This window comes from Rhinoderma darwinii, chromosome 6, assembly GCF_050947455.1.
Source record: "Rhinoderma darwinii isolate aRhiDar2 chromosome 6, aRhiDar2.hap1, whole genome shotgun sequence".
Taxonomy (NCBI): Eukaryota; Metazoa; Chordata; class Amphibia; order Anura; family Rhinodermatidae; genus Rhinoderma; species Rhinoderma darwinii.
Window position 1 is genome coordinate 3,780,745 of NC_134692.1, and position 137,016 is coordinate 3,917,760.

A 137,016-nucleotide genomic window follows, 5' to 3' on the forward strand; every position below is an offset into this window, starting at 1 on the left:
CTCTGGAGTATAATACAGTATGTAACTCAGGATCAGTACAGGATAAGTAATGTAATGTATGTACACAGTGACTCCACCAGCAGAATAGTGAGTGCAGCTCTGGAGTATAATACAGTATGTAACTCAGGATCAGTACAGGATAAGTAATGTAATGTATGTACACAGTGACTCCACCAGCAGAATAGTGAGTGCAGCTCTGGAGTATAATACAGTATGTAACTCAGGATCAGTACAGGATAAGTAATGTAATGTATGTACACAGTGACTCCTCCAGCAGAATAGTGAGTGCAGCTCTGGAGTATAATACAGGATGTAACTCAGGATCAGTACAGGATAAGTAATGTAATGTATGTACACAGTGACTCCACCAGCAGAATAGTGAGTGCAGCTCTGGAGTATAATACAGTATGTAACTCAGGATCAGTACAGGATAAGTAATGTAATGTATGTACACAGTGACTCCACCAGCAGAATAGTGAGTGCAGCTCTGGACTATAATACAGGATGTAACTCAGGATCAGTACAGGATAAGTAATGTCATGTATGTACACAGTGACCACCAGCAGAATAGTGAGTGCAGCTCTGGAGTATAATACAGGATATAACTCAGGATCAGTACAGGATAAGTAATGTAATGTATGTATACAGTGACTCCACCAGCAGAATAGTGAGTGCAGCTCTGGACGCAAGATCAGAACAAATGGGGAACAAGTTATATAAAGGATTTGGTGCCAAATGACAAACTAGTCTCTGCTGCATCAGATCTGTCTATTGTGATTACATCATTATGCCGCTAGTATAATAAATCCCACCCCTGCTGGTTTGGGTTGTCTAGATGAGGCAGAGGTTATTTTTTGGATTTTGCAGACACGTTGGATCCGTCTGACCCCATCCACGCTACAATTTAATGCGCCGTCTCTTCTCTCGTTCGGACAATGTCCCATTTGCAGTTGATACTCGCGCTGCAGCTCCCACCAATGATCAGTCTGATGAATATTACAATTAATGGCTTCACATTAACTCCAGATCCATTTCTGCTTCTTCTGGGCCATTAATTCACCAATGTCAGTCCGTTTTTCTTATGGCATCTGCCCTAGTCATCGGACAGGACGCGGCCACAAATTGGAAGTCACATGGGCTCATTAAGAAGTTACTGCTTTACTAAACAATATGCAGCGCGGCGGCCAAGAACGTGTCAAATACACGGACGCTAGAGGTCAAATACGACCCCAGCAATCACAGGGGACACCAGCTCAGCAGCTCAGGGGTTAATATCCAGATTTACTGTTCGTATAAATCCTCGTGTTCTTGTCCGGCTCAGAGGGAAACGTAATCACATTTAATGTACAGCGTCAGCGAGTAACGTGCGGCCACCGACTCCTGAAGTCGCAGTTTCCAGGTGGATTTGTGCCCACAACACAAATAGAAACGTTCCCCCGATTATACAAACTTTGCCAACTTTCTACATTAACTACATTATACACGTTTACATTGGGTGGTTTTAGGGTTAGTGATCGTATTCCGGTCATACAAAGAAGGGGTTAATATTGATATATATTATACATGGTGGTTATGGGAAATCTCTAAAATCCCTGGAGGTCTATGGTGCTTTAGTAGTTAACACTTAACCATTTATTGTAAGGATATTATTATGTTGTTTAGGATGGTGCAGTGGTTAGTGGCGGTCATGGGCAGGACATTTATCTCCTCCAGCTCACCATTCAGCACGTTATCACCGCAGGTTTGCGCCAGGATCGCTGTGACGGCACACAGTAGTAGAGACAGGGAAAAAAAAGAGAACAATGATCCAGCGCAATGAAGTTTAAAATAGAAACACAGTTCCAATTTGATTCTAATTCTTTTAAAAGTATAACTTCCAGATGCAAGGAAAAAACTGTTTCGATGATGCCTACGCGTTTCAGACGTATACCACTGATATATTTAGAATGGAGATACATGATAAGATTTTGCTGCCTGCAGTCACCACTAGGGGGAGCTCAGTACATACCGATATATACAGCTCCCATAGAGTTACATGATAACAATCTGCTGCCTGCAATGACCACTAGGGGGTGCTGGCTACATATAGATATACTATATATATAAAGTTTCCATAGAGTTACATGATAAGATGCTGCTGCCTTCAGTCACCACTAGGTGGAGCTCACTACATACAGATATATACTGCTTCTATAGAGTTACATGATAACATTCTGCTGCCTGCAGTTACCACTAGAGGGAGCTCACTACATACTGATATATACAGCTCCCATAGAGTTACATGATAATATTCTGCTGCCTGCAGTCACCACTAGAGGGAGCTCACTACATACAGCTCACATAGAGTTACATGAGAACATTCTGCTACCTGCAGCCACCACTAGAGGGAGCTCACTACATACAGATATATACAACTTCCACAGAGTTACATGATAACATTCTACTGCCTGCAGCCACCACTAGGGGGAGCTCACTACATACAGATATATACAGCTCCCATAGAGTTACATGATAACATTCTGCTGCCTGCAGTCACCACTAGGGGGAGCTCACTACATACAGATATTTATAGCTCCGATAGAGTTACATGGTAAGATTCTGCTGCCTGCAGTGACCACTACGGGGAGCTCACTATCACAGATATATACAGCTCTCATAGAGTTAAATGGTAACATTCTGCTGCCTGCAGCGAAGCGACCACTAGGGGGAGCTCACTACAGACAGATATATACAGCTCTCATAGAGTTATATGATAACATTTTGCTGCCTACAGCTGCCACTAGGGGGAGCTCAACATACAGATTTATACAATTCCCACAGAGTTACATGATAACATTCTGCTGCCTGCAGCCACCACTAGGGGGAGCTCACTACATACAGATATATATAGCTCCGATAGAGTTACATGGTAAGATTTTGCTGCCTACAGTGACCACTACGGGGAGCTCACTACAGACAGATATATACAGCTCTCATAGAGTTACATGGTAAGATTCTGCTGCCTGCAGCGGCCACTAGGGGGAGCTCGCTACAGACAGATATATACAGCTCTCATAGTTATATAACATTCTGCTGCCTGCAGCTGCCACTAGGTGGAGCTCACTACATACAGATTTATACAGCTCCCATAGAGTTACATGGAAGGATTCTGCTGCCTGCAGCGACCACTAGGGGGAGCTCACTACAGACAGATATATACAGCTCTGATAGAGTTATATGATAACATTCTGCTGCCTGCAGCTGCCAATAGGGGGAGCTCACTACATACAGATATATACAGCTCCCATAGAGTTACATGATAATCTGCTGCCTGCAGCGACCACTAGGGGGAGCTCACTACATACAGATATATACAGCTCTCATAGAGTTATATGATAACATTCTGCTGCCTGCAGCCACCACTAGAGGGAGCTCACTACATACAGATATATAGAGCTCCCATAGAGTTACATGATAACATTCTGCTGCCTGCAGTCACCACTAGGGGGAGCTCACTACATACAGATATTTATAGCTCCGATAGAGTTACATGGTAAGATTCTGCTGCCTGGAGTGACCACTACGGGGAGCTCACTATCACAGATATATACAGCTCTCATAGAGTTAAATGGTAACATTCTGCTGCCTGCAGCGAAGCGACCACTAGGGGGAGCTCACTACAGACAGATATATACAGCTCTCATAGAGTTACATGATAATATTCTGCTGCCTGCAGTCACCACTAGAGGGAGCTCACTACATACAGCTCACATAGAGTTACATGAGAACATTCTGCTACCTGCAGCCACCACTAGAGGGAGCTCACTACATACAGATATATACAACTTCCACAGAGTTACATGATAACATTCTACTGCCTGCAGCCACCACTAGGGGGAGCTCACTACATACAGATATTTATAGCTCCGATAGAGTTACATGGTAAGATTCTGCTGCCTGCAGTGACCACTACGGGGAGCTCACTATCACAGATATATACAGCTCTCATAGAGTTAAATGGTAACATTCTGCTGCCTGCAGCGAAGCGACCACTAGGGGGAGCTCACTAGAGACAGATATATACAGCTCTCATAGAGTTATATGATAACATTTTGCTGCCTACAGCTGCCACTAGGGGGAGCTCAACATACAGATTTATACAACTCCCACAGAGTTACATGATAACATTCTGCTGCCTGCAGCCACCACTAGGGGGAGCTCACTACATACAGATATATATAGCTCCGATAGAGTTACATGGTAAGATTTTGCTGCCTACAGTGACCACTACGGGGAGCTCACTACAGACAGATATATACAGCTCTCATAGAGTTACATGGTAAGATTCTGCTGCCTGCAGCGGCCACTAGGGGGAGCTCGCTACAGACAGATATATACAGCTCTCATAGTTATATAACATTCTGCTGCCTGCAGCTGCCACTAGGTGGAGCTCACTACATACAGATTTATACAGCTCCCATAGAGTTACATGGAAGGATTCTGCTGCCTGCAGCGACCACTAGGGGGAGCTCACTACAGACAGATATATACAGCTCTGATAGAGTTATATGATAACATTCTGCTGCCTGCAGCTGCCAATAGGGGGAGCTCACTACATACAGATATATACAGCTCCCATAGAGTTACATGATAATCTGCTGCCTGCAGCGACCACTAGGGGGAGCTCACTACATACAGATATATACAGCTCTCATAGAGTTATATGATAACATTCTGCTGCCTGCAGCCACCACTAGAGGGAGCTCACTACATACAGATATATACAGCTCCTTATAGAGTTATATGATAACATTCTGCTGCCTGCAGCCACCACTAGAGGGAGCTCACTACATACAGATATACACAGCTCCCATAGAGTTACATGATAACATTCTGCTGCCTGCAGCCACCACTAGAGGGAGCTCACTAGAGACAGATATATACAGCTCCCATAGAGTTACATGATAACATTCTGCTGCCTGCAGGTGCCACTAGAGGAAAAGGGATTTATACAGCTTTCATTGAACTCAAATTCATATGCAGTGAGCTCCCCCTAGTGGCGGCAGAAAGAATTTCAGCCATTAACTGGATTTTGTTTTCCCCTTTCTTCTCCCCTCCGGGTCTCTACATCAGGACCTTGTATGAGCTGTGGGAGCCAGAGAAGAGGAGAGGAGCAGTGAGTAGTTTATTTATATATATATATTAGCTTTTTATTTTCTGATGGGGAAGGAGGACGTAGTCTGATCAGGGTGGGGGGCGACAAGGTACGGGTTTCTTCCTTGCTACGCCCCCTCAGAGTGAAATCTACGCCAGCTAGAAGCTAGTGTAGATTTCCGCTATAATTTATAAAAAATGTGTCGCGCCTTGGTGGCCCCACGACATTTGATTAAGCCACGCCCCTTTCCCCACATTTTCAACACGACTTGCAACTTTTAGGTCATTTGCGACTTTCTGCGCCAGAAAACTTATATAGAAAGGTTGATAAATTCCCCCTTATGTTTCAATCCCTCATAATTTTCAGGATCTCTATTTGCTGTCAGTGAATGAAAAGACCATACTTTACATGCAGAGGCTGAAAGGGTGAAAGTTGGTCCTGTTCACACCCACAGCTGAGGGATTGTTACAATGTGTCAGTGTAGACAATTCTCTGTGAGCTGAACACAGCAGCAGCGCAAATCTTTCTCTTGTCCCAGAGTCCAGGTTGATAGACTATTCCATTGTAGCAGCACCTCAGTTGTGGGAGCACGACCAGATCACGTCCCTCTATTATTGAGTCTCATAAAAATACAACAAACTGGGAACAATCCACCGAAAACACATCAATTTGGGGTCGTTCTTAGTAAATCCCTGTGGTTATGTCCCGGAGCATCACTATGGAGATATGCAGGATAAGAGGCAGGAACCAGAGAGGAATCTGATCAGAAACTATGGCATTTTGGCCCCAATCCCAGCCGTTAACTCCTTCAGTGCTGCAATATATGTGGCTCAAAATGTTTCATATAAGAAGTGCAACTCATCCTGCAATAAACAGGACCTCATGCAGCTGCATCAGCGCAAAAGTTATGGATTGCGGGAAAAAACAAGATGTAAAAATGAGAAACAAATATAAGTGGTCCTAAAGGGTTAAACTCTACAATCATCGTTGCCGTCTTACAAGGATGAGACCACCGATGTAATTAACCATTACAGTGCCATAAATATAAGAATAATCACCAGCGTTGGTCATTATCACCGTCACTCCCAAGGTTTTGAGGTCGGGTTCCCTTTAAGAACAAACGATGCAGCAGAGTTTACGATTATTGTGTCTGGATTTCATGCAAAGCAGAAGTTAAAAAAAAAAAGCAGCTATAACTGCACAACCCCATCAAGAGGAGACATTGTGTATTAATAAAGTATCACTGGAGAGCCGCATTTAACCCATTGTAGTGCAGCCCTTGGTATCTTTATCGCTCTACCCGCCATGTCACTATGCTGCTTGAATACAATGATAATTAAAGATAAATTAACTATTATTCATGGACATTGGTAAAGCCGTGAGACCTCATATCAAATGGGTCAAAAACAAGAAAAGAGAAAACTACATGTAACGAGTGTCCCCTCTCACAGCAGGAAATCCCAGCACAATATTAACTAATGATCAGGTGACTAATATGTAGCCAATCAGATACCTGTAAACTAATCCTTGTTTCCGCCACCACATTGTACCAGCCTCTGCAGTCAGTAAAATGGGTTCAGATCAGATGAGTCCTGGAAATTACTAGGAAGTTAATCAATCGTAACTTTAAATCCAGTCACTGTGCAGGGCTATGAAATCTGGAGGTGGTAAATAAGGGATAATGTATTAAAGGGGGTTTCTACTTTTATGTAAACACAGCCTACTTGGTGACTAATAAAAAGCTCTGTAAATTTCTAATAGACTTTCTTTTTCAATTCCTTAACCATTTTCAAGATCTCTGCTGGTTTTCAGTGAATGGAAACAATTATGTCCAGTTGACTCCCGATGCATGGCTTGTTACAATATATGAGAATTCTGCTGCTGTATGAGATTGGGTCAGGAAAGGTTTTGAGACTCTGGATGTAAATAACAAACGTTCCTATAATTCACTGACAGCCAGCAGAGATCTATAAATTGTTAAGGAATTAAAACACAGTTTATTTATTCATACAAAGGATTTTTTTTTTTTCATTTACTATTCATTAACACATGGACACAATAAGATTAATTTAGCTTTATGATGATTTTGCCAAAATTCTGAAGCAGAAGTCGTGGAGTAACTATTGGGATCGGAGCAATCTCAGCCAATCAGCAGGTTGTCAATGTCACGTGACTCGTATATAATACTCGAATATACTCCATTATATATAATAATAGTACAATAAAAATGTTTGTGACGTAATATAAAAGGTACAATATTTCCCAGCATGCTCCATACATGCTATTTATTTATATGGCGGCACATAGTGATTTTATGCCCCTCCCCCAGTGAGCGTGCTGAGCGCAAAACAAAGAACGGAATAGAATGCTCGTTGGATTAGAGGAAAATCTATAACCAGCTTTACAGAACATCTCTTGCAGAAAAGTGTTGTCAATTCTTACATTTGCTGTGAATGTTGATACATTTTACTGAATTACAGAAAACACTATTTTTAAAAAGAATCTGCACTTTTTATCATCATGGTTTTTTTTAAGATCCAAAATTCTGTGCTGATTAATTATATAATATATATTTACAGTGGTCAGGGTTCCAATTGTCTAATACAGAGCTCCAAAATCCTACATAGACCGTTACATGAGAACATTCCAGATGCCTGCAGCCACCACTAGGGGGAGCTAAGAGCTTACTGCATACTGTACATACATTGAGCTCAATAATAACATAGTATACAGAGAGCTCCCGCTAGTGGTGACTGCAGGCAGCAGAATGTGATTATGTAACTCTATGGGAGCTTTGTATATCTGTATGTAGTGAGCTCCCCCTAGTGGTGGCTGCAGACAGCAGAATGTTATCATGTAACTCTATGGGAGCTGTATATATCTGTATGTAGTGAGCTCCCCCTAGTGGTGGCTGCAGGATGTTATCATGTACCTCTATGGGAGCTGTATATATCTGTATGTAGTGAGCTCCCCTAGCGGTAACTGCAGGCAGCAGAACGTTATCATGTAACTTTATGGGAGCTGTATATATCTTTATGTAGTGAGCTCCCTCTAGTGGTGACTGCAGGCAGCAGAACCTTTCATGTAACTCTACGGGAGATGTATATATCTGTATGTAGTGAGCTCCCTCTAGTGGCAGCTGCAGGGAAACAGAATTTTATCATCTGTCTATGCAGGGGTTTTGGCGCTCTGTATCAGAAAAACGAGACTCCACCCGCTATTAAGATATATTAGGATAGTACAGAATGCTGGACCTCTATAGATTGAAGACAAACACACTGGTGATGAAGTTCAGACCTGAGTTCCTCCATATTATTGGATCTTGGCTCCATGGAATAGTTAATAGTAATAACATATCTGAGCGCCTCGGAGTGATTGATGGTTTTGGGGATCATCCTGATGAACTTGAAACGTATCCGCCGCCAATCTTCCGGGTAATTAGAATTTTTCTGTAGCATTGACTTGTGCAGCGATAAGGACAAGACATTTCATAAAGGAATACAGATGAAGAAGGCGCAACATTACAGGGCAAAAACCTCATCAGATGGTAGATTCACCGTCTGTAGTAAATTATTAGCTCGTGGCGTAAAACCCCAGCACTCCCCAGAGTTCAATTTATTCTTCATGTCGCCAACCACTGAGCTTATAAAAAAAAAAAAAAAGATAATATTGTACAGTTTCATCTAAATGACCATCTGTCTCCAGTTAAAACAAACCTCAAAAGAAGAGAAAATCTTCCTCGTCTTAATGACTCCCATGAATTTACAAAGATGAACTTATTGTACAGCAATGAACAAGGCTTCATGATGGAAAGATCTGCAGTTACTCCATAGAGCGGGACACACTGCCACCTGCTGGCCGCAGTCAGTATTACATGTGTGCAGGAATCCGCGCTGCTGTGTGCGCCAAAATCTGCAACTAAAGTAAAGTAAATGTGAATGGGGTTTAACAAAATATCTCCCACACAGTGCAGAAAAAAACTGCACAGACTTGAGGGTATGCTATAGAGTTTTCCGATCTACATCATGCCCGTTGGGAGCTTTCAATAGATTTTCCATGTAAATCAGGCCACCCTGCATGGGGTGAACACAATCAAATAATCAAGTGTCCCCAAAAAGTTTATGTCCGATTACTTAAAGTGCAAAGATCAAATAAAAATAAATGAGAAGTTCTGCCACTTTCTAATTCTTCACAAGATCTTGGCTTGCTGTTAGTGAATGGATGCAGTGTATCCAGTCTAGACTCTCCTCGGGGAGCTAAACACATCAGCGCAACAAATCACTCTGCTGTTTAGATAGTTTGTTACAATGTGTCAGGGCAGGTATAATGTATCAGTCTGGAGTTCAATGCTAAAGAATTACAACACAACGGTCCCCACTTATTATGCAGTTTACACCTGTTTTTTTTTGTGTAAACTGCATGAAAAAAAAGTTGCAAACCATGGCGTGCAGCAACCAGGTCTTCAGATAAAGAAAGTTGGAGTAAACCGCGCCTAATTTATTGAGAGGCGCATCTCTGGCCGTTCCCGCACTGGAAAGTGAAAACTACGCTACGAGCTGGTGAATGTTTCTGCCATAAAATATTATAGATTTGTACGCTACGGCCCCATTTTTAAAAAAAAAATAAAAAATAAATCTCGTTTTAAATGACAGTTTACAGCGTAATCTCTCGAGACTACGCTTGCCTTGCTGTAAATCTCACATAAACTTTACCGAAGTGTCAGGATTGTGAATAGACATCACGTCCTGGCTGGAGGTGATGTATATTCACTGTCAGGACACTGCAGTAATGTTACAGTGTGTTTATGTGGCTGCACATAGTGATATAGCTATATCACTAGTGCAGTGTAAATTAATGGGGAGAAGTGTATGTCACTGATTGGTCAGAGTCATACACTCCTCTGTACAACTCCCACTTGGCCAAAAAGTAAAAAAAAAATTAAAATTTAAATGTATCTGCTTGGAAGACCACACAAAATACTTACTAGTTTATATTTCCCATTTGTTTACTTTATGTTTGCATTGTTTTTTAAACATCTTTTTATTTTTCTAGGACGTTACAAGGTTTAGAACTTCAGCTGCAATTTCTCACATTTCCAAGAAAATTTCAAAAGCCTTATTATAGGGACCGGTTCCGTTCTGAAGTGGTTTTGAGGGCCTTATATACTATAAACCCCCTATAAATCACACCATTTTAAAAGCTGAACCCCTCAAAGTATTCAAAACAGCATTTAGAAAGTTACTTAACCATTTAGGCGTTTCAGAAGAATTAAAGGTGAAATTTACAAATGTCATTTTTTTTGCAGAAAATCAGTTTTGATCCATTTTTTTGTAACACAAAAGGTTTTACCAGAGAAAGACAACTCAATATTTATTGCCCAGATTCTGCAGTTTTTTTTAGAAATATCCAACATATGGCCCTAGTGCGGTAATGGACTGAACTACAAGCCTCAGGAGCAAAGGAGCAACTAGTGGATTTTGGGGCCTTATTTTGTAACATTCTTTTATTTATATTTTCATCAGAAATTTTATACATCAAAACAGAAAATATACCCAACCAGCATACAAATATTGCAGTAGAAAACAAAAAGAGCACAAAATAGGATGAGATAAAGTCCTATGCACATAACCTCTCCGAACACAATGTACCAGCAGAAGAGAAGATGATATTTTAAACAGAATACATGGATATCAGGACACTGATCTATACAAAATAGACATTACTGACAATGCATTCAGGACAGTGGGCACCACGACACTCGGCAGCCGAACCCCCATACAGCATAATGAACTTAACTTGCGTCCACACTATGCATCAGAGAGAGGATAAAAATCGTATCACAGCAAGAGAACCCAGAGACCATGCGACAGATCAGACCAAGCAGAAACCCCCCTCCCCCCCCCCCCCCCGTACCGGGCATATCCCATACACATCTACAGGGGGGCTGTGTGAGGCGCTATGCACAGGGGGGCTTTATCTGCCGCTATCTACAGGGGGGCTGTGTCGGGAGCTATGTACAGGGGGGCTGTGTCTGGCGCTATCTACAGGGGGCTGTGTCTGGCGCTATGTACAGGGGGGCTGTGTCTGGCGCTATGTACAGGGGGGCTGTGTCTGGCGCTATGTACAGGGGGGCTGTGTCTGGCGCTATGTACAGGGGGGCTGTGTCTGGCGCTATGTACAGGGGGGCTGTGTCTGGCGCTATGTACAGGGGGGCTGTGTGTGGCGCTATGTACAGGGGGGCTGTGTGGCGCTATGTACAGGGGGGCTGTGTGGCGCTATGTACAGGGGGGCTGTGTGTGGCGCTATGTACAGGGGGGCTGTGTCTGGCGCTATGTACAGGGGGGCTGTGTGGCGCTATGTACAGGGGGGCTGTGTCTGGCGCTATGTACAGGGGGGCTGTGTGTGGAGCGATCTACAGGGGGGCTCTGGTGGATGATTTTTTTATTGACCGGTAGCAGTGTTACACAACTGGAAAAAAATAAATCCCCATCATGTAACTCTGCTACCTGTCAATTGAAAAGTCATCCACCACAGGGTCTTCCTCGACTTTCATTGTTCTCAGCCTGTTGGTTTGTCCTGCAGCTGCTGCCGCCGTGATGAGCGAATGTTATACCCAAGATAGGAAAAGTAACACAAAGACGATATAACCGGATCCATAATATCTGTGATATCCAGACAGTCCAGAGATCCGCAGTGACAATGTGCGCGCGTTGTTTGCAGAAGGTTCTGGCCGTGATTTGATGTGTTGATATTGGGCCTGGTTAGGGGACGTGGCTTAAAATGTCCCTCTTTTCCGAATTCAAAAGTTGGGAAGTATGGGCTGATGGAGCAGGCTCAGCTTCTGAGCCCGCCACCATCTTTCATCGGCGGCCGGAAGCCTTTTAAGCCCCGCCTCCGTACTTGGCAGACGGGGCCATTGTTAGGCCTCCTGTTGCGAACAGCCGATCGGCTAGCGTTGCTACCCGGCTCTTTTAGCCCAGTAACCATGCTGCAATACTGTGATTGGTCAGTCACTACTGACTGACCAATCACAGCGATCGCTGGCAGCGCTGCGATTGTTTCCCCGAGTCACAGTAACAGCCGATGTCACTGTTCTGTCACCATGTGTTTTGACATGGTGACAGAAAAGCACCAGGACGTAACTGTACTACACGGTGCCTTAATGCAGTGCAAACCATGAAGTACAGATGCGTCAAGGTGCACTAAGGGGTTAATAGCGTCTTTGTGTAGTAGGAATCATTAGGGTGTACACAGAAATTGCGATCGTAAAGAGTTTCTATCATTATTTAAAGGCAAAAACCGCAGTATGTCCGCAACGTGGGACTACACCTTAACACAAAGATTTTAGACGACTTTGTTACTTGTGTTTCCATTTTTGTGTGGCCGGTTTATATTGTGATTGGCGGTTTATGAGATCCGCCATGTTCACACAGTAATCATCCCACGTCTATTACTGGTGATTAGTAGTTGTCAGGGCCCCGCCCCCTGTTAACACCACACAACTAAACTTATCAGTAATAGCTGATGAACCATAAACCCATAATTCAATGGTCCAAGTAATTATTATCAGCGATTCCGGCCGGATCTACAAGAATCTTCAGATCTATGGCTTTTTTTTAGACTACGCTCTCACATTAGTTGTCAGGGTGGCATTCTGTTCCTCTTGGGTGCGGCAGACCCATCAAACTATCGGTCTGTCATTAATCTTCCATCAGATTGTACTGAGAACATTCCACTTCACAGCAGGCTGACAAGCAGGATGCTGCTCTGGTACCTGTTGTGCTGACATCTAGTGGCCAATGTAAAAACGGCATCATATGTCCTAGAGGAGCTACATTGGGTGTAATAATCTGCAGCATCATATGTCCTAGAGGAGCTACACTGGGGGAGTCTCTTGTTGAGAAGGATCTGGGTGTAATAATCTGCACACATCATATGTCCTCGGGGGAGCTACACTGGAGGAGTCACTTGTTGAGAAGGATCTGGGTGTAATAATCTGCACACATCATATGTCCTAGGGGGAGCTACACTGGGGGAGTCACTTGTTGAGAAGGATCTGGGTGTAATAACCTGCATGCATTATATGTCCTAGGGGGCGCTACATTGGGGGAGTCACTTGTTGAGAAGGATCTGGGTGTACTTGTAGATCATAGACTAAATAACAGCACAATGTCAATCAGCTGCTTCTAAGGCCAGCAGGATATTGTCGTGTATTATAGAGGCATGGACTCGCGGGACAGGGATGTAATATTACCACTTTACAAAGCATTAGTGAGGCCTCATTTAGAATATGCAGTTCAGTTCTGGGCTCCAGTTCATAGAAAGGAGGAAAAATACAAAGAAGAGCAACAAAGCTAATAAGGGGTGCGGAGGATCTAAGTTATGGGGAAAGATTAAAAGAATGAAACCCATTTATCCATGAGAAGAGACGACTGAGGGGGGACATGAGGAACTTATATAAATATATGAATGGCACATACAAAAAATATGGTGAAATCCTGTTCCATGTAAAACCCCCACAAAAAACAAGGGGGCGCTCCCTCCGTCTGGAGAAAAAAAGGTTCAACGTCTTCTTTACTGTAAGAGCGGTGAATCTATGGAATAGTCACCGCAGGAGTCGTCACAGCAGGGACAGGAGATGCTGCAAAAAAGGTTGAAGATCATTTCCTAGAACAAAAAATATATCCGCTCCTGTGTGTAGAAATATTTACCTTCCCGTTTCCCGTCTTTTGGTTGAACTTGATGGACGTGTCTTTTTTTCGCCCGTACAAACTATGTAACTGTGTATGTAATGGCCTCCCCCGCCTCAATGACTGTCGCTCGGAATATTATTGCGGGGTCTCCGTTCCCCCAGTTATAGCAGCATATTTAGCAGATTCCAGCCACATACCTACATCCTGGTGCTTTACCATTCACAGACAGCAACGTCCATGACTGCAGATCACTGAGCACGAGGTCATTGCTGTAAGCAAAGCAAATATTGGGTGAGTCCGCAATGGGCCCCCTCCCGGAATTACTATTTATGGTACGTGATGGAGTAGAAGCCCTTTAAATATCGAGGCAGATCCCTCAACGGTCATGTGATAGATGAAAGGGTTAAAGGATTCTGGTTCCCAATCTTAGGAATTCATCAATTAAGAGGCTCAGTCACTAACAAAGTGGCCGAAAGCCAAGAAAGCACTTAACAAATCCCCTCATTTTCTCGTGTATTCAGCGGCTGCGATATTGATCGTCGCAGTCACTTCGGGGGCATCAAAGACCCAGAGATTTATCATTAATTCTGCTGGTGGAGGGGGATGCGGTGCTGGAGTGCTCATATAGACTGCGCTTACAATGTGGACAGACGTACAGCGCTGTATAGGACGCCGCGGAACACGCACAGCGCTGTATAGGACGCCGCGAAACACGTACAGCGCTGTATAGGACGCCGCGAAACACGTACAGCGCTGTATAGGACGCCGCGGAACACGTACAGCGCTGTATAGGCGGACGCGGAAACCGTGCAGTGTACGACACTGGCGACATCTCGGCTCCTTTCTGTATTATCAGATCACTTGTAATTATTCTGAATATAAAATGTTCCTAATACACCGTGGTCCGCATTTATAAGACGAAGTTCACACACCGAGGCAAAAATGGCTGAAAATTACATTTGCAGGCGTTCAGCTGCCGTATTTTCTGGTATATTTCAGGGCGTTTAGTCCCAAAATACGCCTGGAAACACAGCGTGTGAACGCGCACAGGCCTCTGGCGCACTCCAGTGAACGGACCAATTTCTTTGGGGCCACGCGCACTTCTGTTATTTTTGCAAATCTATGTCCGCTCCACAGATTATAGAACAGGCGCTATTACTGTCCATTTTTGCGGATCAGTTTCGGCCATTCTATTTATTGGTCCGTTAAACCGCGGCGCGCACCCTGAAGAGGGGGAGGGGTGTGAGTGTCCGTGTTTTGCAGATCCGTGATTGGCAGCCGTATAAAGGACCACAGATGTGCGAGTGAGGCCTAGGTCATCGGACGCCAGTCCTAGCAGAAAGTGGACGTGAATTACACCAAATATATTAAAAGGTGTGAGAAAAACAAACCACCTCCTGTAATCAGCAGATTTAGATTTACAACAAAACGTTTAGTCCGCGTGCTCGTACGAGAACCTGGTTTTTGCGGGACGATTTGTACTTTCTTTTGGTTGCATTGTTGGGTACAAGAAGGTCAGTGGTTTATTTGAAATTTTTTGTAGGGAATGCAAAAAAAAACAATTGGAGCCTTTGTATTTAACTTTTTTCCCCCAGACCATTTACCGTAATAACGCACAGAACAGGTCACGCTCATGAGATCAGACGGGCGATATTCTTTGTTTTGTAACCGTTATATAATACAATTAAATGTAAAACTATTGTGTCAATTCCTGAAACAAATCCTATTCGATTATGAATCTTCCTTCCGGTCAGTAAAATTCAACACTTCAGATATCAGTGAATGGCGTATACAAGGGGTTAAGTCCGGGAACAAGACGACGTATATCAGTTATTCCAGAAGATCGGGATCACTCGCCCCCCACAGAGGAGAGCGGGTCCATTATTCAGGAGCGCGTTGGCCATGACCGGAGGTCCGACGTCCGCTATGACCGGAGGTCCGACGTCCGCTATGACCGGAGGTCCGACGTCCGCTATGACCGGAGGTCCGACGTCCGCTATGACCGGAGGTCCGACGTCCGCTATGACCGGAGGTCCGACGTCCGCTATGACCGGAGGTCCGACGTCCGCTATGACCGGAGGTCCGACGTCCGCTATGACCGGAGGTCCGACGTCCGCTATGACCGGAGGTCCGACGTCCGCTATGACCGGAGGTCCGACGTCCGCTATGACCGGAGGTCCGACGTCCGCTATGACCGGAGGTCCGACGTCCGCTATGACCGGAGGTCCGACGTCCGCTATGACCGGAGGTCCGACGTCCGCTATGACCGGAGGTCCGACGTCCGCTATGACCGGAGGTCCGACGTCCGCTATGACCGGAGGTCCGACGTCCGCTATGACCGGAGGTCCGACGTCCGCTATGACCGGAGGTCCGACGTCCGCTATGACCGGAGGTCCGACGTCCGCTATGACCGGAGGTCCGACGTCCCAGGCTCCACGGCAGACATGACATTTAATCCCATATCCTAGAACATTGAAGCTGCACTTCGTCTGTCTATAAAAGTTGCATTTTTATTTGTTTTTACTTACAATTAAATTTCAATAATCTTTTTACTCCCATTCTAAAAAAAAAAAAAAAAAATTGTAATAAAAAAATGGCTTTACTGATTTTACCTAGTGCTCAGGCACCTATAGAGATATACATAAGTGCACAGGCTGTTGGGGGGGGGGGGGGGTACCTAAATACATCATAAAACAGGCACCACTGACAAACAGCCCTAGGGTCCTTCAATGGACCCCGGGCAGTCTACCCACGTATGATATGGTAGAGATTGCATCACAGGACATCCCTGGGACACAATCAGCGTGGGATGCTCCCTCGTATGTCGCATTTTCAGAATACGAGGGGGTTAAACAGCGGCGATCAGAGGTCTCTCCTCGTTACAGCAGGGCAGTGACTATATTGCAGCTGCGGTCCCAATTGCATGATCTGAGCACCGTAATATTACGCCGTGGGACCGGAGGATTTCTGCCAGCGCGATACTATTATGGCATGGGTCGTCAAGGGGTTAACAGGAAAAACTCACCTAAACTGATCACACGCATCCACTGCTGTAGTTTATAGGCCAGCGGCCGGGTGGGAAGGTTAATAATATCAACTACACAGGATCCTTATGAATGCACTCCCCTATAATGGAGCAACCCATAAAGATCCGGTGCGGGCAGGACGGCCGTCTCAGCCACATCCTGTACTGTCCTACGCAAGACCACTGAAGTGTGAATGGAGGGAAACTGCAGATCACAAAATAGACAACCACAGGCACTAAAGCCACGTTCACACATGGTGGCGCTCTCAAAGCAGCCACGTTTTTGTAATGCTGCACAACCCCTTTAATCTCTTGAATGTAAAAACAAGAATGTTCCTATTCACTGATGGCAAGCAGGGATCTTCAGAACAGTACGGAAATGAAAAGTTCAGAAACTTTTTAATACTTTCCTTATATAAAGATTAAAGAGGCTGTCACCAGATTATCAAATCCCTATCTCCTATTGCATGTGATCGGCGCTGCAATGTAGAGAACAGGAACGTGGTTTTTTTTAACGATAATTTTTGGCCAAGTTATGAGCAATTTTATATTTATGCAAATGAGCCTTTCTAATGGACAACTGGGCGTGTCTTGTGTGTGTGTAACATCTGGGCGTGTCTTGTGTGTGTGTAACATCTGGGCGTGTCTTGTGTGTGTGTGTGTGTAACATCTTGGCGTGTCTTGTGTGTGTGTGTGTAACATCTTGGCGTGTCTTGTGTGTGTGTGTGTAACATCTTGGCGTGTCTTGTGTGTGTGTGTGTGTGTGTGTGTGTGTAACATCTGGGCGTGTCTTGTGTGTGTGTGTGTAACATCTGGGCGTGTCTCGTGTGTGTGTGTGTGTGTGTAACATCTGGGCGTGTCTCGTGTGTGTGTGTGTGTGTGTGTGTGTAACATCTGGGCGTGTCTTGTGTGTGTGTGTGTAACATCTTGGCGTGTCTTGTGTGTGTGTGTGTAACATCTTGGCGTGTCTTGTGTGTGTGTGTAACATCTGGGCGTGTCTTGTGTGTGTGTGTGTGTGTGTGTGTGTAACATCTGGGCGTGTCTCGTGTGTGTGTGTGTGTGTGTGTGTGTAACATCTGGGCGTGTCTCGTGTGTGTGTAACATCTGGGCGTGTCTTGTGTGTGTGTGTGTGTGTAACATCTTGGCGTGTCTTGTGTGTGTGTGTGTGTAACATCTGGGCGTGTCTTGTGTGTGTGTGTGTGTGTGTGTAACATCTGGGCGTGTCTCGTGTGTGTGTGTGTGTGTGTGTGTGTAACATCTGGGCGTGTCTCGTGTGTGTGTGTGTGTGTGTAACATCTGGGCGTGTCTCGTGTGTGTGTGTAACATCTGGGCGTGTCGTGTGTGTGTGTAACATCTGGGCGTGTCGTGTGTGTGTAACATCTGGGCGTGTCATGTGTGTGTGTAACATCTGGGCGTGTCGTGTGTGTGTAACATCTGGGCGTGTCGTGTGTGTGTAACATCTGGGCGTGTCGTGTGTGTGTAACATCTGGGCGTGTCGTGTGTGTGTGTAACATCTGGGCGTGTCGTGTGTGTGTGTAACATCTGGGCGTGTCGTGTGTGTGTGTAACATCTGGGCGTGTCGTGTGTGTGTGTGTAACATCTGGGCGTGTCGTGTGTGTGTGTGTAACATCTGGGCGTGTCTTGTGCGTGTGTGTGTGTAACATCTGGGCGTGTCTTGTGTGTGTGTAACATCTGGGCGTGTCTTGTGTGTGTGTGTAACATCTGGGCGTGTCTTGTGTGTGTGTGTAACATCTGGGCGTGTCTTGTGAGTGTAACATCTGGGCGTGTCTTGTGTGTGTAACATCTGGGCGTGTCTTGTGTGTGTAACATCTGGGCGTGTCTTGTGTGTGTAACATCTGGGCGTGTCTTGTGTGTGTAACATCTGGGCGTGTCTTGTGTGTGTAACATCTGGGCGTGTCTTGTGTGTGTAACATCTGGGCGTGTCTTGTGTGTGTAACATCTGGGCGTGTTTACTTGTTTTACTAGCTGGGCGTTGTGAATAGAAGTGTTTGTCAGCATCATCCACTTCTATTCACAACGAACAGCTAGTAAAACAAGTAAACACGCCCAGTTGTCCATTAGAAAGGCTCATTTGCATAAATATAGAATTGCTCATAACTTGGCCAAAAATGATAGTTTTTAAAAAAAACAAAAAACGTTCCTGTTCTCTACATTGCAGCGCCGATCACATGCAATAGGATAGGGGTTTGATAATCTGGTGACAGAGCCTCTTTAAGCGTTATCTACATAAGACGGGACGAGCCCTTTACTTTGACTCCCGGCTGTAATCTGGCAATTCTTATTATTAACTTTTACGGAACTGGAACGCTCCATGAGGATTTTCAGTCCGACGATGAGGGAATAAACATCCGACAGAGAATGAGATTTTTAGATTTTATTGCACCTTGTTTTTTTTTTCCCAGTTAGAAAAAATTATTATAATATATATATATGGAAGAAGAAATACTGACTTTACTCCTCTTCACCGGGGACTGAGGTTGTTCTGTGTTTTGCTTTATAATCGTCAATAAAACGAAATATAAAGGAAAAAAAACCTGCAGCACAACTCTGGTCCTCGAGTGATAAGCGGCAGTGATTGCAGAAGGCGGCAGGTGGGGAGAGCAGCGGCGGCCGACCCCTCAGGCGCGGCACCGAGGTCTGATCGGAACAGTCACCTAAGTCATTAACCATTAGTGCAAAACATGTAGAGACTAAGGGCAGTGAAGCGTCAGCTCTGGGGCTCAGTCATCGCTGTCACTGCCCGACTCACTCAGCTGCAGGTCATTCCCTGAAAAACAAAGAAATCACATTCATTATGTCAGACCGCGAACACACAGCGGCAACGCAAAGAAAACCAAGGCTGTGTAAGAGCGCCATAAACCGGCAACAAACCGGCCCGACGTTCATAAAAAAATAAACATATCAATTATTAACTTCTGCATCCGACATTCAGGTTTAAGATATACACAGGGCTACCTCTAGGGGGAGCTGTAACAAGAATAAACTAACGACCGCCAGTCTCTCCTGAGGGAAGCTGACGGGATGTGCAATGCTCTAGAGATCAGCGGCGGTCTCAATGCCTGGGCCTCACTGATCCCCTCATCGGAGATTTCCATTGCATGATCATAATCTGCTGATATACTCAGGTTACAATGTATCCCCATAAAACGTGAGGTGACCACGAGGTGGAGCGTCGGCTCTGACATGATAGGATTGTCCCAGCAGTGGATGTACTGGAGTCTACGGCAGCAGATAAAGCCTCTGGTCGGGGATCTGGGCGCGGCCACTACAACTGCGATGGAGATAAGAGAACGACGGAGGTTTCCTGCTGCACAGAATTGACATCACCCGGCGTCCTCGCAACGTCCGACATTTATCCAAGGTCAAAGCTGCACAAAAAAAGATCGCCAAGACAGGAGCAGCGTTGCAGGACGGGATCGCCGCTTTCTCCACTTCTACTATAATAAGCTTGTGGCAAAACGTTCCCAGAGCGCGTGCAAAAACCGTGATCAGCCGGACGGCGTGAACGCGGATTTATGGGGGTAGTTGGGTTTTACTTTGCTTCCGGCTCTATAACTGACACCCTATTAACTGACTGCATGCCTTTCTGTTTTGGGGGTCAGGAGGAGAACCCACCATAATACAAAGCGCCAATTTACTACAGAGGAGCGCAGTTATCCGGCGACTATCGACAACCAGACATCTGCCGTAAGGGGCAGTAAATAACGCGGGGCCATAGAACGAGCAGCGAGCGGCTCCCACAATCACGTCCTAATCTAATATTGCAGCTTTTACTAGATATGTAGGGACGGGGGAAGGGTTGTAGCTTTTAAACCGCGATTAATGACGACTGCAGAGCCCGAGACTCCCCCCTCCGGTATCTACATGATATTCTAATAGGACGTGTGACCTCATGAGGCGCTCGTACTATTGACCTGCAAATAACATTTATACGTCACCCCTTTAAACGGTCATTTCTAGGCTTGTGGTCAGTTCCCGGTAACACGTACTCAGAGTGCTCATCAGCTGCTTGCCGCCATCTTGAGACTTGTTGTTCCCGCTCTCCATGGCGGACGAGGACTGCTGCTGCTGCGGGGCGGACGAGGACTGCTGCTGCGGCGGGGCGGTCGAGGACTGCTGCTGCGGCGGGGCGGACGAGGACTGCTGCTGCGGCGGGGCGGACGAGGACTGCTGCTGCGGCGGGGCGGACGAGGACTGCTGCTGCGGCGGGGCGGACGAGGACTGCTGCTGCGGCGGGGCGGACGAGCGTGATGAAGATTTGTTCCCCTCATCCTCAGAGTCGCTGGAGCTGTCACTGCTGGAGGATGATGAACTCTTGGACTCTGATGAACTGTCGGAGCTGTTCATCTGGTTGATAACACTGGCCTCCGCCATCAGCTCTGCGAAACAGACAGAAGACAAGATGTAGGAAATGTTCCTGCGCCACCGGGAATAAAACTAAAACACGGCAGAAAGAGCGAAATATCTGGAATCTCCCGGAAACCTCTGACCTCTAAACTTTCATGTAAAGGGTTAAATCCAGACAAAATGTTAGATTGTTCAGATTCCTTACTTAGTTTAAGTTACATTGTGTCTATTCAAATACAGAGCCAGAGATGTCCCAACTATACAGACCGATCATGTGAAGGCCAAGAGGCCTGGTGAGGGGACCTGGCACTGAACTGATTATGTCACACCGCTTGCCTGCAGCCACCACTAGGGGGAGCGCAAAGATATATACAGCTCCCGTAAAGTTACATGAAAGGTTCTGCTGCCTGCAGCCACCACTAGGGGGAGCTCACTACATACAGATATATACAGTTCCCATAGAGTTACATGATAACATTCTGCTGCCTGTAGTCACCACTAGAGGGAGCTCACTACATATAGAGATCTATATAGCTTCTATAGAGTCACTTTGCGTTTCTGCTTAATTAATAAACTTACATTTACCAAACCATAAATCTGAGAACAGAATCTCAGGAACAGTCTAAGATGAGAAGTTTATAAAGTTACACCAGTTGAACGTGGATGGTTGTAAGAGGTTATGAGGTGTGCACACGGCTCATTCTGTGGGACCAGGTTCTTCTACACTGATGAGACGTCTGGGTGACGGCGGACGGGGAATAGTGTAGTGTGAGGGGTGAAGTCTGCGGCATATTTATACATCGTGTAGAATGTTATAGGCAGTCACGGTACCTCGCTCTATGTCATCCAGTGGAGAAGTGGGGGACAGTTTTCCCAGGGGGGAGGAGGTTTTGCCGCTGGTTGGAGTCTTGCTGGCATTTCTCATCTGTTGCTGCTGCTGCTCGATGCGGGACTGGATCTTGCTGCTCCCTTCAGCTCTGCAATTAAAGACAAATGATAAAATCTGGAAACGTTCACTAGCCGATCTGTTCTCACACCTTTGTAGGGGATTTCTGGTTTAGAAAGTAAACTCTCAAAAATCCTTTTATCTCATTATGCGTTACTGGAGGGGGGGGGGGGGGGGGTCCCGGCAGGAAAAAACATCATAATCCGCTTTTTGTCAGACAACAAACACGGAGGAAAGGTCCAAAGCAGAGAACCCCCTACAAGAGGCACAGGGCTTCCCTAGTGATGAGGGGAGACCCCAGCGAAGACCCATGATAGAAATATCTCTATGAAGGATCAAGAAGCACAAACCGCAGGAAGGGAAACTCCCTGTACACTGGACTGGAAGCCGCTGACGAGAACCAGAAAAACCTGCGCCCCCAGAAATACTACCGAAAACCCACAATCTAACCATCAGACACCATACCTGGTCTTCTTCACACTGATATTACTGCTCAACTTCTCCAGGCGGCACTCGCCGGTGTCATGGTTCACTATCAGGATGCATTCCCGCAGGTAGGGCCGCTTCGGGCCTTTAAATACAGTGACAGGAGCAGTGGAGCCCTAAAATCAAGGAGCAAAGTAACGAACAAAAAGGAAAATATTCACACCCTAGAAGAGCACAGAAAGTAAAGAAATACATGAGAAAGGACTAAAACAGGGACTCCCAACATCCTCAGAGCAGATATTATACATTAATAAGAAAAAAAACTTACACAGGTCAAACTACCATCCTCTATGTACAGGATTACTATAATACTGCCCCTATATACAAGAATATAACTACTATAATACTGCCCCATATATACAAGAATATAACTACTATAATACTGCCCCTATATACAAGAATATAACTACTATAATACTGCTCCTATATACAAGGATATAACTACTATAATACTGCCCCTATATACAAGAATATAACTACTATAATACTGCCCCATATATACAAGAATATAACTACTATAATACTGCCCCTATATACAAGAATATAACTACTATAATACTGCCTCCTATATACAAGAATATAACTACTATAATACTGCTCCTATATACAAGAATATAACTACTATAATACTGCCCCTATATACAAGAATATAACTACTATAATACTGCCCCATATATACAAGAATATAACTACTATAATACTGCCCCTATATACAAGAATATAACTACTATAATACTGCCTCCTATATACAAGAATATAACTACTATAATACTGCTCCTATATACAAGAATATAACTACTATAATACTGCCCCCCCTATATACAAGAATATAACTACTATAATACTGCCCCCTATATACAAGAATATAACTACTATAATACTGCCTACTATATACAAGAATATAACTACTATAATACTGCTCCTATATACAAGAATATAACTACTATAATACTGCCTCTATATACAAGAATATAACTACTATAATACTGCTCCCTATATACAAGAATATAACTACTATAATACTGCTCCTATATACAAGAATATAACTACTATAATACTGCCCCTATATACAAGAATATAACTACTATAATACTGCCCCTATATACAAGAATATAACTACTATAATACTGCCCCCTGTATACAAGAATATAACTACTATAATACTGCTCCTATATACAAGAATATAACTACTATAATACTGCCTCTATATACAAGAATATAACTACTATAATACTGCTCCCTATATACAAGAATATAACTACTATAATACAGCCCCTATATACAAGAATATAACTACTATAATACTGCCCCTATATACAAGAATATAACGACTATAATACTGCCCCTATATACAAGAATATAACTACTATAATACTGCCCCCTATATACAAGAATATAACTACTATAATGCTGCTCCTATATACAAGAATATAACTACTATAATACTGCTCCTATATACAAGAATATAACTACTATAATACTGCCCCTATATACAAGAATATAACTATTATAATACTACCCCTATATACAAGAATATAACTACTATAATACTGCCCTCTATATACAAGAATATAACTACTATAATACTCCCTCCTATATACAAGAATATAACTACTATAATACTGACCCCCTATATACAAGAATATAACTACTATAATACTGCTCCTATATACAGGAATATAACTACTATAATACTGCTCCTATATACAAGAATATAACTACTATAATACTGCTCCTATATACAAGAATATAACTACTATAATACTGCTCCTATATACAAGAATATAACTACTATAATACTGCCCCTATATACAAGAATATAACTACTATAATACTGCCCCCTATATACAAGAATATAACTACTATAATACTGCCCCCTATATACAAGAATATAACTACTATAATACTGCTCCTATATACAAGAATATAACTACTATAATACTGCCCCCTATATACAAGAATATAACTACTATAATACTGCCCCCTATATACAAGAATATAACTACTATAATACTGCCCCATATATACAAGAATATAACTACTATAATACTGCCCCCTATATACAAGAATATAACTACTATAATACTGCCCCTATATACAAGAATATAACTACTATAATACTGCTCCCTATATACAAGAATATAACTACTATAACACTGCTCCCTATATACAAGAATATAACTACTATAATACTGCTCCCTATATACAAGAATATAACTACTATAACACTGCTCCCTATATACAAGAATATAACTACTATAACACTGTCCCTATATACAAGAATATAACTACTATAATACTGCTCCCTATATACAAGACTATAACTACTATAATACTGCTCTCTATATACAAGAATATAACTACTATAATACTACCCCTATATACAAGAATATAACTACTATAATACTACCCCTATATACAAGAATATAACTACTATAATACTGCTCCCTATATACAAGAATATAACTACTATAATACTGCTCCCTATATACAAGAATATAACTACTATAATACTGACCTCTATATACAAGAATATAACTACTATAATACTGCCTCCTATATACAAGACTATAACTACTATAATACTGCCCCTATATAAAAGAATATAACTACTATAATACTGCTCCTATATACAAGAATATAACTACTATAATACTGACCCCTATATACAAGAATATAACTACTATAATACTGCCTCCTATATACAAGACTATAACTACTATAATACTACCCCTATATACAAGACTATAACTACTATAATACTGCTCCCTATATACAAGACTATAACTACTATAATGCTGCCCCCTATATACAAGAATATAACTACTATAATACTACCCCTATATACAAGAATATAACTACTATAATACTACCCCTATATACAAGAATATAACTACTATAATGCTGCCCCCTATATACAAGAATATAACTACTATAATACTGCTCCTATATACAAGAATATAACTACTATAATGCTGCCCCCTATATACAAGAATATAACTACTATAATACTGCTCCTATATACAAGAATATAACTACTATAATACTGCTCCTATATACAAGAATATAACTACTATAATACTGCCTCTATATACAAGAATATAACTACTACAATAATGCTCCCTATATACAAGAATATAACTACTACAATACTGCTCCTATATACAAGAATATAACTACTACAATACTGCTCCTATATACAAGAATATAACTACTATAATACTGCCCCCTATATACAAGAATATAACTACTATAATACTGCCCCTATATACAAGAATATAACTACTATAATACTGCCCCTATATACAAGAATATAACTACTATAATACTGCCCCTATATACAAGAATATAACTACTATAATACTGCCCCTATATACAATATAACTACTATAATACTGCCCCCTATATACAAGAATATAACTACTATAATACTGCCCCTATATACAATATAACTACTATAATACTGCTCCTATATACAAGAATATAACTACTATAATACTGCCCCTATATACAAGAATATAACTACTATAATACTGCCCCTATATACAATATAACTACTATAATACTGCCCCCTATATACAAGAATATAACTACTATAATACTGCCCCTATATACAAGAATATAACTACTATAATACTGCCCCTATATAAAAGAATATAACTACTATAATACTGCCCCCTATATACAAGAATATAACTACTATAATACTGCTCCTATATACAAGAATATAACTACTATAATACTGCTCCTATATACAAGAATATAACTACTATAATACTGCCTCTATATACAAGAATATAACTACTATAATAATGCTCCCTATATACAAAAATATAACTACTATAATACTGCTCCTATATACAAGAATATAACTACTATAATACTGCTCCTATATACAAGAATATAACTACTATAATACTGCCCCTATATACAAGAATATAACTACTATAATACTGCCTCTATATACAAGAATATAACTACTATAATACTGCTCCCTATATACAAAAATATAACTACTATAATACTGCTCCTATATACAAAAATATAACTACTATAATACTGCCCCCTATATACAAGAATATTACTACTATAATACTGCCTCCTATATACAAGAATATAACTACTATAATACTGCCTCCTATATACAAGAATATAACTACTATAATACTGCCCCCTATATACAAGAATATAACTACTATAATACTGCCTCCTATATACAAGAATATAACTACTATAATACTGCCCCCTATATACAAGAATATAACTACTATAATACTGCCCCCTATATACAAGAATATAACTACTATAATACTGCCCCCTATATACAAGAATATAACTACTATAATACTGCCCCCTATATACAAGAATATAACTACTATAATACTGCCCCCTATATACAAGAATATAACTACTATAATACTGCTCCTATATACAAGAATATAACTACTATAATACTGCCCCCTATATACAAGAATATAACTACTATAATACTGCCCCCTATATACAAGAATATAACTACTATAATACTGCCCCCTATATACAAGAATAACTACTATAATACTGCCCCCTATATACAAGAATATAACTACTATAATACTGCCCCCTATATACAAGAATATAACTACTATAATACTGCCCCCTATATACAAGAATATAACTACTATAATACTGCCCCCTATATACAAGAATATAACTACTATAATACTGCCCCCTATATACAAGAATATAACTACTATAATACTGCCCCCTATATACAAGAATATAACTACTATAATACTGCCCCCTATATACAAGAATATAACTACTATAATACTACCTCCTATATACAAGAATATAACTACTATAATACTGCTGCTATATACAAGAATATAACTACTATAATACTGCCCCTATTATACAAGAATATAACTACTATAATACTGCCCCTATACACAAGAATATAACTACTATAATACTTCCCCTATATACAAGAATATAACTACTATAATACTGCCCCTATATACAAGAATATAACTACTATAATACTGCCCCCTATATACAAGAATATAACTACTATAATACTGCCCCCTATATACAAGAATATAACTACTATAATACTGCCCCCTATATACAAGAATATAACTACTATAATACTGCCCCTATATACAAGAATATAACTACTATAATACTGCTCCTATATACAAGAATATAACTACTATAATACTGCCCCCTATATACAAGAATATAACTACTATAATACTGCCCCTATATACAAGAATATAACTACTATAATACTGCTCCTATATACAAGAATATAACTACTATAATACTCCCCTCTATATACAAGCATATAACTACTATAATACTGCTCCCTATATACAAGAACATAACTACTATAATACTGCCCCTATATACAAGAATATAACACTGCCCCTATATACAAGAATATAACTACTATAATACTGCCCCCTATATACAAGACTATAACTACTATAATACTGCCCCTATATACAAGAATATAACTACTATAATACTGCCCCTATATACAAGAATATAACTACTATAATACTGCTCCTATATACAAGAATATAACTACTATAATACTGCCTCCTATATACAAGAATATAACTACTATAATACTGCTCCTATATACAAGAATATAACTACTATAATACTACTCCTATATACAAGAATATAACTACTATAATACTGCTCCTATATACAAGAATATAACTACTATAATACTGCCCCCTATATACAAGAATATAACTACTATAATACTGCCCCCTATAGTATAAGAGTTGCCCTTTAACCAGTAATATTAGGACAGATCTCGTACCTCTAGGTTGGGCAGGGTGATGGTCACTTGCTCCCCCTTCCCCACCTCCAGGTCTCCCTCACATGTTGTGTCTATGGACGCCGGCTTGAAATCATCTAGAGAAGATAAAGAATTGATTATGCTGCGCAGTACGATGGGGGATCAGGATCAATAATAGACAGGGAGGGGTCACCCCAGTTTATTGGTGCCCCCCCCCCAGGTCACGGCATCGCTGCCGGAGGTCACAGTCGGCTGATATTTAGGGCTGGGAATGTTCGGGTTCTTTTCACAAGGGATTCGAGAGCCACTGACGTCAGCAGTAATGGTGGCCACGGGCCAATGTGCATCGGGATAACTGTAAACAGGAACGCTGCCCTACAAGAGGGAGAACGCAGCACAGACAACGCCATTACCTTTAAGGGTATGTTCACACGAGGGCGTCCGTAACGGCTGAAATTACGGGGATGTTTCAGCCTGAAAACATCCCCGTAAAATCAGCCGTAACGGCATGTGCAGGCGCTTGAACGCCGCGTCAATTACAGGCGTAATTGGCGCTGCTATTCATTGGAGTCAATGACTAACGGCTCCAATTACGGCCAAAGAATGACAGGTCACTTCTTTGACGCGGGCGTCTATTTACGCGCCGTCTTTTGACAGCGGCGCGTAAATTACGCCTCGTGTGAACTGACAAACGTCTGCCCATTGCTTTCAATGGGCAGATGTTTGTCAGCGCTATTGAGGCGCTATTTTCGGACGTAATTCGGGGCAAAAACGCCCGAATTACGTCCGTAAATAGGCCGTGTGAACATACCCTAACAGTAACACAAACACTGCGGACGCTTCACTAATGTCACAATTCAGGAGCATTAAAGGGGTGGCGCAGGATTACAAAACAGGGTGGCTTTCTTCAATGAACAGCGCCACACCTATCCACAGGTTGTGTGCGGCATTACAGCTCAGCCTCATTCAGAATAGACATGAGCGACAATACCGCACATGTACAGGTGTGGCGCTGTTCTAGAAGAATGTGTTTTTCAAATCCTGCGCAACCCTAATGAATCTGAATGGACAGGGAGAGGTCATCCCCGGTCATTGAGCTCCCATAATGCACTGCTTTCCGGTAACAGGAATCCAGCAGAACGTCTCCCGTACGTAAAGCTTCATCATTGTATAAGAAACTTTCTGAAACACACACTTTGTATCAATTCTTCACTGTTTTCAAGACACCTGCTTGCTGTCAGCGAATGTATGTTTTTGCTTATCCAGCCTATTAAAAAAAAATTGTTAGATCTAGTCGAGCACTGCTGGAGTGTTTGTTACAGTGTATTAGTGCAGGTTAAATGTAACAATTTTGACAGGAGGGAGATTTGTTCTGCTGCAGTATTCAGTCCCAGCACCTTATACAATTGTAACAAACCCTCAGCTGCGAGGAACATTCGGTCAGGCGTGGAGTTTCAGCCTCGGCAGGAAGCTATTTTTGGGGGCTGTCAGGGGACAAGTCACGTAGTGACATAGCTGGGGGGGCGCACAGCTGCTTCCTGGCTGCAGGTCACATCTCAAGCTGGAGTCACACAGCCGTGACGCCCGGATTTTGTAGGGTTTTTCAGTTGCTATAACGTCAGAGTACAGACCATTGCTGGCAGTGAATGGAAGATGAGGTTTGGTTTAAAGGGCCAGCGTCCTGTCTTCTGTACATAAAGCTGAATCATGAAAAAGTTCTGAAAGTTTCTCGGGCCTCATGCACACATCAGATATTATTTTTGTTTTTTTAAATCTGTGCGCCCGATCCACAAAACTCGGAGCAGGTCCCATCCCGGTCCTTCCCTCCCATTATATTTACTGGTCTATTTAAAAAAAAAAAAAAAAAAACAGACCTCACGCCAAAGCCTTCCTAGTGCAGTCCACCACCATATAAAAGGTCACGGATGTGTGCGTAAAGCCTAATAGACTGTTTCACCATATTCAAGATCTCTGCTTGCTTTCAGTGAATGGTAATTTTCTTCTTTACTTGGAGATGCTGTAAAACACGTCCTGACAACACATTCTCCGATAATCATGTCATGGAGATCCTGGCGCTCCAATTAAGAGGGGACAACATCTCAGGTATAAGAGAATCGCAGGATATTGTCACCGCATCTTAGTGACGAGGATATTTAAAACTTTACTATTTTGTTATTTAACCTCCCCCCCCTCGCCCATACCGGGGACTCCTCAAGACAAGACAGTGCCCCCCTCCCCTCTAAGCCCCTAATGTCAGATAACCCCCTCCCCCACAGCTGTGACGAGACCTGACAACGTCGCGCAGCAAGTACAAGCTGTCACTATCCTCCCCCGATCCCTCCTCACATCGGATAGTGTGGAATCCGCACCGCGGCTGCTTCTCGAAGCTCTCCCCGAGCTTCAGCACCCGCTCCTTGGTATCAAACAGGGAACAGGCGGCACCATTCATCCCGGCGACCCCACAGCGCAGCCAGCCCCGTACATCTACCCTAAGCCAGCCGGCCACCGCTCGCCAAGCACTAGAGGGCGGGGCCTCTGACTATAGCGGCGCTATTCATTGGTCCCTCGGGAAAGCAGGACACCCTGATTCGCTATAATAACGACGTCAAACGTTAGGCCCGCCTCTCTCCCTTTAGTTGCTTTCTTTGGAGAATATAGGGAATACATATTGTGTAATAAATGTGTCCTAAGCGCAGCGGCCATCTTTCAGACTACCATAAATCCAGAGACTAACTCTCCATCATAGCCAAGATGGTTTCCGTACGTAGAGGAACAGATAAACAAATACACCTCTATGGTTTCAGAGCCGGAAACTGGACACTGTACCCAGCCCAGCGGTGACGAAGCTATTTAATGTCCCAGAATGCAGTGCGTCCAAGGCCTTGCGGAAGAAAGAAGCCTGTCTAGAGGTGGTTTTTGGTTGCTAGGCGACGTGTGGAGTTTGGTCGGTCATTCAGAGAGCCGGTGTAAGTCCTGGGGTTAAGGGGGCGCTAGTGATGGGTCCTTTACTGTGTGGAGGTCGGGCACCAGGTCCAGACCGACCCCGGGGGCGCAGCAGTCACGGAGCTTTTTTTTTTGTGGGGGGATCGTTATTAGTAAAATCTTATCAGCAAAACGTGATGCTGCCCATAGCAACCTGCCACATCACGTGCACGCTCAATCCTGGTATCGCTAACCGTTCTGTAACGAATTTTAAGATCTCTGCTTGCTGTCATTGAATGAGAACATTTATGTTTAAATTCAGAGGCTGAAAACCTAACCTCACCTAATAGGGAGGGTGGAGATACACAAGCGGGGTTAGATAGGGGACTGGGATAGAGAAGGGGATAATGGGGATTTAGTGGGGCTGGGGTTAGCAGACCGAGTAGGGAGGTGACTAGGAATAAATACGGACCTAAGATGGGGTAAGGTATGCTGGCGAATGCAAGAAGTCTTGCGAGTAAAATGGACGAGTTGGAGATTCTAATAACCGACATAAAGATCTCGATAAGCTGCAGCCCGGGCAGAAACATGGCAGATGAAGTTTACTGTTGATAAATGTAAAGTAATGCACTTAGGACGCAATAATAGCATGAATTCATATACATTAAATGGAATAAAACTGGAGATAACGGAACAAGAGAAGGACCTGGGGATTCTGGTAACAAATAAGCTGAGCAGCGCTCAATGTCAGGCAGCAGCTGCTAAAGCAAAGAGGATTTCAGGGTGTATAAAAAGAGTGGTAAAAACCCGGGATTCAAATGTAATATTACCCCCCCCCCCCCTATAAATGACATATTACCTCCTCTATAAATCCCTTGTAAGGCCACATCTAGAATATGGAATTCAGTTTTGGGCTCCACATTGTAAAAAGGACACAGGAGAACTGGAGAGGGTTCAAAGGCGGCAACGAGATTATTACATGTGATGGGAGGCGTCGCTTACAATGAAAGGCTGGAGAAATTGGTCTTGTTCAGCTTGGAATGAAGACGTCTTAGAGGGGATCTTATTAACATGTATAAGTAGATGTGTGGTCAGTGCAGAGAACTAGCACTTATCTGTTCCTTCCGAGGACTCTACAGAGGACCAAGGGACACCCATTGCATGTGGAAGATGTTTCAGACATCAATATAGGAAAGGGTTCTTTACAGTTCGAGCAGTCACACTGGAATGCCTGACCCCAGGAGGTAGTGATGGCAGATACTATGTCAGCGTGTAAAAAAAGGCGAGATGATTATTTACTGACGAATTGCATTGAGGGTTCTAACTAATTGAGCAACGAGTGACAGGTAATTTATTGAGAAAGGCTGAACCTGAAGGACCGATTTTTTTTCAAGCTATGTAACTATGTAATACTTCTCACAGCTGGGGGTTTGTTACAGTGTATCCAGTATATACAAACTTCTCTGAGATCAACACGTGAATAGCACAAATGTTTCTCTCCTGTTTGGATAGTTACATTGTATCAGTCTGGAGTCAAGTTGAGCTCACTCACAGGGAATTGCCTAGACTGATACACTGTAACAAGCCTTCAACTGTGTGAGCAGGACTAGGTCAGGACAGGTTTTCAGCCTCTGCGTGTAAAAAAGACATTTTTCTGGTGCTGACAGCCAGCAGAGATCTTAAAAATGGAGAGAAATTGAAATAAGTTTTATGAGAAAGTTGCATAACTTCATTGATTATCCGGAAGACCCCTTTCAAATTAGTCCAAAAAGATGAAAAAACTGATGTGATGGGGGAGAGTTTTATCATCCATCACATCAGGTTTTCATGTATAGGTGTGGACAGAGCCTTACGTGACACCAAGCCAGGACTACACTGTGCTTCTCCGCTCTGAACGGTGTCAACAGCTCCGCTATAGGAGGAGGGGTACAGAGAAGACCCCCATCTTGTGAGGTGTCACAGTATTGGGGTTCAGTGGCAGTAAAGCCGGACAGCAGTCTTTGGGTCTATTCACACTGTCTGCAGCATCGGTTCAGCGTATGTCAGGGAAGCTCTTGATGACTGCGCCGGACATATCCATAGGGCCCCATTCACACGGTAGATGCCAAAAGATTTTCCTCGTGGCATCTGTCGGGCTGGTAAACATTGGTATAACTTTTTTTTAGCTGTATGATAAAGTGTAGTCGACTGCGCTATTCTATAGAGCGGCATCCAGCGAAATAATGTATAGCGTGCGTTAATGTTATTTGTAATGGAAGTTTGTGGGCGGCACGTGATTGTCTCTACGGCGGCGTATGTCTGGAAATCCTCCCGATGTAAAGCCCCGATGTGCACGCGATGTTACGTTATTGGCACGCTCGTTGCTTTACAGGAGAAGGATGAGTGAGAACGCGGCACAGCGCGCAGACCGCAGGATCCTGGAGCTGGCGTCGAAGCTGACGGAGAGCAGCAACGGCTCGGACCCTGTCCTGCTGCTGAACATGAGGGGTGAGCGTTCGGACCCCGCCTGTACCCCAACCCCTTTATGTTCCTTACACTGAATAATCAACATCTTTGTCTCCAGATCTACTGAAAAGTGCAGCGTCTGGAAGTCGAGAACTGCAGAAACTCAAGGAGGACGCCTACAGTTATGGCCTCGTCCAGTATTGCGTTTTGGTTCTAAAGCAGGATTACGGCCGGGTGGATGGCGGCTGGATGACGGCCGCTGCTCTGGCGGATGTCCTAAGGTAACCGAGCGCCCGAAATATTTCTAGTTCCCCTGTCGCTTCATTTTGTTTTTAAATCTCAATAGATCCAAAGTTATCTGCAGATTGTTTTAAGAATAAGTCTTTATAAGGTCAGAACTCCGTTCTTCCCGTCACACGGTCATATAGTTATCGCCAGGACAGACCCTTTAAGAAAGCGCGTCTATTAGATAATCTAAAGGGGAGTCTTCTGGAGGAGATATTGCTGATCAGTTCCCCAAATCCAGATTCAAGGCACCAATTGAACGCATGCGCTGTATGGAAATGAATGTGCTTCAGTTTGATTGGCCAAGAGGCACCATATGCTCATCCACCACGGCTTCAGACGTCAAAGTGCAGCTAAACGTTTGACAAACTTCTGACATGTCAGTAGTTTGGATAGGTGGGGGTCCCAGCACTGAGACCCCCACCAATCGCTAGAACTAAGCAGCTGAAGGTCTCGTGTCAGCGCTCGGCCGCTTCGTGTCTGTTCGGCTTTTTCCGGAAAGCCGATGTATCTGTGTACGGACTCGTAGACTTTCTATTGAGTCTGTACACAGATACATTTCTTTCTGGAAACAGCCGAACAGACATGAAGCAGCCGAGCGCTGACACGAGACCTTCAGCTGCTTCGTTCTAGCGATTGGTGTATACCCAAGGATTAACAGAACGGCCCATCTCAAAAATAGCGTCCCATGCGCAACCCCACCACTAATGCATCAAAAATGCTACAATGCAAAATGCACAATTGCTAAATGCTACAATGCATAAATGTACTTATGATAAGTAGAATACCACTAGTAATGAATATATATAGCAAAAAATGTATAAAGTGGGATGAAGAACCAACCAAATTAATGGCTAAGTAGACAACCAGAAAGATATAAAAGGAGACGACCCAAAGTGTTGCTGGAGGAAGGAGGGAAAGGCCGTGAGAGGTGGCAAAAAAAACTGCGTTGATTCGCGTTTCACCAAAGACGAAGCCTGTCTTAGGTGAAACGCGTGTTGAGGCGGTCTTTTTTTTGCCACCTCTCACGGCCTTTCCCTCCTTCCTCCAGCATGACGTTGGGTCGTCTCCTTTTATATCTTTCTGGTTGTCTACTCTGTTAACCCTTGGGTATATTAACATCTATACCTTACTGACTTTGCCCTCCGCATGTGACCTCTTTTATCTAGTTTCTATATATTCATTGCTGTGATCCCACGTATTGTTGATCTCAATCATTCATAAAGATTTCTATTTTTACAATACTTGGGAGTTCTATATATTTCTTCGGGTCCTCTGTTCCCTGTGCTTATAGATTGTCTACTTGTTTTGTGGGGGACCCCTCTTTCCCTTTGTAGGTTTATAGACATTCACACGAGCGTGACAGATTTACGTGCGTAAAAAAAGCACGTAAATCTGGTCTGTGCGCGTCGCGTTGTTGCCTCTGCTTTGCGAGTGGCATGTGTTTTTCACGCACTCGAAGAGTCCTTTTTTTTTCAATGGGATTGATGTGCAAATCACACAACACACGGATGTGCATTGTGTGCTGTGTGTGGTTTTCACGCACCCGTTAACCTCAATAGGTCAGTGTCCTGTACGTGGTTTCCATTCACTGCACACGGACGAGATTCCCGTTCGTGTGAATGGGTCCTAAAGGGATCTAGTGGCAAACGAGCAGTTCCTCTCGCCCAATCAGGCTGACTGACGCTCCTTCACATATAGTGGCGCATTACAGAGATCATTCATGATCTGTCCTTTATCACCCAGCATCTGATCCCTGGTTGGACCGGAGAAGGTTGACCCGTACATGCCGCATTCATTCCTGTTCTAGTAAACGTTTCCTCTGTAATGTGTCACATTTGTAATTAACCTTCCATCTTATCGTCTTCTAGTAAGTGTTGTGTTGGTTTGGATCCCAAGAACGATGCTGACGACTTTTACTCGAAGTTACTGCCGTCCGCCGCGCTGAACATGTTAGTTCTGGGAAGACGGATCCAAGCGAGATATATCCGCTCAGTCAAGGTACTTTTTACGTGTCCTAAAGCTGAATGACAAGACTTGGGGAGCAGAGAAAACGTGAAGGAAAGTCAGTGTTAGAAATCAAGTAGACACGGATTGATGGTGGATGTCGTTGTGCAGCTGTAGGGGATGTTCTCACATACGTGTCCATCAAGCTGCTCCTATGGCCTGTATACACCGTGTACCCGTAGACTGCGTTATATTGGTGTGCCGGTAAATATAAGGCAGCACGTGCATACATTTGACCTGATCATCCAGAGGCTGCAGTGACATTTCATCCATAGGTGACCACATGACATAACCTCACTATGGATGCAATATCCCTGCAGCCTATGATAGTGACTGTCAGTCTGTACGTCGGACCACCCAAGTCCTCAGATCTGTATGTGTTAATCAAAGCCGAGAGGTTTATTGACCAATGGGGATTTGCCTTGGAGCTTTGGGGGTTATAAATGAGTTCTACGATTTCCATGTGACGTCCCTTTCCCTCTCCCGTGTAAGGATGAAGAGAGCGGAGAGCTGCTGCGCTGCTTCAGGCTGGTGATGGATTCTCTGTGTTGGCTGTTCAGTGGTCACGTACAGTTGGCGGAGCCCGGTAAGTCACGCAGTGCGGGAGATTATAGTGTCCACATTGGGATGGGTTGGCGAACATGTTAGAAGAATAGTCCTGCGGCCTTCTCCAGATCTACTGAGAGAATCTGATGACCTGTTCCCTTCTGATTGCTGTCAGGTCATGAAGACTTGGTGTGGATCCAAATCACCGTCCACATCAATGTCCATTCATACCTGCACCTTTCCAGCCTTGCAGGATGCAGATATTAATATAGATGGTGATCTAATTCCGCACCGCGTCACTATGACAACACTGGAGGACGTCATCAGAATCTCTCAGTAGTGCCGCCTCCGTCTTTGGTCTGTAACTTTAAGCAATTAGACCTCCGCATACAAGTCCTGTACGGAGAAGAACGTTCACTTTCTTTTGAAAAGAGACATGGCTAAATGCCTAATATGCCGTGCCAAAGGCTAGGCCAGAGAGATTACCTGTCCGCTTACTACTGAGCGTAAGGGATTGCACTGTAAACTCCCCCAGTGGGACTAAAGAAAAATAAATAAATCTTTATTTAAAAAAAAAAAGTATTGCTTTTAATTTTTTTTCCATACCTTCCACCCCAAAAAAAACTCTGCAAAAAACAAGCGGACGTACAGCTGCTTCAACAGAAAAATGAAAGTTATCTCTCTGGAAATGCGGCGACGTTCAAATATATATTTTTTCTCCATAAAATGTGCTGTTATTGTGCAAAAGTAGTAAAACATAAAAAAAAATATACATAATTGGTATCGCCATAACCCTATGACCGGTCCGTCGCGTGTAGAGAGGCGGCGCGGTCCGTCGCGTGTAGAGAGGCGGCGCGGTCCGTCGCGTGTAGAGAGGCGGCGCGGTCCGTCGCGTGTAGAGAGGCGGCGCGGTCCGTCGCGTGTAGAGAGGCGGCGCGGTCCGTCGCGTGTAGAGAGGCGGCGCGGTCCGTCGCGTGTAGACGCAGCGATCCTGCTCATTAGACCCGTCGCGGGTTTGCAGCATTTTTCCGTCTTCTGACCCAGAACTCTGCTCATACACGAGGCCGCCGTGTCTCCGGCATCTCCGAGAACACAACATGTGATAATATGAGAATCTCTTGGCTTTATCTGCAGTTCTCAGACAGGAGCATTTCCTGCAGTTACTGATGACGGATGATGTGGAGAGCGGCACGGCGGTCATGTCTGTACTTCAGGCCGTCCTGCGCGCCGACAGGTAATAGATGAATGCTGAGTGACATTAGAATAAAACATGAAAACGCTGCAGAAAAGACTGACACTCTTATCTGATTGTATTTCACGTAGCCGGTGCAGAGGATAGATCAGATAAACAAGCAAATCTGACCGTAGATAATAGACGTCCATTCACCGCACGTCCGGACCACGCTGCAGCGCGGGATTCATTATAGGATGTTGGTTGTAGTATCCGCTCGGAACCACAGATCCGTTATTTTAAGAAACACATCTGGAGTTTCTCTGGCTGTACAAGTAAATATATAGAGGGGGGGGATGTGGCTGACCCGCTGTGACAAGGTGTGGCATTTGGGGGCTTCCAATTCCATAAGAGCCAAGAAAACGTTGAGTTCTTATTAGATTCCGATCAGATTTTCTATACTCGGCTGGGCCTAGTAGTCTGACTTCTGGAGGACGGACCCCGGGCAGGCTTCGTTTAGTAAAAATGAAGTGATGAATCCTGCGCCAGTATTTTAGTAAACGTATACATGAAAAAAGCTGCTCCACCAGTACGGCAGCGGGTGCACTCGAGGCACCGGAGCAGGCGCTTCCTGCGTAATATGCAGAATATGTTACAATGCAGCGTGGGATCTGATCTGTGGCCGTGGTTTACGTTGGTTCACACCGCACTGTCCTTACTGTAAAAAGCTGGAGAGGAACTAATCCGTAAACAGATCCCATTGTTTTCAATGGGAATTCCTTTGAACAAGTGACTAAAATGGTCCATAATAAACGATAGACAGGTTTTTTTTCCTCATAGAGACTTATGGGGCATTTCTCTGGCCAGTGGGGGATGGGGATTTAGAATTTACAAATCTCATTCACATTTATAAAATGTAAACACTGCAGTTCTCTGAGTGCAAAATAACTGCAGAAAAAGCGCAGCGCCGTGTGAAGTCGTCCGCGCTCGTTCTGCTGGACCGGTATTAACCGCGTTCCTCTAACTTCCAGCACGATCCTGCATCACATTCCAGAGGAGACGCTGCATCCGATCCTGGATGAACTGGTTTACAAACTTTCTGCATCGTCCAATCCCGTGACGGGCAGTTCTGCGACTCGGGCGCTGCTTCTGATGGTGGAGTCCAATGCTCATATAGTGCAGATGGTGGGCACTCGATATAAAGGTACTTCACAGGAGTCATTTGGAGATTATATCAGTCTTCACCCAGCACCCATTTCCAGGAAGTAAAAAGTGTGATCTGCCCGATTATGAGACTCTCACTGGGCACCGACAATCTCCTTGTGTCACGTGTCTCCCTCTTACGGCAATAGTTGTACTAGTGTATGTCATCAGCAGAGCCTGAGTGCCAAGCACAGAGACACCGGAGTCAGGCTTGTGTCCTATAGATCAACCCATTATATCACAGAAATGGGAGCCCGGAGTGGTAAGACTAATGGGCTGGGGGAAACTAAGATTTTGAGCCAAAGTGAATTTTAAGTTTTTCTTCAAAGCGTAGGTTTAACTTACATAAGGTAACTTTGTAAATCCATCAGATTACTAATCGTGAACTAGTCCTGAGTTACATCCTGTATTATACTCCAGAGCTGCACTCACTATTCTGCTGGTGGAGTCACTGTGTACATTCAGTACAGAATAGTGAGTGCAGCTCTGGAGTATAATACAGGATATAACTCAGGATAAGTAATGTAATGTACACAGTGACTACACCAGCAGAACAGTGAGTGCAGCTCTGGAGTATAATACAGGATGTAACTCAGGATCAGTACAGGAGAAGTAATGTAATGTATGTACACAGTGACTCCACCAGCAGAATAGTGAGTGCAGCTCTGGAGTATAATACAGGATGTAACTCAGGATCAGTACAGGATAAGTAATGTAATGTATGTAAACAGTGATTCCACCAGCAGAATAGTGAGTGCAGCTCTGGAGTATAATACAGGATGTAACTCAGGATCAGTACAGGATAAGTAATGTAATGTACACAGTGACTCCACCAGCAGAACAGTGAGTGCAGCTCTGGAGTATAATACAGGATGTAACTCGAGATCAGTACAGGATAAGTAATGTATGTACACAGTGACTCCACCAGCAGAATAGTGAGTGCAGCTCTGGAGTATAATACAGGACATAACTCAGGATCAGTACAGGATAAGTAATGTAATGTATGTACACAGTGACTCCACCAGCAGAATAGTGAGTGCAGCTCTGGAGTATAATACAGGATGTAACTCAGGATCAGTACAGGATAAGTAATGTATGTACACAGCGACTCCACCAGCAGAATAGTGAGTGCAGCTCTGGAGTATAATACAGGATATAACTCAGGATCAGTGCAGGATAAGTAATGTATGTACACAGTGACTCCACCAGCAGAATAGTGAGTGCAGCTCTGGAGTATAATACAGGCAGTAACTTGAGATCAGTACAAGTCCTCCTGTATATACAAAGTCACTCAGTACAAAACAAGCTAGAAAGCAGCAACCAATCACAACAAGAAATAAATATACATATGAGGAGCCAATCCTATAGACTGAATCTATATATCAACTGTAGTAAAGAAATAGGATCGGCTCCTCATATATTTATATTTATTTCTTGTTGTGATTGGTTGCTGCTTTCTAGCTTGTTTTCTACTGAACTGATGATTTGCCGTGTTTTCCAGGTCACCACCAGCTTATAATGTGTATCAGGGTCTCATTCTTCACCCACACTAGATCTACATTATTTATCCGCAGGGCTCAGATCTCTGTTGAGCAAGCAGTGGACCGGGAAAGGCTTTGGCCGCGAGCTCAGTCGACTCTTGGACATTCTGTATTCTGGCTCTTACCAGCAGGAGGCGCTGCAGGTAAAATACAAACATAAACTACTCCAACTTCTGACTGATGTGAGACAATAACTCCCAACGTGTATAACAGGGCATGCTGGGAGTTATACTGCAGCTGAAGAGCCACAGGTTACAGAGCGGTGGACTAGAATATCTGTAAAATACAGGGGAGGGCTCGTTCCATCTAAATAAGAACTTTGCATTATTCCATTCCTGTGCATTTTATTGTTTGCAAACTCATCTCAAAGTCGACGTTCGTCAGCGATCTCCATGAAGTGATGAGTTGGGTAAAGTTTGGATTGCCTTAGACTAGACAATGGATTAATATCGGTTCTTAGTTCTGATTCTCCTATTCGCATGTAGGTTATAACCGTTCTGCTGGGACCTCCCGCGATCAATGCTAGCGGCTGAAAACACCCCCCCCCCCCCCCCACCGCCAGGAGGAAAATAAAACTACACGTGGTGTCCTATAGAAGTCACGACCCATCTAACGATTCCAATAGAGACGATGAGTCTTTCTCAACACGAGTCACGTTTTCCAGCAGCTCTCCAGTTTTATAAATGTGCTCCCCCCCCCCCCCCTCTATTCACTTAAATTCTCCTAATAGAACGCTTTACAAATGGCTGTCTGTACAGTTACGGATTTTTAAGGTCCGATAAGAGGCGACTGGAGGAAGTGAATAATAAAAAATAAATACAACATTTGTAATAATCGTAATATATCTAAACGTACCCAAAATGTTTCTCCCTGTTTTGGGTGGAGGTTGCCCATGGTTTTTAGTCTTCATTTACTGACCGCGCCTGCGCCCGTTAGTGACCGGCGTTTATCTCGTACGTCCCTCTATTTGATGCCTTTTCTTTCTCTGTGTACGATCTGCAGGAGCTGAACTCACCGGTTTATTTCACGTGTTATTTCCTTTATAACTTCTGTACATTTTAAGGAGACCGTACCCATTAGATGAGAGTTGTCCGAACCTGACTCTTTTGGTGGGGAAAGCCAACCAGCTAATGTGTATGGGGGTTTCCCGACCCTCCCCTGACGATAGATGACAGCGGAATGAAGGATCGGGCATGTTGGGTTTCACCGTACCTGATCTCTTGTAGGAGATAAGTCGCTGCCAGTCCCTTCTCTACAGAAATAAACAGGCATGCTTGGCCGAGCCGATCTCCCCCCAGCGTAACTAAGAACAAACTATATCTGATTGCATTGTGCGTTCCTGACTGTTCTCATCCGTCCTATGACGAGTATTGTAACATGTCCACCTCCTGTGCGCAGAGACTGCACCGCGCTGCGGGCACCATTCAAGCCGCGTGGAGGGGATTTCAGACCAGGAAGAGGATGAGGAAGTTACCCGGAGCTGTGACGTCCCTACAGAGGAGCTTTAGGTAAAAGAAATGCCTGCGGCGGCCGCGTGGACCGTGGTGTTCTGGATTATCCATTATAATATTCAGCATTCGTTTATCAGCTTTTATGAGTTTGAGGCTTCTGTCCTCATACATCAGAAATATGTGTTATGCATTTTTACAGTAGTTAGAGGGGTTGTCCACGACGGGACCACTGAATACACCAGGTCGGTCATCAGTATATCGTTGGTGCTCCGGTGGCCTCCGGGCATCGGATGTTATTGCACACTATGCAGTGTACAGAGCTGGATGCAGTTGGCGCCGTACGTTGCATAGCGGCCTCGCTGCAGAACTTCAGCTCTGCTCCTATTCACTTGAATACAGTACTGCACCTCGGCCGCTATTCTGTGGTCGTAGACTACTGCTTCCGGCATGTACGTCTGGAGGCAACCGGAGCGGCTTAACGGTGCGGGGCCTGGGTGTCGGACCTGCACCCATGATATACTGATGACCTATCTGGTAAATAGGTCATCAGTTGTCCAGTAGGGGACAAACCCTTCAATCCAGTGGCGGACGCAGCTTCTAAATTGGAGGACGGTAGCCACTTACACAACACAATGGCTGCAGTCTGGCCGTCCTGCACCGCTGCTATTATCTTCATGAAAGGACGTGCCGCACATCAAAGACTTGGGGTCGGGGGAGCGGCAGCCGAACCTGTATCTGTTTCTGACTGGAGATTATTAAATCCTAATGAACACTGAGCCTCCCTGACATGTTTCTCTGACTTGCGGAGTCTTCGGGGGAATAGAAGCTGATGGCGGGGGCGTTCCTCACTTGCGGGATTAAATAACCTCTTAGCCTCCCTGCCCTCAGTACACTCCAATCAATGATTCTCCACCTGTCACTGGGAGCAGCCTTTGAGGTTGTAGCTGCCAATTTCTAAGTCCCAACCAAACTCCACTACGTCTGCCCACACACTAAAGCCCCCCACACACACACACGAGCGTGTTCCGTCCGTAGTATTTCCTGGACTGAACACAGTGCAGGGAGCCGGGCTCCTAGCATCACAGTTATGTATGACGCTAGGAGTCCCTACCTCTCTGCGGGACAACTGTCCCGTACTGTGATCATGTTTTCAGTAAGGATAGTAGCTCCACGAGGAGGCAGGGACACCTGGAGTCGTACATAATGATATTAGGAGCCCGGCTCCCTGCACTGTGTTCAGTCCAGGAAATGCAGCTGACGTGCGGTCCGTATATTATGGACCGAACATGCTCGTGTGAATTGCCCCTATAGTCCTTGGCTGTATATTCTATTGCGCGTGCCCTCCAACTTAGAGCCCGAGGCCACGCACTGCTCTGCGCATGACAACCGGCGTCTAGCCTAAGCCTATGATCATTCAGCTTGCGCTCGCCTCTGCGCTTCGTCTTCACAGGTTCTGGATATCTATCAATTATGGACGTGTGGGACCGATACCGCTTAGTCCGCATCTATCCCGATTTACGCATTCTCTCCAACTTGAAAACCGCAGATATGCAGCGTCCTTCGTATACTTGCCCCCGGATCCCACTACAGTCGCTGGCATCGGCCAGAATTAAAGGGGTCCGCTTGTTATTTATAGGCCTCCTTGTCTTCATACAGGGAGTCCTTCATGTTAACACATATTATACTTTACCTAAATGTTTGACTTTTGACAAAAATCCCTGCATGTTTCTATGCAAGTTTCCTCATTTCTAAATTAACTATTTATTGGGAAAATCTAGAACCAAACGTCACCAAGAGATGAAGCAGAAGACGAGGCAGAGAGAAGAAGAGGAGCTGAGGGAGCGGCTGAAGCTGCAGAGACTCCGAGCAATGAGGGCGTTCCGTGAGAAGCAGCTGACGCTACTGGAGATCGTCCATGCAGGTGAGAGGATTCAAGGCATAGAAGGATTTTGCTAGACCGATTTATTTGCTGGAGGTTCAGTTACTTGTAGTTCTATAATCATTCTGTCCTAGCTGTAATGGAAATCCGCTCTCCATGTATTGAATCCTGCTGAGCTTGTGCTTATACACAGCAGCCAATTTAAACAAGCAGAGCTGTAGTGTAAAGCATGGGGAACAGAGCAGCAGAGAAAACCTCTGAGTTGGGATGGATTTCAAACTACCTCCGACTCCAATAGACAATGCAGCTAAGCTGGAGACACTAATCAAAGTTTTGGTCTAAGGCCTCATTCACACGGACCTATATAACTCAATGTGGCCGTTCACACGGCCGTCGTTTCAGCGGAGCGTGTGAAGGGTCCGTGAGAAAATAGGACGTGTTCTATGTTTTCACGCATCCTCCATAGTCTCTATTGGGGATGCGTGATATTGTGTCCCGCAGTGCAGAGCACGGATGCGCCTCGGACGAGATAAACGGCACAACGCCCATGTGAATCTAGCCTAAGGGATCTGTCCATGAAGTGTTACCCAAAGGCATTGAGGTGATATCTTTGGCGGTTTCTGTTCATTGTTGTGCTCAAAATGCAAATTGTTTCCAAAATTCTGATCGCAGAAAAAAGTGGTAGGAAGCACAAAATGGGTAACAGTAAATGTTCTTCACCGCCAACATTTTCTACAGGACACATGGACACGCACATCCGGGAAACACAGGAGACGTCTGCACTAATAATACAGAAACACTGGAGGGGGCACAAAGAGAGGCGAGGATTCCTGCTGCAGAAACAACAACTCAAGCAGTACAAAGCCGCGGTCACCGTGCAGAGAGCGGTAAGTCTGCAGGAAAGCCGCGGTCACCGTGCAGAGAGCGGTAAGTCTGCAGGAAAGCCGCGGTCACCGTGCAGAGAGCGGTAAGTCTGCATGAAAGCCGCGGTCACCGTGCAGAGAGCGGTAAGTCTGCAGGAAAGCCGCGGTCACCGTGCAGAGAGCGGTAAATCTGCAGGAAAGCCGCGGTCACCGTGCAGAGAGCGGTAAGTCTGCAGGAAAGCCGCGGTCACCGTGCAGAGAGCGGTAAGTCTGCGGAAAAGCCGCGGTCACCGTGCAGAGAGCGGTAAGTCTGCAGGAAAGCCGCGGTCACCGTGCAGAGAGCGGTAAGTCTGCAGGAAAGCCGCGGTCACCGTGCAGAGAGCGGTAAGTCTGCAGGAAAGCCGCGGTCACCGTGCAGAGAGCGGTAAGTCTGCAGGAAAGCCGCGGTCACCGTGCAGAGAGCGGTAAGTCTGCAGGAAAGCCGCGGTCACCGTGCAGAGAGCGGTAAGTCTGCAGGAAAGCCACGGTCACCGTGCAGAGAGCGGTAAGTCTGCAGGAAAGCCGCGGTCACCGTGCAGAGAGCGGTAAGTCTGCAGGAAAGCCGCGGTCACCGTGCAGAGAGCGGTAAGTCTGCAGGAAAGCCGCGGTCACCGTGCAGAGAGCGGTAAGTCTGCAGGAAAGCCGCGGTCACCGTGCAGAGAGCGGTAAGTCTGCAGGAAAGCCGCGGTCACCGTGCAGAGAGCGGTAAGTCTGCAGGAAAGCCGCGGTCACCGTGCAGAGAGCGGTAAGTCTGCAGGAAAGCCGCGGTCACCGTGCAGAGAGCGGTAAGTCTGCAGGAAAGCCGCCTGGTGAAACTCCGGACACTGAAAGAAGATAAAACCTCCGGAGATCTGCTCAATTCTAGCACAAACTCCTTCTGTAGAGGAATGTAAAACCAGCATCACAGCGGGAAACCAGAGCCGCACAGTCGCGGACTTAAAGGGTTCTCCACTCTGTCGCCTTCTATGTTGGCGCTACGGGAATGATAATAGTGATGTAGCGTTGTATAATGGGAAGTTCTACAACTTTCTAATAGACTTTGTGCGTTAATTCCTCACTATTAACCCGTTAGTGACCGCCAATACACCTTTTCACGGCGGCCACTAACGGGCTTTATTCTGATGCAATAGCCTTTTCACGGCACTGCATCAGGATAAATAAACAGATCAGGGAGCCGTTAAATGTCCCTGCTCTCAGGTACCGGAGGTATCTAAAGGCTGGGGGCGTCCCTGCTCAATCGAGTGAGATCGATATTAGTATCTATTCCACCCGTTTAACCCCTCAGATGCGGCGCTCAATAGCGAGCGCCGCATCAGAGTTGTTTTGGAGATAGGGAGGGGGGAGCTCCCTCTCATCCCTCCGGCACCCGGCGATAAGATAAAGGCCCCCAGGTCTGCCTGGAGCGAATGCCTGCTAGATTATGCCGGAGGCCTAGCAGATTCCTGTCTGTTTTAAACAGACAGGCAGTAATACACAAGTATTGCAGTGTATTATAATAGCGATCGGAGGATCGCATATTCAAGTCCCCTAGTGGGGCAAGTAAAAAAGTTTCATCCCAAAAAAATAAAACCCACTTTTCCCCTTACAAAATTCTTTACTATTAAAAAAACAAAATAAAGTAAAAAAGTTACACATATTTGGTATCGCCGCGTCCGTAACGACCCGACTATAAATCGATTACATTATTTAACCCGCACGGTGAACGCCGTAAAAAACAATGGAAAAATTGCTGTTTTCTGTGAATCCAGCCTTAAATTTTTTTTATAAAAAGTGATCAAAAAGTTGCATCTACTCCAAAATGGTACAAATAAAAACTACAAGTCTTCCCGCAAAAAAAAAGCCCTCCTACAACCGCATGAATGGAAAAATAAAATAGTTCTGGCTCTTCAGATATGGAGACACAAAAACAAATAATTTTAAAAAAGTGTTTTTACTGTGTAAAAGTAGTAAAACATACAAAATCGATACAAATTTTGGGATCGTTGCAATCGTAACAACCCGCTGAATAAAGTTTGTTTTGTTTATACCACACGGTAAACGGCGTAGATTTAGGACGCGAAAAAGAGTGGCGAAATTTCAGGTTTTTTTCTATTCCCTCCCCCAAAAAATGTTAATCAATAATTTTTATGTACCCCAAAATGGTGCTATTAAAAAATACAACTTGTTCCGCAAAAACCAAGCATTATACAGCGATGTCGACGCAAAAATAAAAAAGTTAGAGCTCTTGGAATGCGACGATGGAAAAATGTAAAAAATGGCTTGTCATTAAGGTTTAAAATAGGCTGGTCATTAAGGGGTTAAAAGATCTCTGCTTGCTGTTGGTGCATGGGAACATTCTTATTTAGAGGTTAAAAACCCGTCCTGATCATGGCTCACACGCGCTGCAGAGATATACATAAAAGGCGCAGCACCCGTATGAGCCGTCTAGGGCAGGGCAGATTTGCAGACTTTAAATGTAAACTAGAATAACTGCATTCAAAGACAGCAAGCAGAGGAGGCTGGTAGGGCGTGGCCATGCCGCATCTTGTCCTATCACCACCAGTTAGCAGGCCCTTAAGTGGTTGTTATAGGGATTTTCCTGAAAAAGGCTTTAATGGCACGTCAATGGAACAAGTCTGGTAGCGAGAACCTGCAGTGACCCCAATAATAACCGGCTTGTCCTAGTTTAGAGGGGACCCCATATATACAGTCACTCTCCATTCCAATCAGTCCGATGTATGGAAAGCTCCCAGAGCTGCCACTAAAATAGACGGGGAACGATCGTATCCACCATACGCCTGCGTGAAATGTCCCCCATAATCACTTCCGTCCTACACGCTCGCTATCCTACAGCGGTTCACACAATAACCACAATCTAACGTAGAACGGGAAGAAACCTCCTCTCTCCACCTTTAGGCCCAGTTCACACAGAGGATTTTTGCAGATTTTGACCTTCCTGCACTTTCTTGCTGCAGTTTTCGCAGCGTTTTTCCCCCATGGCCATTGAGAGCCGCGGGCAAAAAACGCTGTGATAGGGACGCAGAACTGCCTGCGGAAAACACTGAAATCAATGGGAGGCAGCTTTGGATGTTCATTGGTGATGATTCCAACGTGGTTTCCAAGTCAAAATCCGCACCAAAAAACTCTGTGTGAACTGGGCCTTATGTTTCTGGTTACACAGGCACTGAGGTTTTTAAAGAAACGGAGAAGAATACGGGAATCGTTATCTCCTTGGAAGAAACACCAAGACCTCACGGATGAGGAGCGATTGAGGCTCCAGCAGAAGGTGGACTCCCGTCTCCAGCTCCACCCGGTAAGAATATTCCCGATATCACCGCTATGGACTGTCATGCGTATTCTAGGACTATTCCCACTAACAGACCCGCTTCTTTTCCTGGATGTTATTTTCTATGTTCATTCTTCTAGATAAATCTCCATACAGCAGCTGTCTGCCGGGGGCCCATAGACTGCAGCAAGACCGGGTAAGCAACCTACGGCACTCCAGCTGTTGTGAAACTACAATTCCCAGCATGCCCTGGTATAATAAAGCCTTTGGCTGTCAGAGCATGCTGGTAGTTGCAGTTTCATAAGGTTGCTGACCCGAAGACAATCCGTTGTCACAAGTGCATGATTACTAGGGTTGTGTAATGCTTCGACTAGTCACTGGGACAATGATGGTGTTATTCCTCCCAGGCCCAGCAGGTGACGCTAGAGCAGAGCCAGGAGCTGCATGGGAAGGTGCAGGACGGGTTGGGCCAATTCCTACTGACCAGAAAGCAGCAGCAACGAGCCGAACAACGCAGGGAGGCGCTGCTCGCCCAGATCAACACGGACATCAGCATGCTCATGGGTATGTCCTCCTCAATGTGCTGCTAGTGTTTCTAGTCCCCACCAGCAGTTCACAAGGTTTCTCCGCTCATATGTTCACTGTATCTTCGTGGTTTTGTAGGTGCCCCGAGTCTCAGAGATGCGGCAGAGAAGGATGTCGACTTCTTCACCAGCAGATCCGTCCCAGTCGCCCTTAAAGCCAAGCAATGTCACAGTACGATGCTGAAACGCAGCCGCTGGCCCTGGTGGAAGAAGCTGAGTGATGAATTTGTAGATGAAGATGATGCTTTCCTGGGTGACATTCCTGACCTGGAGCATGGCATCATATTCATTGCTGGAAGCAAACAGCCGTAATTTACCCAGAAGGCCGTAGCCCCTGATCCCGCCACTGACTTACACAGCCACACTGTTTCCGTATCTCCAAATTCCCATACTGGTTCCTAAATGGTTAAACACGTTTTGTTCTCTAAGATTTGACCACATGTCCGCAGTCGACGGCTCCACTGATGTCCGCACTGAAGTCACTTATTCCAGAAAGGTGTATCCGGTCGTGTGAACCCCGGTCGTGTGAACCCCGGTCGTGTGAACCCCGGTCGTGTGAACCCCGGTCGTGTGAACCCCGGTCGTGTGAACCCCGGTCGTGTGAACCCCGGTCGTGTGAACCCCGGGTGACGTGCAGATATTGTTGTAATTACCTTTTTGTAATATTTATTTTTTCCACTGGTAATAAACCATTTATTCTTCTACAAACTCAATGTTCATATTGAATAAACTCCAATTAACGTCCATTAAGAGCATTGAGGGAATTATCTCCATGACACCGATTCTCCCACGCCAGATTTGTGTCAGACTCCACCCACTTATACAATAAATGACTAAAGATCATTATATCTGTGCTACTAAAACCTCAGTAACACCTTCTTGGTTGTTACTAATTAAATGCCACAATTATCGTGTTTAATGAGTTACCAGATAAGAGAATACACGGCCGGCGATGTGCAGGTAGAATATTTACATTACATTATCAAGTGTATGCATGGAATTTTCTTGTTACAATTGGAAACAGTCAGCAAGTTTGTGGGCAGACCCCACCCCCAGCAGCTTAGCCAATGGGAAGTCTTTCCTCCTTCCAGATATCTCCTGTCATCACATACGTCACACTGAATGGTTAAACAAACAAACTGCTGAGGAATCGCTTTTACCGGACCCCGGGATCTCCAGTGTGAATACAATGACTGCCCCGCCATGGTAATGGCATTCAGCTGACTGATTACAGCCGCCATATTGAATGTAAACCTCACGATGGAACAAACGTCTCAACAAGAACTCAAAGGACCCGGGAGAGATGAGAACTAAAGTTTCTGTACTCGATCACACGTCTAAGGCTCCGGACTCCATGTAACCAAAGTGACGCCCATTATTTCCACATGGAGAAGACTTGGAGCAGCGGTGATGAATCTTCCCGGGAGCCAAAATTTCTGTACGGAGACCATTCATCCAGGCGGAGACAGAACATTCTACAAGAACCTCCAGAGACCTGCAGCCTCAGCTGAGGTCCGGACTCCACTATAGGGCTGAGTTCACACGGGGCAGATACGCTGCGTAACAGCACAAAGCCGATCTGCCCTGGGAGCCGCAGGGAAACTGCTGCAGTTTTTTTGCCCGAAATGTCAGTAGTAGAAAACTGCAGCACTTAGCCGGCCTGCTAGATTAGGCCGCTGCAGCCTGTGATTGGCTGCAGTGGTCACATGGGATAAAAGGTCATCCCAGGAGGCCGGCCTGGAGGACGAAACACAGACTCCTGGGTAAGTATAAGATTTTTATTTCTTTTTGAGTTGCGTTTTTTGTGGCGGAATCGCTGCGAATAATTTCTATTTGGTGCCGGTTTCACCTCCCCATTGAATTAAAAAACCCGAAACAAATAAGCAGTGTTTACGCTTTGCTGCTTCTGTAGTTGTGGAAATGTTATTCTGTTGTGGAAAATTTGTATTTGCGCAACGTGTGAACTGACCCTAAGAGAGCAGACAATAATGGGAGTGATGGGGAGGAGGAGAGCGCTGCTACCGAAGAGGAACATCGAGGCTTGACTGCGCCTTGTGGAGTAATGCATTATAGGCCAGGAGGTCCGGAGTGGAGGACCCTCTGATAAAGCCGTGAGTGATTCATGACTCATTCTGAGCGGAGTGACTGTTTTGTATTAGAGGTGGGTCCAACGTTATTCCCAGCAGCAAATACCAATACACGTCTGGGGTCTTGACAAAACGTCACTTTTCTGAGCTGCAGTAAGGGATCTGTGATCCTCCGAAAAGTGATGGAGAAGGTTCGCAGGGTGGAGCACGTTCTGAAAACTCTACAAAGTAAAGATGATGACCGGGACTTTGGGAGGAATCTACAAGGAAGGATTTAATGAGCGGCAGTCACTGATGGCGGAGCACCCGGCAGCCACACGGACAAGTCCGCACTTGTTTAAAGCTTCACAATTTACACGGAAAATATCGAGTGGATCCTGAAGACGATGACCGGAATTGTTTATTCTCTTCCAAGTATAAAGTCTGCCTCTTGTGTGAGACACTGTCTGGAGGGGCAGCCATGATGTCAGAAGAAGGTTCTGTACAAAGTAAGAAACTGTATACAGCGAGTCAACATACTATCTGTCTGTCTACAGTGCCTTGCAAAAGTATTCAACCCCCTAAGGCCGTGTTTGGACGTGGTGGATTTTCTACGGAGAGGCCACAGTGAAGATCCGCAGCAGATATTTTTCCTTTAGTTTCTATGGCTTTTTAGCTAATTTAGTGCAGACATTCCGGAAATTAACGGTGCGGAAACTAGATTGCGGTGTGGAATTTATATTCCGCAGCATCCACAGTCTGTTGCGGAGAAGCAGCGGATTTTCACTGCGGATTTCAGCCTTTGCAATACAAAAGCTGAAATCTGCAACAAGACTGCGGCGAAATCCACCATGTCTGGACGAACTCTCAAATATGCAAATTCTGCTGCAGATTCGTTGCGAATTTTCTGCAAAATCTGCAGGGGAAATGATCTGCCATGTGTAAACGTGCCCTAGAGAGTCAACAGATGTTCCTGCAATATATATGACGCCTGCACAGATTGTTCCGGACAGTATTTTTATTGCATTGTCTGCGGGTAATGTAAATATCACGCTCACAAATTATTATTTATCTGCTGATTCAAAATGAAATGAAAATCGACACAGGATTCAAAGAAAATGACAAAGTTACAGACAAGAGAGGAAAAGGAAGCAGCGCAATCTCGGAGTGTCGTTATCTCAGTGAGCGCTACTGGATGAAACGTGAGAAAACGGAAGCTGCGTCATAGCACTCAGGCACTGCCTAGACAATGCCATCCCTCAAAACTCAAGACGCACCAGTCCACCACATCAAGAGCTCCGCAGACACCCGGACTATATAGGAGGGGGCTAGGAAGAAGCCATTACAGCAAGCATCAGTGACCGGTACGTCCGCAAGAATCACCCCAGGAGTGCCCGAGGATGAATGACGCCAAATCCAGGCAGGTTCTGCAAGAAACACTAAAACTTCCAGTAGGACAATGGCCCCAGCACAAAGACAAAGTAACGGGAAATGTGAATGTTCTACAACGGCCGAATCACCGTCCACATCTCCGTCCAATGAAGAATTTGTGGCCACGAGCGTCATCCGGCAACCTGAACAATCTGGAGCAGATCTGCCAGGAAGAAGGGGCGGAAATGACACACGGAGGGCAGGAACGCACGTAGCGGATATCCTGCATTGGATTTCATTGGGTAAAATCCTCAGCGTATTAGTCGCAGCAGAGTGGATGAGATTGGAACAAATCTCATCCGCAAACAGCGGAAGAAATCTACCAAAAAATCGTTCCTAAATTGACCTGTGGCGCGGTTTCTTAAGCCGCAGCATAAATTTACATTTATGCTGCGGAATCGCTGCTCTTCTGTTCAATTCAATGTGGACGTAAAACCCGCAACAGATAGTGATTTGTGGTGGAATTCCACCGCGAAAAATTGCAAATAAGTAAAAAAATAGTTTTTTTTAATGTAAAATGAATAAAAACGTTTATACTTATCGGGCAGAGAACTACACCGTGTTCCAAATTATTATGCACATTGGATTTAAGTGTCATAAACATTTAATTATTAGTTTTTCAATGAAACTCATGGCTGGTATTGTGTCTGTGTCTTAGGGCTCTTTGGATCATTGTAATCAATCTCAGACACCTGTGATAATTCGTTTGCCAGGTGTGCCCAATCAGAGGAAAACTACTTAAGAAGGACGTTCCACATTATTAAGCAGCCACAGGTTTCAAGCAATATGGGAAAGAAAAAGGAACTCTCTGCTGCCGAAAAGCATGAAATAGTGCAATACCCTGGACAAGGTATGAAAACATTGGATATTTCAAGAAAAAGTAGGCGTGATCATCGTACTGTGAAAAGATTTGTGGCTGATTCAGAGCACAGACGGGTTCATTCAGATAAAGGCATAATGAGGAAGATTTCTGCCAGACAAATTAATAGGATCAGGAGAGCAGCTGCTAAAATGCCATTGCAAAGCAGCAAACAGGTATTTGAAGCCGCTGGTGCCTCTGGAGTCCCGCGAACCTCAAAGTGTAGGATCATCCAGAGGTTTGCAAGTGTGCATAAAGCTATTATTTGGCCACCCCTAAACAATGCCCACAAGCAGAAACGGTTGCAGTGGGCTCAGAAATACATGAAGACTCATTTTCAAACCGTGTTGTTTACTGATGAGTGCCGTGCAACCCTGGATGGTCCAGATGGATTGAGCAGTGGATGGTTGCTGAATGGCCACCATGTCCCAACAAGGCTGTGACGTCAGCAAGGAGGTGGCATAGTCATGTTTTGGGCTGGAATCCTGGGGAGAGAGCTGGTAGGCCCCTTTAGGGTCCCTGACGGTGTGAAAATGACCTCTGCAAAGTACGTAGAGTTTATGACTGACCACTTTCTTCCGTGGTACAAAAAGAAGAACCGTGCCTTCCGTAGCAAAATTATCTTCATGCATGACAATGCACCATCTCATGCTGCAAAGAATACCTCTGTGTCATTGGCTGCTATGGGCATAAAAGGAGAGAAACTCATGGTTTGGCCCCCATGTTCCCCTGACCTCAACCCTATTGAGAACCTTTGGAGCATCCTCAAGCAAAATATCTATGAGGGTGGGAGGCAGTTCACATCAAAACAGAAGCTCTGGGAGGCGATTCTGACATCCTGCAAAGATATTCAAGCAGAAACTGTCCAAATACTCACAAATTCAATGGATGCAAGAAATGTGCAGGTGATATCAGAGGAGGGTCCTGTGTAACATGTAACTTGTGCTGTGCAGGTGATATCAGAGGAGGCTCCTGTGTAACATGTAACTTGTCCTGTGCAGGTGATATCAGAGAAGGGTCCTGTGTAACATGTAACTTGTGCTGTGCAGGTGATATCAGAGAAGGGTCCTGTGTAACATGTAACTTGTGCTGTGCAGGTGATATCAGAGAAGGGTCCTGTGTAACATGTAACTTGTCCTGTGCAGGTGATATCAGAGGAGGGTCCTGTGTAACATGTAACTTGTCCTGTGCAGGTGATATCAGAGGAGGGTCCTGTGTAACATGTAACTTGTGCTGTGCAGGTGATATCAGAGAAGGGTCCTGTGTAACATGTAACTTGTGCTGTGCAGGTGATATCAGAGGAGGGTCCTGTGTAACATGTAACTTGTCCTGTGCAGGTGATATCAGAGAAGGGTCCTGTGTAACATGTAACTTGTGCTGTGCAGGTGATATCAGAGAAGGGTCCTGTGTAACATGTAACTTGTCCTGTGCAGGTGATATCAGAGGAGGGTCCTGTGTAACATGTAACTTGTGCTGTGCAGGTGATATCAGAGGAGGGTCCTGTGTAACATGTAACTTGTGCTGTGCAGGTGATATCAGAGGAGGGTCCTGTGTAACATGTAACTTGTGCTGTGAAGGTGATATCAGAGAAGGGTCCTGTGTAACATGTAACTTGTGCTGTGCAGGTGATATCAGAGAAGGGTCCTGTGTAACATGTAACTTGTGCTGTGCAGGTGATATCAGAGGAGGGTCCTGTGTAACATGTAACTTGTGCTGTGCAGGTGATATCAGAGGAGGGTCCTGTGTAACATGTAACTTGTGCTGTGCAGGTGATATCAGAGAAGGGTCCTGTGTAACATGTAACTTGTGCTGTGCAGGTGATATCAGAGGAGGGTCCTGTGTAACATGTAACTTGTGCTGTGCAGGTGATATCAGAGGAGGGTCCTGTGTAACATGTAACTTGTGCTGTGCAGGTGATATCAGAGAAGGGTCCTGTGTAACATGTAACTTGTGCTGTGCAGGTGATATCAGAGGAGGGTCCTGTGTAACATGTAACTTGTGCTGTGCAGGTGATATCAGAGGAGGGTCCTGTGTAACATGTAACTTGTCCTGTGAAGGTGATATCAGAGAAGGGTCCTGTGTAACATGTAACTTGTGCTGTGCAGGTGATATCAGAGGAGGGTCCTGTGTAACATGTAACTTGTGCTGTGCAGGTGATATCAGAGGAGGGTCCTGTGTAACATGTAACTTGTGCTGTGCAGGTGATATCAGAGGAGGGTCCTGTGTAACATGTAACTTGTGCTGTGCAGGTGATATCAGAGAAGGGTCCTGGGTAACATGTAACTTGTGCTGTGCAGATGATATCAGAGAAGGGTCCTGTGTAACATGTAACTTGTCCTGTGCAGGTGATATCAGAGAAGGGTCCTGTGTAACATGTAACTTGTGCTGTGCAGGTGATATCAGAGGAGGGTCCTGTGTAACATGTAACTTGTGCTGTGCAGGTGATATCAGAGAAGGGTCCTGTGTAACATGTAACTTGTCCTGTGCAGGTGATATCAGAGGAGGGTCCTGTGTGACATGTAACTTGTGCTGTGCAGGTGATATCAGAGGAGGGTCCTGTGTAACATGTAACTTGTGCTGTGCAGGTGATATCAGAGAAGGGTCCTGTGTAACATGTAACTTGTGCTGTGCAGGTGATATCAGAGGAGGGTCCTGTGTAACATGTAACTTGTCCTGTGCAGGTGATATCAGAGAAGGGTCCTGTGTAACATGTAACTTGTCCTGTGCAGGTGATATCAGAGAAGGGTCCTGTGTGACATGTAACTTGTGCTGTGCAGGTGATATCAGAGAAGGGTCCTGTGTAACATGTAACTTGTGCTGTGCAGGTGACATCAGAGAAGGGTCCTGTGTAACATGTAACTTGTGCTGTGCAGGTGATATCAGAGAAGGGTCCTGTGTAACATGTAACTTGTGCTGTGCAGGTGATATCAGAGAAGGGTCCTGTGTAACATGTAACTTGTGCTGTGCAGGTGATATCAGAGAAGGGTCCTGTGTAACATGTAACTTGTCCTGTGCAGGTGATATCAGAGGAGGGTCCTGTGTAACATGTAACTTGTGCTGTGCAGGTGATATCAGAGAAGGGTCCTGTGTAACATGTAACTTGTCCTGTGCAGGTGATATCAGAGAAGGGTCCTGTGTAACATGTAACTTGTCCTGTGCAGGTGATATCAGAGGAGGGTCCTGTGTAACATGTAACTTGTGCTGTGCAGGTGATATCAGAGGAGGGTCCTGTGTAACATGTAACTTGTACTGTGCAGGAGATATCAGAGAAGGGTCCTGTGTGACATGTAACTTGTGCTGTGCAGGTGATATCAGAGAAGGGTCCTGTGTAACATGTAACTTGTGCTGTGCAGGTGATATCAGAGGAGGGTCCTGTGTAACATGTAACTTGTGCTGTGCAGGTGATATCAGAGAAGGGTCCTATGTAACATGTAACTTGTCCTGTGCAGGTGATATCAGAGAAGGGTCCTGTGTAACATGTAACTTGTGCTGTGCAGGTGATATCAGAGGAGGGTCCTGTGTAACATGTAACTTGTGCTGTGCAGGTGATATCAGAGAAGGGTCCTGTGTAACATGTAACTTGTGCTGTGCAGGTGATATCAGAGAAGGGTCCTGTGTAGCATGTAACTTGGCCTGTGCAGGTGATATCAGAGGAGGGTCCTGTGTAACATGTAACTTGTGCTGTGCAGGTGATATCAGAGAAGGGTCCTGTGTAACATGTAACTTGTCCTGTGCAGGTGATATCAGAGAAGGGTCCTGTGTAACATGTAACTTGTCCTGTGCAGGTGATATCAGAGAAGGGTCCTGTGTAACATGTAACTTGTGCTGTGCAGGTGATATCAGAGAAGGGTCCTGTGTAACATGTAACTTGTGCTGTGCAGGTGATATCAGAGAAGGGGTCCTATGTTACATGTCACTTGTGCTGTGCAGGTGATATCAGAGCAGGGTCCTGTGTAACATGTAACTTGTGCTGTGCAGGTGATATCAGAGAAGGGTCCTGTGTAACATGTAACTTGTCCTGTGCAGGTGATATCAGAGAAGGGTCCTGTGTAACATGTAACTTGTCCTGTGCAGGTGATATCAGAGAAGGGTCCTGTGTGACATGTAACTTGTCCTGTGCAGGTGATATCAGAGGAGGGTCCTGTGTAACATGTAACTTGTCCTGTGCAGGTGATATCAGAGAAGGGTCCTGTGTAACATGTAACTTGTGCTGTGCAGGTGATATCAGAGAAGGGTCCTGTGTAACATGTAACTTGTGCTGTGCAGGTGATATCAGAGAAGGGTCCTGTGTAACATGTAACTTGTGCTGTGCAGGTGATATCAGAGAAGGGTCCTGTGTAACATGTAACTTGTGCTGTGCAGGTGATATCAGAGGAGGGTCCTGTGTAACATGTAACTTGTCCTGTGCAGGTGATATCAGAGAAGGGTCCCGTGTAACATGTAACTTGTCCTGTGCAGGTGATATCAGAGAAGGGTCCTGTGTAACATGTAACTTGTCCTGTGCAGGTGATATCAGAGAAGGGTCCTGTGTAACATGTAACTTGTGCTGTGCAGGTGATATCAGAGAAGGGTCCTGTGTAACATGTAACTTGTGCTGTGCAGGTGATATCAGAGAAGGGTCCTGTTTAACATGTAACTTGTCCTGTGCAGGTGATATCAGAGGAGGGTCCTGTGTAACATGTAACTTGTCCTGTGCAGGTGATATCAGAGGAGGGTCCTGTGTAACATGTAACTTGTCCTGTGCAGGTGATATCAGAGAAGGGTCCTGTGTAACATGTAACTTGTGCTGTGCAGGTGATATCAGAGGAGGGTCCTGTGTAACATGTAACTTGTGCTGTGCAGGTGATATCAGAGGAGGGTCCTGTGTAACATGTAACTTGTGCTGTGCAGGTGATATCAGAGAAGGGTCCTGTGTAACATGTAACTTGTCCTGTGCAGGTGATATCAGAGGAGGGTCCTGTGTAACATGTAACTTGTCCTGTGCAGGTGATATCAGAGAAGGGTCCTGTGTAACATGTAACTTGTGCTGTGCAGGTGATATCAGAGGAGGGTCCTGTGTAACATGTAACTTGTGCTGTGCAGGTGATATCAGAGAAGGGTCCTGTGTAACATGTAACTTGTCCTGTGCAGGTGATATCAGAGGAGGGTCCTGTGTAACATGTAACTTGTGCTGTGCAGGTGATATCAGAGGAGGGTCCTGTGTAACATGTAACTTGTCCTGTGCAGGTGATATCAGAGAAGGGTCCTGTGTAACATGCAACTTGTGCTGTGCAGGTGATATCAGAGGAGGGTCCTGTGTAACATGTAACTTGTGCTGTGCAGGTGATATCAGAGGAGGGTCCTGTGTAACATGTAACTTGTGCTGTGCAGGTGATATCAGAGGAGGGTCCTGTGTAACATGTAACTTGTCCTGTGCAGGTGATATCAGAGAAGGGTCCTGTGTAACATGTAACTTGTGCTGTGAAGGTGATATCAGAGAAGGGTCCTGTGTAACATGTAACTTGTGCTGTGCAGGTGATATCAGAGAAGGGTCCTGTGTAACATGTAACTTGTGCTGTGAAGGTGATATCAGAGAAGGGTCCTGTGTAACATGTAACTTGTGCTGTGCAGGTGATATCAGAGGAGGGTCCTGTGTAACATGTAACTTGTGCTGTGCAGGTGATATCAGAGAAGGGTCCTGTGTAACATGTAACTTGTCCTGTGCAGGTGATATCAGAGGAGGGTCCTGTGTAACATGTAACTTGTCCTGTGCAGGTGATATCAGAGGAGGGTCCTGTGTAACATGTAACTTGTCCTGTGCAGGTGATATCAGAGAAGGGTTCTGTGTAACATGTAACTTGCCCTGTGCAGGTGATATCAGAGAAGGGTGCTGTGTAACATGTAACTTGTGCTGTGCAGGTGATATCAGAGGAGGGGTCCTGTGTAACATGTAACTTGTCCTGTGCAGGTGATATCAGAGAAGGGTCCTGTGTAACATGTAACTTGTCCTGTGCAGGTGATATCAGAGAAGGGTCCTGTGTAACATGTAACTTGTGCTGTGCAGGTGATATCAGAGAAGGGTCCTGTGTAACATGTAACTTGTGCTGTGAAGGTGATATCAGAGAAGGGTCCTGTGTAACATGTAACTTGTGCTGTGCAGGTGATATCAGAGGAGGGTCCTGTGTAACATGTAACTTGTGCTGTGCAGGTGATATCAGAGAAGGGTCCTGTGTAACATGTAACTTGTCCTGTGCAGGTGATATCAGAGAAGGGTCCTGTGTAACATGTAACTTGGCCTGGCCAGTTTTTTTTGGATTGAAAGAGCTTGTGATTTCTGTAAATATGACCTCCTGATGCTGCAAATTCAACAAATGACCATTTTAGTCTCTTTACAACCTGTAAAATGTTCTGATCTCTGTTGTGCATAATAATGTGAAACAAAAAAAATCTGTTATCATTAGGAGATTTGTTCAATAAAATTCGCATTATCCTCCAACGGTTGATGCTGAACATTATACTGACTGTCATTTGCATAGACTATTTAGGAAAATCTGCGAAAAATAACATTTGCATAATAATTTGAAACGCGGTGTATCTATCTATCTAATCTCCATGTATTTATTCTCTCTCTCTATAGTGTGTGTTATAATCTGGATTATATCATTTCCCCTCTGTCCTCCTGACTCTTTCGCTCATCTACTTTAGATTGTCAGCTCTTCTGTCCAGGCTCTTTTCTCCCTTTGTTTGATTGTTTTATGTCTTTATTTTGTGTTTCCAGCTTCTGCGGATTGTAAAACGCTGCAGAATAATCTGGTTCTATAGAAAGGATATTACCATTGTAATAATAATAATAATAATAATGATGATGTGATTCTGGGGGTTCCCATTCTGCGGGCAGGTCCTGGAGGAGGTGCTCATCAGTCCCTATGATCCCAGTCCCTATATTTGGGCTGCGGAGTCCTCACGTCCCTTGCTGCAGTGATGATGCGGTGCACAGTCATTCATCGCAGCTCATGTGACGGCCCGGGACCCCGCCATGGTTCCCTAACCCCGTTACCATGACTACCAGTGAAACCAAAAGGGCTGCCAGTGTAGCTGGACCCTCAGGAAGATGAGCGAGGGAGGGCTGATTCATAGGGACAGAGCAGAGAGGGAGGAGGAGGAGGGGAGTGAGCAATGATGGAGGAGGAGGAGGGGGCCGCTCAGCTTATTCTCAATGCAAAGCAAGGTTCTGCAGAGCCCGCACACAAAGAAGCAGCAGAGCAGCCAGACACACACAATATCCAGGTGTCCTACACAACCAGCTCCGCACACACCTGCACCAGCATCACACATTATATATCCTGACCCACACCCTGCACACAACCTATACCATACCCACCGACACTACGCTACTGCCGTATACAGCACAGTACATACCCACCGACACTACGCTACTGCCGTATACAGCACAGTACACACCCACCGAGCTGCCGCACATCACCCCAGCACAGGGCGCACACAGGATCCCAGCACAGGGTGCACACAGGACCCCAGCACAGGACGCACACAGGACCCCAGCACAGGACGCACACAGGACCCCAGCACAGGACGCACACAGGACCCCAGCACAGGGCGCACACAGGACCCCATCACAAGACGCACACAGGACCCCAGTACAGGGCGCACACAGGACCCCATCACAAGGCGCACACAGGACCCCATCACAAGACGCACACCGGACCCCAGCACAGGGCGCACACAGGACCCCAGCACAGGGCGCACACAGGACCCCAGCACAGGGCGCACACAGGACCCCAGCACAGGGCGCACACAGGACCCCAGCTCAGGGCGCACACAGGACCCCAGCTCAGGGCGCACACAGGACCCCAGCACAGGACGCACACAGGACCCCAGCACAGGGCGCACACAGGACCCCAGCTCAGGGCGCACACAGGAACCCAGCACAGGGCACACACAGGATCCCAGCACAGTGACCCCAAGCACAGGGCGCACACAGGATTTCAGCACAGTGACCCCCCAGCAGGTACCCCCATCTGCAGAACAATGAATACCGGAGATTGGAATATTCAGCATTCCCCGTCTGGACTGAGTGGTGATGGGCGACACGCTGCAGAATGACCGTAACACACCTCTCCTGTGAGAATGGTAAGTAGGGGGTGTGAACGTGGCCCTATGTGCTTGTGAGACCCATTATGTACCCCCAGCCCCAGGATGTTGGTCACAATCACATGATGCCAGTGTGCAGTGACCATGGGATAACCCAATTCTGTAGGGCTGGGACGTCTTTGTGACACTAGGGCCCTGAGGCTTGTGGATACCTGACAACAAAAGCATCCAGGTAACCAAAGCCGTGACCTTTGTCCTGACATGAAGGCTGGTTCACCACAGTTAGCGGACATGTGATTTACGCCTAGCACTGGAGCGGTCACCGCTGTGTGGTCAGTGAAGGGTTAATGCCTGGGGAATTGTCTCATTTTTGTCTATCAATCAATATTGTGAATGTCGATTTTTTTTGGAGGTTTTGTTGTGTCAAAGGAACGTGAAAATGTGGAAAAAATAGGTTTTCGTTTTGCTGGAGGAGATTATTCTGCGCCGGAGACGATAAACCGATTATAAAATTACCGCCTGTCCAGGGTTATAATTTACAGTGAAGTACGTGATGTTAGAGCTGCGACGTCGCCCGTGTCCCTCTAGTAGTGGCTGGTGATATATTATATATACATTGTCTCAGAGTATACAGTAAATGACGCTGCAGGTGACGGTGTACCCCATGCTCGGCTCCCTGACACCCCCCGACCTGTACTTTATTCTGGTGTTTGTCTCCTTTTCCTTATAACTCGGAAAAAAAAACTTTGCAGTCGCTCAACGGCTTTTATAAAACTGCAGAGGAAGAATTTATAAAGTGCTGGTGCAATGACCAATGGTACAATAAGGGACTGCTTGCCCTTTAAATGTCTGCGGGCATTGTCTAGGCGATATTGATACTGGAGCCTGTCATTGTCTCGCTGCCTCGTGTTACATGAAAACAATGCCTAATGTTACCGTCCACACAATGCAGCTGCTACAGTAGCCAGAGCCGCAGTGAGTGCCCAGGTGATCTGCTCCACCTGCGCAGGGAGACGCTTACACTACAGAATATTGGCAGGTTGTCACCGTCCTATTTCCTTTATGATAATTGTGATATATACGGAGCTGGAGACCAGCAGGGTTAGGGAATCCCCGTCCTGTCCACGTCACCTGGCAATGGGCCTGGGGGGCAAGTAGCAGGATGGGGTCTGTGGTGCATTGAGTTATACAGGTGTATGGGAGTCGGACTTTCCTGCAGAAGAGCTGACAATATCCTCACCACATAATGTTACATGCAGAGTCCCAGGGGGCATTTGTCCCATTGCCCATTTGCTGGCCTCCTCGTCTGCAGATGACTCTCGTATATTGATGTGTTTGATTAGTCTTTGATGCATTTGGCACCCAAAATATATAGAGCCTGGTAAATGGATTGTGCACCCTGAATGCGGAACCCTAAAAAAAAATGAAGTATATGAAGGGTTAAGATAAAGGGGCAAAGAGATGATTGTTGATTCCCTGATGGTAGGAAATGATGTGCAACCATGTGCGGAGCTGCAGTGTGCGGCGCAGTGTCAGTGTATGTGCCCATGTATAAGAAAACGCCAGGTCCTGCGCTACAAGCGGCTTTCCCATGTCATAAAGTGAAGAGAATGAATAGGGGGGGGGGGACGACAATACAGCCCCGTTCAGGTGAACCCTTCAAAGGAGTTCTCCCATCTCATAGAGTGATTACATATCGCTAAGATCGGTGGAGGTCCGACTGGCCGGAACCCCCACCGATCCGGAGAATTAAAGGGATATTCCGGTTACAAATTACCTCCTATCCATACGGTAAGGGGTAACTTGCTGATCGGTGGGTGTCTAACAGCTCGGACCCTCACCGTTTACAAGAATGGGGAGCTTGAAGTTGCCCGAACCCCAAGTTTGAACCAAGCAGCAGGTCGCTCATGCGCCAAGCCGCTCCATTCATTCTCTATGGCAGCGCCGGAAAAAGCCGAACACTGCACTCGCCTGTTTCCAGCGCTCCCATAGGGAATGAATGGAGCGGCAGGTCGCTCATGCGCACTCGGTTCAAAGTTGGGGTTCGGGCAACTTCTGGATCCTCTTTCTCGTAAACGGTGTGGGTCCAAGCTGTCGGACACCCACCGATCAGCAAGTTACCCATTACATTACGGATAGGGGGTAACTTGTTGTAACCGGAATACCCCTTTAAGGGGTGCACAGCTCCAATCACACTGAGACTTCTGCTGACAAACAAAATAGACCGACGTCCTTCTCTGGATTCCCAGATCCAGGGGCCGACTCAGACAGCTGAGGGCCCTTGTGCAAGAACGGTATACGGGCCCCTTAGGGTATGTTCACACGGCCTATTTACGGACGTAATTCGGGCGTTTTTGCCCCGAATTACGTCTGAAAATAGCGCCTCGATAGCGCGGACAAACATCTGCCCATTGAAAGCAATGGGCAGACGTTTGTCTGTTCACACGAGGCGTAATTTATGCGCCGCTGTCAAATGACGGCGCGTAAATAGACGCCCGCGTAGAAGAAGTGACCTGTCACTTCTTTGGCCGTAATTGGAGCCGTTAGTCATTGACTCCAATGAATAGCAGCGCTAATTACGGCCGTAATTGACGCGGCGTTCAAGCGCCTGCACATGCCGTTACGGCTGAAATTACGGGGATGTTTTCAGGCTGAAACATCCCCGTAATTTCATCCGTTACGGACGCCCTCGTGTGAACATACCCTAACAATCCACCAGCCATAAAATTAATTAGCTCAGGTATTTACATGCAATCTTTTAAACAGGAGGTTACTTTAGGGTGACAGTGGGCCCCCTTACCTACTGGGGCCCTGTGCAACGGCACCGGCTGCACCAATGATGTCTGCTCCACCAGCGGCGTATTAAAGGGACTGTCTCTGTTTTATTGGCTTTGTAAACAGAGGATGATGCTCCATATACAAATAATAACAGCGGCGTTCCGAGGGAGTCCTGCTGTCCCGGGGCAGAGAGATGCGTGATGAGAATCATTCTACTACAGCAGAGACCATCAGGCCCGGGTCAGACTGCAATAAGTGCTCCCTATCCTCCCTATGACACATCTTCCTGTCTCCGGTGAAGCTCCTGGGTTGAGTACCTTTTAGTTAGGGTATGTTCACACGGCTTATTTTCACCCGTTTTTCGGGCCGTCAACGCCCCAAAAAATGGCTAAAAATGCAGAGGCTGAAACGCCTCCAAATATCTGCCCATTGAATTCAATGGGAAAAAAACTGTGTTTTGTTCTCACGGGGTGTTTTTTTTTGTAAAAACGACGCGTAAAAAAACGCCCTGTAAAAAAGAAGTGCATGTCACTTCTTGAGCCGTTTTTGGAGCCGTTTTTCATTGTCTCAATAGTTTATAAAACTGACTTTCTAGGGGTAGAGAACCTTTTAGGGTATGTGCACACGGAGTGATTTCGGGGTGTTACGCCTCGAGAAAAGAAACGGAAGCAGAACGCCTACAAACATCTGCCCATTGATTTCAATGGGAAATACGGCGTTCTGTTCCGACGGGGCATTTTTTTACGCCTCGTTTTCCAAAAACTGCACGGAAAAAGACGCCCGCGAAAAAGAAGCGCATGTCACTTCTTGGGACGTTTTTGGAGCCGTTTTTCATTGACGCTATAGAAAAACAGCTCCAAAACCAGCCGTAAAAAACGCAGCGAAAACCGCGAGTGGCTTCAAGAACGTCTGAAAATCAGGAGCTGTTTTCCCTTGAATACAGCGCCATATTTTCAGTCGTTTTTGAGTTTGTGTGTGAACATAGCCTGACTATGACCGGAACAAAAAAATAAGCTGTAAACGCCCAAAGACTCAAATCTGCTCCTCATTGGTTCCTGCTGCTCAATCTTCTGCTTCTGGCCGTACGAGATTCTCCGTTATATTACAGTTTGGTTCGGGTTTTCCGTACTCTCAAATGCCGGTTTAAGGAATTTCACTGTAATTGAATTTTATTATATAGACGCCAAAGCGCTGGTGGTGCTGAAATCCCGCAGGTTTGGCCTCTGTCCATAGTAACTCCAAATGTAACGATCGTCCAAATGTTTTCGGGTCCAGAAGAAGAGACGCTGGTGATGACACTTCTGACATTACATTGGATGCCAAAAACATCCGATAATCCGGACAGTTTGCTAGTCCAGCACTTCTGTAGGATATTACCGCGCACAACATCTCTAAATATAAGAATGATATAACATTGCCGGGGGCCCATATTCAGTCCTCCCACCCCCCAAAGACAGAGGCGTCACTTGAAGATCCTGGGCCCCAATGCAAAATCTGTACCAGGTTCCCCAAACCACCATGTGCCATTTATAATACAGGTGTCCTCTTATGTGGCAGTGGACTTATAATTAATGGGGACATCAGATATCATATCATGGTCCCGCACAGTCCGGGCTGGCGCCGCCGCTCTGCTGTGTTATAGTTGGGTCGCTGAGCCGCACATCTATAACCGGCGAGATACTAGCGAGAACGCAGAAGTGACCGGTCGCAGGGTTCCCGGGACTCGGTGCACAACATCTGCCTGCAGCACGACCAGCTCTTCACGTTATAATACGCCGGGTCTGTAAATGAAATATATGAAATATATGAATTCACACGGACCTGACTGAGGCGTGAGGCGCTTTGTGCCTCTAATATTTTCTTAGTAAATTCATGAGCTGAATACCTGGACATCCTGGTTCTACCTACAATATGGCTGCAGTGGTCGAGTAATGTGGCCCCTTCACTTCAGGAATCAGTGGGGGCCCAGCTCATGAACTCCCACCAATCTTCTGACATGTTTATAATGGGATGAGACACATATGTGAAATTCTAAGCAATTTTCTGTAAGGTAAACATCCTGGACTTCGGAGTGTTACATTTGACCTGCACTGATACATTGTAACAAACTATCAGGAGAAGGAGAGAGATTTGAGCCGCTGATGTGTTCAGCTCACAGAGGATTATCAAGTCTGGAAACTCCCAGCTTTGTGAGCAAAACTAGGTTAGGACAGGTTTTCAGACTCTGCTTGTAAAAAATAATGTTCACATTCACTGACGGCAAACAGAGATCTTGAAAATGGTGAAGAAGTGAAACAGAAAGTCTATTAGAAAGTTGCAGAACTTCTCAATATACAATGATTTACATAAAACCAAAAGAACCCCTTTCCGGATAATGTGTGAAGCAGTGCTGGATGAGTTGGGGTTCAGTGTATGAGGACGATGTGGCCCCCGGGTCTCGCACCCTCTGGATAAGAGAAAAGCAGATTAGTGGCCGCAGACGCTGGGATGTGTAAATCCCTCAGCGGTCGGATCAGGGCCCCCCGGGATCAGCTGCTTCTGTGACGGGCAGTGGGTATGCGTCCTTCACTGTGATCCCTGGGGGTCATCTGCTAAGGACTCATCACATCTCAATTATTGTGTGTTAATCCGGGAGATCGCGGCATGATCGGCAGTCCCGGAGATAATAACATTGATAATAATATCTGTCTCTAATCCCGGGACATGGGGAACAGACGGAGGCGCCGGCGCTGATATTACAGGGGGAGATGAACAACAATGTGAGCGCTTTAATGTCGTCTCTATAATGAGAACATCTGTCCATGGAGTCAGCTGACCTCCAGGTACGCAGCCCCGCTGCTGATTGATGACTCCGCGCCTCGTGTGATGATGTTATTAATTAAAGCTTTAATTAATAATCTAATAGAACAGAGCTGAGCCTGAAAGTAATGCAGCCGGGGTGACATGTAATGATCCCGCCGTGCGTCACTCCCGCTCCCTGCGCGGACAGCGTCTCATTACCGAATAAAATCACATTTTCTAATTACGACGAGTAATGTGATGAGATAGCGACAGATTCTTCCCGATCATTTCCTATCACACTGGAGCCAAAAACCGTGGTTACATTACAAGGTCAAGTTCACACCATAGAACAAAGTGAGGAAATCGCTCAACTGGCAATTCCCCGATATATTATTAGCACTTCTTATTTCTGTTGCTTTTATAGCGCCAACATATTCTGCAGCGCTGCACAGACATCAGTCCCTCAGTGTCTCACACAGATGGGACGTTTCATAGGACTACGGTTACCCGATCAGTACGTTGTTGGACCATGGAAGGAAACCAGAGGAAACCCCCGAGAACTCCATGCAGATGTCTTTAGGCGGATTTGAAACCTGGACCCCAGCGCTGCAATCCAAACCTGTATTAATAATATCAGAACAGAAAGGAAAAGGACAGATCAATACAATCTATTATCCCCTGTTATCAGCCATTTCAAGCCAGAAAGAGTTTGACTATAGTATAGTAACTAAACGTTCGAAAACTTTTGACATCTCATAGCGACATGTCAGAAGTTTGGATTGGTGGGGGTCCGAGTACTGAGACCTCCACCAATCTCTAAAATGAAGCGGCAGAAGCGCCCGTGTGAGCGCTCAGACACTTCTTGTCTGTTCGGCTTTCTTCGGAAAGCCAATGTAACATAGTGTGGGCTTGTAGACTTTCTATTGAGTCCGTACTCCGATACATTGATTTCCGGAAAAATCCCGTTCTAGCGATTGGTGGAGGTCTCAGTGCTCGGACCCCCACCAATCAAAACTTCTGACAAGTCACTATGACGTGTCAAAAGTTTGTAGAACGTTTAGTTACCCTTTAATGTAATCTACTGTTATCTGTTATCAGCCATCTCAGTCCAGAAATCGTTTGACTATAGTATAAGTGAATACTTTAAACATTAATCAGATCTACTGTATCTAATAAATCATGATCCTTGCATTTGAGAAACAAAAACATACAGAAAACTGATATATTTCCCTAAATGCTTTACACTAAGCACATCAATCAATGTAGCAAAAAAGATAAATATTTTATTTATTTTACACAAATAGTTGTACAAACAAATTTAAAAACACATTATGCAAAACATCGCACACAAAAGGAGGACATAAAACCGAAATACATGAAATATCAAACCACCCGCCGAGCACAAAGTCTATAAAGTAAAGCAAAATGCAACATTGTAACTAGACAGAAGCAAATACATATCTGAGGTTTACCACCAAAGTTCCCCTCACCCATCACATGCCATATCAACTGTCTTCACACCGATCAGTAACCATATGTGTCAGCCGCTCCTCTTATATCACTCCAGCACTATTATATCCTCCAGAGACATTACATCATATGTGACTGATATCAGCCGCTCCTCTTATATCACTCCAGCACTATTATATCCTCCAGAGACATTACATCATATGTGTGACTGATATCAGCCGCTCCTCTTATATCACTCCAGCACTATTATATCCTCCAGAGACATTACATCATATGTGTGACTGATATCAGCCGCTCCTCTTATATAACTCCAGTACTATTATATCCTCCAGAGACATTACATCATATGTGTGACTGATATCAGCCGCTCCTCTTATATCACTCCAGCACTATTATATCCTCCAGAGACATTACATCACATGTGACTGATATCAGCCGCTCCTCTTATATCACTCCAGTACTATTATATCCTCCAGACATTACATCATATGTGACTGATATCAGCCGCTCCTCTTATATCACTCCAGTACTATTATATCCTCCAGAGACATTACATCATATGTGACTGATATCAGCCGCTCCTCTTATAACACTCCAGCACTATTATATCCTCCAGACATTACATCATATGTGACTGATATCAGCCGCTCCTCTTATATCACTCCAGCACTATTATATCCTCCAGAGACATTACATCATATGTGTGACTGATATCAGCCGCTCCTCTTATATCACTCCAGTACTATTATATCCTCCAGAGACATTACATCATATGTGTGACTGATATCAGCCGCTCCTCTTATATGACTCCAGTACTATTATATCCTCCAGAGACATTACATCATATGTGTGACTGATATCAGCCACTCCTCTTATATCACTCCAGCACTATTATATCCTCCAGAGACATTACATCATATGTGTGACTGATATCAGCCGCTCCTCTTATATCACTCCAGCACTATTATATCCTCCAGACATTACATCATATGTGACTGATATCAGCCGCTCCTCTTATAACACTCCAGCACTATTATATCCTCCAGAGACATTACATCATATGTGTGACTGATATCAGCCGCTCCTCTTATATCACTCCAGTACTATTATATCCTCCAGAGACATTACATCATATGTGACTGATATCAGCCGCTCCTCTTATAACACTCCAGCACTATTATATCCTCCAGACATTACATCATATGTGACTGATATCAGCCGCTCCTCTTATATCACTCCAGCACTATTATATCCTCCAGAGACATTACATCATATGTGTGACTGATATCAGCCGCTCCTCTTATATCACTCCAGTACTATTATATCCTCCAGAGACATTACATCATATGTGACTGATATCAGCCGCTCCTCTTATAACACTCCAGCACTATTATATCCTCCAGAGACATTACATCATATGTGACTGATATCAGCCGCTCCTCTTATATCACTCCAGTACTATTATATCCTCCAGAGACATTACATCATATGTGTGACTGATATCAGCCGCTCCTCTTATAACACTCCAGTACTATTATATCCTCCAGACATTACATTATATGTGACTGATATCAGCCGCTCCTCTTATATCACTCCAGCACTATTATATCCTCCAGAGACAGTACATCATATGTGACTGATATCAGCCGCTCCTCTTATATCACTCCAGTACTATTATATCGTCCAGAGACATTACATCATATGTGACTGATATCAGCCGCTCCTCTTATGACACTCCAGCACTATTATATCCTCCAGAGACATTACATCATATATGTGACTGATATCAGCCGCTCCTCTTATAACACTCCAGTACTATTATATCCTCCAGAGACATTACATCATGTGTGTGACTGATATCAGCCGCTCCTCTTATATCACTCCAGCACTATTATATCCTCCAGAGACATTACATCATATGTGTGACTGATATCAGCCGCTCCTCTTATATCACTCCAGCACTATTATATCCTCCAGAGACATTACATCATATGTGACTGATATCAGCCGCTCCTCTTATAACACTCCAGTACTATTATATCCTCCAGACATTACATTATATGTGACTGATATCAGCCGCTCCTCTTATAACACTCCAGCACTATTATATCCTCCAGAGACATTACATCATATGTGTGACTGATATCAGCCGCTCCTCTTATATCACTCCAGCACTATTATATCCTCCAGAGACATTACATCATGTGTGTGACTGATATCAGCCGCTCCTCTTATATCACTCCAGCACTATTATATCCTCCAGAGACATTACATCATATGTGTGACTGATATCAGCCGCTCCTCTTATATCACTCCAGCACTATTATATCCTCCAGAGACATTACATCATATGTGACTGATATCAGCCGCTCCTCTTATAACACTCCAGTACTATTATATCCTCCAGACATTACATTATATGTGACTGATATCAGCCGCTCCTCTTATATCACTCCAGTACTATTATATCCTCCAGAGACATTACATCATATGTGTGACTGATATCAGCCGCTCCTCTTATAACACTCCAGTACTATTATATCCTCCAGACATTACATTATATGTGACTGATATCAGCCGCTCCTCTTATAACGCTGCTGGACTGATATAAGATCTATGAGGTCATTGGTTTCCTCCCTGGTATACGCCGGTGATGATCTTCTTGCAGGTTTGGTTGTTTTATTAATGAGGGTGATGGATGATTCTGTAATTGTATCTTGTGGTCTAAACAGTATATATGGAAAGAGCTGCCCTCATCAGTCACGTTACTGCAGGATGATGGGAGTTAGGATATGTACACACGGCTTATTTTCGGCCATATTTCGGGCCGTAAACGACTGAAAAATCGGAGGCAGAACGCCTCCAAACATTGCGTTCAATGGGAAAAACGACGTTCCGTTCCAATGGGGCATTTTTTTACGCGGCCGTTTTAAAAAATGGCCGCGTTAAAAAATGCCCGTGAAAAGGAAGTGCATGTCACTTCTTGAGATGTTTTTGGAGCCGTTTCTCATTGACTCTATAGAAAACAGCTCCAAAAACATCTGTAAAAAACGCCGCTTGAAAACAGCTCCGTATTTTCAGACGTTTTTTAGTAAGCGTGTGAACATGCCCTTAGAGACACCGCAGCAGGACGCGGCTCATGATTGTTCCGTTTCTTCCTGTAATAACAGGTTCACTCTCGGCTTTATTCACACTGAGCAAATTACAGACTGAAGACGAAGAACCTGTCAGAGGAAATGACTGAGGAGGAGGACGGAGCTGTCACCGGGTAATTCATGTCTCATCTCCTGTCCTGTGACTGCTCCGTCCTCACTTCAGTTTCTCTAATGAGTTGCAGTCATTGTGCATCTGTAGTCGTTGTGTACCCCGAGTGTGTACCCCCCCAGATCTGCTGTTCCCCCACCTCATATAAAGAGTTTGTCCTTCACATTATGTCACATTTTTATCAAGATTTTCCATAGAAGCAGCTCCAGGGCCATTTCGTTACAATGATTGAAGAAAGAAGAGCATTTCTACCCTTACACAGTAACATAGTTACATAGTCACAGTCACAATCACATAGTTACATAGTCACATAGTTACATAGTCACAGTCACATAGTTACATAGTCACATAGTTACATAGTCACATAGTCACAGTCACATAGTCACATAGTTACATAGTCATAGTTACATAGTCACAGTCCCCATAGTTACATAGTCACAGTTACATAGTCACAGTCACATAGTCACAGTCACATAGTTACACAGTCACAGTCCCCATAGTTACATAGTCACAGTTACATAGTCACAGTCACATAGTCACAGTCACATAGTTACATAGTCACAGTTACATAGTCACAGTCACATAGTCACAGTCACATAGTTACATAGTCACAGTCCCCATAGTTACATAGTCACAGTCCCCATAGTTACATAGTCACATAGTCACATAGTCGCACAGTCACACAGTCACACGATCACATAGTTACATAGTCAAATAGTCACATAGTACACAGTCACATAGTTACATAAGATGGTTGAAAAAAGACACAAGTCCATCAAGTTCAACCATGGGATGGGAGAAACCTTTGTTTTACCTCTATTGATCCAGAAGAAGGTTTAAAAATATAAATAAACAAACAAAACAAATAAAGAAATAAATAAATATAAAATCACCTATAATCCCTTAGATTAGAGAAGAGCAGTGTTACCATAGGGTCTGTTTGCATTGTGGGGTCTGTGGGGAGGGGGAGGGGTGAGGCTACCCTGGACTGCCCTCTATTCCTGATACGCTGGTACATTGTAGCAAACTATCAGGACAGGAGAGAGATTTATACTGCAAGATTGTCTAAACTGACACATTGTAATAAACACTCAGCTGTGAGAAGTATTCAGTTTGTAAGGTTTTTCATCCTTTGCATGTAAAAAAAAACACAAAAAAACGGCAAAAGACTGTTTCTATTCTCTGACAGCCAGCAGAGATTTTTAAAACGGTGAAGAACCGAATCCTAAAGTCTATTAGTAAGTTGTAGAATGCTGAAGCTTTATTTACATAAAACCAGAACTGTAACGTTCATCTGCTGCAAGAGATTTCCCAGCAAGTCCAATAATAACTTTCTGACTGATAAGCGGCGCGGAGAAAAGACGATCACTTTGTCACGTCAAGGTCCTGACACGGCCGCAAGATCTGCCATCACAGGCGCCAACGTTTTTCTTATTTTTTTTTTTCCGTTTTTCCTTCCCCCTTTCCAAAAGCCATAATTTTTTTTATTTTTCCATCAACTTGCCGCACAAGGGCTTATTTTTGCGGGATGAGTTGAAGTTTTTAATAGAACCCAAAATTTCTTTGTGGAGTGGAAAAAAGCAGCAATTCCTCCATTGTTTTTGGGGTTTGGCGTTTACCTGCAGTAATACCGACACGTGAGCTTTATTCTGTGGGTCGTATGATTATTGGGATATCGGATTTCTATCGTTTTCTTAATGATAAACTTCTATTACAGAATAAAGCTGTGCTATTTATTGGCAACATTTTGGGGTTCACACCGTGCGTTTTGTTGATCACTTTTTATTTCCATTTTTTGGGGAAGCGAAGTGATCAAAAAACAGCAATTCTGGCCTTTTATTTTTTTGTGGCGTTCATTGTGCGGGATAAATAATCGTATATTGTGGTAGTTTGGACTTTTATGGACGCAGCGATCCAGGTTTATGTTTGTTTTTTTATTTATTACATTACTTTAGGGGAAATGGGAAAAGTTTTTTCATGCAGCCCAGGCGTCCGGATGTCTTAGAAATATGGCGCTGGTGTAATGTTTTACACTCCAGATCTGCGGAGCTAGTTATGTTTGGCCCCGTGCGTGCCGCGGTGCAGGATATGTGTCCGCCATATACTCACCCCAAAAATGGGGAATAAAAGGAGCAAGAGAAATGAATGTGGGAGATGAATGCGTTTTGTGTGACGTTCTGATGATCCCGCAGTGTCGCCCGCTGAAGGTCGGGTGTTGATCGCCTCCTGTGATCCGCACATTAGTGCCGCGCCTGCACCGGTGCTCCGGCTCCAGACATTCTCACGCGTCTTTGTTGGGACCTTCAGGTGTTCACGTCTTAATGTCACAGAGAATGACAGGAGACCTTTAACCAGTTCCAGACGACCTGTCCCAGACAATGGCGGCTCCACGTTCCCCTCACCTTCACCCTGTCAACCGCAAGTCACCGCGTCTTCCTGTCTGTATTGTGACATTTACCGTATGACGCAGCGGTCCAGCCAGTCCCTTAAAAGACGAACCCAAACAGCTCCAGACGGCGATTGTTACAGAACAGGTGAACGGATCAGACACGACACTGACATGTCACCGGTCATGCGTGTCCTGTTCGGGGGAGGGGGGGCATCTGTGAAGGAAGTCGTTATATATTTATATGTTTCCTGCAGACTTGAGGTTGAGGCGACCTGTCACCTGTGTGTTATCGCCTGTCACCCGTGTATTATCGCCTGTCACCCGTGTATTATCGCCCGTCACCCGTGTATTATCGCCTGTCACCCGTGTATTATCGCCCGTCACCCGTGTATTATCGCCCGTCTCCCGTGTATTATCGCCCGTCACCCGTGTATTATCGCCCGTCACCCGCGCATTATCGCCCGTCACCCGCGCATTATCGCCCGTCACCCGCGCATTATCGCCCGTCACCCGCGTATTATCGCCCGTCACCCGCGTATTATCGCCCGTCACCCGCGTATTATCGCCCGTCACCCGCGTATTATCGCCCGCCACCCGTGTATTATCGCCCGTCACCCGTGTATTATCGCCCGTCACCCGTGTATTATTGCCCGTCACCCGTGTATTATCGCCCGTCACCCGCGTATTATCGCCCGTCACCCGCGCATTATCGCCCGTCACCCGCGCATTATCGCCCGTCACCCGCGTATTATCGCCCGTCACCCGCGTATTATCGCCCGTCACCCGCGTATTATCGCCCGCCACCCGTGTATTATCGCCCGCCACCCGTGTATTATCGCCCGCCACCCGTGTATTATCGCCCGTCACCCGCGTATTATCGCCCGTCACCCGCGCATTATCGCCCGTCACCCGCGCATTATCGCCCGTCACCCGCGCATTATCGCCCGTCACCCGCGCATTATCGCCCGTCACCCGCGTATTATCGCCCGTCACCCGCGTATTATCGCCCGTCACCCGCGTATTATCGCCCGTCACCCGCGTATTATCGCCCGTCACCCGTGTATTATCGCCCGTCACCCGTGTATTATCGCCCGTCACCCGTGTATTATCGCCCGTCACCCGCGTATTATCGCCCGTCACCCGCGTATTATCGCCCGTCACCCGTGTATTATCGCCCGTCACCCGTGTATTATCGCCCGTCACCCGTGTATTATCGCCCGTCACCCGTGTATTATCGCCCGTCACCTGTGTATTATCGCCGGTCACCTGTGTATTATCGCCCGTCACCTGTGTATTATCGCCTGCCACCCAGCTTTCCCAGAAACAGATATAACTAAGAAATGACTGAACAACTTGACAGAAGACGACGACTCCAGGATTTATATTTACTGGAGATTTCTTATCTTTAGAGGAAATTCTCTTCTGTGTCCATCGTAAGGCTGGGTTCACACGACCTATTTTCAGACGTAAACGAGGCGTATTATGCCTCGTTTTACGTCTGAAAATAGGGCTACAATACGTCGGCAAACATCTGCCCATTCATTTGAATGGGTTTGCCGATGTACTGTGCCGACGACCTGTAATTTACGCGTCGTCGTTTGACAGCTGTCAAAAGACGACGCGTAAAATTACAAAGTTTTTGGAGCTGTTTTCTCATAGACTCTATTGAAAACAGCTCCAAAATCGGCCGAAAAAACGGCGCGAAAACGGCGCGAAAAACGCTGCGAAAAACGTGAGTTGCTCAAAAAACGTCTGAAAATCAGGGGCTGTTTTCCCTTGAAAACAGCTCTGTATTTTCAGACGTTTTTGGCTCAGCGTGTGAACATACCCTAAGGGTATGTTCACACGGCGGGGGTCCGTAACGGCTGAAATTACAGGGATGTTTCAGCCTGAAAACATCCCCGTAATTTCAGCCGTACCGGCATGTGCAGGCGCTTGAACGCCGCGTCCATTACGGCCGTAATTAGCGCTGCTATTCATTGGAGTCAATGAATAGCGGCTCCAATTACGACCAAAGAAGTGACAGGTCACTTCTTCTACGCGGGCGTCTATTTACGCGCCGTCATTTGACAGCGGCGCGTAAATATACGCCTCATGTGAACAGACAAATGTCTGCCCATTGCTTTCAATGGGCAGATGTTTGTCAGCGCTATTGAGGCGCTATTTTCGGACGTAATTCGGGGCAAAAACGCCCGAATTACGTCCGTAAATAACCGTGTGAATATACCCTAAGAGTCTTAATGGAAAGAAAAGTTGGAGTGAACTGCGGTGCATTTATTATGAGACAAACGGTTCTTAATAAATGTGTTGCATATTTCGGCTGGCGGTCGCAATCTATTCCCCCCACATAGGCCATGAAATTAATAAAGCGCATACTCACCTCAGCGCTCCTCTTCTCCCCTCCGGACCCTCATCACTCCAGCGCCGCTCATACGAGGTCCTGACGTCGAGCCGTGTCAGGGTCTTATATGTGACGCAGCATCAAACATCATCAGTGCCGCGTCACATACAACGTCCTGCCGCTGCCCATCGTATGAGCCGCGTCACGCTGGAGGGGAAGAGGAACGGTGAGCAAAAAATGTAATTATTATATTTTTTTTTTTAAATGAATTGTCCCCTGTGGGAGTTGATAAGGGAACAGCCCGATTAGGGGGGCAATGTACGAAGTCAGCATGGACCTCTCTTTTGCTACCCGCCCACAGAGTGAAATCTACGCTAGTTAGGATTTGGCGTAGATTTCCACTTTAATTTACGCCAGTTTTTTGGCGGTAAATTATAATAAATGTTTTGGGTTGCTGTGGCCCCTCCCTCTTTTGCAATACCAGATTCCCTTTCCAAAAGTGACGAGGGCGGTCCAAACAGGTCAAAAGTCGCAATTTGCACTGCTAATTTTTTTACGCCGTTCACGGTGCAGGATAAATAAATAGTCTTTTTTTTCACTTTTAATATTTTTTTTTATATGTAAGAACTTTATTTAACTGATTTTCACCTTTTTTTGGTGCGACTAGGAGGAGAGTTGAACCAGCGATCGCTGGACAGCGTGCACAATGTACGGTCATCATTATGTATTGCTGTATATTGTGCTTTTTACTGCTGTTTTATTAAGCCCCGCCTCCGGCAGCGCTTAATAGGTCCACAAAGATGGTAGACGTGGGGCCCTCATTACTATATAACGTTATCAACTTCCCTTCTCTTTGCATTTTTGCAGAATATTCAGCTTTGTGTTTTATGTTTTTTTTATTCTTCATTGACTTCAATGGGGAAAAAAATCGCAAAAAGAAAAAAATTCCAACGTTTCCAAACCTTTAGGCCGGGTTCCCACGGGTCGGATATGCTGCGTAAAAACTGTGTAACGTATCCGACCTGGATTCCGCAGCACCTTCCGTCCGAAAAATCGCACTACATGATGCGGTTTTTCAAACGGAATTTCCACTGCGGAATGCAGCAATTGAAAGAAAACAAAAAAAACGTTGATACTTTCCCCCTCCCCCTCTTCTGCGCGTGGTCCGGCCTCACTGGATGACGATGCAGGTCATGTGACACTGCCGCCTGTGATTGGCTGCAGTGGTCACATGGGATTAAACGTCATCCCAGGAGGCCGGACTGCAGGGAGGAGGAGGGAGTTCTGGGTAAGTATGATTTTTTTAAATTACAGAGTTGCGATTTTTGTGCCGTAATCGCTGTGATTGTGCCACAAAAGTCGCAACACTTGGCTTTCTGTTGCAGGTTTTGCATTCCCATTAAATTCAATGGAGAAAACCCTCAGCAGAAAATCAACAAAAACGCAGCATAAATTGACATTAAATGCCGCACCGCAGGTCAATTTATTAATATTTACGCTGCGGTTTTTTTCTAACGTTTCCACAGCGTGAGCCGGAGATTTTCTTAGTCTCATCCGCTTTGCTGCTACTTTAAATGCTGCAGAATTTGCGCTACGTGGAAACCCGGCCTTAGTCTCCCGCTGCACTAAAGAACACTGCACCTGATGTAGACGGAATGATCCGGGCAGCAGGTGTGCAGCATCATGGAGCCACATCATCCATGTTTAAATTGTGGCCTATTAGTGAAATTTCTCCGTCCTTATGAATATGCAAGACGGCAAAATGTCAATTATTCGGGGACACTGAGCCGCGGGTGGGACACGGTTGTAGAATTGAGCAATTACAGCGATTTAATGCGGCGTCCTGAGAGATTACCACAGAACCCATGAAATATGATCCTGTAAATGTCCTATGGAAAGATGGCTGCCGTCTGCTGGAGTCTGATCATAACCCGTCCGCTCCACCGCGGCCGCCGCGCTCAGGCCTGTCACCTGTCTGTAGATAGCGCAGCGCTCTCAGGGATCCATCGCACCGTTTACATCAATAAGTGAGAAATGAAAGAGAAGGTGAAGGGGAGGCAGCGAGGGCTGCGCTGCCGGAGGTGACAGGACGGACGCGCTCTAAACATTTCCCATATATAATAAACCATCAAAAGCCGTAAAGACGGATCCCATTCATTCCTATCACTTTATCAGCAGCTTCCGGGTCTTCTTGGTTATAGGGTCTTGCACACGTCCATGTTATGGATCTGCGAGTCGTGTGAAGCTGTAATAAGGCGCCTATAGATTCCACGTATGTGACCCCTACGGGACCTCCGCACATCGCTGACTTCATAATGAATCCGACACACAAAAACCGCCTGAGGCCTCATTTACACGAGCGTGTGCGTTTTGCGCGCGCAAAAAACGCTGCGTTTTGCGCGCGCAAAAGGCACTTGGCAGCTCCGTGTGTCATCCGTGTATGATGCGCGGCTGCGTGATTTTCGCGCAGCCGCCATCATAGAGATGAGGCTAGTCGACGCCCGTCACTGTCCAAGGTGCTGAAAGAGCTAACTGATCGGCAGTAACTCTTTCAGCACCCTCGACAGTGAATGCCGATCACAATATACACCAACCTGTGAATAAAAAAAGACTTTCATACTTACCATGAACTTCCTGCTTCCCCCAGTCCGGGCTCCCGGCCGTTGCCTTGGTGACGCGTCCCACTCTTGTCATCCGGCCCCACCTCCCAGGATGACGCCGCAGTCCATGAGACCGCTGCAGCCTGTGATTGGCTGCAGCCTGTGCTTGGCCTGTGATTGGCTGCAGCTGTCACTTGGACTTAACTGTCATCCCGGGAGGTCGGACCGGAGTTATCGGTAAGTCAGAACTTTTTTTTTTTTTTACAGGTTCATGGATTTTCGGAGCGGAAGTCACTGTCCATGGTGCTGAACCAGTTTAACGCTTTCAGCACCGTGGACAGTGACTGTCTCCTGACGTCGCGTACCCGAACATTTTTTACCGGTTTCGGTCAAAACGAGTTTGGCCGAACCCGGTGAAGTTCGGTGCGCTCATCTCGAATTTGACACTCCGTTTGGATGTTTGTAACCAGAAAAGCACGTGGTGCTTTTCTGTTTACATTCAGGAGTTTGACAGCTCTTGCGTGATTTTCGCGCATGCAACGCAGGACCGTCAGTGTGGCATGCGTTGTTTTCACGCACCCATTGAAGTCAATGGGTGCGTGTTGCGTGAAAAACGCAAGAATATAGAACATGTCGTGAGTTTTACGCAACGCACTCACGCTGCGCAAAATTCACGCATCGTCTAAACAGCCCCATAGACTATTATAGGTGCGTACGACACGCGTGAAAAGCACGCGCGTCGCACGCGCGTATAATACGCTCGTGTAAATGAGGCCTAATAGAGACACCAAATGCTGCTGTACAGGATCCGTCCACGTAGCTCTGCCGAAAGAATTGCTGCACCATCCAGCCCTGGAAAAAAAGTTCCTTAACATTTATTTCAATTCATTGTTTTAGAATGTACAGTAATAATTTCAGCTTAGATACACCGGCTAAGCAGACAGTATCACACATGATAGGATTAGATACACAGCTCAGCAGACAGTATCACACATGATAGGATTAGATACACAGCTCAGCAGACAGTATCACACATGATAGGATTAGATACACCGGCTAAGCAGACAGTATCACACATGATAGGATTAGATACACCGGCTCAGCACACAGTATCACACATGATAGGATTAGATACAGACACTCAGCAGACAGTATCACACATGATAGGATTAGATACACAGCTCAGCAGACAGTATCACACATGATAGGATTGGATACACAGCTCAGCAGACAGTATCACACATGATAGGATTAGATACACGGCTCAGCAGACAGTATCACACATGATAGGATTAGATACACCGGCTAAGCAGACAGTATCACACATGATATGATTAGATACACCGGCTAAGCAGACAGTATCACACATGATAGGATTAGATACACCGGCTCAGCACACAGTATCACACATGATAGGATTAGATACAGACACTCAGCAGACAGTATCACACATGATAGGATTAGATACACGGCTCAGCAGACAGTACCACACATAATGGATTAGATACACCGGCTAAGCAGACAGTATCACACATGATAGGATTAGATACACAGCTCAGCAGACAGTATCACACATGATAGGATTAGATACAGCGGCTCAGCAGACAGTATCACACATGATAGGATTAGATACAGCGGCTAAGCAGACAGTATCACACATGATAGGATTAGATACACGGCTCAGCACACAGTATCACACATGATAGGATTAGATACAGACACTCAGCAGACAGTATCACACATGATAGGATTAGATACACAGCTCAGCAGACAGTATCACACATGGTAGGATTAGATACACCGGCTCAGCAGACAGTATCACATATGATAGGATTAGATACACAGCTCAGCAGACAGTATCACACATGATAGGATTAGATACACCGTCTCAGCAGACAGTATCACATATGATAGGATTAGATACGGCAGACAGTATCACACATGATAGGATTAGATACGGCAGACAGTATCACACATGATAGGATTAGATACAGTGGCTCAGCAGACAGTATCACACATGATAAGATTAGATACACGGCTCAGCAGACAGTATCACACATGATAGGATTAGATACACAGCTCAGCAGACAGTATCACACATGATAAGATTAGATACAGCGACTCAGCAGACAGTATCACACATGATAGGATTAGATACAGTGGCTCAGCAGACAGTATCACACATGATAGGATTAGATACACAGCTCAGCAGACGGTATCACACATGATAAGATTAGATACACGGCTCAGCAGACAGTATCACACATGATAGGATTAGATACACAGCTCAGCAGACAGTATCACACATGATAAGATTAGATACAGCGACTCAGCAGACAGTATCACACATGATAGGATTAGATACAGCGACTCAGCAGACAGTATCACACATGAAGGATTAGATACAGCGACTCAGCAGACAGTATCACACATGAAGGATTAGATACAGCTGTTTACTGCAGATATCAGATATATTTTTCCCATAAAATATTGTGATTGATGGATCAGATCCTTGTCCGGCGCCCGGTGACGCGGTTATTACTGGGAGACGATGTCAGTTGCATTAGATAAGCAGTTTTCATATGAGGTGTTTTCTCTCCGCTGCCCGTTAAAGGTCGCCGTCGTTATAGCGCGCAGTATCTGCGGGGACGCTGTGTGACCTTTCTCAGTTAATGGCGGACACTGGGACCTCTCCCCGAGGCGGCTGCTCCCTGTTTATAATGAGAATGGCGCACTGACATATATTACAGCGGACCCGCAATGTGCCACCACCAGAAAAACGGTCCCAGGAAGGCGGCGGCCGGGGCGTCTGCAGGGTAAATGGATCGTTATCTGTGTCCCTCACTGCCAGCGACGGGCCGGGCAGCACCAGGTGTCTGCGCTGCCATCATGGAAGGAGCTTGTTATCTGCTCAGCGTGAGGGACCTGGGAGAACGAATCCCTCAATCCACATGAAAGAGAAGCTCCTGCGAGCAGCGATTCCCAGTCCAGTATAAGGGCATGACCAGACGTGGCGGAATTGCTCTGGAATTCCGCTACAGACAATCCGCAGCGTACACGTTTCTCCATTGCCTTCCACAGCTTTTTAGTAGGGTTCGTTTACACGTTGCGGACAATTCCGCTGCGGAGCATAGGCTGCGGTGTGGAATTTGGTGTCCGCAGCATACACTGGCTGTGGCGGACTTGTTGCGGACTCATTGCGGAATTTCTTCAATGGAGAGTCAAAATTCCGCAATGAAGTCCGCAGCTGTCATGCACATGTTATGTGTTCTGCGGAGCGTATTGGTTTTACTAACATGACATTTCTTCATTCTGGCTGGACCTATGTATTTCTAGGTCTACAGCCAGACTGAGGAAGTCAATGGGGCTCCCGTAATTACGGGTGACTACGTGTGTGCACCCGTAATTATGGGAGCGTTGCTAGGCGACGTCAGTAAATAGTCACTGTCCAGGGTGCTGAAAGAGTTAAGCGATCGGCAGTAACTGTTTCTGCACCCTGGACAGTGACTACCGATCCCAATATACAGCAACCTGTCAAAAAAATAGAAGTTCATACTTACCGAGAACTCCCTGCTTCTTCCTCCAGTCCGGCTTCCCAGGATGACGTTTCAGCCCATGTGACGCCTGCAGCCAATCACAGGCCAATCACAGGCTGCAGCCAATCACAGGCCAATCACAGGCTGCAGCCAATCACAGGCCAATCACAGGCTGCAGCCAATCACAGGCCAATCACAGGCTGCAGCGGTCACATGGACTGCCGCGTCATCCAGGGAGGTCGGGCTGGATGCCGAAAGAGGGACGCGTCACCAAGACAACGGCCGGTAAGTATGAAATTCTTTTACTTTCACTAGGGAAAGTGCTGTCCCTTCTCTCTATCCTGCACTGATACAGAGAAGGGAAGCACTTTCACCTCAATACGCAACGGCCAGTCCGCATCAATTTACTGCACATTTTAGGCAAAGCCGCAACAGAATCTGCAACGCTGATTCTGTGCGGCATTGATGTGGACAGAGTATGCAGAACTCCGCTACGTCTGGTCATGCCCTAATGGTAACAATAACGGTCAGTGTACTGGTGATAACTGGTGTTCAACGGTGCGATATAAGATCCGTAATATCGTATATGATGCGCTATTCTTGCTGTCAAAACAACAGAAAACATAATAAAACCTCTAAAGACCGCTTTATAAGCCAGTGGGGTCTCTGCCGGGCATCGCTTGAATTCATCGTTTGACAGACCCGACACAGCGCCTTGTTTTCCGTTATTAACAAAGTCTTAGGGCCTGTTCACATCACCGTTCGCTTTCCGTTCCGGGGTTCCGTCGGGTGAACAGGCCCTTACAAGACTTATATATGGACGGAGACGAAGGCCGCTCCGCTTTATGCAGATTTCACTGCCTCGTTTCTTCCAGTATCTTGGTCACCTGAAAGATGACGAGTTACACAGAGCGCCAATGTTAATCATAAGTAAATATCTGATTGGTTCTGGTCATATTACTCTTGGACAGTCATTTACTGTACGCTGCAAAATCCATCAGTCTGTGGGAGCGGCGGCTCCAGGCATAAAGCACGAGGTGTATTTTCAGTTTATTGACCCATCCTATAAATATAACAATGTGAGGTCTGCCGGCGGCTCTGTACGAATCTCATATGCGGTCAATTGAAATGACATTCGGCGCGGGTCCAGCGCCCACGATCTGGGCAGACCTCATAGAAGGAGAATTTACCGCCAATACAGATACGACCCGAGCAGGAATATAGGTCAGGGCCTTGTGATATATTATAATAATGTTTGATAGTTCAATAGACTCATTTATATCATGACAACAGATGGTGGAACCAACGTCCGGCGTCGTCCAGTTGTGTTACATGCAGATTATTGTCTATAGGTCATGTGACCAGACACCATCTGTCACATGACATTGTACTATAATCCCCATCATATTTAATCCTTATGTAAAATAATCACAAGTATCAACAATCACAGAAGAAAAACCTTCAGTAATCCCTGGAACGCCTCAAGCAGACGACCGTGTGCGCCGGCCGAGTCCCGTCACTGATCCGAGGAAAGATAGAACACGTTTGAATGGGTCCATGAAGACTATCGGGCACCACTCGGATGCCGTCAAGAGCGGTCCGAGTGGCAGAACGGTCATGTGCATGAGAAACAGCTGCATTATTCTTTAGTGAATCTTCACCTTTTATGTCATTTTTAGGTCCAACATTCTGTATTTATTCTGATACCGAGCTCCAATTTCCCTGCATAGACATATAGTTATGGTATGTGCACACACACTAATTACATCCGTAATTGACGGACGTATTTCGGCCGCAAGTACCGGACCGAACACAGTGCAGGGAGCCGGGCTCCTAGCATCATACTTATATACGATGCTAGGAGTCCCTGCCTCGCTTCAGGACAACTGTCCCGTACTGTAATCATGTTTTCAGTACGGGACAGTAGATCCACGGAGAGGCAGGGACTCCTAGCATCGTACATAAGTATGATGCTAGGAGCCCGGCTCCCTGCACTGTGTTCGGTCCGGTACTTGCGGCCGAAATACGTCCGTCAATTACGGACGTAATTAGTGTGTGTGCACATACCCTTACATGACAAAATTCTGTGTACCTGCAGCCGCCACTAGAGGATGACCGCAGGCAGTCAGAATTCTATGATGGGGATTTGGAGCTCTTTATCAGAAAAACTGAGCTCTGACCCCTGTAAAGACATTTTGGATGCATTTAGATTGAATACAAAAAGAATGTTCAAGGATGTATATACCCTTTCTAGAATTAATCTGGATTACTTATCCTGTACTGATCCTGAGTTACATCCTGTATTATACTCCAGAGCTGCACTCACTATTCTGCTGGTGGAGTCACTGTGTACATACATTACATTACTTATCCTGTACTAATCCTGAGTTACTGTAAAGGATCTGCCAGGCACAACTTCTGTGTATACGCCCATGGGTAATCAGTCTGCACCTGAGTCTGTGTCTCTGGGACTGACTCCGTCTTCCACCACTCAGGCTGGCAGGCTTAGGAGTGGGAGAGCCTATCGCAGCCTGGCCAGACTGAGCTAGCTCCCGCCCTCTGTCTATTTATACCTGCCTTTCCTGTTCCTCCTTTGCTTGTGATTCTTCTCGTGTGGTTTCCTGGCCCAGCTACAGCTTCTGACTATTTGATCCTGCTCCATACTGACCCTGGCTTACTGACTACTCTCCTGCTCTGCGTTTGGTACCTCGTACTCTCCTGGTTTGACTCGGCTCGTTCACCACTCTTGTTGCTCATGCTGTTGCCGTGGGCAACTGCCCCGTTTCCCTTAGCTTTCTGTACCCTTGTCTGTTTGTCTCGTGCACTTACTGAGCGTAGGGACCGCCGCCCAGTTTTACCCCGTCGCCTAGGGCGGGTCGTTGCAAGTAGGCAGGGACAGAGTGGCGGGTAGATTAGGGCTCACTTGTCCGTTTCCCTACCCCCCATCATTACAGTTACATCCTGTATTATACTCCAGAGCTGCACTCACTATTCTGCTGGAGGAGTCACTGTGTACATACATTACATTACTTATCCTGTACTGATCCTGAGTTATATCCTGTATTATACCCCAGAGCTGCACTCACTATTCTGCTGGTGGAGTCACTGTGTACATACATTACATTACTTATCCTGTACTGATCCTGAGTTACATCCTGTATTATACTCCAGAGCTGCACTCACTATTCTGCTGGAGGAGTCACTGTGTACATACATTACATTACTTATCCTGTACTGATCCTGAGTTATATCCTGTATTATACCCCAGAGCTGCACTCACTATTCTGCTGGTGGAGTCACTGTGTACATACATTACATTACTTATCCTGTACTGATCCTGAGTTACATCCTGTATTATACTCCAGAGCTGCACTCACTATTCTCTTGGTGGAGTCACTGTCTACATACATTACATTACTAATCCTGTACTGATCCTGAGTTATATCCTGTATTATACCCCAGAGCTGCACTCACTATTCTGCTGGTGGAGTCACTGTGTACATACATTACATTACTTATCCTGTACTGATCCTGAGTTACATCCTGTATTATACTCCAGAGCTGCACTCACTATTCTGCTGGAGGAGTCACTGTGTACATACATTACATTACTTATCCTGTACTGATCCTGAGTTATATCCTGTATTATACCCCAGAGCTGCACTCACTATTCTGCTGGTGGAGTCACTGTGTACATACATTACATTACTTATCCTGTACTGATCCTGAGTTACATCCTGTATTATACTCCAGAGCTGCACTCACTATTCTCTTGGTGGAGTCACTGTCTACATACATTACATTACTAATCCTGTACTGATCCTGAGTTATATCCTGTATTATACTCCAGAGCTGCACTCACTATTCTGCTGGTGGAGTCACTGTGTACATACATTACATTACTTATCCTGTACTGATCCTGAGTTACATCCTGTATTATACTCCAGAGCTGCACTCACTATTCTGCTGGTGGAGTCACTGTGTACATACATTACATTACTTATCCTGTACTGATCCTGAGTTATATCCTGTATTATACTCCAGAGCTGTACTCACTATTCTGCTGGTGGAGTCACTGTGTACCTACATTACATTACTTATCCTGTACTGATCCTGAGTTATATCCTGTATCATACTCCAGAGCTGCACTCACTATTCTGCTGGTGGAGTCGCTGTGTACATACATTACATTACTTATCCTGTACTGATCCTGAGTTACATCCTGTATTATACTCCAGAGCTGCACTGACTATTCTGCTGGTGGAGTCACTGTGTACATACATTACTTATCCCGTACTGATCCTGAGTTATACCCTGTATCATACTCCAGAGCTGCACTCACTATTCTGCTGGAGGAGTCACTGTGTACATACATTACATTACTTATCCTGTACTGATCCTGAGTTATATCCTGTATTATACTCCAGAGCTGTACTCACTATTCTGCTGGTGGAGTCACTGTGTACATACATTACATTACTTATCCTTTACGGATCCTGAGTTATATCCTGTATTATACTCCAGAGCTGCACTCACTATTCTGCTGGTGGAGTCACTGTGTACATACATTACATTACTTATCCTGTACTGATCCGGAGTTACATCCTGTATTATACTCCAGAGCTGCACTCACTATTCTGCTGGTGGAGTCACTGTGTACATACATTACATTACTTATTCTGTACTGATCCGGAGTTACATCCTGTAACATATTCGAATTCTGCAGACTTTAGAGCAGAAATCTCCCAGCATTCTCAGCTTGTCTAGTGTCTGCACAAAGCTTGCTCTGTTATATGTAAACTGTTAGGGACTTGCTGACTGTTTCCACCATCTTATGTAGACAGTAAAGGTGAATATATTGTATGCTTTAAAAGAACGGTCCTGTCTTATATAGAGAGAGATTATTTATTGTAAAGTGTAAAGTTCTGCAATTTTTTATTTTCCAGTAAACCCGGAGTAGATTCAATAAAGTGAAGAGGTATAAAGGAATCTTTGGCTCAGTATATAGATATACAGTGCACAGAGATCTACAGATTAACTGTAAAGAATCTATATTTCATTTGACTGGTGGGGGCTGGTGTGACGGGTTATCCGGCAGCTGCAGGGTTAAGTCCGCTTCTAGGTCAGCTCATGCATAGTTAAGTGGATTGATCGGAATCAGGGGGACTTCATACTGTACATTTAATTTCTCTTCCATACGACGACCTCATTATTTTTCTGAGATAAGCTGCTGTCACATTTAATTTCAAGGCACGTTGCTGCAGAGTAAATGAGAAACTTTTTATCGCGCGCGGGGGGGGGGGGGGGACGGGACGCTCTGTTTTTGCTCCCCGAGTCCTTACAATTAGCAGATCGCTGCCTACACAGAACGCAGGACGTGAGAGAACTGATCCGTCAGACATAGACGATATCCTTCATAAATTCTGCGTCCCTTAAACCGACCATGTGACGCTTATGGGCATGGCCACACGTGGCGGATTTCCTCCGCAACTGTCCGCATCAATGCCGCACCTAATCCGGGTTGCGGATTAACGCTGCGGAGTGTCCGCAGCGGAATTTAAGTGAAATTCCGCCACGTGTGAACCCAGCCTATCTCGGCGCCGTCCTTTTTCTAGCGGTAACGTTCGCCTATTATAAATGGGATTCGGTTTATGTCGTTATCTCAAAAGTAAACAAATACTAAATCGTCACATTCAGAAGTTCATCACCCGGCTGATATTTTATTTAAGACTTTGTATTGAAATGTATTGTCCACTGAATCCCAGAGCGCTCTCCGCAAAATGCGCCATAAGTTATTAACGAGAACTGAACAGAAACAAATGTCAATGTATTTCTACCGTATGATACGTATGGACATTAATAATGGATTCGAGCGGCTACTGGTTGGATTTTCTTCGGATGATATATTGTATTATGGACATTATACTGCGGCGGAGCGGCAGGGGGTGTCATGTGACTCCACGGGGCCCTCAGTGATCCCGCAATCTGTGATCCCGCACACAACCCTCCTCCTGGATGTAAGCGCCTCTATTCATTTACACGTGGCACGTCCTACGAGGCTGCCCCCCTCCTTCCTACGTCACTTTTAACAATTTTGAATTCATTACGCGTGCCTAAGTTTTATATTAATATTGAATAGAATTTGGTAATAACTTTTTTTTTTGCTACTTTTATCCCAAAAATATTTCAATTTATTAAAATGTTCAATAGACAGTAAACCGGACATGGCCTGAGCATCTGATACATGTCTCAACTTTTTTCAGGCAAAAACAGCTCCTGATTTTCAGACATTTTTGCAAGTACTCGCGTTTTTCGCGGTGTATTTTACGGCCGTTATTGGAGCTGTTTTTCAATGGAGTCAATGAAAAACGGCTCCAAAAACATCCCAAAAAGTGAAATGCACTTCTTTTTCGCGGGCGCCGTATTTTGACAGCAAAGCGTAAAATTACACCTTGTGGGAACAGAACATCGTAAAACCCATTGAAAGCGATGGGCAGATGTTTGTAGGCGTATTAGAGGCGTTTTTTCAGGCGTAATTCGAGGCGTAAAATGCCCCCGAATTACGTCTGAAAACACTGCGTGTGAACATACCCTAAGACTTCTCTATCTCCTACCTAATCCAATAGGCGCTATGATGTCGATTACTATTTTTTATTTTTTTTCGATTTATGCAAATTTTTTCTAAAAGCAAAATTGGCCGTTTTCTTTCTATTCGCCAAGTGGGCGTTGTATAGAAAAGTGTATGATGCCGACCAATCAGCAGCATACACTTCTCTTCATTCATGTTTAGCTTGTTTCACTGCACTGCGTGATCTCGCGAGATCACTCTGTGACGTCACTTCATCCCGCGAGCCCTTCACCGGAGTGATGGAAGACTGAACAGACATCGCCTCCAGCAGATGCGGATAAACGTCCTGGCACGGATGGAAGCGATGTCTGTTCAGTCTTCCGTCGCTCCGGTGATGGTCACATCGATGAAGTGACGTCACAGAGATATCTCACGAGATCACGCTGTGCTGTGGATCAAGCTGGGCTGGAATGAAGAGAAGTGTCTGACGCTGATTGGTCGTACACTTAAACAACGCCCACTTGGTGAATAGAAAAAAAACGCCCAAAAATTTGCATAAATCGATAAATGTTCATAACTTGGTCAATAATAAACTTTTGTTTTAAAAAAAAAAAAAAAACAGTAGTAATCCGCATCAAAGCGCCAATTGGATTAGGGAGGAGATAGAGAAGTTATAAACTGGTAATAGCACCCCTATAATCTATTTATAAACTTCTGCAGAACCTCTTTTTATTAGCAAATCTTTACCAAAGATTAATCAACGCTAATCTACTACATTCAAAGCTCGCTATCGTTTTTTCTTCTTCATATGCGCTGTTGACTTGGGCAGAATAAACCTGTGCCTCCCGACCAATGAGAAATTCCCTTCTTAGCTCAACCAGAAATTTCAGCCGCTTGTCCTGAAAAAAATGCAACACCTCGTATATCCCCATTTTCAGCCAATAACGGCCCTCATGAAAAAATGTATAAATAAATTTTTTATTACCCCTTATAGGTGATGGCTCTATGAACCCTTTGCTTTCAAAAATGGCCTCAATCTTAACCCAAACCTTGTGCATTAGGGCAAATATTAAATTATTTTTAAAGAGCACATCACCCAATGCCGTGGTTTCCAGAATCGCCACCATATCGGAGTTACCATACAAAGCTCATTTGGAAGTAATATGCGGTTTCTTTACTGTTTGACCTTCTTGTTGAATGGGCAGGAACCCGAGAGCTGACAATTATTACAGTGAGACAGTAAAGGGTTAACAGCTTATTTCTCTAATCAAAAATGTGATTATTTTTTTCCTTCAATAATTGAAGGAATCTGTAATTAGAAATCGACATGAATCCGCTGCCGTTGTCGTCTTTGAAGTCGGCGATGTGTTTGGCCCTGCGGACAGACGGAGGAGATAGAAGTCGCTGCTGATTTTAGCGCTGTTCTCTGCATTCATAGGGAAACGCGGCCGTCAGTGCGCACATGCGGCTCAGCGACGGCCGGAGATCTCTGCAGATTCTCTAACCACATGTCATATTTCTCAGATTACACTAACATTGTTCCCGGGGGGGAGTTTAACTCCAGGAGATGACGGATGTGTTTATAGATCATCCCATTCATCTGTAATGTGTCTCTTTAATTCTAACAATCTCTCACCAATATTGTTAACTCTGTCACTGCTGGGAAGGAATCAATCATTAAACCTGAAATACAAGTATCATGAAACAAAAACTACGAATTACATTTAAGGATTCCAGTATTAGGGCACATTCAGACGTGGCGGACAGTCCGCAGTGGAATTCTGCAGCAGCCGTTTTTTTACATTTCTTTCTATACATTTTTAGGAAAGTTAGTTCAGACGTTGCGGAAAATAACTCTGCGGAAATCAGGCTGCTGTGCAGAATTTCCCCTCCGCAGCATGATCATTACATTGCGGAGAAGAAGCGGAATTTCACTGCGGATTTCAGCCTTTGCAATGCAAAAACCGAAATCTGTGGCAAGTCCGCTGTGATATCTGCAACCTGTCAAATATGCAAATGTTGCTGCAGATTCGTTGTGTAATTGCCCCAAATCTGCACCAACATTTTACACACTCCTCCCTTTATTGATAGTGCCACACACTCCTCCCTTTATTGATAGTGCCACACACTCCTCCCTTTATAGATAATGCCACACACTCCTCCCTTTATAGATAATGCCACACACTCCTCCCTTTATAAATAGCGCCACACACTCCTCCCTTTATAGATAGTGCCACACACGCCTCCCTTTATTGATAGTGCCACACACTCCTCCCTTTATAAATAGTGCCACACACTCCTCCCTTTATAGATAGTGCCACACACTCCTCCCTTTATAGATAATGCCACACACTCCTCCCTTTATAGATAATGCCACACACTCCTCCCTTTATAGATAATGCCACACACTCCTCCCTTTATAGATAATGCCACACACTCCTCCCTTTATAAATAGTGCCACACACTCCTCCCTTTATAGATAGTGCCACACACTCCTCCCTTTATAAATAGTGCCACACACTCCTCCCTTTATAGATAATGCCACACACTCCTCCCTTTATAGATAATGCCACACACTCCTCCCTTTATAGATAATGCCACACACTCCTCCCTTTATAAATAGCGCCACACACTCTTCCCTTTATAAATAGTGCCACACACTCCTCCCTTTATAGATAATGCCACACACTCCTCCCTTTATAAATAGCGCCACACACTCCTCCCTTTATAGATAGTGCCACACACGCCTCCCTTTATTGATAGTGCCACACACTTCTCCCTTTATAGATAGTGACACACACTCCTCCCTTTATTAATAGTGCCACACACTCCTCCCTTTATAGATAGTGCCACACACTCCTCCGTTTATTAATAGTGCCACACACTTCTCCCTTTATAGATAGTGCCACACACTCCTCCCTTTATTGATAGTGCCACACACTCCTCCCTTTATTGATAGTGCCACACACTCCTCCCTTTATAAATAGTGCCACACACTCCTCCCTTTATAGATAATGCCACACACTCCTCCCTTTATATAGTGCCACACACTCCTCCCTTTATAGATAGTGCCACACACTCCTGCCTTTATAGATAGTGGCACACACTCCTCCCTTTATAAATAGTGCCACACACTCCTCCCTTTATAGATAGTGCCACACACTCCTCCCGTTATAAATAGCGCCACACACTCCTCCCTTTATAGATAATGCCACACACTCCTCCCTTTATATAGTGCCACACACTCCTCCCTTTATAGATAGTGCCACACACTCCTGCCTTTATAGATAGTGCCATACACTCCTCCCTTTATAAATAGTGCCACACACTCCTCCCTTTATAGATAGTGCCACACAATCCCCCATTTATAGATAGTGCCACACACTTCTCCCTTTGTAGATAGTGGCACACACTCCTCCCTTTATAGATAGTGCCACACCCTCCTTCCTTTATAGATAATGCCACACACTCCTCCCTTTATAGATAATGCCACACACTCCTCCCTTTATAAATAGTGCCACACACTCCTCCCTTTATAGATAGTGCCACACACTCCTCCCTTTATAAATAGTGCCACACACTCCTCCCTTTATAGATAATGCCACACACTCCTCCCTTTATAGATAATGCCACACACTCCTCCCTTTATAGATAATGCCACACACTCCTCCCTTTATAAATAGCGCCACACACTCTTCCCTTTATAAATAGTGCCACACACTCCTCCCTTTATAGATAATGCCACACACTCCTCCCTTTATAAATAGCGCCACACACTCCTCCCTTTATAGATAGTGCCACACACGCCTCCCTTTATTGATAGTGCCACACACTTCTCCCTTTATAGATAGTGACACACACTCCTCCCTTTATTAATAGTGCCACACACTCCTCCCTTTATAGATAGTGCCACACACTCCTCCGTTTATTAATAGTGCCACACACTTCTCCCTTTATAGATAGTGCCACACACTCCTCCCTTTATTGATAGTGCCACACACTCCTCCCTTTATAAATAGTGCCACACACTCCTCCCTTTATAGATAATGCCACACACTCCTCCCTTTATATAGTGCCACACACTCCTCCCTTTATAGATAGTGCCACACACTCCTGCCTTTATAGATAGTGGCACACACTCCTCCCTTTATAAATAGTGCCACACACTCCTCCCTTTATAGATAGTGCCACACACTCCTCCCGTTATAAATAGCGCCACACACTCCTCCCTTTATAGATAATGCCACACACTCCTCCCTTTATATAGTGCCACACACTCCTCCCTTTATAGATAGTGCCACACACTCCTGCCTTTATAGATAGTGCCATACACTCCTCCCTTTATAAATAGTGCCACACACTCCTCCCTTTATAGATAGTGCCACACAATCCCCCATTTATAGATAGTGCCACACACTTCTCCCTTTGTAGATAGTGGCACACACTCCTCCCTTTATAGATAGTGCCACACCCTCCTTCCTTTATAGATAATGCCACACACACACCTCCTTTATAAATAGCGCCATACACTCCTCCCTTTATAGATAGTGCCACACACTTCTCCCTTTGTAGATAGTGGCATACAATCCCCCCTTTATAGATAGTGCCACACACTCCTCCCTTTATGGATAGTGCCACACACTCCTCCCTTTATAGATAGTGCCACACACTCCTCCCTTTATGGATAGTGCCACACACTCCTCCATTTATAGATAGTGCCACACACTTCTCCCTTTGTAGATAGTGGCACACAATCCCCCCTTTATAGATAGTGCCACACACTCCTCCCTTTATGGATAGTGCCACAAACTCCTCCATTTATAGATAGTTCCACACACTTCTCCCTTTGTAGATAGTGCCACACAATCCCCCCTTTATAGATAGTGCCACACACTCCTCCCTTTATAGATAGTGCCACACACTCCTCCCTTTATAGATAGTGCCACACACTCCTCCCTTTGTAGATAGTGGCACACACTCCTCCCTTTATGGATAGTGCCACACCCTCCTTCCTTTATAGATAATGCCACACACACACCTCCTTTATAAATAGCGCCATACACTCCTCCCTTTATAGATAGTGCCACACACTTCTCCCTTTGTAGATAGTGCCACACAATCCCCCCTTTATAGATAGTGCCACACACTCCTCCCTTTATAGATAGTGCCACACACTCCTCCCTTTATAGATAATGCCACACACACTCCTCCCTTCATAGATTTAAACAAATTAAAAAACCTTATACTCACCTAGCCACGTTCCCGCGAAGAACGGAGCTCCACAGTCACCTCAGTCCTGCAGCTTATGAGGCTCCAAGACGGGATCCGTGCGTAGGCCGGCGCGATCCTATGATGTCATTGCGTCAGCATGCGCAGGGATCCTGTCCCAACTTTTTATAGGCTGCAGGCCCAGCACGGCTCCCATCTCTGCCATAGAATTCAATTGTATCTGAGGACAGACCACTCAGAAATACAGGCAACAATATACATCATCTGTATGAAACACCCCATGTGGACACCAGTACAGAGCATTGCCTAAAGCTGAAAGCAGGACTAGGTATGTACAGGGTTTGCTGCCTATGTTGTCATTCACTAACAGCAAGCAAATATCTAAAAAAATAGGGAGGAACTGAAACAAAGTTGTAGGACTTCTCATTCTTACAGTGATAAAACCAGAAAACCCCTTTGGGCTGCTTCTGCTGTGTATCTTGATCTCTGATGATCCAGTGAACAATAGGCTGGTTAAGCCGGTGCCAGGTTTTTAGGGACAGGAGGTCAGGGATAAGTAAGTCCCTGTGTAGAAGATGAGACGCTGCACTTACTAGTTGACCATTTTTATTTTCTCTGATCCCAGTACTGAGGCCACACGACAGGCAGCAACAGATCTGCTCAGTGGCCTCCTACCAACCTTATCATCTCCTGTGCTGGTATCGGAGCTTCATTTTTGCTGCAAATGTTGGCTGTGTTTTTAAGAACAATAACCCGAAGCGAAAATATTCCTGTAAAGCTCATTAACTCGGCGCATAACGAGCGCCGGCAGATGATTATCACCGTCAGGCTGATTAGTGCGGAGATGTCACTTGGAAATAATTCTCCAGACATCCACAGCTCCCAATCAATGACATCAATGTTAATGGAAAAAAATTGTGTTTTGTTTCCTTTCAAACTTCTTATATATTAAAGAGATTAATCAGCGAAACGCAGCCCGAGATCCGGGGGCCACATATATTCTACGTTATAGATAATCATGTCGATTCTCTATATTCTCCCACATAATATCATTATCTGCGGTCCTGACCTTGGACTGTTTGTGGCCATTTAAAGCCAATGGTGAGAAAGGAAAAGGAAATCCTGGAGGCTACAACCTGTGGGATTACAAAGACTTCACTGCTGTGTAGAGGAGCCGCGTCCACAACTGCATGTTCCAAATGTTACCGCGAACCAATCTATAGATCCAGCGGAGGACGAATCACTGACCTTGAAACCGGAGCATTATTTTACAGGGTCTTTTTTTTTGTTGCAATGGAGCATTCTTAAAACTAGAGGGAAAACTGTAGAAGAAAAAAAAATGGTTATAAACCATGTACCATTTTTGTATATAGGGGCAGTATTATAGTAGTTATATTCTTGTATATAGGGACAGTATTATAGTAGTTATATTATTGTATATAGCGGCAGTAGTATAGTAGTTATATTCTTGTATATAGGAGCAGTATTATAGTAGTTATATTCTTGTATATAGGGGCAGTATTATAGTAGTTATATTCTTGTATATAGGGGCAGTATTATAGTAGTTATAGTCTTGTATAGAGGAGCAGTATTATAGTAGTTATATTCTTGTATATAGGGGGCAGTATTATAGTAGTTATATTCTTGTATATAGGGGGCAGTATTATAGTAGTTATATTATTGTATATAGCGGCAGTAGTATAGTAGTTATATTCTTGTATATAGGAGCAGTATTATAGTAGTTATATTCTTGTATATAGGGGCAGTATTATAGTAGTTATATTCTTGTATATAGGAGCAGTATTATAGTAGTTATATTCTTGTATATAGGGGGCAGTATTATAGTAGTTATATTCTTGTATATAGGGGCAGTATTATAGTAGTTATATTCTTGTATATAGGGGGCAGTATTATAGTAGTTATATTCTTGTATATAGGGGCAGTATTATAGTAGTTATATTCTTGTATATAGGGGCAGTATTATAGTAGTTATATTCTTGTATATAGGGGGCAGTATTATAGTAGTTATATTCTTGTATATAGGGGCAGTATTATAGTAGTTATATTCTTGTATATAGTAGGCAGTATTATAGTAGTTATATTCTTGTATATAGGAGGCAGTATATAGTAGTTATATTCTTGTATATAGGAGTAGTATTATAGTAGTTATATTCTTGTATATAGTAGGCAGTATTATAGTAGTTATATTCTTGTATATAGGAGCAGTATTATAGTAGTTATAGTCTTGTATATAGGGGGGCAGTATTATAGTAGTTATATTCTTGTATATAGGGGCAGTATTATAGTAGTTATATTCTTGTATATAGGGGGCAGTATTATAGTAGTTATATTCTTGTATATAGGGGGCAGTATTATAGTAGTTATATTCTTGTATATAAGGGGCAGTATTATAGTAGTTATATTCTTGTATATAGGAGGCAGTATTATAGTAGTTATATTCTTGTATATAGGGACAGTATTATAGTAGTTATATTCTTGTATATAGGGGCAGTATTATAGTAGTTATATATTTGTATATAGGGGCAGTATTATAGTAGTTATATTCTTGTATATAGAGGCAGTATTATAGTAGTTATATTCTTGTATATAGGGGCAGTATTATAGTAGTTATATTCTTGTATATAGGAGCAGTATTATAGTAGTTATATTCTTGTATATAGGAGCAGTATTATAGTAGTTATATTCTTGTATATAGGGGCAGTATTATAATAGTTATATTCTTGTATATAGGGGGCAGTATTATAGTAGTTATATTCTTGTATATAGGGGCAGTATTATAGTAGTTATATTCTTGTATATAGGGGCAGTATTATAGTAGTTATATTCTTGTATATAGGAGGCAGTATTATAGTAGTTATATTCTTGTATATAGGGGCAGTATTATAGTAGTTATATTCTTGTATATAGGAGCAGTATTATAGTAGTTATATTCTTGTATATAGGAGCAGTATTATAGTTGTTATATACTTGTATATAGGGTGCAGTATTATAGTAGTTATATTCTTATATATAGGGGCAGTATTATAGTAGTTATATTCTTGTATATAGGGGCAGTATTATAGTAATTATATTCTTGTATATAGGAGCAGTATTATAGTAGTTATATTCTTGTATATAGGGCAGTATTATAGTAGTTATATTCTTGTATATAGAGGCAGTATTATAGTAGTTATATTCTTGTATATAGGAGCAGTATTATAGTAGTTATATTCCTGTATATAGGGGGCAGTATTATAGTAGTTATATTCTTGTATATAGGGGCAGTATTATAGTAGTTATATTCTTGTATATAGGGGCAGTATTATAGTAGTTATATTCTTGTATATAGGAGCAGTATTATAGTAGTTATATTCTTGTATATAGGGGCAGTATTATAGTAGTTATATTCTTGTATATAGGGGGCAGTATTATAGTAGTTATATTCTTGTATATAGGAGCAGTATTATAGTAGTTATATTCTTGTATATAGGGGGCAGTATTATAGTAGTTATATTCTTGTATATAGGGGCAGTATTATAGTAGTTATATTCTTGTATATAGGGGGCAGTATTATAGTAGTTATATTCTTGTATATAGGAGCAGTATTATACTAGTTATATTCTTGTATATAGGGGGCAGTATTATAGTAGTTATATTCTTGTATATAGGCGCAGTATTATAGTAGTTATATTCTTGTATATAGGGGGCAGTATTATAGTAGTTATATTTTTGTATATAGGGGGCAGTATTATAGTAGTTATATTCTTGTATATAGGGGGCAGTATTATAGTAGTTATATTCTTGTATATAGGAGCAGTATTATACTAGTTATATTCTTGTATATAGGGGGCAGTATTATAGTAGTTATATTCTTGTATATAGGCGCAGTATTATAGTAGTTATATTCTTGTATATAGGGGGCAGTATTATAGTAGTTATATTCTTGTATATAGGGGCAGTATTATAGTATTTATATTCTTGTATATAGGGGCAGTATTATAGTAGGTATATTCTTGTATATAGGAGCAGTATTATAGTAGTTATATTCTTGTATATAAGGGGCAGTATTATAGTAGTTATATTCTTGTATATAAGGGGCAGTATTATAGTAGTTATATTCTTGTATATAGGGGGAAGTATTATAGTAGTTATATTCTTGTATATATGAGCAGTATTACAGTATTTATATTCTTGTATATAGGAGCAGTATTATAGTAGGTATATTCTTGTATATAGGAGCAGTATTATAGTAGTTATATTCTTGTATATAAGGGGCAGTATTATAGTAGTTATATTCTTGTATATAGGAGCAGTATTATAGTAGTTATATTCTTGTATATAAGGGGCAGTATTATAGTAGTTATATTCTTGTATATAGGGGGCAGTATTATAGTAGTTATATTCTTGTATACAGGGGGCAGTATTATAGTAGTTATATTCTTGTATATAGGAGCAGTATTATAGTAGTTATATTCTTGTATATATGAGCAGTATTACAGTATTTATATTCTTGTATATAGGGAGCAGTATTATAGTAGTTATATTCTTGTATATAGGGGGCAGTATTATAGTAGTTATATTCTTGTATATAGGAGGCAGTATTATAGTAGTTATATTCTTGTATATAGGGGGCAGTATTATAGTAGTTATATTCTTGTATATAGGAGCAGTATTATAGTAGTTATATTCTTGTATATAGGGGCAGTATTATAGTAGTTATATTCTTGTATATAGGGGCAGTATTACAGTATTTATATTCTTGTATATAGGAGCAGTATTATAGTAGTTATATTCTTGTATATAGGGGCAGTATTATAGTAGTTATATTCTTGTATATAGAAGGCAGTATTATAGTAGTTATATTCTTGTATATAAGGGGCAGTATTATAGTAGTTATATTCTTGTATATAGGAGCAGTATTATAGTAGTTATATTCTTGTATATAGGGAGCAGTATTATAGTAGTTATATTCTTGTATATAAGGGGCAGTATTATAGTAGTTATATTCTTGTATATAGAAGGCAGTATTATAGTAGTTATATTCTTGTATATAGGGAGCAGTATTATAGTAGTTATATTCTTGTATATAGGGGGCAGTATTATAGTAGTTATATTCTTGTATATAGAAGGCAGTATTATAGTAGTTATATTCTTGTATATAGGGGCAGTATTATAGTAGTTATATTCTTGTATATAGGGGCAGTATTATAGTAGTTATATTCTTGTATATAGGGGGCAGTATTATAGTAGTTATATTCTTGCATATAGGAGCAGTATTATAGTAGTTATATTCTTGTATATAGGAGCAGTATTATAGTAGTTATATTCTTGTGTATAGGAGGCAGTATTATAGTAGTTATATTCTTGTATATAGAAGGCAGTATTATAGTAGTTATATTCTTGTATATAGGAGCAGTATTATAGTAGTTATATTCTTGTGTATAGGAGGCAGTATTATAGTAGTTATATTCTTGTATACAGGGCAGTATTATAGTAGTTATATTCTTGTATATAGGAGGCAGTATTAGGGTATGTGCACACACACTAATTACGTCCGTAATTGACGGACGTATTTCGGCTGCAAGTACCGGACCAAACACAGTGCAGGGAGCCGGGCTCCTAGCATCATAGTTATGTACGATGCTAGGAGTCCCTGCCTCTCTGCAGGACAACTGTCCCGTACTGTAATCATGATTTCAGTACGGGACAGTAGTTCCACGGAGAGGCAGGGACTCCTAGCATCGTACATAACTATGATGGTAGGAGCCCGGCTCCCTGCACTGTGTTCGGTCCACTACTTGCGGCCGAAATACGTCCGTCAAATACGGACGTAATTAGTGTGTGTGCACATACCCTTATAGTAGTTATATTCTTGTATATAGAAGGCAGTATTATAGTAGTTATAGTCTTGTATATAGGGGGCAGTATTATAGTAGTTATATTCTTGTACATAGGGGGCAGTATTATAGTAGTTATAGTCTTGTATTATAATAGTTGTATAATTGTTCATAGGGGGCAGTAGTGACTGGAATTTATCTTTAAATATATGAAAGGAATTACGGTTCAAAGAACCATAAACATTAACTTTTATTTATTTTTATTTTAAAGGATATATCACCTGAGGGGATCCATTGAACAACGTCGCCACCATGGTCTCCGCATAAAGCGCTCAGTAATTCTGGCAGAATGTGAGTACTTTCAGCAGACTGAGCAGCTGCTTTCCATACTATGGACGCTCAACATCATCCCAGCTGCTTACAGGGACCCCTCTATCTCCTTCAGCATCCGTGTGCAAACCTCCCATGTCCATCTGCTATGACATACATCCGCGCTGATGAAACGCATGAACATTCCAGAGTCATTCCAAGTCCCCAGAACTATCTGCTGTGCACAAGCCATGGCTTAGAGGAGCCCTCGCTGAGCAGCATGCATCCATTAAAGAATGTAGATTGCCATCTTGCTGGAGGGCAGTTTCACCCTCTACAAGCCTGTCATACAGGTAACGCACCAATGGGCATGAATGTTGAACCCAGGCTGTATCGAAGCTTGGAGAACCTACATTGGGCAGAGTCGAGTGTGTTTGCACATTATAGGAGCATGGATAGTGAATTAATTCTGCACTGTAGAAGCACAAGACACTTATCAGAAGGATGTTCAGGAATTCTGCCACTCCATGACCTGTCAGAGAGGGTTTCCGGCCACCGAAACCCTCCCGCACCTCCTCTTGCCAAAGTTCATCAATGGCTTTTTCTTACAGCGGATGACAAGGTCTCCTATGGTGACGCCAAACGGGAACTGAAAGAGAAGCTGAGAACTCACAGCTCCAAAATCGTAGAACCCAACAGGCCCATCCGTCCCCAGGCTTGTTTAGTTGACTGGATGGCAAGGGAAGCAGCAGACAAATCATGCCATCAATGCATACACAAGGTGCCCTGTAGTACAATACCTGCTGGTCATCCTGCACTCCCGAGTAGCCCAAAGCCATCAACCAGGCAATGCACAAGTCTCTTACATCACAGAACCAGCCCAGAGCACATTAAGCAGGAGGCCAGGAGGAGGCTGCAGCTCCGCAGGCAAAATAGTTCCCCAAACCTGACACTGAATCAGGAAGAGACTGAAAGCAAAAGTCTGGTGAAGTCAAAGACTACAGAGTCCTTCGAGGAGCAGAGGCCATGTCCTGACAGAGTGCTGGAAGCAGAGACCACGAGAAGGCCGAGCAGGTTCTGCATCCCAACATTTGAAGAATTCAAGAGGATGCGCAGTAAGGAAAATAACTTCTTGTCAAAGGGCGACGTCCTCTTACAACCCACAGAACCCTCCACCAGTACAACCCCAAAACAAGAGCCAGACACCAACTCTGACCAGACAGATGGTACCGACGCTCCAAGCCTGGACCACACGCCAGACTCCACTTCTACGTTGCATGGAGCCAACGCCTTGCTGGATCCCCCTCAGCCTGGCGCTAACACTGGAGATCCATTCATTGTCCAGCATGGTTCATTAGACCGCAGAGCTCACTCTTCATGTCGGCCTGCATTCACAGCTCCCATTTGTTCCAGTCCTGTTTCAAGGTTTCCATTGCAGGTGTTAAACATGCGTAGCACGAGAGAGGAGCTTGTGGTGTGTGAGCCCCATGTGTCTGATACAAATAGCTCCGCTGGATTCCCCGGAATGGCTGATCAGGGTCTCCCTTCTGAAGCCCATTCTTCTTGCTGTCCATCTTTGCTTTTAGAAGCAAGTGATCTGTCCGGTTATGGTGCCAAGCTGCAGAAAATGAAGGATGGCCTCATAGGATCAGCTCTGGATCTGATCAAAAAAAGGTAGCGTGATGTGTGAATCTTGTTCTGGAAACGCTGTAGTAAAATCATATTCTAGGCTCAGGTCACATTTGGTGAATATACAATAACATAAGGAAATTGCACAAATAGCCGCTCCCTAATATAAACTAATTATTGCATTTCTCGTTTTATAAGTCGGAGTGTTACAATATAAAATGACAAGGTGGCAAGAGATGTTAATTCCTGGCTGTTGCCCATGGCACCTAATAGAATTTAGACCCTGTTTATGGCAGCCTATATTCTGCCCACGCAGAAGCTGAGTCGCCATTAGACATGAATTCCCTGTCTCCCCCTTGGTATATTATCTGAATTTTTCTGCGGAGTCTGATAATGAGTAAGATAAGAAGGGTAAATACAAATCTTTATGTCCAGAACCCATAGTAACCCTTTCACTGCCAAGGATGTATGTAATACGTTATGAATTTTAACAATTGTCGCCACTACAATATAAGGACTAGCGCTTAGATAAAAACTCTGGGTGTACTATTCGGGGTGCAGCACTCGTTTTAAGTTTGGGAGACAGATGAAAAGATTTGCTTCCTGTTCCTGTGTCTGTGTAAGGGAGGAGGGAGGGGAAGCTGCTAGTGAGAGCAGGAAGAGAGATTCACAACCTGCTGCTATCATCTCCCCTGTACAGTCTCTAGTGACCTCAGGCGGAGACAGGAACTTTGTGAAGAGGTGTGCTTGTAGACATAGGAGTAAGTGGCATGTATGAACTCTGCACATCATGGACTTTTATTTTTAGTAGGTATGGTGTGTCTCAGGCTCTGCTGGGGTCAGATTTGAAGCCACAAAGATGAATTTTTAAGCATTGTAACATTTTACACTATGATGCAAAATAGAATGAAGGCAGCCATGCGTCCAAAGTGCTAGCTGGCATTTTCACTGTGTGCCAGTTGTCTACTTTCCGAAAATATATGGGTACGGTGTATAATATGATTTTTTTCTCTAACTCAAGTTTTGTGTATGTCGAAAGTGTGAAAATTGTCCCAGCAGAGAAAAATGTTCAACACAAAATAATTGAATGCATAATTATTCACCCCTTCAGTAAAGTCGCCATTGGGCACACAGACGAGCCTAGTTGGGTCTCGATCAGATTTCTACAAGAATTTTGCAGTTTTTCCCTATTTATCAATTTCAAAACTGTTCAAGCTTTATGAGGCTGATGACACTGGGGCAGTCTGTGAATAGCTACTACGTCCTGCTAAAAATTGTCACTTGGGTTGAGGTCTTGACCGCTGTAGGATTTTGGTAAAACATTGAGGCTTGTGGGGAAAAAGCTTCAAGGAGTTCTCATGGAGCTGTAGGGCCCTCATTTGGCTCCTGGCAGCAGTTATGTGCAGGGCCTCTCCCATCTTAACCACGGAAGAGAGTAGCACCATCAGGTTTGTCATAGGTCTCTTGGTGGCCCCGCTCACTACTCAGTCACTCAGGACGGCCTGTGCGCAACTGGAGCCTATAGGCGACATAAGCCACTCCCCGCCTGTACGGTGGTATACGTTGCAGCCTTCAGTCACGGGTATATGTCGGGAAATCCTCCCAACATATATATACCTCTGACGGAAGATCAAACATGATGTGAACGCGGCCTAACAGCTCTGACATAATTCCTTCCATTATCTCCATATCCGTAATTATATGACTAGTTATACTGTTAGGGTACAGACTCATGAAATGACCCCCGTCTGACGGAGTTGGGGCTGAGATGCGACCGAAAACCACACTGACCTTTGGTTTTACCACAAATAAATTTCTCATTATTAACGTCGGTGTAGTTTTTGCAGGTAAATCTGCGCCCGCCCTGCGTCCAGACCCCCATAGGCTGTTCTAAGGCCCCATGCACACGAACGTATTTTTGCAGCCGCAATTCATTTCAATAGGCCCATGCACACGACAGTGGTTTCCACGGTCCGTTCATGACCCAGGAGCCTGGACCGCAAAAAGAACGGACATGTCTTATTACGGCCGTGTTTTGCGGTCCAGGCTCATAGAAATGAATGCACGCGGCCATGTGCATGGCCCGTGATTTGCGGGCGGCTTGCGGGTGACACTCTGCGGCCATCAGAGCCGCAAATCACGGGCGTGCACATGGCTACGGTCGTGTGCATGAGGCCTGATACTGACCGGTGCCTCGTGGGTGGGATTATTTCTGCATTGAATGATTCTGTGTTATTTTCCTACTGATCAGATATAAATAAAATCCTCTCGGATTCACTGTAGTTTGAGAATAAAAACATGGAAACTTTCCAGGGGGGGTTACATTGAATTGTGGTACAGGCTTTGCATCTCTTGTGTCAGGTGGAGCAGGATACAGTGCTGCAGTCTCTCGTTGTGTAGGTAATATCTTATCTGCTGTTGACCTCAGTGATTTTATCATTTTGATTTCCTCACAGTTGCAGCTCAGAAACTGCTGAGACCCCAACCAGTGCATCATGTGACACCCCAAAAACCGATACCATCCCAGAGCTACAGAGCTGTCAATCACCGTCAGTCTCCATGGCAACAACAAGCTGTAAAAGCACGCCAAGCAATGAGCTGACCTCTGACCCCAAGACTAGTGTAAGTATGGATGCCTGACTAGGGTGTATATATATATATGATGATTTGTGTATAGTGATCATCACTGCGCTGGTTACACGTATTCCCGCTATTAGCCGTATACTTACCGCAGACTGGGGCATTGGTCACGACCAGCGTCTGTGCCACAGATCAGTGGTGTTTTACCAATATCCGTAGATTTGCCCGTTGTACGATGTCATTTTGGTGATAATATTCGACATCATGCGTGTTTATATACATAGTCAGATCTATAAGGTGCAATATGAGCTACATGGCAGATATATCACATCCCCCGTGTAGCACAAACCTCGAGCAGGAACAGAGAGTCGCCCACCGCCTGCAGCTCCGGACGATCACAGGGCCACAATCCCACCCGTCACGGCTGACAACACACTGCAGCAGCCGGAGGTGTGGAGTCGCGCAGGGAGTGGGCGAGCGGCTGTGTTAGTCACCTGCCTGTGTGCGATCATCATTAAATACCTGCTTTGTTTTTTAGATCTGCAGCCCCGGGTGTCGGAGGTCCAGCTCAGACATGACTCACGAAGCCGGAGATTCTGGAAAGACCCAACGGGGGTGTCGTCTGCGCCCACATTTCAGTGACCCCATGCCCACTGATGCCGTGAAGAGGAAACAGTTAGAGCTGAAAATCGCAGCAGCTGCTCGTCAACATGCTCAGAAGCGGCGGCAGGACAGAGAGAACGGTACCTGTCAATCACACTGAGCACCCCTGACAGATGCCACCAAAATCTACAGACGTATCTGCATGTAAAGTGACTCTGAATCCTCTGCTTTACTCCTCGTGTTCTGATCCTGAGTGACATAACGTCTTATACTCTATTTCCTCCAGAGCTGCATTTGCAATTCTGCTAGATTTTTACCTCTCAGACTACAGGACTTCGTGCTACCCCTTAACTGAGTATTCTTGGCTTCACTGCATTGTGTGGGATGTAGGGATTACACCAGACCTTGCACAACAATCTGAACTGAACGACATTTCTCCGAATACACAGAGATAAAGTACATCAGCTGTTAGGTTTGTGGCTGCAAATAAAATAATGAAACGTTCCAAGGGGCAGCCAACAAAATTCTGCATGCAGCTCTGGATGTTACTGGAGAAATGATTAAACTCAGGATCAGTATATGATACTCTCAGCACTGATTGGACAATGTTAATTGTTAGGGACATGCCCTTTTGACAAGAGGCATGTTAACAGATGTTAATTTTTTCATACATTTCCAGGAGGAAAAATAGAGGAACGGAATAGTGCAAAGTTGTAAAAAAAAAAACCACGATGCTTCAGAATTGTCATTTCATGAGGAATACAAGTGTTTTAAATGACAATATGATCCGGATACCACAAACATTGCTAATTGTTATCTTCTGTATTGCACAGGACCAGTTCTGATGAAGGCCAACACCACAACGTCGTGCAGCTCCAACAAGGAGAGCACTTACACCACAGGTCACTCCTACCGATCGCGCCATCGCTGGAGTAACATCAGCAGCCTGAGCACAGACAGCGGGATTGTTGGGGTCAACGATGAGAAGGAAGACTGTGAAGGGAACACCAGACCCGTAAAGCCGGGAGAGGTGGAGAGGGTGGACAGTGGGATTGGGGATGCACTTTCCAGAAAATGGAGAGCTCGAGTAGCAGAAGCATCTGCTTCCCTAGAGGCATGGGAGGCGCACCGGCCATGCATAGACTGCGGGGAGAGCAATTTATCTATGGACAATGCGAGCAGAGGCAAGAGGAGAGAGACACTGTGCACGAAATGTGTCACTCGTAGGATGGAACATAAAGAGGCAGTTCTAGAATTTGTCAAAACAGAATCAAGCTATGGGGAGGATCTGCGGATAATAAAAGAGGAATTCTATCTTCCTATGCAGACGGCGGGATTGCTGACACGGGAACAGCTGGCTGTTGTGTTCAGCAACATACAGGAACTCATCGACCTCAATGAAAAGTTCCTTGAGGTTCTACAAGAGGAAATTGACCAAGCTTTTGACCAGGTAAATGAAAAGAAGACCATTTGAATATTGTATTACTAAACAAAGTGTCAGTGCCAGAGTAAGGCTAAACCCTAAACCACCAGACCTTCAGCCCAGCCGTAAGATCCTACGCATCCCACCACCCCATAGACACAACCTTACACACTGGTTTGGGACACAATTTAAGAGAGAATGTGAAACTGAATGCTGCTCTAGGTTGATCAACCATCACCGGACGCTGCCTGACATCCAATGAATTTAAATCATTACCAGAACATTGACATATCTCTCATAAATTTCCATCATCATCAGAACATTGACAGACATCCCATGAACTTCCATCATGACCAGAACATTAACACACATCCCATGAACTTCCATCCTCACCAGAACATTAACACACATCCCATGAACTTCCATCATGACCAGAACATTAACACATCCCATGAACTTCCATCCTCACCAGAACATTAACACACATCCCAGAACTTCCATCATCACCAGAACATTGACACACATCGCATGAACTTCCATCATGACCAGAACATTGACACACATCGCATGAACTTCCATCATGACCAGAACATTGACACATCCCATGAACTTCCATCATGACCAGAACATTAACACACATCCCATTAACTTCCATCAAGACCAGAACATTGACACACATCGCATGAACTTCCATCATGACCAGAACATTGACAGACATCCCAGAACTTCCATCATCACCAGAACATTAACACACATCCCATGAACTTCCATCATGACCAGAACATTAACACACATCCCATGAACTTCCATCATCACCAGAACATTAACACACATCCCAGAACTTCCATCATCACCAGAACATTAACACACATCCCATGAACTTCCATCATGACCAGAACATTGACACACATCGCATGAACTTCCATCATGACCAGAACATTGACACACATCGTATGAACTTCCATCATGACCAGAACATTGACACATCCCATGAACTTCCATCATGACCAGAACATTGACACATCCCATGAACTTCCATCATGACCAGAACATTAACACACATCCCATTAACTTCCATCAAGACCAGAACATTGACACACATCGCATGAACTTCCATCATGACCAGAACATTGACAGACATCCCAGAACTTCCATCATCACCAGAACATTGACACATCCCATGAACTTCCATCATCACCAGAACATTAACACACATCCCATGAACTTCCATCATGACCAGAACATTGACACATCCCATGAACTTCCATCATGACCAGAACATTAACACACATCCCATTAACTTCCATCATGACCAGAACATTAACACACATCCCATGAACTTCCATCATGACCAGAACATTAACACACATCCCATTAACTTCCATCATGACCAGAACATTGACACACATCGCATGAACTTCCATCATGACCAGAACATTGACAGACATCCCAGAACTTCCATCATGACCAGAACATTAACACACATCCCATGAACTTCCATCATGACCAGAATATTAACACACATCCCATTAACTTCCATCATGACCAGAACATTAACACACATCCCATTAACTTCCATCATGACCAGAACATTAACACACATCCCATGAACTTCCATCATGACCAGAACATTGACACACATCCCAAGAACTTCCATCATGACCAGAACATTGACACACATCCCATGAACTTCCATCATGACCAGAACATTAACACACATCCCAAGAACTTCCATCATGACCAGAACATTGACACACATCGCATGAACTTCCATCATGACCAGAACATTGACAGACATCCCATGAACTTCCATCATCACCAGAACATTAACACACATCCCATGAACTTCCATCATGACCAGAACATTGACACACATCCCATGAACTTCCATCCTCACCAGAACATTAACACACATCCCATGAACTTCCATCATGACCAGAACATTAACACACATCCCAAGAACTTCCATCATGACCAGAACATTGGCACACATCCCAAGAACTTCCATCATGACCAGAACATTGACACACATCCCATGAACTTCCATCATGACCAGAACATTAACACACATCCCAGAACTTCCATCATGACCAGAACATTAACACATCCCAGAACTTCCATCATGACCAGAACATTAACACACATCCCATGAACTTCCATCATCACCAGAACATTAACACACATCCCAGAACTTCCATCATCACCAGAACATTGACACACATCCCATGAACTTCCATCCTCACCAGAATATTAACACACATCCCATGAACTTCCATCATGACCAGAACATTAACACACATCCCATGAACTTCCATCATGACCAGGACATTAACACACATCCCATGAACTTCCATCATGACCAGAACATTAACACACATCCCATTAACTTCCATCATGACCAGAACATTAACACACATCCCAGAACTTCCATCATCACCAGAACATTGACACACATCCCATGAACTTCCATCCTCACCAGAACATTAACACACATCCCATGAACTTCCATCATGACCAGAACATTGACACATCCCATGAACTTCCATCATGACCAGAACATTAACACACATCCCATTAACTTCCATCATGACCAGAACATTAACACACATCCCATGAACTTCCATCATGACCAGAACATTGACACACATCCCATGAACTTCCATCATGACCAGAACATTAACACACATCCCAGGACTTCCATCATGACCAGAACATTAACACACATCCCAAGAACTTCCATCCTCACCAGAACATTGACACACATCCCATGAACTTCCATCATCACCAGAACATTGACACACATCCCATGAACTTCCATCATCACCAGAACATTAACACACATTCCATGAACTTCCATCATGACCAGAACATTAACACACATCCCATGAACTTCCATCATGACCAGGACATTAACACACATCCCATGAACTTCCATCATGACCAGAACATTAACACACATCCCATTAACTTCCATCATGACCAGAACATTAACACACATCCCATGAACTTCCATCATGACCAGAACATTAACACACATCCCATTAACTTCCATCATGACCAGAACATTGACAGACATCCCAGAACTTCCATCATCACCAGAACATTAACACACATCCCATTAACTACCATTATGACCAGAACATTAACACACATCCCATGAACTTCCATCATGACCAGAACATTAACACACATCCCAGAACTTCCATCATGACCAGAACATTGACACACATCCCATGAACTTCCATCATCACCAGAACATTAACACACATCCCAGAACTTCCATCATGACCAGAACATTGACACACATCCCATGAACTTCCATCCTCACCAGAACATTAACACACATCCCAGAACTTCCATCATGACCAGACCATTGACACACATCCCAGAACTTCCATCATGACCAGAACATTGACACACATCCCATGAACTTCCATCATCACCAGAACATTAACACACATCCCAGAACTTCCATCATGACCAGAACATTGACACACATCCCATGAACTTCCATCCTCACCAGAACATTAACACACATCTCATGAACTTCCATCATGACCAGAACATTGACACACATCCCATGAACTTCCATCCTCACCAGAACATTAACACACATCCCATGAACTTCCATCATGACCAGAACATTAACACACATCCCAGAACTTCCATCATGACCAGAACATTAACACACATCCCATGAACTTCCATCATCACCAGAACATTAACACACATCCCAAGAACTTCCATCATGACCAGAACATTGACACACATCCCAAGAACTTCCATCATGACCAGAACATTGACACACATCCCATGAACTTCCATCATGACCAGAACATTAACACACATCCCAGAACTTCCATCATGACCAGAACATTAACACACATCCCAGAACTTCCATCATGACCAGAACATTGACACACATCCCAGAACTTCCATCATGACCAGAACATTAACACACATCCCATGAACTTCCATCCTCACGAGAACATTAACACACATCCCAGAACTTCCATCATGACCAGAACATTAACACACATCCCATGAACTTCCATCCTCACCAGAACATTAACACACATCCCATGAACTTCCATCATCACCAGAACATTAACACACATCCCAGAACTTCCATTATCACCAGAACATTAACACACATCCCATGAACTTCCATCCTCACCAGAACATTAACACACATCCCATGAACTTCCATCATGACCAGAACATTAACACACATCCCAAGAACTTCCATCATGACCAGAACATTGACACACATCCCATGAAATTCCATCATGGCCAGAACATTAACACACATCCCAAGAACTTCCATCCTCACCAGAACATTGACACACATCCCATGAAATTCCATCATGACCAGAACATTAACACACATCCCAGAACTTCCATCATGACCAGAACATTAACACACATCCCAAGAACTTCCATCCTCACCAGAACATTGACACACATCCCATGAAATTCCATCATGACCAGAACATTAACACACATCCCAGAACTTCCATCATGACCAGAACATTAACACACATCCCAAGAACTTCCATCCTCACCAGAACATTGACACACATCCCATGAAATTCCATCATCACCAGAACATTAACACACATTCCATGAACTTCCATCATGACCAGAACATTAACACACATCCCAAGAACTTCCATCATCACCAGAACATTAACACACATCCCAAGAACTTCCATCATGACCAGAACATTAACACACATCCCAAGAACTTCCATCATCACCAGAACATTAACACACATCCCATGAACTTCCATCATGACCAGAACATTAACACACATCCCAAGAACTTCCATCCTCACCAGAACATTAACACACATCCCATGAACTTCCATCATGACCAGAACATTAACACACATCCCAGAACTTCCATCATCACCAGAACATTGACACACATCCCATGAACTTCCATCATGACCAGAACATTGACAGACATCCCAGAACTTCCATCATGACCAGAACATTAACACACATCCCATGAACTTCCATCCTCACCAGAACATTAACACACATCCCAGAACTTCCATCATCACCAGAACATTAACACACATCCCATGAACTTCCATCATGACCAGAACATTAACACACATCCCAGAACTTCCATCATCACCAGAACATTAACACACATCCCAAGAACTTCCATCATCACCAGAACATTGACACACATCCCATGAACTTCCATCATGACCAGAACATTGACAGACATCCCAGAACTTCCATCATGACCAGAACATTAACACACATCCCATGAACTTCCATCCTCACCAGAACATTAACACACATCCCAGAACTTCCATCATCACCAGAACATTAACACACATCCCAAGAACTTCCATCATCACCAGAACATTGACACACATCCCAAGAACTTCCATCATGACCAGAACATTGACACACATCCCATGAACTTCCATCATGACCAGAACATTGACAGACATCCCAGAACTTCCATCATGACCAGAACATTGACACACATCCCATGAACTTCCATCATGACCAGAACATTAACACACATCCCATGAACTTCCATCATGACCAGAACATTGACACACATCCCATGAACTTCCATCATGACCAGAACATTAACACACATCCCAAGAACTTCCATCATGACCAGAACATTAACACACATCCCAAGAACTTCCATCATGACCAGAACATTAACACACATCCCATGAACTTCCAATGTACAAATACTGCAGCCTGATCACAGGGGACTTGGTCTCTTGCGGAGCTTAATGAGACATTTGACTGTTGACATGCAATTCTCTATTTTCCACAGTAAAATGACCTTTTGTCTATGAAGGATCATCGCTTCTCATCCACTCATAGTCAGAACTTGACACTTCTAGATGTTGCACTTGGCTGGCCTCAGCACAAGTCGTAGATGTCTTATGGTTGAGCGACTTCAGCAGGCTCTTCCTGACAAATACTATTGTGTTTTGTTACTAAATTCAGGGGGACGATGACCTGATGACCATCTGCATTGGGGAGATCTTCTTGGAGTTTGTGAACATGCTTCCCTCCTTCCAGACCTACTGCCTCCAGCAACCAACCTCCATGGCCACACTCAATGCTCTGGAGAAAGAGAAGGAGCTTCTCAGGTGAGACGCTGCCGGACTATTAGATCACAGCCCTGCGCAATATTATCGTAGGTCATATCAGTGGAGGCTGGATGTGGACGGTGACTCGAATCCACAAATTGTCCCTCTGAGAAAGCTGGACATAGATGCAAAAATAAATAATCCAGCAAAGATGTCAATTATTTAAAAAAAATTAAAAAAATGTATATCATTTCTTTTATGTACGATACAGGTCCCTTATAGAGTCAGTCACGGGTGTAATTTACAGTTTTGAAGTTCTTTCGCCAGCCGTTGCCCATAACTGGCGCTGTGACACCTGCCGTCCCTGTCCGTCAGTAATCGTCTTCTTCTCTACATGGAGGAACTTATCAATTTGATGTAAAAAAAGAATGTTAAATTGTGTCCTGACCATATCTCCTTCTTTATCATCCCTCCATTTCAGAATCTTTTTGGATGTGTCTCAGAATGATAACACTGCCCTGCGACGCATGAACCTCCGATCTTTCCTCATGGCTCCTTTACAAAGGGTCACCAAGTACCCCCTGCTGCTCAGCCGGATCCTCAAGAGCACAACAGAATTTCATCCGGATCACAGCAGCTTGTGGGAAGCCAAGAGCAGAATTGAATCGCACTTAGAGCACATTAACATGAAGACCAGGCAGGAGGGGAACACATGGACGTTACGCTCCTTCCGCAGGGAGAGCAGAAAGAACAGAGAAGTGACCAACATTGAGATGAGGGAGATGGCGATCAAGCAGGTTGGTTGGCCAAGGGAGGAGACGCGTTTTATTAAAGAGGGGCTACTGCAGATGGCGCAACCTACAGACGGACAATGGGTCAAGAAAGGCTGCAAGGCTCTAAAGTTCCACAATGTGCACGCGCTACTGATGGTGAACGTAAAGAGAACTTCCGATTCCGGCCTGGAGAGCGGCTCTTCTGACCGAATGGTGAAAGATGCTGTTTTGGTGCTAATAAAAGACAAAAGCAATGGAAAATTTGTGATGCTCAGGGACCCCCTGAAACTTGCCCACTGTGTGGTGTCTACTGATCCGGACTGTGAAGAAACCTTCGAACTCCTGGAGGTCAGGAGGGAAGGGTTTGTGTTTCGGGACAGTGACGATTCCCGAACTCAACATTGGTTCCAACAGATGAAGACCTATTCCAGCGAGCTAGGATCCTGGAAGAAACGTCGTAATGCTCTCCCTAATATAATGATAAGCACAGTGCAAAACAGATCCTGAAACCAGAACATATGGGGAGGGGGGAACCCAAATATCTGCACAAATATAACAGATTCCAGTAATGAGTAGTAAGACCAACACAGTCCATGTCTCATCATCTTAGCACAGGTCCTGCAGACATGGAGCTCGGCTGAACGTCCTGCACAGTTTTATATGTCCCTTCTCCTCGTCTTCAGCTGTGGTCAGCAGGTCGTTGTCTGAAGATCTCCTGACCTCAGACCAGGTCCTCTGACCATCAGTGAGTCTGTCCCTGGTCCTTTCAGCTGCGGCTCCTGATGCAGAAGCACAAAAATAATCCTCAAACCTCACAAAGGTCAAGAGAAGTGTTTACCCGTGTCCTGAGTAATTGTGATGTAGTTCGCATGAACTTTGTATATTATTAATCAGGGGACATTCAGAAACAGCCGCCTCATGGCTGAATCCATCTTTGGTGTCTTTCTCATGGTTTTATACCCTACACAATATCATCTCTAGTAAGGAACAAGTGTAATTGTGTCAGTGGGCAGAAGGAGAGATGTAGGTGGGGGAGGGGAGGGCTGGGGGTCCACTGGGGGATAAAACAACTAGACCACCTCTTATGTTGGTCGTATAATGCGCAGATTGGTTGTGGCCGTGAAAAGAGGAAGATTTTGAGCACTGGTCATGTTGCAGAGTTCCGCTCTGGAACCCCTATATAGACTATATATTAGAGAACTGCAGCTATAGCAATTACCAGATATAATGTTTTCTTGGCTTCGCTTCCTGCACAAGTGGGAATGATTCGATAGTTACCTGCAGGGAATTCCAAAATCCTGCAGATTACTATCAGCTTGTTCACACCTGTAAATAGTGTAACTGTGAAAGCAATATATTGTGCAACTGCTATTCATACAGTCACTTATTGTAATCCTACATGTAACTTCATATTAGTGAAAGATGCCGCAGCCACAAAATCCCTGCAGTAATGACATCATCACCATCTGACATCATCACCATCTAACATCATCACCATCTGACATCATCACCATCTGACATCACCATCTGACATCATCACCATCTGACATCATCACCAGTAATGACATCATCACCATCTGACATCATCACCATCTGACATCATCACCAGTAATGACATCATCACCATCTGACATCACCATCTGACATCATCACCATCTGACATCATCACCATCTGACATCATCACCAGTAATGACATCATCACCATCTGACATCATCACCAGTAATGACATCATCACCATCTGACATCATCACCATCTGACATCATCCAACTGTAAATATTTATACACTTTATTTTCCAACAAAACCCAATTACATTTCAGTAAGTTTTGGTTTGTCGGATGTTCTGCACTTTCCTGAGTCACTTGAGTTCATCTTCATTGGAGGTTTCTGCAGGTGAAGCAGATTTCAGGCTCATATTGTGTGTGTTGGTTATTAATCTATAAAATGCAAATGATGTGCAAAATCCAGCGTCGGAAATCCTCTCAATAAAATCTCAGCAGCGGCTGCCTCGCATTGTCTTTATTGTCTTGGTGTTGAATGATTCCTGCAGAGCGGCGCTCGTGTTCTGTTACTTCTGAAGATTTCCTATGTTGTGGTGACGGTCGCGGTCTGGTCAGGCGTTGTTCACACTCTGCACTGATCCACTCACATGCGTTTGGCTCTTCGGATGCAGCTCTATCCTCATCCTCCTGCCCGGCGGTAACATCCCAGAGGTGGACACCACCGATAGAACGTTGTAAAATCTGCTGAATTCCGGGTCTTTTCTGCGCTGCTGGAAGGATCTGTGATGTCATTGGCAGCCCTCAGGGCATCTTAAAGGGCAGACACTTCACGCCATTCTACCAACCAGATCTCTAGGTTACAGGACAGAACGGGGGGGGGGGGGGACTGGTGGCTGTGGACTATTTACTAATCAAACGTTTTCATCCTCCTGATCCACAGAAGAGCGGATCGTTATACAGCTGCACAGCGAATCGGCTCCAGCATTGATTGGGGGAAGCAAAACGCGTGAGGACAAACATGATTAGCGGGTTTATTAATTCAAGGTCAAGCCTTCTCCGCGGCGCTTCATTCCACTTATTAAAGGTGAACGCTTCATTAATTTTTGTCGTCAGCAGGAAACATTTTATATTTTCCTCTGAACACGGATCATCCAATGGATTTTAAGAAATAAATACTGTCATTCAAACGCAGGAAGGTTGTAAGGGGCCCTGGAATAAAGCCCTTGATAATGTCCTTTTTTTTTTTTCGCTGTGGAACAACTTCTCCCGATAAGTCTTTTATCCCCCACCTTTAGTTCCCTTTGACATCGAGCAGGTGCAACGGATATTGTATTATTAACGACCCGAAACTGACGGTGACCCCGGTTTAACCTGCGCTACAAATCTTTCTTTGGGGCATAGAACCAGATCTGTAATATGAGGTCAATTCAATCCACCGGATTTAAAAAGGACCAAACACCAAAGTGTCACCTGCGTTCAGCGTTTACAAGTGGATTTCCATTAGGAAGGAAGATGGCGGCGTTACCGAAGTTTATGGGTTTACATGACAAGATTTATTATGTTACAGCGGGAAGAAATGGGGAATGCGCAAAACAAGAGGAATTCAAAGAGCCGAAGTTTCTACTCAAAGAAAAAAGATTTCTGCATATAACACAATATTGGCGATTGGGACTCCAATAAAAATAAACGATGGCGCCCGGAGCGTTCAGGGTATTTTTATCTCTTCTTACAACGTCACGTAAATCGTCTCCCGTCATCAGCGCCTGCAGCGATCGCCTTACAGAGTAAAAAGCGGCAAGAACGACAATAATCGCGCAGATACAGAAAGGGAACAAATCATTTTATTCCAACAAGCAAAACAAAGTCTACTACTACTGCGTATATAAACCTCTGTAGTAACACTGCGAGCTCTGTAGTCACCGCTTTGTTATAAGTGATATTACATACATCCCTATACGTCAGCACAGGTAAATTATCCCCCCCCCCCCCCACGCCGCGCCGTCACTCGCAGCAGAATTTGTTGTAATTGATATTTCTGCGTCTGAAAATTATTTCTATTCATCTGAATGGAACTTGAAGAAATCCGTTCACCTGCTGCACAAACATCCACAATCTCATGAATGGATCTGGTTTTCAGTCGCAGAAATTTCTGCAACAAAATCTGCCGCGTGTGACTGCGCCCTAAGAGGGTCATATTACTGCTCAGCGGCCCCCGATATCTGTATATGAGGAGGGCACAACGTGACAAAGGTCGTCCCTGGGGGGGGGTATTATTCAGATATAATATACTAGTTCAAAAGAGCAGATTCGTAATTATTCTGCAGTGAACAATCCAAAGGGATGAAGTCTGACGCCCGAGTTTACAGCGGCTCAGTATGTGATTGAACATGGCCGGGGTCACGTGCAGAGTAAATCCGCCGCAGGATGAATAACGTGAACAAATCTCATCCACGCGCTGCGTAAAAAAAACAGCGTAAGAAACGTTCATAAAGTTACCTGCTGTGCAGTTCTGTAATCCGCAGCGTTACAATTTATGCCACGGAATCGCTGCTTTCCTGTTGCGGGTTTTCCCCATTGAATTCAAAAGGGAGGTAAAACCAGCAACAAATAGCAGATGTGATTAATGCAACGGAAAAGCTGCGATTCCACCCAAAAAGTCGCAAGTAGGAAAATCACATTCACATTCTTACCCAGAATTCTGTGCTCCTGCATCCAACCCGGCCACCAAGGATGATGTTTCATCCCATGTGATTGCTGCAGCCAATCACAGGCTGCAGCAGTCACATGGGATGTAGCGTCATCCCAGGAGGCCGGGCTGCAGGACGTCAGAGGGACGAGCCATGGTTACGGGTAAGTGTGTTTGTTTTTTACATGCTATTTTACAATTTGGTGCCGTTTTTCGGCCAGAATTTCCAGTGGCGTTCAAGGCGGATACTATATGTACTTTTACGCAGCATGCAAATATGAGGTTACCAAAGATGAGTATCAATTACAATATGTCACATTTCCAATTTACAGAGAGGATTAAACACAATGACACTGCACCTTTAATTATTACTTATCTTGTACTGATCCTGAGTTACATCCTGTATTATACTCCAGAGCTGCACTCACTATTCTGCTGGTGGAGTCACTGTGTACATACATTACTTATCCTGCACTGATCCTGAGCTATATCCTGTATTATACTCCAGAGCTGCACTCACTATTCTGCTGGTGGAGTCACTGTGTACATACATTACATTACTTATCCTGTACTGATCCTGAATTATATCCTGTATTATACTCCAGAGCTGCACTCACTATTCTGCTGGTGGAGTCACTGTGTACATACATTACATTACTTATCCTGTACTGATCCTGAGTGATATCCTGTATTATACTCCAGAGCTGCACTCACTATTCTGCTGGTGGAGTCATTGTGTACATACATTACATTACTTATCCTGTACTGATCCGGAGTTACATCCTGTATTATACTCCGGAGCTGCACTCACTATTCTGCTGGTGGAGTCACTGTACATATATTACATTACTTATCCTGTACTGATCCTGAGTTACATCCTGTATTATACTCCAGAGCTGCACTCACTATTCTGCTGGTGCAGTCACTGTGTACATACATTACTTATCCTGTACTGATCCTGAGTTACATCCTGTATTATACTCCAGAGCTGCACTCACTATTCTGCTGGTGGAGTCACTGTACATACATTACATTACTTATCCTGTACTGATCCTGAGTTACATCCTGTATTATACTCCAGAGCTGCACTCACTATTCTGCTGGTGGAGTCACTGTGTACATACATTACATTACTTATCCTGTACTGATCCTGAGTTACATCCTGTATTATACTCCAGAGCTGCACTCACTATTCTGCTGGTGGAGTCACTGTGTACATACATTACATTACTTATCCTGTACTGATCCTGAGTTACATCCTATATTATACTCCAGAGCTGCACTCACTATTCTGCTGGTGGAGTCACTGTGTACATACATTACATTGCTTATCCTGTACTGATCCTGAGTTACATCCTGTATCTCTTTATTTTATAGAAAAGTACAAAACATAAACTGAAAAACAAATACATAACTAATTCCATATAACCAAAAAGTCACAACCCAATTCTTATAAACAAATTTTCTTATATACATCTCTGTATATGAGAAGAGAAAACTATACCAGACCCGGCCACATACACCCCACTCTTATATACTTACATCTACACTTCATCCGAAGCTAAACAATAGCTAGAATATATACAAACATCATATAAACGTAATCCAAAGTACCAACAGAAAATCCCCCGACCCGCGTCAACCAAGGGCCTAAAGAAACAACATAATAATGATGATAATAATAATCAAACAACATAATAATAATAATAAAATAATAATAATAATAACAAATAAAATAATAATAATAACAAAAACAATCCAAAATATAATAATACTAATCCCAATTTTTTTTTTTAATTTTGTATTTTTTGTAATTGTTTTTTTTTTTTTTAAATCACACTATACACATCCTGACTTTCCCTAACCTTACCCTTCTTACCTAAACTCCACCACCCCAGCCAGCATCTCGCCTCATGTCCTCTCACGTCCGCATAGTCCAGATGCTGGCACCAACCACCACACCCAACACCCCAGCCCAGCCCCCCGCCCCATGTCCTCCCATGTCCGCATAGTCCGGGGCTGGGTCAGGCACACCCCCCCCCCCCCCCCCCCCCCGACCACCTCCCAACCTATCTATTAACCCCCTTAAAGGGAATGTGTTGCCAGAAAAACATGTTTTTTTTAAAAAAATTAAACATTTAGTGTGTGGGTGGTTAAACATTGTTCAAATTTTTTTTATTTTTTTGCACGAGTCCAGGAAATATTATAAATTATTTCTAATTTATAATACTACCCATTTTTGGTCACTAGATGGCGCTGTTCCCAAAATTGCAGCATTGCAACATTGGGTTAACAGCCCTCGCTCTAGTGAGCTCTCAGCATCCCCCCCTCCTTTATCCTGGCTAGTGCCGGGATAAACGAGGGGTTTGAACGGTGTAACCTCCTACACTGTGTGTCGCCATTTTTTGAGCTAACCCACAGTGTAGTAGGTTTACATACAGTAGTAAACACACACAAACACGAACATACATTGAAATCTCTTACCTGCTCCTGCCGCCGCGGCTCCCTCCGGCCCGTCCGCTCCATTTGCTGCCGCTGGTGCAAGTGCAGAAATCCGGAAGCCGCGACCGGAAGTAGTAATATTACTGTCCGGCCGCGACTTCCGGTCCACAGGAAAATGGCGCCGGACGGCGCCAATTTTGAATAGGACTGTGTGGGAGCGGCGCATGCGCAGTTCCCACACAGACGCCGTACACTGCAGTCAATGGGACGGGAGCCGTTCGCAGTCCCTATGGGACTGTGGCTGCCGTATTCCATGTCTGTATGTGTCGTTAATCGACACACACAGAAATGGAACAAAAAATGGCAGCCCCCATAGGGAAGAAAAAGTGTAAAAATAAGAAACAGTAAAACACAAACACACAAATAAATATAAAAGTTTTTAATAAAGCACTAACATCTTTAACATATAAAAAAATTATTTCTGATGACACTGTTCCTTTAAGTCTATCCCTATTCTAACAACATTTCTACAATATAATACAATACACGTCACCAACTTGTCCAAATACCAAACCATATACAAAATACACCGTACCCGAAAGCACCAAGTTCGGTCGCTTGTAAACCTTTTTCCTGCCATTTCAATCCTAAACAAAACAAAAATCTTCCAGTGCTTACCTAGCCCATCACCAGAGAGGGAGAAGGGAAAGCCCCCCCCCCAGCACCCCCCCAGAGGCCAAGGTACCACGTCCACCGCTGCACCCTCCCTATCGCTTGCCCTATCTCCTTACCCTATTACTAGCCCTTTCTTGACCCTATTGAAAGCTGACCCTATGCTGACCCTCACCTTTCCCTTATTCCGAGCCCTATCGCTATATTTTTTTTTGGTGCCTCAGCGGAACGCAGACCCCCACCTCCAGTTGAGCACCGGTGACGACCCCCCCCCTCCCTCATGAAGGCAGACACATTAAGGCACCCAAAAGGAAAAGCCCCTCCAAAGACGAGAGGCTTTGGATGCTCCCAATCTGCCGACCTCCAAAGAATGCACCTTCACCAGGTCACCCATGATATTGCTAACAACCTCATCCACTAGGAGGATTTTCTTCTGGGTAGAAACTAGACATCGTGCATTCCACATAAAGTGCCTGACCACTATACTGGCTAGAAACAAGGTGCAATGGTCCCTACCACCTAGGTCTCCGAACACTCCATAGGCCCACCCAGCATAGGAGAGGCTGGTTAGGCCTGGCCAACCAATGGAGGCTCCCACCCTTTTGTATACCTCTGTATTGAAAGGGCAATGAAGCAGGAAATGCTCCATGCTTTCCAGAACTCCGCCACACTCCTCCCGGGGGCAATCCCGATCATCAGAGCTTCTGCACTTTAGATTGCCCCTCACATACAGTCTCCCATGGAAGCAACGCCAAGCCAGATCCCAAAACTTCTGGGGAATCCTCGCTGAATTTAAAAGTTTTAATCCCACCCCGAGGTCACTACTTGGGCAGTCTTTGAGCGCCAGGGGCTTCTGGAAGTGCGTCATCAGGACCCTCTTGTCAAGAAATTTTCTCGACATGGTCCTGATCTCCCACACCTCCAGACCCCACCAGCGAACAATCTTCAGCGCCAGGGTGGCATAAGCCGGGAGATGTCCGTGAGGTGTACGCAGGTCTTTCACTTGCCCTCCTCTCTCCCATTCCTGGAAGAAAGGCCGAAACCACCCCCTGCAGGAGGATATCCACCAAGGAGCCCTCTCTTGCCAGAGGTTTGCCAGGTTGATCTTAACAAAGGTGTTCACTAGGAACACCACCGGGTTAACCATACCTAACCCGCCTAGTGTCCTTGGTAGGTAAGTAACCTCCCTCTTGATTAGGTTGAGCCTGTTCCCCCATAACAGCTGGAAGAACAGGCTATAGACCCGAGTCCAGAGAGGTTCTGGCAAGTTGCACACACTGCCCAGGTAAAGCAACATGGGCACCAGGTAGGCCTTGGCCAAGTGAACCCTTTCCCTCAGGGTTTAGGACCAACCCTTCCATTGGTCGACCTTCTGGGCAACTAGATTCAGCCTATCCTCCCAGTTCTTCTTGGGGTAATCACCCGGGCCAAATTCGACTCCTAAGATCTTAGCAGACCCCTGAGGCTCTGGAAGGGTGTCCGGGAGATCAAAACCAGGATCTCCTCCTCCCAGCCAGAGACTTTTGCACTTATCCCGGTTGATCTTGGACCCAGATGCCAATGAGTAACGCTCCACTTCCGACATCACCCACTCTGCCTCCCCTCTCGAGGAGACAAAAATGGAGACGTCGTCTGCGTACGCAACCACCCTCTGAGTGGCCTCCGGCCCCTCCAGGCCGGCCCCGACTCCCGCCAATGGCCCACGATCGATCCTTTTAAGAAAAGGATCAATTGCGAACGCATATAGCAAAGGGCTCAAGGGACAACCCTGGCGGACACCAGACCCAACCTCAAAGGGGGATCCAACCCAACCGTTCACCAGCGCAAAAGTCTCAGCCCCAGTGTATAAGTTCTGTAGCCAATTGACAAACCCCCCCGGTAGGCCGTACCTCAGAAGGACCGACCAGAGGTACTCGTGGTCCACCCGGTCAAAAGCCTTGGCCTGGTCCAAGGACAGGATGTACCCCTCCCACCGACCAGAATTTCCCTGCTCCACTGCCTCTCTGACACTGAGGACAGCACTAATTGTGCTGCGGCCTGGAACAGAGCAATGCTGGACTGGCGAAAGGAGCCGGGATGCAAACTTCACCAGCCGATTAAACAGCACCTTTGCGAGAACCTTTCTGTCCGTATTGAGCAGCGCTATGGGACGCCAATTCTCAATACGGGTCGAGTCTTTACCCTTCGATAAAACGATCAAGGCCGACCTCCTCATTGACATTGGCAAAGTACCCGAGGAAAGGCACTCATTAAACACCTCAGTCAAGAGGGGAACTAGGGTTCCTTTAAAAGTCTTATAAAACTCGGATGTTAAGCCATCCGGCCCTGGCGATTTTTTGAGGGCAAGCCCATCAATCGCCAATCCCACTTCCTCTTCCTTGATCGAGTCTATCAAAACACCGAGAGAGGGGTCTACCCCTGGCTCAGGGATGGTTTCAGCCAGGAAAGCCGACATCTCGTCTCGGTTTGGATCTTGCTTCCCCAAGAGGTGCGAGTAGAAGGATCTGACGACCTCCAAGATCCCTGATTTGGATCTCTTCAGAGATCCTGTACTATCAATCAGTCCTGTCACAACCTTACGACTCACTGACATCTTACAGTTCCTGTAGGGGTCGGGCGAGCGGTACCTCCCGAAATCCCTCTCAAGAACTAAAGATGTGTGCCTATCATACTGACACCTCCTGAGCAAAGCTTTCACCACGGAGATCTCCTCGCCACTACCCCCGGTTGAGACCAGATGTTCGAGTTTCCTCCTCAGTTCCTGATATAGGCGGTACCTACTCATGGACCTGAGGCTCGAGAGCCTGCGCAAAAATCCTGCCACCCGGACTTTAAACAACTCCCACCACTCAGACTTAGTACCACTGAGATCCAACAAAGGTACCTGGCTCTGAAGAAAATCCTCAAAGGCCTGTCTTATCTCCGCTTCTTCCAAGAGAGTAGAATTCAGCCTCCATATACCTCTTCCCATCTGGAGGGACTCTGCAATGTTCAAAGAGAAAATAATCATACAGTGATCGGAGAACTCCACCTCAACAACGGACACTGGTGAAGAGATGGCTTCCTCCTTCAAAAAAAACCTGTCTATCCTAGACCTACAACTACCTCTACGATAGGTGAAACCCGAGTGGCCTGGGGTATGCCTGATGTGGATATCCACCAGGCGAGCATCGCTAACTATATTTTTTAATGCTACACTATCATAGGTCAATTTTTTATCTCCGGAACCTCCTCTATCTCGGGGTCTCATGACAGTATTGAAGTCCCCTCCAAAGATAACTTGTCGACCTGAAAAAAGGAAAGGCTTAATCCTCATGAAGAGACTTTTACGGTCCCATTTGCTCTGGGGTTCGTATATATTGATTAATCTTAATTCCTGTCCCCTCATGAGGACATCTAAGATCAAGCACCTCCCCATTTCTAACTCAATCATCCGTCGGCATGTTACCGGTGCGGTGAAAAGGACCGCCACTCCGCTATAGGGCTCAGCCGCAAGAGACCAGTAGGAGGGCCCGCGTCGCCACTCCCTCCTAGATTTAACGACGTCTGCCAAAAGTGACAGCCTGGTCTCCTGCAAAAACAAAATGTCGGCTTCAACTCGGCCAAGAAAATCAAAGGCTGCAAATCTCGCCCTATCTGACTTAATGCTGGCAACGTTAATTGATGCCAGCGTCAACGGAGTGGGTGCCGCCATCATGGATGTTTGAGTTAGACGGCTTTCTTCTTCCCACCCCCCCCCTCTATCTGATGAGGACCCCCCTTCTTTGCCTCGCTTCTTGCAAACTGAGGAGTCCATATTCACCACCCTATTCCCATCTTCATCCCCAAGTACCGGGTCAACCTCCCCCTCTGGGGGCAACGGCCCCTGCAGCAGGGGAGGCTCAACGACTCTAGGGTGCCCTACCATGCCCTCCCTCTTAGTATGAGAGGCTGGAATGTCCACGAGAGCATGGTATCGATCAGTAGAGCGCACCAGGGGGGTACAGGATTTACCTTCCTGGGCCAGGGCGGGGCCAGATGTATTTGGCCCTTGGGTTTTGCCCGGTGTCCCTTTTGCTGTAGGCTGAGTCCTCTCTTCCTCTCCCACACTTTCATAGTGGGAGGACTGAGAGTCCTCAGCCCTCTGCTCCCTTTGGATCCTCCTCATCTCCTCGTTCAATTCGACCTCCCCAGGGGCATCAGCTTCAGGGGGGACATCCAGATCCAAATCAGAGGTCGTCCCAGTTTCCTGGAGCGCCCTCCGAATCCTCTCCTTCCTTCGCTTCTCCGCCCTTCTCTGGCGAGAAGGGGGACCCTTCTTTGCATTCTTCCCTTGCCCCTGTGCCCCATCATCCCTGCCCGCACCCTCACCCACGGAGGCCTCCCTCCTTTCATCCTCCGCAGGTTTGGAACAAGCATTGACAACAGAGCGAGGACACCGACTGAACGGGTGACCTAAGTCACCACACCGGTTGCACCGAATACGGTCACACGATGCGGCTAGATGACCAATCCCCCCACAATGAGCACACTTCTGCACCTTGCAGCCTGCACTCAAATGTGAGGGGTCGCCACACCGGTGACACAACTTCGGCTGCCCCTGGTAGAAGACAAGGATCCGATCTCTTCCCAGGAAAGCAGACGATGGTATGTGGGACACCGTCTGTCCCAGACGCTTTAATTTAACCATGAATGTCCAGGCCCCTGACCAGATGCCAAACTCATCCATGTTCTTCCGTGGCATCTCTACTACCTCTCCGTACCTTCCCAACCAGGTCATGATATATATACAAGAGAGTGACTCGTTACGGGTAAGAACGGTCACTCTCTTGGGACCACTTTGGCGAGAAATTGCTTGTGCAGCAAAGTCTCGCCAGCCAGGCTCGTCCTTCACCAGCTCGTAGTTCCCCCAGAAGACCTCAAGGCCCCCTAGGTGAACAAAGCTGATGTCGAACTCGACCGAGCCATGAGGATGTATCAAGGCAAAGATGTCACTCGCCTTGAAGCCCATCCCCAGCAGCAGCTCCACCACCCTCTTTCTGGGAGGGTATGCATCATTGCCACGCCACCGGAGACGGACCACATTCCTCCTGGCTACAGCCTGCCCGGCTGTTGGGAGCGACCACTGATCTCCTCGTTGCTCTCAGAAGGCATTTAGACCATATCTGTCTATCCAGAAAGACAGGTCCTTCTGCACTCCCCCTATGGTTAGGGTTTGCTTTCCCTCTCTTAAAGCGTCCAAGAGACGTTGTTGCAAGTTACCGTCCCCGGACCTTGAGGATGAAGGTGGGTGGGCCCGCTGTCCCCCCGCTGCCACACCAGCATAAGACCTGCCGGATGTCACAGCAAGAGGAGCGCCAGGCCCATTGCCCCTGGTTGATACCCCATCCCCACCACCCACAGACACAGCACTCAACACCCCATTACCAGCAGACACTCCAGCAACTTTATTTACAGACACCTGCATACCCCCAGCAGTTTCCACATCCACAGCCGCAACTTTTTCATTTAACCCACCAGGTCCCCCTGCAGTCATCCTTCTGGCCAGGCCTGGTTCTATGTTATGTATTTTTGCTGTACATTTTGTTTGATTAGACACTGCTTCAGTCTCCGCATCATCAGGCACCTTTGCAGGGACGCCAACAGATGTTATAAGCGGTGTCCCCACTGTGCCCTCCGCCTCATTAACCTCCATCTGTTCTAAGTGCTGAACATTTTTGGGAAAGGGGCCACCGTCGCCCCCGACGCCAGCAGCCCCCTTGTCGCCTACACCACTTTTCAGCGATGCGGACGAAGGAGCCACTGACGTCACTGGAGCCGCCTCCGGCGCCGGACCACTCCCCCCTCCCACAGAGGAGTGGCCAACAGAGCCGGAGCCCCCTCTGTGACCGCCCTTGTCCGGAACGTCTGACGGCTTTACTGCGACACCGACAGACTTCCGGCTTTCAGACACCACATCCGGTTTCTGGTTTACCCGTTCTCCCGACCCCTGACTCGCATCAAAGACCAGTTTCCCGGGCTCGCCATTCACCGGACACGGGGACACACCCCCTGGCATCACCAGGCCACCAGTACCGCCCCCTTTGCAGGGGTTTGCGTCCGGCGCCATTTTGACCACCACGTGTTCTAATGCCGGACCCGTAACACTCTCCCCGCATTCCCGCTCCAGCCCCACTGCAGAGGCTTGAGCTGGGGGTCTTGCGGGACCTGCGCTCTGATCCTGACTTTCATCTGGCTCAGAGCACAGGAAGGATCTTGCTGTATACACCATTTTAAATGAACCTTTAGCAGATTTTTTTTTCTTTTGCTTTTCCTCCTCTGCGGGTAACTCCGCACCGAAACAAAATCCCTGGAAGGATACCGGCGACTCCACATTACGGATCTGAGTGAGTAATCCTGGAGGCCGCTCACTGTCAGTTTCAAAACACTCTTGATTTCTCCCAGCTGTGAGTCCACCCTCCTCCTCCTCACTGCTCCTGGGTGCATCAGAATCTGTGCCTTCTCTGGACTTTACATTCTCATGCTCCATTTTCTCCCCCACTTTTTCCTTTGCTGTATCTTCCTCCATACTTTCTATTTTTATAGGTGCTGCCATCTCGGCAAACCTCTCTTCCTTTTTTAACTTTTCTCCAAACACCCCTCCGCCTGCCAAAATCTCCTCACGTCTCTCTTCCACTTCTTTTATTTCCTCCAACAAGGATTTCACGTTTAAAAGGTATCGGGACCTCTTACCTCCTGAGGCTTTTGCAGCTCTTCCTCTGGCGACCGCCAAGTCCGCACGGAGCCGTTGCAGCGACTTCCTGAGGTCCCGATACTCCTCCAACCGCATAGCCAGACGGGAGCTGAAGTTCTCCACCGTCTCTCCGGTCCTCAGCTGTCCCCATTCCTCCACACGACCGTCATCCAAATGTCCGGACGGTGCTGGTCCTTCTCCAGACGACAACACCTCGATCACCCTGCCGGACCGCGTCTCCATACCCTTATCCAGGGTTCCAGCCTCAGGGGGAGCCAGGACAGCCTTGCCCCGAGATGATCTCCTCACCCCCGCGACTGTTTGCATATTCCCAGCCAGCTGGGATGACCCTCTACCCCCCGCTGGCATGCTCCGGGAGGTAGAGGTCTGAGGCTCCATCCTAGGATGGAACCCCCCTCAGGGTACTTTCCAAGCCCAGGCAGATGGTATGAGGCCTGGGCAGATAGGATAAGGAAAGTCCCTGGATCCAAGGCCTGCACGGTAGTCTCAGCAGCTCTCTCCACACGTCCTACTCCACCCACTCCAGAGCTGCACTCACTATTCTGCTGGTGGAGTCACTGTGCACATACATTACATTACTTATCCTGTACTGATCCTGAGTTACATCCTGTATTATACTCCAGAGCTGCACTCACTATTCTGCTGGTGGAGTCACTGTGTACATACATTACATTACTTATCCTGTACTGATCCTGAGTTATATCCTGTATTATACTCCAGAGCTGCACTAACTATTCTGCTGGTGGAGTCACTGCGTACATACATTACATTACTTATCCTCTACTGATCCTGAGTTACATCCTGTATTATACTCCAGAGCTGCACTCACTATTCTGCTGGTGGAGTCACTGTGCACATACATTACATTACTTATCCTGTACTGATCCTGAGTTACATCCTGTATTATACTCCAGAGCTGCACTCACTATTCTGCTGGTGGAGTCACTGTGTACATACATTACATTACTTATCCTGTACTGATCCTGAGTTATATCCTGTATTATACTCCAGAGCTGCACTCACTATTCTGCTGGTGGAGTCACTGTGCACATACATTACATTACTTATCCTGTACTGATCCTGAGTTACATCCTGTATTATACTCCAGAGCTGTACTTACTATTCGGGCAGATACAGACGGACGTTGCGTTTTTGCGCGCGCAAACAACGCAGCGTTTTGCGCGCACAAAAACCATTTGACAGCTGCGTGTGTCATCCGTGTATGATGCACGGCTGCGTGATTTTCGCGCAGCCGCCATCATAGAGATGAGGCTAGTCGACGCCCGTCACTGTCCAAGGTGCTGAAAGAGCTAACTGATCGGCAGTAACTCTTTCAGCACCCTCGACAGTGAATGCTGAACACAATATCGAGAAACCTGTTAAAAAAAAAGAAAAAGTTCGTACTTACCGAGATCTGCCCTCCCGGCCGTTGCCTTGGTGACGCGTCCTTGGTGACGCGCCTCTCTTGACATCGGGCCCCACCTCCCTGGATGACGCGGCAGTCCATGTGACCGCTGCAGCCTGTGCTTGTCCTGTGATTGGCTGCAGCTGTCACTTGGACTGAATTGTCATCCCGGGAGGTCAGACTGGAGGAAGAAGCCGGGAGTTATCGGTAAGTCAGAACTTCGTTTTTTTTTACAGGTTCAGGTTTTTTGGGATCGGTAGTCACTGTCCATGGTGCTGAAACAGTTTAACTCTTTCAGCACCCTGGACAGTGACTATGTCCTGACATCGCGTACCGGACATTTTTTTGCCGGGTTCGGCCAAAACGAGTTCGGCCGAACCCGGTGAAGTTCGGTTCGCTTGTCCGGGTTCGCTCATCTCAAAGACACTCTGTTTGGATGTTCGGAAACAGAAAAGCACGTGGTGCTTTTCTGTTTACATTTATCCTTTTGACAGCTGGTGCGCTGTTTCAGGCGGTTCGCACGGAAGTGCTTCCGTGCAACCTGCGTGGTTTTCACGCACCCATTGACTTCAATGGGTGCGTGATGCACGAAATATGCAGAGTTATTGAACCTGTCGCGTTTTGTACGCAGCAAACAAACGCTGCGCAAAAAGCACGGACTGTCTGTACTGCCCCATAGACTTGTATTGGTCGATGCGTGGCGCGTGAAAACCACACGGCCCGCACGGACCGAATACACGCTCGTGTGAATCCCCCCTTCCGCTGGTGGAGTCACTGTGTACATACATTACATTACTTATCCTGTACTGATCCTGAGTTACATCCTGTATTATACTCCAGAGCTGCACTCACTATTCTGCTGATGGAGTCACTGTGTACATACATTACATTACTTATCCTGTACTGATCCTGAGTTATATCCTGTATTATACTCCAGAGCTGCACTCACTATTCTGCTGGTGGAGTCACTGTGTATATACATTACATTACTTATCCTGTACTGATCCTGAGTTACATCCTGTATTATACTCCAGAGCTGCACTCACTATTCTGCTGGTGGAGTCACTGTGTGGCTTGAGAAAGACCCTACACACACAATGGGTCAAAACGTTTCTGTTCTACATTTGATGTTTGACGAATAGATTTCCTTTCTTTGGATACTATTGGAGATCTGTGCTGTTGTCCGAACACTGGTGGAAAGATTGTAGACGATCGGCTGTGGTTTGTCCGATGTAGGACGGCGTGACATCATCCCATTTACTGGGACTTGTGCTGCTTCACTCCCTTTTATTTTTGGTTCTGTTCACACTAGTGTTATGGCTGCCATTATTAAAAGCTGTGACGGATCCTTTGTACAACGGATCAAAATGACAAGAAAAGGAAATCTAAATTAGCTGCTATAGGTTTTGGAAGTTAATGGCACAATAAAATAAATACTGATTATAATAATTGTGATTTTGTGGATTCATCAGTAGGTGTCGCTTTATAGAATATTTCTGCTGTTTTGCAGATTCACCACTAGGTGTCATTTCACTAAAAGACTGATATTGTTTTGCTAATAAACCAGCAGATATCGTTTTCTAAGGAAAGTAGATGTCATTTTGCGACTTCACCACAAAGTGGCGCTTGAGTAGACGGTTGCTGTTGTAATTGGAAGACTCACCAGCATGTGTCGCATTCATTGGGGACCTGCCGTTGTTATTTCTAGATTCACCAGTAGGTGTCACTTCATGAGTATATTTCCGATGATTTGCAGACTCACCACTAGGTGTCGCTACACTATCAGACTTATATTGTTGTTTTACTGATATACCAGCAGGTGTCGTATCCTAAGATAATTGATGTAATTTTGCAAATTTACCAGTTGGTGTCGCTTCAGTAGGAAGTTGCTGTTGTTATTTTCACTCTTCACCACAAGGTGTCACTTTTTTTGCGTTGGAGATTTAGCACTAGGTGTGGCTTCACTAGGGGACTGATATTGTTATTTTGCTAATTCTCCACCAGGTGTCGCTTTCTTGGGAATTTACTAGTGCCATTTGGTACATTTACCACTAGGTGTCATTATCAGAAGGCAGTTGCTGTTGTTTTTTCCCGATTCACTAGTAGATGTCGCTTTAATAATAATAATAATCTTTATTTATATAGCGCCAACATATTACGCAGCACTTTACAATGTAGAGGGAACATGAAAACAATATCAGACATTACATAGTGACAAAGTTCATTTACAATTCAAACCTGGGGAGTGAGGACCCTGCTCGCAAGAGCTTACAATCTATGAGGACATAAGGGAGACACAAAGTGTAACAGTGTTTGTTCTGTACAATGGTCCGGCCATTTTTATACACATGCGGTGGTAACATAAAGCTGCATGAGCCGGTCACCAGCCAGTATCCGTGTATGACGGACATGAAGAGAAGGAGTGTGAGGGAATCTTATTCTGATGACTAATCTAAATGGAGGGCCATGGAAAGGAGTCAGATTAGGGAATGTTATAGGCCTGTCTAAATAGATGTGTTTTCAGGGCACGTTTAAAACTGTGGATATTGGGAATTAATCTGATTGTCTGGGGTAGCGCATTCCAGAGGACGGGTGCAGCACGAGAGAAATCCTGGAGACGGGAGTGGGAGGTTCGGATTATGGAGGATTTTAATCTAAGGTCGTTGGCAGAACGTAGAGCCCGAGTAGGGTGGTAGACAGAGATGAGGGAGGAGATGTAAGGAGGTGCAGCACTGTGGAGAGCTTTGTGGGTGAGAGTAATAAGTTTGAATTTTATTCGGAAGGGGATGGGCAACCAGTGCAGTGACTGGCACAGATTAGAGGCGTTGGTGTAGCGGTTGGTCATAAAGATGAGCCTGGCTGCTGCATTGAGGATAGATTGGAGAGGGGAGAGTTTAGTGAGGGGAAGACCGACTAGTAATGAGTTACAGTAGTCAAGACGAGAGTGAATCAGAGCAACAATGAGAGTTTTGGCGGTTTCCTCCGTAAGAAAAGAGCGGATTCTGGAGATGTTTTTTAGGTGAAAATGACAGGAGCGTGAAAGTGATTGTATGTGAGGAGTAAAGGAAAGATCTGAGTCAAAAATAACCCCGAGACAGCGGGCGTGCTGCTTAGGAGTGATGATAGAGACAGCGGGCGTGCTGCTTAGGAGTGATGATAGAGACAGCGGGCGTGCTGCTTAGGAGTGATGATAGAGACAGCGGGCGTGCTGCTTAGGAGTTATGATAGAGACAGCGGGCGTGCTGCTTAGGAGTGATGGTAGAGACAGCGGGCGTGCTGCTTAGGAGTTATGATAGAGACAGCGGGCGTGCTGCTTAGGAGTTATGATAGTGCCACACACAGAGATGGAGACATCAGGATTATGGAGGTTAGTAGATGGTGGGAACACAAGGAGCTCAGTTTTAGAAAGATTCAGTTTCAGATAGAGAGAGGACATGATGTTAGAGACAGCGGACAGACAATCACTGGTGTTCTGTATTAGAGCAGGGGTGATGTCACGGGAAGAGGTATATAATTGGGTGTCATCAGCGTAGAGATGGTACTGGAAGCCAAATCTGCTGATGGTTTGTCCAATAGGAGCTGTGTAGAGAGAAAAGAGGAGTGGACCTAGGACTGATCCCTGAGGAACCCCGATATCAAGGGGAAGAGGAGAAGAAGTGGAACCAGCAAATGACACACTGAATGAGCGGTCAGAGAGATAGGAGGAAAACCAAGAGAGAGCCGCGTCCTGGAGGCCAATAGAGTGGAGCATGTTAAGTAGGAGTTTGTGGTCTACAGTGTCAAAGGCTGCAGAGAGATCCAAAAGAATCAGGAGAGAGGATTTACCGTCCGATTTAGCCGCCAAGAGATCATTTGAGACTTTAGTAAGGGCAGTTTCTGTGGAGTGTAGAGTGCGGAAACCAGATTGTAAGGGGTCAAGAATGGAGTTAGCAGAGAGATAGCGGATAAGGCGAGAGTAGACCAAGCGTTCCAGGAGTTTGGAGATGAAGGGCAGATTAGAGACTGGTCGGTAGTTGGCAGCGCTGGATGGGTCAAGTGTTGGTTTTTTCAATAATGGGTTTATAATGGCATGTTTAAAAGCGGAGGGAAAGATACCAGAGGAAAGAGAGAGGTTAAATATTTTAGTGAGGTGACTAGTGACAGCTGGGGAGAGGGACTGGAGGAGGTGTGAGGGGACAGGATCACTAGGGCAGGTAGTAGGACGAGAAGAAGAGAGGAGCCTCGAGACTTCTTCTTCAGTTATTGGGTCAAATGCTGAGAGTGAAGAAGAGCGAGTGCGGGGGGGAAGGGGATCGATGTTACTAGGGGACTGGGAGATAATATCATGCCGGATGTTGTCAATTTTAACTTTAAAATAATTGGCCAGGTCTTCAGCACTGAGATCTGTGATTGGTGTCTGCACTTTAGGACTAAGGAGGGAGTGAAAAGTATCAAAGAGGCGTTTTGGATTATTAGATAGTGTGGAGATGAGAGAAGTGAAGTAGACTTGTTTGGCGCGGTGAAGGGCAGAGTTGTAAGTTTTGAGCATAAATTTGTAATGGAGGAAATCTGCATCCAAATGCGATTTTCTCCACAGTCGTTCGGCACATCTCAAGCACCGCTGAAGAAAGCGGGATTGAGGCGTGTGCCAGGGTTGTCGTCGTCTTTGTCGGGGGGCTCGGAGTGTAGTGGGGGCTGCTTCATCCAATGCATTTTTGAGAGTGTTGTTATAAAGTTTGGCAGCCAGATTGGGACAGGAGAGGGAAGAGATAGGGGACAATGAGGACTGTAGACTGTCTATGAGTTTCACAGTGTTAATGGCATGTAGATTTCTGTATGTCTGATACGTAGGGATGACCTGAGGAGGCAGAGAATATTTGATAGTAAAGGAGAGAAGATTGTGGTCAGAAAGTGGGAGAGGAGAGTTAATAAAGTCAGAAACTGAGCAGAGCCGGAAGAAGACCAGGTCAAGTGAATGCCCGTCCTCATGTGTAGGAGAGTTAGTAAGTTGTGACAGACCGAGGGACGAGGTTAAAGATAGAAACTGGGAGGCAGATGAGGAGATTGGGTTATCAATGGGGATGTTGAAGTCACCCATGATGAGAGTGGGTGTTTCAGAGGATAGAAATTGTGGAAGCCAGGCAGCAAAATGATCCAGGAATTGGCGGGGTGAGCCCGGTGGGCGGTAGACAACTGCCACTCGGAGGGGAAAAGGGTGAAAGAGTCTGAGGGTGTGGACTTCAAAAGAGGGAAATGTGAGTGAGGGGACCGGGGGAATGACCTGGAAAGTGCAGTGTGGGGAAAGAAGTATACCTACTCCTCCACCCTGCCTGTTCTCAGGTCTGGGGTATACCTACTCCTCCACCCTGCCTGTTCTCAGGTCTGGGGTATACCTACTCCTCCACCCTGCCTGTTCTCAGGTCTAGTGTATACCTGCTCCTCCACCCTGCCTGTTCTCAGGTCTAGTGTATACCTACTCCTCCACCCTGCCTGTTCTCAGGTCTGGGGTATACCTACTCCTCCACCCTGCCTGTTCTCAGGTCTAGTGTATACCTACTCCTCCACCCTGCCTGTTCTCAGGTCTAATGTATACCTACTCCTCCACCCTGCCTGTTCTCAGGTCTGGGGTATACCTACTCCTCCACCCTGCCTGTTCTCAGGTCTGGGGTATACCTACTCCTCCACCCTGCCTGTTCTCAGGTCTGGGGTATACCTACTCCTCCACCCTGCCTGTTCTCAGGTCTGGGGTATACCTACTCCTCCACCCTGCCTGTTCTCAGGTCTAGTGTATACCTACTCCTCCACCCTGCCTGTTCTCAGGTCTAATGTATACCTACTCCTCCACCCTGCCTGTTCTCAGGTCTAGTGTATACCTACTCCTCCACCCTGCCTGTTCTCAGGTCTGGGGTATACCTACTCCTCCACCCTGCCTGTTCTCAGGTCTGGGGGCATGAGAGAACTGGAGACCACCATAAGATAGAGCAGCAGGGGAAGCAGTGTCAGACAGGTGTAGCCATGTTTCTGTAAGAGCCAGAAGGTTGAGAGAGTTAGAAAGGAATAAGTCATGAATAAAGGTGAGTTTGTTGCACACGGACCGAGAGTTCCAGAGAGCACAGTTAAAAGAGACAGGAGAAGACATACAAGGAATGGCAAGAAGATTTGCAGGGTTTCTATGTGTGGCAGGTAAGTGGTTGAGCTTGGCAGAAGAAAAGGGGGGCCCAGGGTTGGGAGAGATGTCCCCTGCAGCTAATAGCAGGAGAATGGAGAGTGACAGCAGATGGTTCTGTGATTTATGAGAGCGTTTTTTATGTTGGGCAGTGGGATGAGATGGGTTAAGTTGACTGAGGAAAGTGAATAGTGAATGGGAGCTGTACATGGGTGAGGCCAGGATAGAAGGACTGATGCGGACTGTGTTTGGGCAAGTCTTAAATGGGCGATAGGATTGAAAACCAAGAGCAGCTATAATGATGAGAGCGGTGGCAAACATGTTTGTTTACAGATAGTTAGAAATTAATATTGAGAGCGTGGGCTAGTTTGTCTGGTTTGGTAATGCAGCTTACCTGTCACTGACCCTGTGCAACTGCCATGTATAACTGCCAGGACACTTTGACAGTATGACACTTAGACAGAGATGACTTCTGCCGTCGTGCCCCCCTGTACGAGCGTCTTCCCCATATGCTACATCTAAATTTATAGGGGAGTAGATGCTCAGATCTAGGCCTAATTAAGCTCGTTCAGCTATTAATCAAATCAACTAGACACATGAGGTGAAAAGCTATGCAGAGATAAACAAACAAACAAGCAGGTCTGGATGATCATAAAACTTAACGACGATCAAACACTTTGACAAAACTTTGAGATAACATTAGACTATATAGGAAGAAAGGAAAGCAGAGTACCATAAAATAAAAGTTTCAGCTTTTTGAAATGCAGCTACAGCAGGGATGAGGTTCATGCAGGAATGAAATGGATTATATACCATAAAATAAAAGTGAGGTGTAGCCTGTTGATATTAGCAGATTCACCCCTAGGTGTCGCTTCAGTAGGAGACAGTATAAACGTGCTGATGTTATTTTCAAGATTCACCAGCAGGTGTCACTGAATTGAGGACCTGATGTTGTTTTGCAGTTTCACCAGCAGATATCACTTTATTAGTATATTTCTACTGTTTTGCAGAAACACCGCAGGTGTCGCTTTACTAGGGAACTATTATTGTTATAATGCTGATTATCCACCAGGTGTCGCTTCGGTACGAAGTTGCTTGTTTTAGGTGCTGCTTTTTGAGGAGCTGCTGTTATTTTGCAGATTCACCACTAGAGGTCGCTTATCAGGAAATAGCTGATGTTATTTAGAAAATTCACCACAAGGTGTCGCTTCATTAAAGGGAATGTGTCGCTAGAATTTTTTTTAATTTTTTTCAGTTAGTATATAAGTGATTACACATTGTTTTAATTTTTTTTATTTTTTCACAAGTCAGGAAATATTATAAATTCGATTCTAATTTATAACATTCCATGTGCTGGTCACTAGAGGGAGCAATCCCCGAAATTGCAGCATTGGCATGTGGTAAAGCAACCTCATTGCTTTATGCTGCAAATTTGAGGTAGACACACTCTCTCTAGTGTCCTCACACAATCCCCCTCCCTTATTCTGGCTAGTGCCCTGCAGGAGAAGGAGGGGATTGAATCTTCAAACCTCCTACACTGTGTGCCGCCATTTTCTGAGCTAATGCAGAGTGTAGGAGGATTAGATACAGGGTTCAGCAGACAGTATTACACGAACATACACAAACATAAATTACCTGCCGCCGCCTCCGCTCCTCTGCCTTGCGTCTTCGCTGCCTTGAACATATGGCCGGAAGCCGCGACCGGAAGTCGTCATCTTACTGTCCGGCCGCGGCTTCCAGTCCACATGAAAATGGCGCCGGATGTCGCTCTACCTTCCTTTTGGTCTGTGTGGGAGCGGCGAATGCACCGCTCCCACACAGACGGCGTACACTATAGTGAATGGAACGGCTCCCGTTCACATTCTCTGTGGGGATGTATGTGCCATATTCCATCTCTGTATGTGTTGTTAATCGACACATACAGAGATGAAAAAAATGGCAGCCCCCATAGAGAAGTAAAAGTAAGAAAAAAGTAGAACACAAAAACACAAATAAATGTATTTTAATACCATACTAAAAGCAATATTATATAAAAATAAAAATCGTGACACCTTCCCTTTAAGGGACTGCTGCAGGTGTTGTGCTGCATAACTGCCACCAGGTGTCCCCTCATCAGATATCTGCTTCTGTGATATTACCACTTGTC

At 45.0% G+C, this 137,016-nt stretch overlaps 3 protein-coding genes and 1 long non-coding RNA gene across 6 annotated transcripts; 2 read left to right on the forward strand and 2 right to left on the reverse strand.

Annotated features, from left to right (window-relative positions):
• Positions 1-19,232: 19,232 nt before the first annotated feature.
• Positions 19,233-30,994, reverse strand: EAF2 (ELL associated factor 2). The gene is made up of 6 exons (XM_075829049.1): positions 30,796-30,994; positions 28,471-28,565; positions 22,632-22,768; positions 22,052-22,197; positions 20,863-21,252; positions 19,233-19,640 (listed from the first exon to the last, which is right to left on the reverse strand). The coding sequence occupies exons 1-6, from the start codon at positions 30,896-30,898 to the stop codon at positions 19,594-19,596; spliced, it is 918 nt and encodes a 305-aa protein (XP_075685164.1). The 5' UTR covers positions 30,899-30,994; the 3' UTR covers positions 19,233-19,593.
• Positions 30,827-49,396, forward strand: IQCB1 (IQ motif containing B1). Of its 2 annotated transcripts, none has more exons than XM_075829048.1 (14): positions 30,827-31,415; positions 33,743-33,858; positions 33,935-34,097; positions 35,973-36,102; positions 36,601-36,694; positions 37,789-37,888; positions 38,857-39,029; positions 40,603-40,712; positions 41,968-42,077; positions 43,799-43,941; positions 44,638-44,786; positions 47,962-48,093; positions 48,207-48,262; positions 48,474-48,575. In XM_075829048.1, exons 2-14 carry the CDS (start codon positions 33,750-33,752, stop codon positions 48,484-48,486), a joined length of 1,482 nt encoding a protein of 493 aa, XP_075685163.1. In that variant the 5' UTR covers positions 30,827-31,415; positions 33,743-33,749; the 3' UTR covers positions 48,487-48,575. The 2 variants fall into 2 exon arrangements, with proteins under 2 accessions (XP_075685163.1, XP_075685162.1); XM_075829047.1 differs by lacking the exon at positions 48,207-48,262 and adding an exon at positions 48,730-49,396 and having other exon boundaries at positions 31,062-31,415; positions 48,474-48,630.
• Positions 49,397-60,211: 10,815 nt separating this feature from the next.
• Positions 60,212-114,310, forward strand: LOC142655188 (uncharacterized). 2 transcript variants are annotated; one of them, XM_075829051.1, is made up of 8 exons: positions 60,212-61,133; positions 100,159-100,238; positions 100,808-101,870; positions 104,282-104,447; positions 104,944-105,148; positions 105,842-106,458; positions 112,426-112,571; positions 112,993-114,310. In XM_075829051.1, the coding sequence occupies exons 3-8, from the start codon at positions 100,930-100,932 to the stop codon at positions 113,789-113,791; spliced, it is 2,874 nt and encodes a 957-aa protein (XP_075685166.1). In that variant the 5' UTR covers positions 60,212-61,133; positions 100,159-100,238; positions 100,808-100,929; the 3' UTR covers positions 113,792-114,310. The 2 variants fall into 2 exon arrangements, with proteins under 2 accessions (XP_075685166.1, XP_075685165.1); XM_075829050.1 differs by having other exon boundaries at positions 100,159-101,870.
• LOC142656150 (uncharacterized) lies at positions 65,031-78,848 on the reverse strand. Its single transcript, XR_012849589.1, has 3 exons — positions 78,742-78,848; positions 67,161-67,272; positions 65,031-65,653 (listed from the first exon to the last, which is right to left on the reverse strand). It is a non-coding gene; the product is annotated as an uncharacterized LOC142656150 (long non-coding RNA).
• Positions 114,311-137,016: the final 22,706 nt, after the last annotated feature.

Excerpts from the sequence above, each read along its gene's own strand:
- EAF2 (XM_075829049.1), bottom strand. The coding sequence starts at position 30,898 with ATGAATGGTGCCGCCTGTTCCCTGTTTGATACCAAGGAGCGGGTGCTG. Across the intron at positions 28,566-30,795 it reads CGGATTCCACACTATCCGAT|ATGATTTCAAGCCGGCGTCC; the intron begins GTGAGGAGGGAT and ends TATCTTCTCTAG. Across the intron at positions 22,769-28,470 it reads TCACCCTGCCCAACCTAGAG|GGCTCCACTGCTCCTGTCAC; the intron begins GTACGAGATCTG and ends CCTTGATTTTAG.
- LOC142655188 (XM_075829050.1), top strand. The coding sequence starts at position 100,279 with ATGGACGCTCAACATCATCCCAGCTGCTTACAGGGACCCCTCTATCTC. Across the intron at positions 104,448-104,943 it reads CCTCTGACCCCAAGACTAGT|ATCTGCAGCCCCGGGTGTCG; the intron begins GTAAGTATGGAT and ends TTTGTTTTTTAG. Across the intron at positions 112,572-112,992 it reads AAAGAGAAGGAGCTTCTCAG|AATCTTTTTGGATGTGTCTC; the intron begins GTGAGACGCTGC and ends CCTCCATTTCAG.
- IQCB1 (XM_075829047.1), top strand. The coding sequence starts at position 33,750 with ATGAGTGAGAACGCGGCACAGCGCGCAGACCGCAGGATCCTGGAGCTG. Across the intron at positions 36,695-37,788 it reads CGTACAGTTGGCGGAGCCCG|TTCTCAGACAGGAGCATTTC; the intron begins GTAAGTCACGCA and ends CTTTATCTGCAG. Across the intron at positions 48,631-48,729 it reads GGACATCAGCATGCTCATGG|GTGCCCCGAGTCTCAGAGAT; the intron begins GTATGTCCTCCT and ends GTGGTTTTGTAG.